The sequence below is a fragment of the Callorhinus ursinus genome, unplaced genomic scaffold (assembly GCF_003265705.2).
Source record: "Callorhinus ursinus isolate GAN/ISIS: 27379988/994484 unplaced genomic scaffold, GSC_fseal_2.0 scaffold38, whole genome shotgun sequence".
NCBI lineage: Eukaryota > Metazoa > Chordata > Mammalia > Carnivora > Otariidae > Callorhinus > Callorhinus ursinus.
This window is the reverse complement of record NW_027397100.1, coordinates 14,660,129-14,785,391: the sequence shown is the minus strand read 5'-3', so window position 1 is coordinate 14,785,391 and position 125,263 is coordinate 14,660,129. Positions and strand designations below refer to the sequence as shown.

General features: G+C 51.5%; 3 protein-coding genes, 2 long non-coding RNA genes and 1 pseudogene across 10 annotated transcripts; 5 read left to right on the top strand and 1 right to left on the bottom strand.

Moving 5' to 3' along the window:
* Positions 1-5,246: 5,246 nt before the first annotated feature.
* Positions 5,247-123,973, bottom strand: FAM110A (family with sequence similarity 110 member A). 5 transcript variants are annotated; one of them, XR_012374737.1, is made up of 5 exons: positions 123,920-123,973; positions 98,486-98,623; positions 94,746-94,935; positions 93,841-93,936; positions 84,944-86,441 (listed from the first exon to the last, which is right to left on the bottom strand). XR_012374737.1 is itself a non-coding variant. In XM_025876764.2 (2 exons), the coding sequence occupies exon 2, from the start codon at positions 6,681-6,683 to the stop codon at positions 5,796-5,798; it is 888 nt and encodes a 295-aa protein (XP_025732549.2). In that variant the 5' UTR covers positions 6,684-6,778; positions 16,137-16,270; the 3' UTR covers positions 5,247-5,795. The 5 variants fall into 5 exon arrangements, 3 of the variants coding, with proteins under 3 accessions (XP_025732549.2, XP_073736714.1, XP_073736715.1); XR_012374738.1 differs by lacking the exon at positions 84,944-86,441 and adding an exon at positions 91,019-91,162; XM_025876764.2 differs by lacking the exons at positions 84,944-86,441; positions 93,841-93,936; positions 94,746-94,935; positions 98,486-98,623; positions 123,920-123,973 and adding exons at positions 5,247-6,778; positions 16,137-16,270.
* Positions 29,874-29,991, top strand: LOC112827603 (U6atac minor spliceosomal RNA; annotated as a pseudogene).
* Positions 30,961-32,636, top strand: LOC141370554 (uncharacterized). The gene is made up of 4 exons (XR_012374669.1): positions 30,961-31,087; positions 31,405-31,504; positions 32,022-32,093; positions 32,223-32,636. It is a non-coding gene; the product is annotated as an uncharacterized lncRNA (long non-coding RNA).
* SLC52A3 (solute carrier family 52 member 3) lies at positions 37,417-48,904 on the top strand. Of its 2 annotated transcripts, XM_073880610.1 has the most exons (5): positions 37,417-37,474; positions 42,348-42,958; positions 43,943-44,448; positions 46,106-46,229; positions 46,718-48,904. In XM_073880610.1, exons 2-5 carry the CDS (start codon positions 42,392-42,394, stop codon positions 46,928-46,930), a joined length of 1,410 nt encoding a protein of 469 aa, XP_073736711.1. In that variant the 5' UTR covers positions 37,417-37,474; positions 42,348-42,391; the 3' UTR covers positions 46,931-48,904. The 2 variants fall into 2 exon arrangements, with proteins under 2 accessions (XP_073736711.1, XP_025732484.1); XM_025876699.2 differs by lacking the exon at positions 37,417-37,474 and having other exon boundaries at positions 41,764-42,958.
* Positions 84,829-96,493, top strand: LOC112827721 (uncharacterized). Its single transcript, XR_003209308.2, has 5 exons — positions 84,829-84,950; positions 87,744-87,876; positions 93,174-93,279; positions 93,541-93,689; positions 96,430-96,493. It is a non-coding gene; the product is annotated as an uncharacterized lncRNA (long non-coding RNA).
* On the top strand, positions 111,718-123,778 carry SCRT2 (scratch family transcriptional repressor 2). The gene is made up of 2 exons (XM_025876439.2): positions 111,718-111,919; positions 122,988-123,778. The coding sequence occupies exons 1-2, from the start codon at positions 111,787-111,789 to the stop codon at positions 123,776-123,778; spliced, it is 924 nt and encodes a 307-aa protein (XP_025732224.1). The 5' UTR covers positions 111,718-111,786.
* Positions 123,974-125,263: the final 1,290 nt, after the last annotated feature.

The window sequence follows — 125,263 nt, the reverse complement described above, 5'->3', positions numbered from 1 at the left end:
GCTCAAATAGCTCAGGGTTCCAGACCTCCCTGGCCAAGTCAGCAATCCCTCCTTCCTTCCAGGGCCTAATTTCAGTGACCACAAAATTACTGGGATGGTCAATTAACGTCTGTCTGCAACCAGGACTAAGCTTTTCAAGGGTGGGTGTTCTGGTTCATTTTGTTCACTACAGTGTCCCCAGGGTGTGCCTCATGCTAACAAATACATGTTGCATTAATGAACAAATGAATAGCACAAGCACTTTATAAAGATTGTCCCCTTTCATTCCATTCTCTCCAGTTTGTGAGGCTCAGAGAAGTGAGGCAGCTTGACCAAGGACAGATAGCAAGTAAGTGGCAACACCAGGATATCCAGGTTTCTCTGATTGCCAAACTGGGGACTTTCCCTTGGCACACATAGGCTGTGCTAAATTGAAAACCAGCTGCAATCAGTCCTCCATGCTTGTCCTCATGCCCTTTTGCAATATGACTAAGAGATGGAGTCTATTTCTCAACCCCTTGAATCTGACTCAGCCACGTCACTTTGTCTAGCCAATGGGACATTAGTAATCATAGCACAAGCAGAGTCTTTCAAAAGCTCATGTGCATTGAAGCTTGTCTTCTCTTGCTCAATGTGGAACTCCAAGATTACCATGTGAATGGGCCCAAGCTAGCCTCATGGAGGTGAACCTCATGGAGGTGACTGGAGGCACCCCTCAAACAGCTGCCAACTGTCAGACATGTGGGTGAGGCCCTCCAAGACCAGCTGACTGCAACCACATGAGTGGGCTTGGGTAAGACCAGAAGAACTGCCCAGCTGAGCCCAGACTGGATTACCAGTTGATAGAATCATGGACTAATAAATTATTATCTTAGGCCACTAGGTTTAGGGTGGTTTGTTATACAGCAAAAACTAACTGATACACATAACCAGTGAACATACACTGTATAGACAACACATACACATGTGCATATAAATGTACATAAATGGCCTCCTATAGAAAATCTGTCAGCACCCACATAGACACACCCCTTATAGGTCACATGTAGACACTCCCAGCCATCACCCAACCCCACACATGCCTCTATTCAGACCACTATTCAGGCTTACATGTCAATATAAATACATTTTGGGAATGGGTAGGTCAACAATACCCAAGCGCTATGTCCCTGTTGCTGCCCAGCACAGTGCAGGGTTATGGTGAAGGACTCAACAGACTTTAGTTGAACAAATGGATGAAGAAAGTGAAGGGCACAAAATGAGCCATAGGTTGGCACAGTGAGCAGGCAGTGCTGAGAGGGTCCCCCGTGGGTAAATGGAAAGGCCTGGCGGTAGGGGTCACAGCCTCAGTTTTTTTATCCCTTTCAGAGACCCACTAGCAGGGACATCAGGGGGTGCTCACAAATGCTTACATTACAGATTGTACTTGTGCTTGAGATTCTTTTGAAAATTGGTCCTACTTTTTTTTTGTAAGTGGTGGGAGGGTGTTAAAGAGCACTTGAAGGGTTCAGGAAGGAAGTTGGAACTAACACATTACCTTCTATGTGTAACTATGGGGACACTGAGGATGTCAGAGAATTAAGGATGGGTTGGTTATGAGGAAACCACAGGAATGAAAAGCAAAGCAGGTAGTAACTCCAGGAAAAACCAAAAGTTTCACAAGAAAGGAAATGTAACCATCATATGAGATTTGGCTTAGCAGGAAACAGTATTTGTATAGTTACAGTATAAATAACACTAAATATTCACTTAATGGAAAATTGTGATAAATGTAGATTAAAAGGATAGGAGGGTGAGAAAAGTTAACTCTTCCTTGATAATAATAATTATAAAAAGAAACATTTTTGACCACTTCCAGAGTAATTATTCTTGTGCACTTTACATGTTAAATCCTCGTAACAATCCAATAACTTAAATATTCGTATTACTCTCGTTTTACAAGTGAGGAAACTGAGCACAAGAAGGTTAAATCACTTGCCTGGGGTCTTAGGGCCAGGAAGGGGAAGGGCTGGGATTCAAACCCAGGCAGTGAAGCTACAGAAGCGACACTGTGAAGACATCAGACTGGAAAGACAGACAATATTTGCCTAAAATTAATCCAGAAAAACACAGGAAAAGCATCTTACTTAGAAATATGGAATAAAGTACCAGAAGGAATAGTTAAAAGAGTTGAATGTGGCTGTTCTGGGGGTCAGGAGTGGGAAGGACACGGCAAGGAAATGCTTTTTATTAGTACTACTTAACTTATACAGATACACAGAAATATCCATGAGCTAGGGACAGGAATTGACAGAGAAGGGACATGAGGGAACTTTCCATGGTTATGGTGTTGCTCTATATCCTGATTGGGGTTTGGGAAACAGTATGCATTTGTCTAAACTCAGCAAATGGTACCTTTAAAATCTGTGCATTTCACAGGATGTAAATTTTACATACACATACAGAGGGGGGAAAAAACTTTAAACAAATACTGATCTCTAATGATATGCATGCCAAAGTACCTTTAAAGGGAAGCATACTGATGTTTGCAACTTACTTTGAAAAGCTTCAAAAAAATAGGTTGTTTTGATAGATGGTTAGATGGACAGATACCTGATAGAGCACATCTAACAAAATAGGAAGAACTGTGCATCCAGTAGGTGGGTATTTAAGTGTTTGCTATAGCATTCTTTTAAGTTTGACATTTTTCTTAATAAAGTGTTGGGGGAAATATATGAATGCATTATCTGAAAATAGCATTTTTTTTTAAAACCTGAATGGGGTGTTCCATCTTGGACCTGAGAACACCCACACGGCTCTAAGCCCATGTGCAGGTCTATCTGGGGGGGCAGCTGTCACCAGGCTCTTGCCTATGTGCCCCCCTACCCTGGGATCTAGAGTCAGGGCCCTATAGACTAATTCCTCCGTCCCTCCCTGCTCCCCCTGGACATAGGGTGTCAGGTAGGATGGGTGTCTCCTCTCCCTGGTCCCCTTGAATGCCTCTGTAGCAGAACCAGAACCATTTCACTAGGGAAAGGAATAGGGCCCTCTAGCTACCTCCCATCCTCTGCCAAAAGGGTACACTGAGGCCTGGCAGGTGGGGACAGGTGCCTTTCCCAGGGGCCCATCACACCTTCATGACAGGCGTGAGCAGCCAGATTGCTGGGCTCCCAAGCCCACGTGTATATAATTAGCTGCTGGGAAATAGATCTGGGAGCAGATCTCATCTCTGCCTAATTAGGGGCTGGGCAGCTGGGGCCAGTCTGGCCTGGGGGCGCTGCTATGGAAGCCAGGCAGCCCCAGGGGAGGGGGCAGCAGCTGCTGGCCCTCGATGCTCACTGCCCCTCACACTCTGACTGCAGGCAGAACAATAGAGAGGCTGTTTCCTCAGATCCCTGAGGCCAACAGAAGCCCCCACCCACCCCCTCCCCAGCTCCCCACAGGGGAGGCTGATGGGCTCCAGAATTCCAGCAGGAGGGAAACCCTCCTGGAACCAGGGACCAGGAAACACCTTCTCCACTTCCAAGAATGCCTCCCTGCTCTCTTCCCAACAGACCCTCCCAAAGCCCTTCTTGACTCCCCCCGGCCCAGCTCTGGGAACAGGTCTGGTCTTAGGGCAGGAGTCGCTGCTCCACATTATACAACCATGTGTTTGCTGATGAGCTGCCCATTCCCTTCCACCCCGCATAGCGGGACCTATGTCTGGCTTACTCACTACTGGGTACCCAGCAGATGCTCAATAAAGTGACAGCAGGAAAGGCTGCCAGGACCCAGGACAGGGAAGAGAGGAGAGTCAGGAAGGCAGAGTGCCACTGACTGTGGGGTGTAACCTCAGATTGGAGTACAGACCCTCTCTGTGACAGCCCCCAAGCCACTACCCCTCCTGTTCTCAGACAGACCCTGGAAAGGTCACTTGAAGATTCAGTGACAGGATGAATGTGAAGGGTCTGCACCCACCACTCAACCTCCTCCAGGAACAAGGGGTCTCCCGGCCCATCCCCCACCAGTCCTGTGATCTAAAATGCAGCCAACACACCCCTTGGGTTTCTGGGGTGCTAGCAGCTCACAGGAAGGGGCAACACTTACTTGGCACAGAACTCTAGCCCAGTTGCCTGTAGGAGCTGGTCCTTGACACTTCAAGGGACACCTCCTCTGCAGAGCCTGCCCAGATTATCCCTCCTGACCCCATCACTCCTTTAACTTGGGGACCAGGAGGCTCAACTCCTGCGTTGTCAGACCTGCTGGGTGCCTGTGGGCAGATTATAGCCCTCCCTGTGCCTCAGTCTCCCCATCTGTAGCATGAAGGGCTGGTCTCCATTCTCATGAGCTTGAACCACTCTCCTCTATAACCCAGTTTCCCCTTGTTTCCCTGAACCAGCCAGGCCCAGCCTAATCCCCTGGGGGTTGATTGTACACTGTCAGACAGACAGACAGACAGACAGCTGGGCTGACCTGGATGTTTGTCAACAGCCCAACGGAAATCTCCTCTTTATGCTTAAAATAAAACTTATATCAAACCGGTCACCAGGGCCCCCATTAGAGCTTCCTGTTTCTGAGTGCTGCAGCCGATACAGCCTGCGGGAGGAAACACCACCCACCCCTTCCCCACTCCCACCCCGGGGGTGGGCAGAGGCCACCCAGGCTTTCACTCTTTGCGTGCCCGGCCCTAGCCCCAGCTGCACTACCAGCCAAGGTGGTGTCTCCTAGCAGGGAACCTGCCTGGAGGGAGACAGGAAGGAGCTGAGACCTCAAAGCCCAGTGCCAGCCCCCTGAGGCCCAGAGACGGAGACTGGCTTATCCCAGGTCACCCAGAGTTGGAGGCAAGGCCACCTGTTTTGTGCTGACCACCCCAAGTCCCTCTTCCTCTAAGATCTCCTGCTTCCAACCCCCCGTCTACAGCCTCTGTCACCTCCAGTTCAGGGTCTGTGCTCTTTGAGCTTCCTGCCCCCTTGGGAACTGGGCAGCGATGGGAAGGATCCATGCAGCCATCAGCTTTTCCCCTGCAAGCTCCCCTTCCTGATGCAGGGGAAAGACCTCAGTACCGGCTCTATCCAGATTCACTCTGTGGCCAGACCCAGTTTCCTCCTCTATGAAGGACACCTGCAGGCCAGCCGGGGGGGTTATGAGAATCCCCTCTCAGGTCTCAAGTCTCAGGCTGGGCCAAACACTGACCTCATGCCCCTCTCCCAGATCCTGGGATGAACAATTATGGAGTTCTGAAAGCCCCACCCTAAGATGTCTCCCTCCCCTTCCCCTTGTGAACACAGAAGAGTCTGATGACCCAACCCTCGAAAAACAAGCATTTGTGTTTATTAACCAAAGGGAGGGAAGTCAGAGCAGTTCAGACTCCCACCAGTCCCTCCTGTAGTCTACCCACCTAGGCCAGGCTGCCAAGGCCCTGCCTCCACCCAGAGCAAGTTCCCAGGGAACCAGGACCCACTGGGAAAGGAAGAGGAAGTCAGCAAAGGTTAGAGGCCAAGGAAGAAGGAAACAGAACCACTAGGTAGGCCTAGTGAGATCCTCTGGCCCCTCACTCTCAGTGGAGAAGGCTAAGGGCCCCAAATCCAAACCCACGAGAAGAACCAGGCAGGACTCATGTCAAAACCCCTACACGTGAGGGGTAGTGGGTGGCCCAAGGTCAAAAGGCAACTCTCTCCAGGGTCAGTTCTTGCCAGACGGATGCTGGTCCAGCCTCTGAGCCTCTGCCTCCATACCAAGTTCACACAAGGCAGCAGCCTCGGGTCTGCCCCAAGCCAGGGGATGGATGCAGAAGAGGTCAAGGGGCCAGTTGCCTCTCTCAGATCTGTCCTGTGGCAAATGCCGAGTCCAGCGGAGGCCTAGCCCTCAGCTGCTGGGGCATCCCGCGCCTGCCGCAACCCGTACAGCCACTTGATCACACGGGCGTTGCGCTCCACCACCGACACACCATAGGGGACGCGCTCCCGGGCCCGCTCCTCAACAGTGGCAGAGCTGCGGCGCGAGCAGTCCCCCTCAGAGCTGCCGGGCCCAGCACTGGGCCCGGCCAGTGAGACGATGTCTGAGCTGGCCCGAGCCAGGTGGGCCACACCCAACCCCCGGGCCTCCTCCGGGTCCAGGCCGCAGAAGTTAAAAAATCGCTCCAGGTCAGCTGCTGCTCTGGAGAAGCGCTCACTCAAATCTGACTTGGAGCGCTGCAAACCTGGGGGCCGGGCTGGGCTGGATGCGGTGGCAGTGCCTGGCGATGGGCAGGGCCGGGCAGGTGAGGTGGGCAGGGGACGGACATCCACTCGGCGGACAGCAGCCGTACTGGGTGGCGGGCGTGGAGGGGTGGCTGGGGGCACCTGGTGGGCTCCTTCGGTCCGTCCAGGGGTACGGCTGGCCTCGGCAGGGGACGCAGGACTATCACACAAGTCTATGAGGCTGCTAAGGATGTCCAGGTCCAGCTGGGGCCGGCGGCCAGGGCCAGGCAGGGCTCGGCGGCTAGGTGTGAGCACTGTGCGACGAGTCCCAGGGCTGAAGAGTGGCTGTTTGGACAGCAGGGGCTGCACAGGTTCCTGGCGGGTGTTGGCCACATGCAGGCTCTTGACGTACTTGGCCTTGTCCGCCTCCAGGCGCTCCACAGCACTAGGTTTCCGGGCTCCACCATCTGCTGGCCTCCGTAGCAGGTAGCCGGGGACTTTGGTCCGCAGGCGGAAAGGTAAGGCAGAGGTGTCCCGGGCTCCCGGAGTCAGTGTGTCCACAGGCATGGCTGTTACATACCCCAAGGGCTTCGGTCTGAGGAGACCGGAGAAACGAGGAGACAGATCCAGGCAGAAAGTTGGCAGCTGGATGCTGGCAACGGCTACAGGGGAGGAAAGAAAAGAGGCTGAACTCGCTCAGACAAAGGCTCAGCCAAGACTGAAAGGGGCTGAAGACGCCTTTCCTATTAAAAGGTAATAGCCACGCCCCTGGTTCAAAGGGAGCCAATCAGCAGACAGAAGGCCACCACTGTTGGGCCTGTGACTCCACCCACACCCCGCCTCCTTCTCAGAGGACCAGGCCCAGCTGCGGCAGAGAGAAAATAAAAAAGTGCCAAAGACGTGAGCAGCCCGGGCAGAAAAGACAGGGCAAGGCACGCTTTAAAGGAAGCAAAGTGGGCTCCAGGCCATATGCTGGGCACCAGCCAGCTTAACCTCAATGGGTCCCCTTAACAGCTCTATTTTGCAGATAGGGAGCTCAACGATTAAGCCAACCCACCAAGTTAGTGGCTCTGCCCCCTTACTTCCAAGGGGGGAGGTGCTGGTGCACCTGGTGACCCAGGGAAAGGGCTCCAACCCCACACGCTACCTGGACTGTCCCCAGAGAACCTGCTACCACCTCCCACCCTTACCCACCCAGGCAGGAAGCTGTCCAGTGCTATTCACCCGTCTAGACATGCCAGGCCCCAGGCATAGCAGTAAAGCTGGTGGAGGAGGAGTGTAGAAAATCTCCAGCCCCCACTCCAGTGAAGTCCAGACACTCATCAGCTTCCAGTATGGGACTTCAATGCCAGGCCCACAATGATCCAAGGATGCCTGTCAGCTAGAAATGTCAGCCCTGAGCTATGCTGTTCCAAGAGAAGCCAGAAAAGCCCACAATCACACAACCCTGCTTGAGAGCATCCAGCAGACCCTGGATCTGCCAACAGCCAGAGGATGGGCATCCATAGACAAGGGGGCCCACACCCAGGTGCACAAGTGTCCACAGGATCACCTAAGCATCAGGCCAGCCCTGATCCTTTTTCCAAGAAAGGGCTAAAGACACAAAGTGTCCCCAGCCAACTCTCCCAGGGATGGGCCAGAAGAAAACCTACCGACCAAGTCCTGAAACTTCTCTTCTGTAAAATGAGAGAGGAGGACTTGATCTAGGTAAAGTCCTTGTCATCTACACCTGTGTTGTCTAATTTAATGGCCACTAGCCACATATGGGTACTCAACTTAGCTTTAAATTAAATGAAAACTTACACTTCAGTTCCTCAATCACACTAGCCACATTTCAAGTGCTCAACAGCCACTATACTGGTCACTAGAGCAGACAGTGCAGATCAGAGATGTCCATCCATAGCCGAAAGCTATACTGGACAGTCCCACGTGGTCACCCAGAATGACAGGAGGAGAGTCTGCATCGGGGTAGGAAGGCAGGGATCCCTACTGTGTGCTAGACATTTGACACCATCCTCTTCTGGAATCCTCCAACAAGCCTGTGAGAAGGGTCACTGTCATCTCATTTTATAGTTGGAGAAACTGAAACTAGAGAAGTGACCATCCTAGGTCCCAGAGCTGATAAATAAGACACAAATTCCTATGAGGCCTAATTCACTCATCTATTATGTTTATGTCATTTTACACTCTGTTCTTCTGATTCCCCTAAAATATCGGCTCCATGAAGGCAGGGAGTTTGTCGGTTTTGCTCACTGAATCTGTTTTGGGACATTGCTTTCGACACATAATAGGTATTCAATAAACTGTTATTGAATTAGAGTGTCCATGGGGGCGAAATGTGAACAGAAAGACCTTGGATAAACCAGAGAGAGACACATTCAACCCACTGCAGACATATGGGTCCAAGGTGGTAGGTTATGGAATGTGTTAGGAAGCTGGAAATCCAGATGGGCATGAACACTCTAGATTCTTAAATCTCAGCATATCCGCCAATAATAATTTTTAAAACATGCATGGATGGAGCAAACAAACACGTCTGCAAACAGATCTGCTCTCCCCACTTCAATCTAGCCCCCAGTCTGAGAACTCTGCAGGGGCAGCAATGGCAAGTTAAGAGAACCTTGGGAGCTGTCAGCCCAGAGCCAGAGCTGTTCCCAAGGTAGAAGAGATGGAGTAGATGGGAAAGTAAGGCTGCCCCACTGGGACGACCCCCAGGAGACCTGAGGCAAGAAGGGTCTGACAGGAAAGGCAGCCCTGCTGAGCCCTGCCGAGGTAACTAGACTCTGCCCCACCCCTGGGGCCTCCGCCTACCAAACCAGTCCAACCCGTTGGCGGCGGCGATTCCCTCCCGGGCACCATCCGGGGAAACAGAGGGAAGGAGGTCAGATGGGCAGGGCCAGGGCAGAAACCCCGCGCCCTCGGACCGACCTGCTGGCCACAGGGGCTCCCCCCGCGGCCCGGACACACACAAGGAGCCAAACCCGGCTTGGGGGCCGCTGGCCAGCTCGCCCACCTGCCCGCTGTGCGCCTCGCTCCAGCAGCTGCGCCTCTTACACACTCGGGTTCCTTATCTGAAATGCGGTTAAAAATAGACCTGAGCCTCCAGGTCTCCTGGAGGATGGATAGATAAAACAGGTCGAGGACTTTCGCAGCACCTGACCAAAAGGCTGCGCTCCAAGAACTGGGCTCTGGGTTTTTATCATGACTCTGACGACCCAACTCCCAGATCGCGCCCACCCCCACCCCGGCGGGGTCTCTAAGCACGCTCAGGACCGCCGGAGTCGGAGCCGCAGACAAAGGAGGCACGTGATAGAAGCTAATCCTAAACTGATCTGATGAGCCCCATTTCACAGGTGGGCAAACGGAGGTGTGGAGGCTCCTGCGAGTTAAAGCCGGGGTCCCAGTCCCCGGGTGGGACTCGTCCTCTCTGAGGCCTCCTCTCATCGCCAACGCCCCACCCACGTATTTCAAACGCTACCCACAAATGGCCCCCAGAGCGGCAACCGTGAGCCTTTCTCCTTGTCACCATACGCCCCTTCCCACCTGCTTCCCTGGAGACAGCCTTAGGGGTTGGGGGAGCTCAGATGCTCGCTCTGGCTTCTGCCCTAACCCCCTTCGGGGCAATCTTGAAGACTCCCAGCGGCGGAGGAGGCCGCGAGCCCGCCGGCGCGCTGTGTGACTCTGGCCGCTCGCCGCCCCTCTCTGAGCCGGGGTCGACCTGGCTCTTAAGCTGGGGGGCTGACGGCAGGATTCTTCCGGACGGGAAGGCGGGCCCCTGCCCTGTCCCCGCCTTCCCGAGAAGGGAGGGCTGGCCGGGCAGCCCCCTACCCTGGCCCGGCGCCACCCGCCCGCACATACCTGGCTGCGCGCGCGCCGCTACAGATCGCTCCTCCGGCCCGGCCCACCTGGAGCTCAGGTAACACGCGTTTGCGCAACTTCCGGCGCCCGGCCCCCGGCAGGTGAACCCGCCGGCCCAGGTATTACCCGAAAGGGAAGAACGAAAGCCGGGCAGGGGCGGGAACCTGAGCCCTGGCGCGCCGGCAGTGGGCTCGCCTCGGCGCGGAGACCTGGTCGCAGCCGCCCGACCTACCCCAGGAAGGGGTCCCGCGAGCCGGGGCCGCCCACCTCACAGCCGCACCGGCCACACCCGCAGTTCCCGCGGCCTGCAAGGGCACCCTTGGAGATGGCAAAACCGAGGCCCCCTCCCCCACAGCCGCAATGCCCGCGTTAATGTCGACTGTGCCAGGCACGAGAAAGTGCGGTTCCTGGTTTTAATTAACCCATTTTAATCTTCCCAACAACCCCTATGAGGTAAACTCTATTATTATCCGCATTTGACTAATGGAATCCTGAGGCTGAGACAGGCTGAGCCAGTTGCCCAAAGTCACCCTGAGGAGTCCGATCTGGGCACTTTCCCTCTAGACCAAGCCTGAGTGCCACCCTTTCTACCTGTGTGTCCCTGAGCACGTTGCTGGACCCCTCTGGCCCTCCATTCTGCCAAGTGATAAGAGTCTCACCTTCCAGGCCAGGTCAGTGTGAGTTCTTACCGTCTGAGAGTGCCTACAGAAACCCTGTGCAAGCTGTGAACATTTCGTAAAAACGGCAACAACAGTAGTAAGAATAACTGGAATTTTGGAGTTCTAGGCACTGTATTTATATAAGTCTCTGGACGTCCCCGCCCCCCATAGGGGAGGAACTATTTAATCCCCATTTTACAGATGAGAAGACTGCAACACTGCAGGAAGGAATCCTTGGGAGGGACATGATTGTCTCCTCTGCCAACCCAAGCCCTATCATGTCACTTCAGGTGGCACACTTGATTAGGCGTTTCCATTGGGATCCTGAGGCCCAGAGAAGGAAGTGCCCACTAGCGTCGGGTCTGAGCCCAGGGGAAGCCAAAGAGGGCCCAGGTGCATGTCTGTGCCCAGTGGGGGCTGCACCCAGATTGGGATGGAGGGCTATGAGGGGACAGGAAGTGACTCAGAAAACAACTCTCCTCCCCCTGGGAGTGAGTCAGCTCTGAGGCCTCCTCCAGGCCCTGGAGCCTGATTTTAGGGGAATGAGGGAGGCCAGCCTAAAGACCATCCTTCCCCACAGTGTCCTGCTGGGTCCCTCTGCCTGGCCCTCTACTGAGGCAACAATGGGGGGGGGGGCAGGGGAGAAGATGGGGGGAGGGCTCAGTTAGGCAATAATAGTAGTAAAAGCAGGAAACAATAACATTTTCATAATATAACAGGGAAGAAATGTTCTAAGTGCTTTCTCTGTACTTGTCACTGTTCTAAGCTCTTTATATATGTTGACTCACTGAATCCTCACACTCACCCTGAGGTACTCCTATTACGCTCAGTTGACAGTTGAGAAAACTGAGGCACAGAGAGGTGGGGCCCCTTGCCAGAGGTCACGTAGCTGGTAAATGGCAGAGCCAGGATGTGAACCCAGGAACCACTCACCAAAAGACTCTCTAGCCTCCCTCTCTGGGCCCCAGAGGGAGAAACCACCTTAGGAAGCATTCCTGGCTGTGGGCTGCGGTCTCAGATTCCTCAGCTGTAAAATGGGAGCAAGATGGCAATATTTTCCCAACAGAAATTAGATCTCTTATGGCTCCAGATCACCTTAGAATAAGTCCCAAACTCTCCACTTGGTCCTCAGGCCTTCCAGGATCCAGTCCCTGCCCTCCACTCCCACCTCATCTCCAGGCTTTTCTGCCCCAGCCACAAAGCCCTCCCTGCTGTTCCTGAACATTCCAAGGTCTTTCCTGCCTCAGGGCCTTTGTACCATCTGTTCTCTGCTTAGAACCTCTTAGCGCACCTCCTTCAGGTCTCACCTCCTCAGAGAGGCCTCCCTGACTACCCTGAGGCTCCTGCCAACTCTCTCACCTGGTTGTTCCCTTCCACACATTCATCCCACGCTGTCATTTTAGATATTCACTTATCAATCACTCGTTTCCTATTTCTTTATTTTCATCCTCCAGGGACCAAGCACACAGGTGTGTGCAGGGCACACCAATGACTAAGTGCCAGGACTGGAACCCAGGCCACCTCAAAGACCAAGGCCCTTCAGCACCAAGCCTCCTCCCAACCCCCAGTCCCACCCCAGGGGTTCTCCCTCCTCTCTCTCCACTCCCCTCCAGCCTCAAGTCACCCCTAGATGAGCCATTTTTTCCCTGGAGACATCACGTCCACATCTTTGCACATGAGGGGTCTGCTCCTACAGTGCCCTTCCCCACTCCAGCCTCACAGCCACCTCTGAAGCATGGACTCTGGGACCAGCCTACTGGGGTTCAAATCCAGCTCTGCCCGTGATTAGCTATGAGACCTTGGGTAAGATAGTCAACTTTTGCAGGCCTCGGTTTCCCCAACTGTAAAACAGGACCTGTAACAGTGCCTCTCTCCCAGCCTGTGCGTGACAAATGCCACCAGAATGTGACTCTGAGGTGCCCAGCTCCTGGGTGAGGACTTCACCACCCAGAATGTTGACCCACTTCTCTCAGAGTTTACAAATCTAAGCACGCAGGGCCACTTCAACACACGTTTCTTCAAAAAAAGTGTACAAATGGCCAATAGGCACATGGAGAGATGCTCAGCGTCATGCGTCATTAGGGACACATAAATCCAAACCACGGTGAGATAACATGTCACATCCATCAAGATAACCAATATCACAATAAGCAAGCGAGGAAAAAAAAAAACCAAAAACCACAAAAAAAGAAAAATCAAGTGTTGGTGAGGATATGAAGAAACTGGAACCCTTGTGCCCTGTGGGTGGGAATATAAGGTAGCGCGGCCACGGTGGAAACAGTATAGCACTTAGGAAAAATTTAAAAGGCATTACCATAGGACCCAGCAACCCTACTCGTGGGTATATACACAAAAGAACTGAAACCAAGGACTTGAACAGATATCGTACCCCAATGTTCATAGTAGTATTATTCACGATAGCCCAAAGGTGGAAGCAACCAAGTGTCCATAGACAGATGGACAGATGAACAGAGGATGGAATATTATTTAGCCTTTATCAGCAAGGAGGTTCTGGCACCTGGCACAATACGGGTGAACCTTGAAAACATTACACTAAATGAAATAAGTCAGACGCAGAAGGATAAATATTGAGAAAAAAAGGGCAAATATTATATGATTTCATTTACATGAGGTACCCAGAGCAGTCAAATCCACAGAGACAGAAAGTAGAAAGGTGCTTTCCAGGGACTGGGGGGAAGAGAAAATGGGGAGCTGGTGTTTAATGGGTACAGAGTTCCCATTTAGGAAGATGAAGAAGTTCTGGAGGTGGATGGTGGTGAGGTTTGTGTACAGTGTAAATATACTTCATGCCACTGAACTCTACCTTACAAATGGATAAAATGCTCAATTTTACGTTGTATATATTTTTCCAAAAAAAAGAAAAAGAGAGTCCAGAGTCTGGAGTCAGAACCCCCAGATTCGCATTCCTGCTCTGGATGACCTGGTCCAAGTTGCTAAACCTCTCTTGCATTCGGTTTCCCTTTGTAAGGTGGAAAAAATAGCAGCGGTAACTACCTGACATCATAGAATTGAGGGAATTAAATGAGTGCATGCTTATAAAGTAACTTGGCACACAGTAAGTGCTCAGGAGGTGTTAGTGATTGTTTATTCTTCGCTGAGGGGGCAAGAGGTGTGGTTTCGGTGTTTAGAATTTTCATGACATTCTGTACCCCCACCCCACCCCTTCTTTCCACCTGTTTCTCTCTTTCTGTTCAGTAGAAGCCAGGCCCTGACTTGGGTGGAGACAGGGAGGCCCTCACCTGCCCCAGAGGAGGATCAGGAAGGCTCCAGGCAGCAGGGGGGGCCAGCCAATAGGGCAGCCCAGCTCGATTTCAGCCCAGCTGTCCGGGTCAGAGACACCCAGCTGGGCATCCTCCAGGGCCACGCCAGGCCCCATGCTATTTCTGGAGTCTCCCCAGACACTCATGCCCTGGATTGCCTGCGGTCAGCCTTGCCCAGGGCACCCCTGCACACATCTCAGTGGGCTGAAGGAGGGCTGTGGGCACAGGCGCCTGAAGCACTGGTCTCCTATCAGCCAATGGACAGCCCGATTCCGCCAACCCAATTATCTGTGCCTCGGTTTGTACCTGAAGTTGCAAAATGAGGACAGAGGGACTTGCAGTGGAGACACAGAGAGACCGCATGCATCGCCTCAGGGAAGGGCCCGGCTCACAGGGATGGGGAAGGTGGAGGTTGGGGCGGACTCACCGGCAAGTTCACTTCCTGTCCCGGACTGCCTTCTTCCCAGGCCTGAGCTCACCATCTGATCTTGGCCCGGAGATGTGAAGAAACTTGCCCAAAGTCACATGGCAAGCCAAGGACAGATCACAGACAAGGCAGTGGTCTTATGACTAAATATATAATCTGTAATGATTTACATATATATAATTTTTGAACCAGGTGCTATATGCCTGTGACTCAAAATTCAAAAACTAGAAAGAGAATGAAGTAAAAATAAACTCCTTCCCACTCCTGTCCCCAGCCACCCAGTTGCCCTCCCTGCGGGCGCCACTATAACCAGCCAATTGTGTGTCCTTCTGGGGAGATTTTAGGCAGATACAAGGAATAATGGGCATAAATTCTTTCTATTTTTTTACAAGTATGGCAACACGTGTGTACTGTTTTCACCTTGCTTTTTACTCAATAAAATACATGTTGTTTCAATAATGTTAATATATTATTAATTCTAATGTTATTAATATACTTAATAATATAGGTTGTTCAATAATATACGTGGAGGCACATCAGTACATAAAGAGCTGTCAGCCCCTGCTGATGACCACTTAGTGTACGTCCAGACCTGCCCTATTACAAACCACCCTGCGACGTCACTGCACCTACATCGTGTTGCCAAGAAGTGAGACAGCTGGGCTGGGGACGTGCTTGTGATCGTGACAGAGACACTGTATTGTGTTCCACAGAGGCTATGTGAGTTGATCTCCACCAGCAGAACACACAGCAAATAGTGAAGAACTGTCAACCACCTGCGTGGCCCAGTCGGTTGAGCAACTGAGTCTTGGTTTCTGCTCAGGTCATGATCTCACGGTCCTGGGATCGCACCCCCTTCCCCGGGGTTGGGCTCCCCTCTCCCTCTGCCCCTCCTCCTATCACATTCCAGTTGAGGAAGATAATCAACTCCCTAATAAGTGAAATACATAGGACATCAGATGGGTAAATGCCAGCGGGAGAAACAAAATAGACAAGGGGGAGGGCAGGGCATATGAAGTCAATAAATATTTGTTGAAAGAATAAATGAAAGGCTTATTTTCTTTCTGAGTTCCCAGAGCATCCCCAGAAGGCAGGGCCTGGTCTAGGTCAGATGCTCCAGCCGGAGGGGTTGCGCCCCATCCTCAACTCCAAAGTCTCTGATGACACTTAGTGGCTTCAGGTTGAGTGGCTGCCTCTACCCATTCCCCCAACCTGGGGCAGATTCCCAAGAATCTAAAAGCGGCTCCAAGGGCCAGAGCACCTGCTGCCCACCTAGCATCTAGCCCATTAATGTCCGTCCTGCCAGATTCCCCCAGAGCAGCCCTCTGAGAGAGACAGCACTGCTGTCAGGACCCCGTGGGCAGAAGGACCCCAAACGAGCCTGAGTCCAACCTGTGGCGTTCTGGAGAAGAGAAGACAGCTGCCCAGAAGGGGCACCCAGAGGACGGTGCGGGAGCGCGGCCGGAGGGAAATGATCCAGCCAGGGCTCCTGGGCTTAGCACCCTTGCGTCTAAGAGGCTGAGAAGCTGGCCACCAGTTGCGTGTCTGGGCCTCTCAAGACAAATCTAGATCTACCCAGAGACTTCGAGGTGGAGCTGAAAGACCTGAATTGGATTCTCCGGCAGACCTCGCTGGGCTAGGACACTTGCCTCTCCGCCCCTCAGCGTTCTCCTCAGTGAAATGGGGTACCACCGCCTCCCCGCACGTAGGACGCGGGGAGGACGCCTACAGAAGGCGCTCGGTGAACGGAGCTCCCCAGACCCGGGCTCGCGCCCCAGACCACCCGCCCCCTCACCTGGAGCCCGCGCTAGGCGAGTCCTGGCTCCTCCGGTGCGGGTCTTGGAGAGGCTGACAGCTCGGACCCGGGCTGGGAATGGCCGCGCCCAACGCGGCTCGGAACTGCTGGGGACCCGCAGGGGCCTCTTCGGAGCTCCTGTGCGCACCCGAGATGGACGGGGCCACCTGACTGTCCCAAGGCCCCCACCAGAGCGGAGGTCCCAGGGGCGCAGAGGAAGGGGAAGTGAGCTCGTCGCTTCCCCCCCCCCCCCCGTCGCCGGAATGGTTTGCCCCGGACATCCTGATTGGTTCCTCGCTTCCGTTCGAACGCCGCGCCGCCCGGGTTGCCAGGCGACCGCTTAGCTTCTGCCCAGCTAGTGAGCGCCCCGCCCCGGCGCCCAGCTCAGCCCCCGCTCAGCCCCGCTGGCCTGTTCTTCCCGCGCCGCCGCAGCTCAGGAGCCTAGGTTTTTCCCTTGACCAGGACTTTCTCTGGTCCCCAACAGGATGACTCACCATTTAGGGTCCCCAGCTAGTTTCCAGTTCCGACTCTGCAGCTCGCTGTATGAGCCCGGGCTAGCCCCTTTCCCTCTCTCTTCCTCTAACTGAACAGTGGGAAATTGTAAAATGTGCATACCCAGCAGTCCTGAACTTTACTAAGGAAATGACCAAAGATATGAACAAAGATTAATATAGCCCAGCGTTATTTACCATCGAAAGATAATGGAAATAACTCCAATGCTCAGCAAAAGAAGATTGGTTATATAAATCCATCCTGAGGAAGAGCTAAGTTTATTGAGCTTTTTACATGCCAGGTAGCTTCACATGACATAACTCTTGTCACTGCTCATGGCATAACTCTTTGAGATAGGTACATTTAATTATCCCCACTTCCTGATGAGAAATGTTATGCAGTCATTAAAAATGATGTAGTTAAAGATATTTAAAGTATGAGGAAAATGTAAAGAACGCTTTTTAAAAGTATGTTTCAAAGCATTATGTACACACAACTATGTATTAAATGCATAATTGTAACTTCAATGTATTTGTGTATAACCATTTATAATAGCAGTTCATTTCTTTTCTGTGCTTTTGTGGATTTTCCAATTTCCAACACTTAAATATGTCAAGAAAAAAAAAAACACAGTTTTAAAAAGGATCAGAATAAGTTAACTCTAAGTACCCTTTGAGATGAGGAAATTTCATAGCTATGAGTCACTGTTTGGGCCTAGGGCATTGTTGAATTTGGAGTCAACCTCTGTTTTCTAATCCAGATGGTGACTTTCATTCTTTGATTGGATTGTCAATGATTGAGCACTTACTATATACATACCTTGGTCCGGTGTGGGAGAGGGACTAATAACATATCAACAGCTAACAATGATTGCACGTTCCGGCATGGGCACCAATCAAATCAGAGTAGATACCGTCATAAACAGGGAGTCTGACTATATCCGTGAGGACCAGCGAAGTATCAGATGTGGCGCTAACTGTGCCCTCTGCTAGACCAGGCTTCTCAAGACTTTACATGTATTTTCTCACTTGACTTCATTACTATGTGGGGGGAGAGATTCTATTATTATTCTCATTTTATGAATGAAAACACTAAGGTTTGTCAGGATGCAGCAGGAGTCCTCTGGGCCGTTCTGTTATGTTGCTCTGTATGCCCCCTGTTGGCAGGAGCAGTGAGGACAAGGCAAAAAGGATCCTGTGATGGTAAAAGACACAGAGAAAACTGAGCAGGGGCAGATCCAGACGGTGCACTTCCTCAGGCTTACACAATTTAGGGAGATTTGTTTAAGAAAAGAACTACAAAATGACAAATATAATATTAGGTAATAAAGTGTTATCTGGCTAGAAAGATAAAAGAAACCTCAACAAATGGCAAATTCCACAAATATTGCAAAATCCAGAAAAACAACATTATTTCTGTGAATTCAATAATTGGCATACCTCCATAATAATTTTCACAGACAAGCTTGTTCTGGCTCGATGTATACATTTCATACCTCTCCTCTACCACAGACTGGCAGCACTGGGCACTGTAAAGCCATTCATACTTCTATACTGAGATATGACCTCTGACCCTGCACTTTCATGTGACAGTGTGAGTAGTGGCTGATGTCACAACCCACGTCAGTGTGCTAGGTAGGAGTATTCCTGGAAGTCATCACCAGTTGGTAATAACTTTTCACAAAAGTGACTGGAAACGACGTAAATAAAACCACTAAACCCACACTAAATGTCAAGGTCCCCTTAGCCAAACCCCCCAAATGCTCATACCCACTCCAACATCATCTGAGATGAGGCAACGTTGGAATGGAAGGAGATGGTGGTTTTAACAGAGTAAGGTTTAAATACAGAAGCATATGACCCTGAGAGCATACTGCTAGGGAGCGGGCCAGACCTTAGCTTCCCTGTCATTAAAATGGGAATGACAACAGTGGTGTCATGGTTGGATTCTTCTCTGAGATGTACAACTTTAATCAGGGGTTGGGAGATATTTGAGATGCTTGGATAAAGGTCCTGCTGACCCTTGTGTCTTCAAAACTTGCCTCTGCCCTACACGCCCTAGAGCTTAAAACAAACAGGATAATACAAAAATCCTGAGCCATATTCCCTTAGGCAGACAGAGGGCAGAGGGAACTTCCCCTGGACTCCAAATCAGGCCACATGAAGAGACCTAATTTGGGCACACTCAGATTCTAGAACTCTGAACATTTTCACAAGCCCCCAGCATATTGGCAATGCTCCCTGTCTTCGAGGATTTGCTAAGCCCCTGGTACCAGCTCACAGTGATTAAAATCCTCCCACTCCTTGCCCTCTCCCACCACGTGGGAGTGCAGAGGGAGAGCCCACAAGAATAAGAAGGTGCCAAGCTGTCATTAGAGTGCCCAGATAAAAGGGAGCTAGGCAGTCCTTATGGTCTCGTCCTGACCCAGCATGGGAGCAACAATAACATCTCGCCCCATCCGCAGGCTTGCAGCTACTTCAGTGCCCCCTCCAGCACCCTGACCTTGGCAATGTTTTTTCCACTCAACTCGAAACTGAGATGAAATTAGCCTCAGATACTAGCTCCCTATCTTCTGTGCCCCACCCCACCCCACCCCCCATGGCTGTATTTTGTTTTGACAGGTGGAACCTGGCCCTCTGGAGGCCTTGAGGTGGTTTGAGAGGCAGGCACTGGGGTGAACTAGAGACCAAGGGCAGTTCCTGGGTGTGAACTCTCTGGTCCCAGGGGAGGCAGCCTGTCAAGCCTTCAGGTGAGGCCTCATGAGAGGTTCTGAGACAGAACTGCCAAGCTAAGCCCCTCCTCGGTTCTTATCCAACAGAAACTGTAAGAGAGATGGGGGGTGGGGGGGAAAGGGTTATTGTTGTCTGAAGCCACCAAGTTTTGTGATGATTTGTTACTCAGCAGTAGATAATACCTAGGGACTTTTGCAAATCCCAATGTCCAGGTTGCAGCTACATCTGAACCTCTGGGAGAGGGATGCAGGCATCAGGTTCCCACGTGCAGCCAAGGTCAAAACCCCGTGGGGGGCATGGGCCTCCTATCAGCTTCTAGCTCAGGAAACTCACACTGGTGAGGCATCTCTCATCTGGGCTCCCCTGGGCCAAACTGGCCTGTGGCTGGCACGTCCGCTGACCTCACAGTCTGCAGACTTCGTATCAGGTAAGTAAATGTGGTGATAGCACCCATCTGGCCTCCTGGACAGTCGCACGGTGTGCCACCTGAGGCAGGGCGCAGGGAGCAGAAACATAGGGCTCTCCAGCGGGGCTGTTATCACTGAGCTACTGCTTGGGCTGGGCATTCCTCTGCCTCTCATTTTCTGAGCCTTGGCTTTCTGCCTGACAATTAGGAGACAGCAGCCTCCAGTTTGGAGAGAGCACTGTGCAAGTTGCACTCACCCCTGCAGACCTCCCCCCTTCACCTCCTCTTGGTTGGTTTCAGGATGTGTTTACTCATTCAACAAATATTTTCTGAGCCCATGGTCTGTGTCAATTATTAGGAAGAGAGAGTCACATTCTGGTGAGGGAAACAGAACAATAGGGGAGTAACTGAATCAACAAGTGAGACATGTTATAAATAAAAATAAAGCAGAGTAAGGCGATGGGCGTGATGGAAAGGAGGCTGCTTTATGGTCAGGGAGGCTTCTCTGAGGTGAGGCCTGAAGCATAAAAAAGAGGCAGGGGTGGGCTCAGTTGCCTAAGCAGCCGATTCTTGATTTCAGTTCAAGTCAAGAGATGTGTTGGGTTCCTGTTGGGCATGGAGCCTGCTTGAGATTCTCTCTCTCCCTCTACCTCTGCTCACCCCTCTTAAAAAAAAAAAGAGAGAAGGGGAGAATAAAAAAAAAGAGACAGCCATGTGGAAATCTAGAGAAAGGCTGAGAGGGAAAACGTGTGCAAAGGTCCTGGGGCGAGAATGGGTTTGGTATATTTGAGCCAAAAGGCCAATGGCTAGAATGAATGGACAGGAAAAGACTGATGTGAAATTGCTCTAGGCCACAGGGAGGCGTTTAGAATTTAAAGATACAAAGCAGCAGTTCAAGACCAAGATCAGGAATTCTGGGGTCAGCCAGTCAGGGTTCCAATCCCACTCCTACCACCCAGCTGCTGCCAGACTTGAAAGTTCCTTAAACGCTGGACTTTCGGCCGCTTTGTCTTTAATGGACATAACTGCACCTGCATTGGAAGGAGTTACCTTGAGTCAGTCCCCAAGATGATGCCCGCAAAACCCTTAGCTCTCCACTTCCAAACCCTCCAGCCCCGGGAGCAGGGACAAATTTCAAATCTGAATAGCCCAGAATTTTTTAATCCTGAGGTCGTCAAATCCTTAGAATCCCCACAATCTAAAACTCCAGATGCCCACCACACTCTGCTCTTAGACCATGTAAGTAAAATGGTCTTCCGGTCATCACCCAACGTGGCAAGAGGTGGTGGCTTTCACAGAGCGAGCTTAGATCAAACCAAGCGTTTCCCAAAGTGGGAGATGAGGCATGACAGTTGTAAATTATATGCATCAAATAAATCCTTTAGGGCAGCGATGTCTACCAAGACTCTCCGTGAGGATGAAATGTTCTGTGTTTGCCCGGTAGAGTGGCCACTAGCTGTTTGAAATGTGACTCATACCCTGAATTTTAAATTTTATTGAGTTTGAATTAATTTAAACCGCTTTTTGCCACACAAGGCCAGTGGCTCTTGTAAGTGCAGTTCCCGAGTGAGAGTTGTCTTCTCTTCGAGGCTTTCATTTTTTCTAGCCTTAGTTTGCTGTTCCTCGGTTAGTTAGCCTCTCCTTATACACACTAATTTTCCCCACGAGAGGGGCCCAGACTCAGAGCCAAACTGGAATTCTTATTTGTTTCTTTATAAAAACTTGTCTTGTTAAAGGAAATTTAAAGAAAACAAAATTCACCAACTTCAAGGGTCCACTTCCCTGATTTTTGACAAATGTATACACTTGCCCCCGCAACAGGGGAGACATTTCCAGCACCCGGGACACTTCCCACCCCTCACTCTGATGGCCACTCATCTGCCTTCTTTCTCGACAGTTTTGTCTTTTCTGCAATATCATATAAATGTGTCGGGCTTCTTTCACTTGAAGCAAGACTAGAATTTAATCACATCGTCCTAGTCCCATTCTGTTATTTTTTCTCCCCAGAATTTTTCTAATGATGGCAAGTGATACTGAATTTCCACTCACAGAGATAGTATGAAATGTCTTTTCAAATTAAATCCGTTTAAGCAAAGGAGTGCGTGTTCCCTTTAAAAACTTGAAGTCACTAATAGAACAGGTGGATTATGGATACAGCAGCAATTACAAGAGTGAGACACAAGTCACTCCTTTTTGGAAAAGCAACCCAATCCCACGTCTGCATGTGACACATGGGGAAACCAAGGCCCGGAGGGGGAGCGGGAGGGGAGCTGACTGGCCGGGATCACATAAGCAGGTGGCAGAAGCAGGATAAGCTAGCGCTGCCCAGAACAGATGGCAGAGGCTGCGGGGAGAGGCTTGGGTCCCCCTTAGGGTTAGGGGGCTGTCCCCTCTGCACTCTTGGGCCTGAGCTAAGGGAGCTGTCCCAGGTCAGAGGCTGAGCCTAACAGATGGGATTCTATAGGGGAAAAGGGTTCAGAGAGTGAGGGGCCTTTGTCCTCCTAGTGTCCCAACCCCAGATGGCAGGGCCAGGCCAGAGGCAGGTGGAGAAATAGGGCCCCTCCTGAACAGGAAGGTCGTAGCCTGGAGACAGAATCTTTGTCCGTCCTAACACCCAAGACCCTCCACCCAAGGGACTGGTGCAGGCCTTTCCAGCTTTCAACTTGACCCCTCCACTCCACGTGTAAATCAAATGCAAATGAGCCCCCAGCCACTGCCCAAACCCCGCCTCCCTTTCCCTCTTGTTGGGGCCCATCCCACAGGTCCAGACACCCACAGACACCAGAAGTCCCAGGCCCACAACCCAGACCCATGCTCAGCACATGCTCAGGCCCCTCACACCAGGGCTGGGCATGAGATGGGCTCAGCTGACCCATCTCTGCCTGGAGGCTGCGTCAGACCCCAGGCCACTCCTACCTTCTCTCCCCCTATCCGTCCTCCTTCTTTTAAAATATAAACCAGCATTACAAAACTACAGTAATCAAAACTGTATGGTACTGGTACAAAAACAATCAGGAACCCAGAAATAAACCCATGCATATATGGCCAAATGACATTTGACAAAGAATACTCGGTGGGGAAATCCCATTGTCTTTTCAACAAATGGTGTTGGGAAAACGGGATATTCACATGCAAAAGCATGAAATCGGGCCACTATGTTACATCACTCACAAAAATTAGCTCGAAATTGATTAGACTTAAACCTAGGACTTGAAACCATAAAACCCCTAGAAGAAAACATAGGGGGAAACTCCTTGATATTGGTCTCGGCAATGATTCTTTAGATATGGCAACAAAAGCAAAAATCAACAAGTGGGATTGCATCAAACTAAAAAGCTCCTACAAAACAAAAGAGAAAATCAACAAAATAAAAAGGCAATAGCCCAAGTGTCCATCAATAGATGAACAGATAAAGAAGAAGTGGTATATATATACAATGGAATATTATTCCGCCATAAAAAAGAAAGAAATCTTGCTGTTTCGCAACAACATGGGTGTAACTAGAGAATATAGGAGTATAATGCTAAGCGAAATAAGTCAGAGAAAGACAAATACCATATGATATCACTCGTATTCACTCCAGAATTTAAGAAACAAAACAAATGAGCAAAGGAAAAAAAAGAGAGAGAGATAAACCAAGAAACAGACTCTTAACTATAGAGAGAGAACAAACTGATGGTTATCAGAAGGGAGGTGGGTGGCGGGACGGGGAGAGAGATGATGGGGATGAAGGAGGGCGCTTGTGATGAGCCCAGGGTGATGGATGGAAGTGTCGAATCACTACACTGTGCACCTGAAACTAGTATTACACTGTATGTTAACTACACTGGAATTCAAAATAATAAAATAAAAGGCAATGTACGGAATGGGAGAAAATATTTGCAAACACGTATCTGATAAGGGGTTAATACCCAAAATATATAAAGAACTCATACAACTCAACAGCAAACAAAAACTCCAGTTAAAAAATAGGCAGAACATGTATCCTATGACCTCACTGATATGAGGAATTCCTAATCTCAGGAAACAAACTGAGGGTTGCTGGCGTGGTGGGGGTGGGAGGGATGGGGTGGCTGGGTGATGGACCCTGGGGAGGGTATGTGCTATGGTGAGCGCTGTGAATTGTGCAAGACTGTTGAATCACAGACCTGTACTTCTGAAACAAAGAATACATTATATGTTAAAAGAAGAAGAAGAAGAAGAAGAAGAAGAAGAAGAAGAAGAAGAAGAAGAAGAAGATAGCAGGAGGAGAAGAATGAAGGGGGTGGAATCGGAGGGGGAGACGAACCATGAGAGACGATGGACTCTGAGAAACAAACTGAGGGTTCTAGAGGGGAGGGGGGTAGGGGGGATGGGTTAGCCTGGTGATGGGTATTAAAGAGGGCACGTTCTGCATGGAGCACTGGGTGTTATACGCAAACAATGAATCATGGATCACTACATCAAAAACTAATGATGTAATGTATGGTGATTAACATAACATAATAATAAAAAGAATAGGCAAAGTATTTGAACAGACTTTTTTCCAAAGAAGACATACAGGTGGCCAACAAGTACATGAAAAGGTGTGCAATATCACTCATCGTCAGGGAACTGCAAATCAAAACCACAACAAGATAGCACCTCACACCTGTTGGAATGTCTATTATCAGAAAGACAAGAGAGACCAAATGCTGGCATGGATGTGGAGAAAAAGGAACCTTTGGGTGCCGCTGGTGGAATTATAAATTGGTGCATCCACTATGGAAAACAGTATGGAGGGTCCTATTCTATTAAAAATAGAACTAGCATAGGATCCAGCTATCCCACCTCTGGGTGTATGTCCGAAGAAAATGATATCAGTATCTCAAAGATATCTGCACCCCAGTGTTCATGGCAGCATTATTTACAAGAGCCAAGACATGGAAAAACCTAAGTGTCCAGCAACTAATGAATAAGTAAAGAAAATGTGAGATAGATAGATGATAGATAGATGATAGATAGATGATAGATGATCGATAGATAGATGATAGATAGATAGATGATAGATGATAGATAGATGATAGATAGATAGATGATAGATAGATAGATGATAGATAGATGATAGATAGGATGGAATAATACTCAGCTATAAAAAAAAAAGAAGAAGAAGGAAACCCTGCCATTTGCAACAACATGGACGGACTTGGAGGGCATTATGCTAAGTGAAAAAATTCAGACAGAGAAAGACCACTTGTGATTTCACTTATATGAGGAATCTTAAAAAGATTGAATTCACAGAAACGGAGTAGAATGGTGGTTGTTAGGGGCTGAGGGGAAAATGGGGAGATGTTGCTCAAAGGGTATGAACTTCCAGTCATTAAAAGAAAGAAGTCCTGGGAAGTGAAAGTACAATGTGGTGAGTACAGTTAAAAACTCTGTATTATATACTTGAAAGCTGCTGAGAGAGCAGATCTTACATGTTCTCCCCAAGGTACTATGTCTCACACACACGTAGGTAACTACGTAACTACGTAACTACGGGAGGTGGTGTTAACTAAGGTACTGGTCAAACACTGTAGGATATATACATGTATTGACTCATCGAAGGAGGCTTTGTGCCCCTTGAGCTGACACAATGTTACATGTCAGTTGTATCTCAGGAAAGCTGGGAAGAAACCAAATCAGATCCCATCCCCTTCCAGCTCACATCTTTCCATTGGCCTTCGGGGACTCAGAACAGCCCTCTTGACCTGGCCTGCCCCTGTCTCCTTTCAGACCTCCTCCCTGCACCTGCTTTCTGTCCCCCTGCCCAGCTGGTTCTCCTTTCAGAGCCTTTGCAGATGCAGTTCCAGGCCAGGAATGCCTTTCCCGAGCTCTTGCCCTGCCAGCTCCCTCTCACCCACTTCTCCACTGGGACACACTGCACCTTCTCAGCAAGTCCCTCGAACGCTCTCCCGCAGCGCCTGTCTGCCTTACACACTATGAATAACATCTGAGATTATTTTTTCTTAACGATTTTATTTATTTGACAGAGAGAGAGACAGAGCGAGAGGGAACACAGCAGGGGAAGTGGGAGAGGGAGAAGCAGGCCTCCCGCCGAGCAGGGAGCCCGATGCGGGGCTCGATCCCAGGACCCTGGGATCATGACCTGAGCCGAAGGCAGACGCTTAACGACTGAGCCCCCCAGGCGCCCTGAGATTATTTTATATACTTGTTTTCTTGTTTTGTTTGCCTGCCCCACTGACCGTCAGTTCCACAAGGGCAAGCACCTTGCCTGTATTTCCCATGCCTAGAACACCACCTGGCACCTAGTAGGGAATCAATAAATATTTGTGAGAGAAGGAAGGAAGAAGGGGAGGGTAGAAGAGAGGAAAGGAAGGAAGGACCAAATGCCCACGCTGAGAGTCCTGAAGAGGCAGACAGACTAGAGTGGGAAATGTAGTAATCATCATTTGTTCATTCAGCGAATGTACTGAGCCCCTACTATGTGCCAGGCACCGAGGCAGGGGCTGGGGACACAGTGGTGAACAAGACAAAGGCTCTCAGCTTTCCCTACCCACAGCTGCCAGGGGAGACAGAGAAGTCCCAGGGGCTACAGTTCTGAGTCATCAGGGGCAGCTGTGGGGTCCAGATGAGGGGCCCTGAACCCATGCCAGGGCTCAGGGCAGGCTTCTCGGGGAGGTGGCATCTGGGTTGAAACCTGAGAGTGAGCAGGAGGGAGCTAGCCAGCCAAGAACAGAAAGAGGTTTGAGGTGGGAAGCCGGGTCACAGAGGCCACACAGGTCCTGAAGGGGCACTTTTAGGTGGTGGGGTGGCGGGAGTCACGCAGTGGGGAGGCCCTGTCCCAGCTCCCCGCATTTTACCGACAGAAACCCAGAGACCCAAACCCAGAGAAATGCAAGGTCAGGCACACAGGCTCCCAGCTCCCTGTCCAGGGCTCTTCCCACTGCATGAGCGTGGGAATGCCAGTTTCTTCTCCAGAACCTTCTGCAGCCTTGGAAAGGGGCTACTCTCCTGTCCCACCCCCACCCCCCACCCCTGCAGGCCAGCCCTGCGTTAAATGGCACCCATCCTGACTCAGAGAAAGCGGTCCCCTTTCCGAGTTCCTTTCGAGTCTTACTCCATCAGTGAGAGAAGTCTCTGCTGCATTGCTCTCTTAACACCCCATGGTGCACATCACCCTTACAACGGAGGGTGGGCCTTGGCCCCAGCCTGGGCGCTGGGTCGGTCTGACATGCTGCGTCCATTTCCAGAGGTACCCTTCTATTTATGGCAGAAGACACTTGCTTTCATTTCACGTATCAAGTTTTCTTTCACAATAAACCCGTTGTTGGGGCGCCTGGGTGGCTCAGTCGGTTCAGCATCGGACTCTTCGTTTCCGCTCAGGTCACGGTCTCAAGGCTGTGAGATCGAGCCCTGCGAGGGGCTCTGCTCTCAGTGCAGAGTCTGCTTGAGATTCTCGCCTTTGCCCTCTGCCCCTCTCCCTTCCTCCTGCTTGTGGGCATAATCAGGCGCGCGCGCGCTCTCTCTCTCTCAAATAAATAAGTAAAATCTTTTAAAAATAAAAAATAAAAATAAATAAATAAATCCATTGTCAACTGTGAAACACATTTTGGGGACAATTGGGGAAGTCAGTTATGGACAAAATATTAGCTATCTGAGAAATATTAATATTTTGGAGTGACACAATACTCCCGTGTTACGCGGGGAAATGGACTTACTCTTTAGAGATGTTTAGGTAATGCCAGTATTTGAGGTGAAAATTCATGATATCTATAATTCACATGAAATTAAAAAGAAATAGAGGCAGCATTATGGGAAATGTTAACATTAATCCGGATGTTGGGTATGTGGTTCACAATGTTATTCTCTATTTTTCTGTGTGTCTAAAATTATTCATTGTAAAAATACATACATACATACATACATACATACATACATACATACATATTCAATGTTATTCAATGCAAGCCAGTTGACTTAAAGAAAAACATAAGAAGGAATCATGAGGGCAGGGCCTAGGTGTGGCCACAACTGTGAGCATGAAATGAGACCGGGGGGAGGCTGAGCAAGAGAGGAAGACCTTTCCAGGCCGGGCAAGCCAGGCCTGTGTGCAGGTCCCGTGCAGCCCTGCCCTGGCTGAGGCCCCTTCCGCTGGGACACCCTGATTCTCAGCCCCAGGGCTGGCCTCTGGTGTTCTGATGGGTTATAGGGGCCTTGTCGCTGGGTGCTACGCTCCCCTTCCCCAGGACACCTGCTCTCAGGTTTGGGGCCCAGCAGGAGGCCGGCAGGTGGATCCATCTGCCAGTGTCTGCACAGGGGAGGAGGCAGAAGGACACAGCCCTTTCCCATTAGCCCATTTCACCCTTAGGAACTGGGCCTACACATCTGCCCTCTCGTACTGTCTACCTCATTGGTCAGGCAGGGAAACTGAGGCCCAGGCCTGACCCAGGCCCCCCGTTTCCAGGGCCTGGACTCTTCCTGAGGACACTGGACACATAATCCTACAGAGGGAAGAGAAGAAGGCCCGATGCACCAAAAAGGTCAGAAGCTGATATCTGGCCCTCAGCAAGTCAGGGTCATAGGCGGAGGGGGCTCCTTCCACAGGCCAGGCACAAACGAGGCACCAGGACCTCCACTGTGAACAAAATAGTCACAGTCCCCCCACTGCTGAGTGGACACTGGTGGGAGATAGACACTAAGCAAGTGAATCAGGGAACACACGACACACCATCCAGGCCACTGTTGGCAAAGCTGGGGAGGCATGAGGAGGTAGAGAGTGGCAGTGACCAGGTTACCTTAATCTAGGCTCACCTCTGAAGGGGGAGATTGAGCAGACACCCGAATAAAGTGAGGGAGGGGCCAGGGAGCTACCTGGGTAAAGAGGGCACGTACAAAGGCCCTGAGGCAGAGAACAAGTTTGCCACCTCAGGGGACAGCAAGGGGGCCAGCGTGGCTGGAGTGGAGAGCGCCAGGCAGAAGGGAGGGCCATGTGGTCAAGTGTAATGGTACAGGATAGCACAGGGCCAGGTAAGTTCTGGACTGCAGAAGCGAACAGGGTTGAGAAGCTTCTGAGCTGAGCAGGACAGGCTCTGACGTGTTTCAAGGGCATCCCTTCGGCTAAGAAAGGGAGAAAGGGGAGAAAGGGCAGAAGTGGGATTGTCAGTGAAGAGACTACTGTGACAGCCAGGCAGGACATGAAGGGGCTGGCCAGCAGTGGTGACAGTGGAGGGGGACAGAGTGACCCAATTCTGGATCTGCCAAGGGGTGAGATGTGGAGTGTGGAAGGAAAAAAAAGGAGTTGGGAGGGAAGATAGCAGCTCCATTTTAGAGACCTTGCTCCTTGCCATATCCCCAGTGCATGGACCAGAGCTGATCTCACTCATTAGTTACTGGAAGGGAAAAAGCAAATAAAGGAAGAATCCCAGGCTCAGGTTCCCCCTTCAGACCAGCTTGACTTTTCTTTTCTTAGCCTGTCAAAAGGCGACCTCTGCTGGCCGATTGGAAAACTGCAAGTCCTCAGTTTGAAAGTGATCCGGGACCGGAAGAGACCCTGAAAGATCCCCAGCTGGATAAAATCAGAGACCACACCGACCCCTCACCCATTTTACTGATGAAGATACTGAGGCCCACCTAGGGTTCAGGTCTGATCTTTATCTCAAAAGCCATCCCTTCGGGTCGCCCAGCTATTGTTTTCCAGAACTGAAGGCGTTTTTCTGGGACTCCCCCATACCCTCCCATAGGATGCTAGGAGTCCATCCTAGGTATTTGTAGTTCCTAGAAAGCATCATGCTGCCTTGGCTTACATACATTCTGGGTCAAAGCACTTCCCAAATCCCCAAATTAGTCCATACCATCCCCACATACCTGGATGGGAAATCTCTACGCCTCTGGAATTTCCACCATCCTTCACTCCTGGAATCCTGCCCCTGGGCACCTGGCAGAAATCTGCCTGCAAGAATGCATTTGTCACACATAACCCCTCCCAGCCCAGTTACTCCAGCTTGAGTAAAGGACATGATTCCCCCATCTGCACCCATTCAGATGACACCACAATTTCTTCCACTTTCAACTTTTGGCATGCCCTTGAGCTGTCACTGTTCTTCACACAAGATAGAGCCAAGGAGAGGGAAGGAGGTCCCAGGTGTGTTCTGAGGAGAGGAGGGAAGGCTGTCACCTCCCTTGAGCTGCATGTAAGACCTCTCTTGGTGCAACACAAGATGGCATTTGAGTTTTCTTTTATTTCTTTTTCTTCATTTTTTTTTAGTAATTTTTAATTTTAGGCTACACAACTAACAGGGTTTAGACTCCTAGAAAATTAAAGTATTTCAGTTAAGGCTAAAGTTCTCTTTGATCACTCCTCATCACCCTTCCCATTCCCTGACTCCTTCCACACACACAATTCCAAAGGTAACTGCTGCTGTCGATTTGAAATTCCTCCTTCTAGATTTTTTCCAATGGATGTATATGCAGTAAATACCACACACACACACACACACACACACACAGCCCAAATGACTATGCAGCATTTATTTGTGGGATTGGTGTGGGATTATTTGGTGTGGATTATTGTGGGATTACTGTGGAATTATTTTTTTTTTACACAAATGGAATCATACTGTACGTATGTATCCTGTGACTTTTTCCTCCACTATGTTCTGGGCTCTTGAATTCAACTCACAGATATGAGATCACCGTCCCTCTGATGGGGGTTGCGTCATGAGACTGGCCCTTATAGAGAGCAAACTGGTTTAGAGGCACTCTCTGAAGCTCCTCTCTCTAGCCTTCTCTAACCTTACGTCTCCCTTTCCCCGCTCTCCCGCTCTCTTTCCTCCCACCTCCCACCTTTTCCTCACCCTGGCACTTTAGACCCCACAGGACCCCTTGAGAGAAGCTCCTAATCCCCCAGATGCCCGGGAAAAGGTTCATCTTCGGAGGTGGTGGGGCCCCTGCGCCCTCTGGTGGCTCCCATGGGTAACTGCAGCGGCGCCTCCAGCCCCTCATCCATTTATTTACCCAGCGACCCACCAGGAAGCCCAGCCCACCCACCACCCAGGCGTGAACCTTCCCGCGCCTGCCCTGGGGGCCCGGTCGCGGATTAGCTGATCTCCGCTCTGGAAACCTTCCTAGTGGAATGTGAGCGCCCTTGTGACCTGCCTGAAGAATGTACACGTTTGAGAACTCCCGGAGGGCAGCTCTTTGTGGGAACCTCGTGGTCCTGGTGCAGAGACTTTGGAGGGCATCTGGATGATCTCTCTCTGAGTGGGTTGAAGTTCACTGCTAGGAGTGGATTCTCCGGGTATTCTGCACATGGACAGACAGACAGATTGCCAGTGTTTGCTGCTGCAATGTTCCTGATGGTAAATGCTAGGTGCCTAGCTGGGGGGGGGGGGGGCGCGGCCTTAACTCATTCGGGCGCACTGGGATACCGACTCACCTCTAGCCCTGCCATTCCCCAGCCCGGGACCCTGTCCCCCTCAGAGTGCCTTTATGGCTCCCCACCCTCTCTGCAGCCTGGCCCCGCTGGCCACTCCGGGTCCCCCTCGCCCTGCTCTCCTTTTTCTACCGACCACATCTAACACACTAAATAGTGTCCTTACCTACTATGTTTATTGTCCCTCTTGCTCCACTAGAATGTCAGATCTCCAAAGACAAGGGCTTTATCTCTTCGGTTCAGTTTTAGGTCCCAAGCATCTCTCACAGTGCCTGACATCATCAGTGTAACTGAACGAGGGAACGAGGGCTCCGTGGGCAGCAAAGCCAAACACTGAGACCAGGTTTGCAATAAGAAAAAAGTTTAATTTGCAAGGCAGCTAAACGAGGAGATGGGGGCTGGGGGGGTGGGGGGGTGGGATCTCAAATCTGCCTGCCCTGAAAACGGGGTCTTGAGTCTTTACTGGATTTTAGGGAGAGCATGGACAGGGGTGGGACTGGAAGCTACAGAGCGGGAGGGAAAGCTGGGGGCGTTGTTGACCTGCGCAGGTGCACGCCCGCGTCCCACTCAGGTTCGCAGGCCGCTCCATTTGGGGAAAACAACTTACACCAACGTCTTGTGACTTGTGCATCAGAGAGATTTCATCTATAAGAAGCAGTTACAAGGCCTCACGATATATTACCTAGGCTAATTCCTATTTAGAAGCGGGCATTTAGAAAGTCTTTGGTGAAAAGAAACGGGCCTTGGGTTAGAGCTCACTGGCCTCCGTCTACCCTAAACACCAGGCAACAACAATTTCGCCTTGTGTTTAGTAGATGAAAAGTAGAGCTGTTCACTGGCACTTAATAAACATCTTTCAGAGGCTGAAGCCAATGAATGAGGCTCTGGATGTGCAGGATGTAGACAGAGCTCTAAGATAATCGGCAGAAAAGGCAAGCCTCCCGGGCGAGGTGGATGGGATGCCCCAGGCTGTAAAGACGGGGGGGAGGGGGGCAAGGAATGTTCTCCTGTAAACCTAAAACTGCTACAAAAAATAACTAATAACAGTCTTAATTAAACAGCAACACAGGCTGTAGAAGTATCTGGAGATGACAAGGAAAGGGAGAACATTCCGGTTGGTGTTCATTCACTGGGGCGTGTGAGGACTTCAGCTGTCTCCATTTGGACCTCAAGCTTTTCGGTTGGGTTCTTCTTTCCAGCGCGGCTCTTGGCTCAGGTGGGAGACCCCACCGGCAGAGCACGCCCTGCCCGAGTGAAACTGCCCCATCAAGCCACAAGGACTGCCCTGAGCCAGCAGGACCCGCCCGTACTTGACTCCAAGACAGTGAACGATTTGACCCTCACTGCCCACCTGCCCCGGCCCACCCCCCTGCATCCCACAGCTTCCTTATATAAACCCGGGGAGTATTTTCGGAGTTTTGGACACAGCCTTTGAGACATCAGCCCACCGACTTCCGGTGCTGGCCTCGCTGAAATAAATTCCTCCTTTCACCTCCACTGGTCTCTCTGCCTTTGGATTTGGTCAGTAGCCAGGGGCAGAACCAGATCTGTTTGGGAGCCGTGAGGCCAGGTGCTCTCGCACCCCTCCACCCCGGCTACATATGTTACATTTATTAAGCTCCCAATGTATACTGGTTATAGTAGAAACCGATATCCAGAAAGGTTTCTTTGGTGGAGATAACATTTAAGATTGGCTTTGAAATATGGATAGGATTGTGCCAGAAAGAGATGGGGCAATATATTCGCAACGATGTGGATGCAACTAGAGGGTACTATGCTAAGTGAAATAAGTCAATCAGAGAAAGACAATGATCATATGATCTCAATGATATGTAGAATTTAAGAAACAAAACAGAGGATCATAGGGGAAGAGAGGAAAAAATAAAACAAGACAAAATCAGAGAGGGAAACAAGCCATAAGAGACTCTTAACTCTAGGAAACAAACTGAGGGTTGCTGGAGGGGAGGTGGGTGGGGGGCTGGGATAACTGGGGGATGGGCATTAAGGAGGCACGTGATGGAATGAGCACTGGGTAAGTGCTGAGTATAAGACTGATGAATCACAGGCCTGTACCTCTGAAACCAGTAATACATTATATGTTAATTAATTGAATTTAAATTTTAAAATGTTAAAAAAATATTAGAAACAGGAGTTCTAATAAAATTGAGGGGAAAAAGGAAGTTTGGTATTTCAAGGGTCCTTTACACTGGAAAGCCGCTGTTGAAAAACACTGTAAACAATTGAATAAACTATGTCCCGGAGGTTTAAGTATCTAAAATATGAACTTGGAGTGCTTGTTCCATTACAAACAATTACAACACAAATTTTTACAATTCTTACTTATTAATACATTTGAAGATACCAAAGTTGAACACAATCCATGTTGATACCATCTTGGTAATAGTATGAAATTAGTTCCAACCTTGTGGATTCCTGAAGCTGGTCGTAAAGCACAGTGTCAAATTGTTCCAGAATGTAGAAGAGCATAATGAAGGATGAAATTTGAAAATTAAGTTTATTTATCTTCATTTATAATACCTGGGTTTGAAAAGCCATGAAATGTATTAAAATCTAGGAAAGTCTGCTTCAAAGAAAAAAAAGAGAGAGAGAAGATTAAATTCTTACAGAAATCAGTGACACTGTGCAGGTGTTATAACTCAGGAATATTGTTCTCAACAAGTTTGCAGGGCAAATATATTTATGTATATATCCTGTATCCATTTATTAAGTGTCTGCTCTGATAGGCTCCCAGAAATACACATACATCATGTAGACAGTGTGGCTCCTGCCATGATCCTGTTGCTTAGTTTTTATGTGTTTTTGTCTTGTCTTTGTCACTGGCCTATAAGCTCTTGGGAAAAGCTGTATATAGCCTTCTGTGTTCCCCAAAGTGCTTCCCACAAATAACTCAATACATTTTGTTTTTTTATTTTCCAATGGGGGGCAGAGAGAGAGATGGGGCAAAAAGGGTATTCTCTCTCTTTTTTTTTTTTTTTTTTAGAGGGAAAGAGAGAATCCCAAGCAGGCTCCACACCCAGCGTGGAGCCCAAACTCAGAGCTCAATCTTACAAGCCTGAGATCATGACCCAAGCCAAAATCAAGAGTCTGATGCTTAACTGACTGAGCCACCCAGGCGCCCCAAAAAGGGTATTCTAACAGAAGAATTCATATGGAAAGTTTGGTGGCTTAGACTTACTATAAATACTTAAGAGAATGGTAAGCAGTTCTGGCTGGAAGCAAGAAAGGCTACATATAAGAAAGGGCAAGTGATAAAGTTGTCAGGGTTTATTGGTCCCAGCTGAGAGAAGACGTAAATGTGAGGCTTAGGCATTTTTTTATTTTTATTTACTTTTTTAAGATTTTATTTATTTGACAGAGACACAGAGAAGAGAGGGAACACAAGCAGGGGGAGTGGGAGAGGGAGAAGCAAGCTTCCCGCCAAGCAGGAAGCCCGATGCGGGGCTTGATCCCAGGACCCTGGAATCATGACCTGAGCCGAAGGCAGACGCTCAACGACTGAGCCACCCAGGCGCCCCGGCATTTTTTTTTAATTTGGTGAGCAACAGGGGAGTCTTTGCGGGTTGATAATAAAGATATGTTTTTAAATTAAAAATAAAAATAAAATAATAAAAAATATAAATATAAAAATAAAAAATAAAAATACCACAAGGTATTTTTGGCACCTTTGAGGTGACCAGAAGGGAGACCATAGCAGCAGGGATGTGGGTCCAGCCAAACGGAAGAGGAGAATGGTCGGAGTCAGAAAGGAGCATCAGTCGGCGGGAGGGATTGGGGCCAGGAGCGGCCTCTCACGGCTGGTGTCCTGGCGGGGGCTCCCCTAGGGAGCACATTCTTGTGTCCCCACAACCTGAAGTGCTACTGAGCCCCTGCCAGCTCAGAGAGGGGTCCGGTGTCCCCTTCCGGGCTCTGCTCACCTCTCATGCCAAACATCTGCCTGGAGAGCGACTGCTCATCAAGCAAAGGAATATCTCCGAGAACAGGCAAAAAGCGGGCGAGAATTCTCAGAAGTCAACATGCAATGAGCATTTACCAGGTAGGTGCCAGAACCCGTGTGAGCATCAGCTGGAGTCGGCTTCGAATCTGACCCTGCACTTCCCGGCTAGAGCACCTCGAGCCAGTCACTTAACCTCTGTGAGTCTGTTTCCCCCTCTGTAAAGTAGCAACTAAAAGTAGTATCTGCCTACTGCTTAGGATTCCTGAAAGATTTAATCACATTCGAACTATTACTGTTGTCGGACAGGTATTTGTCAGTAGACGTCAGAGACCAGCTCTACCGAGGCTCTTGACTTCTCTGGGCTTCTGTTTCCTCAACTGTAAAATGGGATTGTCATAGTATCTTTCCCCACCCCGCCCAAAGGCTGTGGTGAAGAGTGTCAGGCTCAGTGCCTGGCACAGAGTCAGCTTGGCACACACTGGCTATTAGGATTTCTGCCCTACCAGGAGGATGCTATTAATACCCCCACTTTGCCAGTGACTCGCTTGAGCTCCAGCATTTGAACCAAGAGTTTCTGCTCCAGGGAGCCCTGTTCCTGTGTGAAAGGAATTATGGTGGCCCTGGGGTGAGGCCAGAGCCAGCCTGGGCAGGTCTTCTGCCTTCTAGGAGTCAACCCTCACTTGATAATGTGAGCCCTGTACTGCTCCGGTTGTAGCCTGGGGATCGAGGGGATCGGGCGGCTGGGCCACTGCAGACACACAGTAGGCTCTTGGTGCCGGTGACAGCCCCGCCCACCCTCCCCGGACTCTCCCTCTGCAGGGCTGGGCGGGGCAGGTTAATACTAACCGGGCAGCCTCCGCCCCTCCCGGGCACTTGGGACCGGACCTGCAGGTAAGCAGGCCTTGCTGGGCGGCTCAGGGCTGGGAGGCACTGCTGCCGATACCAGGGGCCGGCACTGGGCACTGGAGGAGCGGGGGGCACTTGTCTGGGGACAGCGGGTGGTCTGTGGTTTTTCCTCTGGTTTCAGACTCCTGGGCTGGAGGCGGGGGAGAGATAGAAGGGAAGAAGGGCTTCCTCCTCTGTGGTCAGGTTGGAGCTGGCCTGGTGGACTTCAGCCCCCTCCTCCCTGGATCAAAAGACTGGACCCCCACTGACCTCTGCCCAGCTGCCTCTCCACACCGCTGGGAAGTCTAGACAGCTGTTCCTGCCAGGTTGGGCCGGAGTCTCACCAGCCTGGCATGGGGGCTGGGGGTTGGGATGAGCACTGAAGGGAGGCTGCTTCGCCAAGGTCAGCCTCGTGGGAGGCCTGCAGCCCTTCCAGGCCCAGGGAAGGAGGAGGAGGAAGGGAACTCGAAGTCCCTGCCAGCCAGCCTGGGCTCCCATTGTCTCCTTGCTTCCTCCCTATCAGCCAAGCCCAACAAGACAGGGGCATCCCCACACCCTTTCTTCGATGGAGAAACCAAGACCCAGAGAGGGTGAGCAGCTGGCCTGAGGACACACAGCCAGTGAGAGCAGGCCTGGATGACCACCGCAACCTGAGATGGGAGGGGGGGGTTGGGAGGGAGACACAGTGTGGGCAAGCACTGCCTCCTCTCTGGGCCTCAGTTTCCCCACATTTGTGAAATGGGAACATTGAGTAGGAGGTGGCCTGGGACCTCCGAGTTGAGGAGAGGCAAGAGAAAGCCTCTTGATCCACAAGGATGTGAGCGGTTAGGTGAGGGTGGTTGCTGAGCCGGGCCGGGGTTCCAGCACACACAGCCACTCCTCTACCTCCGTCTCCTCTCCCACCCCCTGCCCTCTGCCCTACCTCTTCCCCCTGCCCTGCCTCTGTCCCTCTGTCACTCTCTCTGCCCATTTTGGCTTCTAGCTTTGGCTCTCGCTCTCTCCCTGCTCTGTCTACTCAAAGCCACCCTGCCTCCCCAACCCGGACAACCTCCCCACCACTCTCATGAGGACGGGCCGGGTCCCACATCCCAGGCCCCAGGCGGGGGCCTGCAGGATTCACCAAGGACTCCGGGACAACACTGACTGGGACCCTTGTCCAGGAGCGGGTGTAGACAGGGCCCACACTGCCGGCTGGCACTGCCCGGGCCACCCTGGCCAACTCAACCCACAAGGCCGAGGCAGGCTGGGTCAATGGCCCAGCCCTTTGCAAACCAGGCGGCCACATGGACCCTGGAAGAGAGACAGGGCCCTGCTCACAGGGAGATGATACTCCAGTGGGAGTGGTCAGCACTCAAATGATAAGACACAGATAAAGCTCCACAGCTGAGCCGATGCCTGATAATGCGGTGAGGGAGCAAAGCGGAGAGCACAGGAGCGCCGGGACTGGAGGCTGCCTAGGCTCGGGTGGTCGAGGTAGGACGGGGCCCTTCCTGCCGGCTGGGGCAGGAGGTGGCCCAGCCACACACTGAGGGCACACCGGCCCCCCACCCCCACTCCCTTGGGCCTGGGACTCTCAGCTTTAGATACAAGAATTCGAGGGAAAGAGACCCCTTTGCCAGGGGCTGTCCTGGCTCCGTACCTGGGTGCGCATCTGCCACGGAGCAGATGAAGTCTTACGTGTCTCCTCCAGAGCCTTACTTAGGTTTCTGGTCTCCCGCCATCGCTGGTGGGGCCCGGGAAGCAGATATGTCTTGGCGTCTCATCTCTCCCCTTCCCAGCCCATGCGGTGGGGAGGCCCGGGCGCGAGTGGAAAGGGGTCCAGCTCAGCCCAGCCCCTGCCGCCTCTTCGTAACGCCCTCCCCTCCTGGGCTCTACTCAGGCTGGGTCCACAGTCGGCCCGGCCTAGGTTCCAATCCCAGCTCCCAGGTGACCAGCTGGGTGACGTGGGGCAAATTACTTTTCTGAGCCGCATTAACTCATTTATAAAATGGAGATCGTCATACTGCCTACCTGGGGATTGTTGGGAGGATCTAATGGATAATGTGTATAAAGTGCTTGGCCAGCAAATGGTGGCTACTGTTCGAGTTCTTATTATCATTGGCATTACGATATCTTTTGCCTGGAATACCACACCAGCTCCCTAACGGATAAACAGGCTTCACTCCTACTTCTGCCCTGGCCCCACATGACTCTTCTCACAATAGCCGGTGTGATTCTGCTAAAACTCAATTAGAGCTGGTCCTCCCTCTGCCCAGGAATAGAGATTTGGGCTCAGAGAAACACCCAAACTCTTACCTACAGGGCCCTATGAGACCTGCGCTGCCCGCTCACACTGCTGCAGCCACCCCAGGGCCTTTGCACTTGCTGTTCCCTGCCCCTGCACCACTCTCCCCGGGCCTGGCTCACTCCCACACTTCCTTCACATTCCCTCTGACAACCCCATTTACATTTGCCCGCTCCTCCCAGCTTTGCTTCCCTCCCACAGCCCTTAATCACTACTGACTCGCTCTTGGTTGCTGGTTTTTATTTCACTCAGTGACTTCTCACTCTTTCCTGAGAGCAGAAATTACTGTCCAGCACACAGCAAGTGGCCAGTAAGTACTGGTCGAATGAATGAATAAGAACTGCAAGGTCACTAGAGGGAAAAGAGAAAAGAGCTACGTACTTTTTTAAAATACTCCCAACATACTACTCATTGTAAACCACTCCCGTACTGCTCTGAACCACCAGGCCTCTGCACATGCAGTTTGCTCTGCCGAGGACATCCCCCGCCCCCGCCGCCCCCCGCCGTTGTCATTGATGGCTACGTCCCCCATCAATGGGTCATTGTGTCTCCCAGGCCCAGGAGCGTGGGGCGTTTGGTGTGGCTGCCTGGAAGCAGGCCTGGGCAGGAGAGCCACACAGGAGATGGGTCATGCTGGGCCATACCACCATCATGACTGTTTTCCTGCCAAAGGAAGAGACTTGCAGAGCCAAATCACTTCCCTCAACTTACACAGCCATGTGGTGCCTGCATTAGAACCCAGACAACTCAGCTCTGTGGGGTGTGGGGATTTAGTCTTTTGGTGCATAGAACCTGTTGCACATAAAGGAGACTCAGGCTCCTTACCTGCCCACCTGCCCTCATCTCCTCAAGCCCACTGTTCCAGCCACACTGCCCCAGGCTCATTCCTGCCTCAGGACATTTGCACAGGCAGTTCCCTCTGCCTCTATGTTCTTTGGACATTTTTATTCTTTTTTTAATTAAAAAAATATATTTAAACATTTGATCCAGCTGGAATTCTTTTTTCAGGGGTGAGGGATAAGAAGTAAGAAAGAGATCCAGCTTTATTTCTTTTTTTCCCAAATGACTACCCTGGCAAGTCTTATTTTCTAACTGGTTCTATGCAGGAAAACTACATATTTAGAAATGTATAACTGGACATCTGGCTGAACTCTCATTATTTTAATAGCTTTTCAGATGATAAAAGTAACCATCTTTAGCAAATCCGCCTCCTCCCTTTAGTTATTTACTTATTCCTGTTTATTAAAAATATCATTGATCACCTCCTCTATACCCTTATTTATTTTACGCTGCCCTCTGCCATCAAGGCCTAGAGCAGTGAGTCACCACCCCGCCCAGACTGTGCTGCCGTCTGTCTCTCCAGGCATGTCTGGGGCTGTGGGGGAATGTTACGCAGACTCTAGATATCCACTACTGCTTTGACTCCGCTAAGGACTATCTATCAGTATGAAATGACTCGGGGTCTTAATTTATACTTTTGGCATCAAATCCCATATCGAGAGCTCTTTGTTTCTCTCTCTCTCTCCCTCCCTCCATCTCTTTGCATTTCCCTGGAAGACCTTTGCCCCCAGGTTTACTCTTAATCTTTCTATGTCTCTTTAAGGTATACCTCAACAACTAATCATATTTGATTTTGGTTTTTGATCAAATCCCATTTGGGGCAGAACCTGAGTTTCTGAGTTGGGACATCCAGAGTAAAGGAGATAAATGTCCTCATGAGGTTTTCGCTACTATAATCAGTCTCTCTATCTCCTTGAACATCTCTCTGCACACTTGGCCACTGTTTTGCTGTATATAAAATGAGTAGCTTAAACAAGAGAACAGCTTATTTACAATGCACACAGCATTGAACAAATGGTTCAGTGGCAGGCAGAACAGAACCAGTATGGCAGCTCTGTACCACAAAGCCTTAAGGTCTAATCTCCCCCTAGCCCCCACACCATCCTTCTTAGCACAAAACGACCACTGGGGTTCTGGCCATCTCATCTGAGTTCCAGACAGCAGGACAGAGGAAGGACAGAAAGGTACGCTCCCTCATCTTTAAGGAGACTTTTCGAAGTCCCTCACAACCTCACTGGCCTGGCCTCGATCGGCTGGCAGTGTACCACTGCAAGGGAGGCTGGGAAATGTACTCCTTTAGCTCGGTGGCCATTTGCCCAACCAAACATCTGGTCTCCGTGACAACTAAGGAAAAAGGGAAGAGTAAGTAATGGGAAGCAGCTAGCAGCCTCTGCCTTGGAATATTGTTCAACCTCTACCTTTTTGTCCTTCCCTATCGTTTCACCCATCAGAGGCAGAACTCTGCCTGAGTTGGAGCAGGGCAGCTCTTTTTTAGTGGGATTCTGCCTGTTCTATGCCACAGTCTGGTCTCAGGTGGGAGTGAGCAGCCAAGAAGCTGCACACAACTGAAGGGGAGGGATGGCAAGGGTCCTCCCCATGCAACAGCTGCCTGGAGCTTCCCTCCCTGGGTGCTCTCGGTGGGGGGCCCAGAGCCAGGCCTGTCCTGGGCTGTTAGTCAGGCCAGCCTCACAGGTGAGAGACAGAGCTTAAGCCACCTGCCCGAGTCCTCTAGACAGACCGTGGTAGAGCAGGACGGAAAGCAGGTCAGACTGCACTCTGCTCAGTGGAGGAAGGAAGAAAGGAGTTCACCTGCGGCTGAGAGTTCATCTGCGGCTGAAGAAGGTGTTTTGTTTGTTGTCGGATGACTTTTGTTTTAATATTTATGCAGTTACATGTGTGTGGAACCCGGAAAGGAGCCGCTGAGGTTGGGACTTTCCCAGGGGAGGCCTAGCCACAGGGAAGCTTCAGCAGCTTCCAAAAGAGAGCAAGGTTGGACTTGGGGGCAGGGGTTGGTCAGGAGGCCAAATGCTGCAAGGGACTGGCTCCAAATCCCACCTCCCTAGACCCCACCCTGTTTCCCATCTGTAAAAGGAAGGGCTTGGCCCCATCAACATTTCTCTCCAGAATGGTGCCTCATGGGAAACTTTTTTTTTCCTTTTTTAAAAAATTGTAATAATTTTAGTCATGTATTAAATTTAGTCATGTATTAATTTTCATGTGAATTGGACAAAAATGACCATGTCACCAAACCCGGCATTTCACCATGAGGGTGATAGCTAGCCCTCCGTAAGTACTTACCGTGCGTCAGACCCTGTTTTAAAAACATTAGCTTATTAACATTAACATATTTGCATATCATTACAATCCATAAAGTCAAGACTGTCCTCTCTTTACAGATGAGGAATAGGAGGCACAGAGAGGCAATATCACTTGCCCGAGGTCACCCTGCTAACCAGGGGCAGAGCTGGGTGCAAGCCCAGATCTTTTTGTATGTTTAAGGCTTATTTGTACCTTTTCCTCTGAACTGTTCACATCCTTTGCCCATTCTTCTATTCAGTCTTTTTGTTCTTAATTTCTACAAACTCTTTTTTTTTTATAAGATTTTATTTATTCACTTGAGACACAGCTATACAGAGAGGGAGGGAGAGCATGAGCAGGGAGAGAGGCAGAGGGAGAGGGAGAAGCAGGCTCCCCGCTGAGCCAGGAGCCCGATGTGGGGCTTGATCCCTGGACCCTGGGATCCTGACCTGAGCAGAAGGCAGACGCTTAACCATCTGAGCCACCCAGGTGCCCCATTTTCTACAAATTCTTTACATAAGAGGAAGATGTTTCTCTTGTCTATGATTTACATTGCAAATATTTCCCCCAGGTGGTCATCTTTTGATCTTACTGGTATTTCTGACCTTTTCTCTTTTTTTTTTTTTTTTTGAAGAAGGTGTTTTGTTTGTTGTCGGATGACTTTTGTTTTAATATTTATGCAGTTACATGTGTCCAACTTTTCTTTGATGGTCTCTGGAATTATGAGCCACAGTTAGGGAAGCTTGCCCCTCTGGAAAGGTTAGTTATAAAAGAATTTGCCTGTGTTTTCCTGTCATAAAAAGCCAACTTGTTCACGAGAAGGGGAAAGATCAGGGAAAACCTGGGCTCCACAGCATGGTGTTTTGACAGACGGTGACCCTAACATTGCTCACCCGGCATTTTTCTCCACGGCGCCCCCTGCAGGCTGATCTGGGAGGAGGCGGCTTCGGCACAGGGCAGACATCATCATGGCCCTCCTGGTACACCTGCTGGTCTGCACCTTCGGGATGGGCTCCTGGGTGGCCATCAACGGGCTGTGGGTAGAGCTGCCCCTGCTGGTGACGGAGCTGCCCGAGGGGTGGCACCTTCCCTCCTACCTCACGGTGGTCATCCAGCTGGCCAACATCGGCCCCCTCCTGGTCACCCTGCTCCATCACTTCCGGCCCGGATGCCTTTCCGAAGTGCCCATTATCTTCACCGTGCTGGCTGTGGGCACCCTGGCCTGCACCCTCTTCGCCTTCCTCTGGAATGTCACCTCCTGGGTGCTGGACGGCCACCACAGCATCGCCTTTATGGTCCTCACCTTCTTCCTGGCCCTGGTGGACTGCACCTCTTCGGTCACCTTCCTGCCTTTCATGAGCGGGCTGCCCGCACGCTACCTGACCACCTTCTTTGTGGGTGAAGGACTCAGCGGCCTCCTGCCTGCCCTGGTGGCTCTTGCCCAGGGCTCGGGTCTCACCACCTGTGTCAATGTCACTCAGCCATCAGACACCACCCCAACGACTGAAACCACCGGGAAGACTGTCTTCCTACAGGTACCCGGCATGACCCATTACAGTGCTCCATGCTTGGTCACAAGGAAGACCGTGCAGAGGGCTTGTGTTTCCTAGATGTTGGGTAGACCGGTGTTCTTGACCTGGCTGCACATCAGATCACCTACCCGGGGGACCTACTGAAACACAGCGGTGGGCCCCACCCCATCCAACCAATGAAAGAAACTCTCTGGGGCGTGGGGCTTCTCAGAGACCCTTTGAGGTCCAAAGTGTGTTGGAATCTGGAGTTTCGGATTTTAGAACACACCTGTCCTGGTCTCCAAGAGCACCTGTGACATAGCAGTCCAGCACAGTGACGTCACTGCCTATGGCCCGGGGGGCATTCCTGCCCAGTGGGCACGTAGGCTGTAAATAGACTACCTCCATTCAAGTGTGGCTGCCAACTGAGTCATGAAAAAAATCCGAACTTTCAGAGCTTTTTGCATTTCCAAATTGCAAAACAGGGATGGTGAACTTGTATTTATTCAAAAGTCCTCAGGTGATGCTAATGTACTGCCAGGGCTAAGAACTGTAGCCTTTATTTATTTTTTTTTAAGATTTTATTTATTTATTTGAGAGAGAGATTGAGCGTGCGTGCAAGAGAGCACAAGCAGGGGGAGCAGCAGTGGGAGAGGGAGAAGCAGGCTCCCCGCTGAGCAGGGAGCCAGACACGGGGCTCCATCCCAGGACCCCGAGCACAAGGCAGATGCTTAACCGTCTGAGCCACCCGGGCACCCAGAACTGTAGACTTTAGACATTGCTTCAGTGCTTCGTGTTGTTAAAACGTCCAACTTTTTTCCACTGTGTGGACACTTGTGAAGTTGGACACTTCACATAACGCCTGGCATTGCCCAAACCACAGAGGTCCAGCCATGGGTGCAAACCAGGGGCCCCAGGGCCACCATATCCTACAAGCACTCCATTGTTGCTACCTGTGGCCTGACATCCCCCGGGGATCTGCCTGACCCTGGTTTTGTCTTTCCCCAGGGAGCTAACAGCACTTTGGTGTCTGACCTGACTGGGATGACACGTTCCGCCGTCCATCTGGAAAGCCGCTACCTCCCAGCCAACTTCTCGCCCTTGGTCTTCTTCCTCCTGCTCTCCTTCATGATGGCCTGCTGCCTGGTTGCTTTCTTTCTCCTCCAGCGTCAGCCCAGACCCAGGGAATCTTCCATAGAAGACCTCCTCACCTCCCAGATCACCCTCCACTCCATCCGGCCACGGGAAGGGGAGGACCTGGGCCCCCCAGACCCAGGAGCTAGCAGCAAGGCCCAAGGGCATCCAGAGGAGAAAACGGCCTCCGACCACCCAGCCCACCTGGCCTTCATCTACATCCTGGTGGCTTTCGTGAATGCGCTCACCAACGGTGTGCTGCCCTCCGTGCAGACCTATTCCTGCCTCTCCTACGGGCCTATTGCCTACCACCTGTCCGCCACCCTCAGCTCCATGGCCAACCCTCTCGCCTGCTTCCTCTCCATGTTTCTGCCGCACAGGTCTGCCCCAACTGGCCCTCGGGAACTCTTGTTGGATGCATTTTGTTCCAGAAGTCAGAATTCCAAACCCCAACTGTCAGGTTCTGCGCATAGAACATGGTTTCTAGGGCTTGACTGCCTGGGTTCAAATCCCAACTCAGCCACTTCCTAGCAATGAGGTCCCGGACAAATCACTTCACCTCTCTGTGCCTCAGGGATACTTACCTGGAAAATGGGGATAATAGTAGTTCTCCCTCCTAGGATTGCTGGAAGCATAAAATGAGCTAATTTGGTAAAGATTTTAGAGTACCTGTGCAGGGCAGGTCTAGCGTAGGTGTTGACCAGCCACTGGCCCTTGAGGAGGAATGCGCAGGCAGGAGCTGAGGTTCCCATTTATAAGTGGGAACCCCGAGGCTCACAGAAAGGGTCTAATCCCATGGTCTATTTCCCAGGACTTCAGCCCTGTCCTCCCGCCTCCAGCTCACTCTGGCTCCTTTACAGCGGCAGATCTGGAAGAGTGGCTAGGCAAATTGACAAAATGCAGATTGAGCCAGCCTAGATTGGGACCTGAGATTTCAAATTTTAGTACACAACCTAAGTGGTTTCGCTGCAGGGGTTCAGACCCTGGGAGGAGACACACGGACTTTGGGGTCATGAAACTTGAGGGCCCACAACCTCCCAGCCAGCTCTGTGCCCTGCCTGCCCTCATGGGCCTCTCTGACCCTGCTCACGCCCGCCCCCCCCCAGCTCAGGAAGGAGGGAGAACGAGAAGAGGAGAGTCAGACAGAAAATGTCACATTGCCAGAAAGCTGAATTTTCTCCCTTAGGGATTGAAACTGTGGAAGGAGGCTAGAGATTTCTGGGGAAGCAGAAGCAGAGTCTACAGATGTGTGGAAGAGGGGACATCCAGAATGTTAGAAATACCCAGTCTGAAAGACAGCGGCTCCAAGAATCTTGGAGCAGAAAGAGTCCTTAGAGGCAGGGGCAGGCCCTCCACTCCCACCCAGGACCCCAGGCAGCCTTGGTGTTCTGAAGAGTGTGCACAGGGAGGCCCCGGGAGGATAACCTCTAATGAAGGACAGTGTCCTCCGTTGTCACACCTAGAGCCAACGTGGGATCCCAGCCAGCCATCAGGACCCCTAGATCATGGAGACCTCAGGTTGTAGATGACACCAGAGGGGAAGGGGTCAACTGAGGCATACAGCACAGCCTGCAGTGCGAGACTCCTAGCCACATCCTTGTCAGCCAGGCTTCCTGGCTGAGGTTGGGCATGTTGCAGGAGGAAATGGGAGCCGGCGGAACACTGGGTGGGGCCCCGGGGCCCGGCCCTGCGCACTCCGTTCCACAGGTTCCGGCAGCCCTGCACAGCTCCTCGCGCTGGTGAGGAAGCAGGCTCAGGGACCAGTCTTGCAGCTTCAGTGGGAAGTGGAATCTGAACCAGGTCCCCGTAGCACCAGAGTCCATTCTGTTTCTCCTGCCATGAATGCTCAGGATGTCTAGACCAGTTTTGCCCCTCAGGAAGCTCACTGACCCGCTTGAGCCAGGTGGCCTGGAAGCTTCCATGTGGATCTGACCTCTAACCCTAGAGACGCTGACCATTCTATGCGGCGCCCCAGGGTAGGGGAGGCAGAAGTCAGGCTGCTCATCTCCTCCATTCTCCTCTTCTACTCTGCCCTAGGTCTCTGCCAGTTCTGGGGGTCCTCACAGTGCTCGGGACTGGCTTTGGGGCCTACAACATGGCCATGGCCGTGATGAGCCCTTGCCCCGTCATGCAGGGCCACTGGGCTGGAGAAGTCCTCATTGTAAGTACCCGGCCTGTGGAACTGCCTCCCTCCCTACCCCTCGCCTAGGCAAGGCGCTTTCTATTGGCCAAAGTCTTTGTGTTTGCGCCGGAAGGAAGCCCCAGGTGGGGTTGGGCAGGGGGAGGGATGCTTCTCCTTTGGGAATGGAGGCTTAGGAAGGTGAGGTGGCTGGTCCAAGGTGACATTCCAGCCTCTCCGCTGAATGCCACACTTTCCCCGCCATGTGTACCTCAGCCCTGGCTTTCTCCCAGATGCCCTTGACTTGATCACGAGAGGCACCAAGGCTACTGGGTTCCCCTTTGCCCTGGGGGGGGGTGTCAACTCATGCCCTCTTAGCCCTAGGGGGTCACCCCCAAAGACTATTGAACTTAAAGGTTATTCCATGGGGTTCCCTTAGCCCAGTTAGGTCACCCTACAAGCATCCTTCTCCCCTGGGGCTCACCCCAAAGCCCCCTTCACTCTGCATCTCTGCCGCCCGGTATCCGCAGGTGGCCTCGTGGGTGCTGTTCATTGGCTGTCTGAGCTACGTCAAGGTGATGCTGGGCGTGATCCTGCGCGACCGCAGCCGCAGCGCCCTCCTGTGGTGCGGCGCGGCGGTGCAGCTGGGCTCCCTCCTCGGAGCTCTGCTCATGTTCCCGCTGGTCAACGTGCTGAGGCTCTTCTCATCGGCCGACTTCTGCAGCCTGCAGTGCTCCGCCTAGGACACCTGGAGCGGTCCAGGACAGGGCCCTGACCCGCCCCCATTACTAACACCTGGGAAGTTGAGCAGGGCACATGCCTAAGGTCACAAGGGCAAGTGGCAGGGAGCTGGGAGGCCCAGGCTGAGCACTTAAGCAATCCCCGCCAGCTCCCCTCAGGAACGGTGGAGAACGCCACAAGGCCCCCCACGGGACCTGGAAGTGCAAAGCACAGCCCTCCCCCAGTCTGTGTCACAGTGCCCGCAACTCCATTGCAGAACTGCTTCCGACTCTTGAGAGAGAGCAGGTTTGCAGCACCCAGCTGGAGGCAGGCTCAAGAGTGTCCGAAGGGCGACGGCTGAGAGGGTGAGCTAGCCCTCACAGGCTGTGAGACCTCGGGGAAGTCACTTATTTCTCTGTGCCTCGGTTTCCTAAAATGGGGATTATGATAAATAGCACCTACCTCATAGGCTTAGCACAGTGATAAAGGGGAGAAGCGCCCAGCATGTAGCAAGCCCTCTTGGGCCATTTCCTGATCTGCTGCCCGACAGAAATAACAAGGGACAATCTACACAACGTAGAAGTGGCCAGGGTGGTTGAGAGATGACCCCTGTCCCGTTTCCTTTTTCCCACTCTCCTCGCAGAGAAGCTTCTAAAAGACAGATGGCAAATGGTGGGACCCTGGGCATCCTGACGCCCCAGTTCCCAATATGGATGGACGTTGTACCCCACACACCCCTTCCTGTCACCCCTCCTGACCCACAAGGTCCTGCTCCTTGGAAAGTGAGTGACCTCCTGGGAGGCAGAGAGATGATGGGGGGAGGGGCTACACCAAAACTCTGGAAGTGAGTCCCCTCCCCTCCCCCACTCACCAAGGCCAGGATTAGACCCTGAGAACCCCGGGAAGTCTGGGAAGGAGTGCATTCGCTACCTGACTGTTCTTTTGTTCTCTTTTTTTCTTTCTTTCTTTTTTTTTTTTTTAGATAAACATTTCCCTGCTTTTACACTAAAATCAGCCCTCCCAAGAAAAAGTCTAACATGAACCCCAAAATCAGTATCATCAGTTTTCAGTTAGTTCTAAGGTCAAGGCTAAGCTCAGAAATTAATAGAATCAAGTGCTTAGAGAATGTCTGGTCCTGGGACTTCTTTTCTTTAGTGGTGTGTTTGCTTGCCACCAGCCCTCTTTTAATTTATTGTGAATAAATAATGTAGTCACATGTTTCAAAAATCAGAAAATACAAAATGTTCAGCAAAAAAATTCCTTCTCTCCTGTCCCCCATCTGCCCAGTTCCTCTCAACACACACAAAGACACACACGCATGTGCACGTGCACACACACAAGCACTTTTACTAGTTTCTTGTTCACTCTTGCAGAGTTATGCAAGTACAAATACAGACTCTTTTTACAGAAAAAGTACCAAACTACCGTGTACCTTGCACTTTCGCTCAACAATTAAAATGGAGAGAAGGTTCTGGCTCTTGGTCGTGACCATATAGTATTCCATTGTGGGGAGGTACCAAATTTATGGAACCAGCCCTCTGTAGAAAGACATTTGAAGGTATTGGAGACAAAATTTAAAACAAAAATCTCCCGCCAACCAGAAAACCTCTCCACAAAAGCAGAAGAGAAAGAAAACCATTTTATTACTAAATAAGCGTTAAACCAGATTATGGGTGCACAGCACAGACAATCAACTGAAAAGCTTGCAAAGGCAGAAAGAAACCCCTCCTTTCACATCGTCCAGAAGATACAACCTACTACATCCATATTCTCAAATGGTAGCTGGTCCTCAAGGGAAGGTCACATCGTTCATCCTGAATTCGCCTAGTAATTGGGATGGCTATCGGGGTTAGCTAACTGTCTTTATCCGCAGGAAAAAGAAATTCATGTCTTCATGAGGAGGTTTTTCGCAACTTGAAGCCAAACACTGATGTTAGGCTCCTACCCTCGCCCAGAGGCTGGGTGATGGGGGCACTGACTTTCTTCACGTTTACATTATAAAGAGATGGTCTTATATATATACATTATAAAGAGATGGTCTTATATACGTTATAAAGAGATGTCTTTGAGAAAAGTGATCCTGGGAGGTAAAAATGGCTAGAGGCTTATTCAGCTTTTTTTTAAAAGACTTGAATAGGAGCAGGGAAAAAATTTGCAAGTTTTCTAAAGTAGATGCTCTAAGAAAAGGGAGAGGGGATGTCTCCCTTTTTGGCACCAGGGAGAAGTTTTATTTGTATTTGCCCTGACAAGGGCATTTGGGTTGTTTTCAATCATTCCCTCCCAGAAAGGATGTTGGAGTGGATAATGAGCAAGGAGACGATCTCTCTGTACTGATGTGAGAAGATGTTCCAAGATTATTTACACACACAGAGAAAGGGGATGCAGAAGAGCATGCAGAGTATGGAGTTAGCCATGCTAATGGGTTCTGTCAAGGACTAGGGGACAGGGTGACAGGGTATTTGGAAAAGGCACCTCCGTGAGTGATGATGTTGAACTTCTTTCCATGAACCTGTCGGCCATAAGTATGTCCTCTTTGGAAAAATGTCTGTTTGGGTCTTTGGCCCATTTTTTAAAAAATATATTATTTATTTGAGAGAGACCCTAGCACAAGTGGAAGAGCAGAGGGAGAGGAAGAAGCAGACTCCCCACTGAGCAGGGAGCCTGATGTGGGGCTCCATCCCAGGACCCAAGATCATGACCTGGGCCGAAGGCGGACGCTCAACCCACTGAGCCACCCAAGCACCCTCTTTTGCCCATTTTTATTTGTGTTTGGACCTCTCTATGGTTTTGCTTTCACCCACCATCCTTGGAGGTCTTTATGACATTGACAGCCTTTAAGCGAAGGCTCATGAGTCCGCTCTCCACAGTCTCCTCCGTACAATGGGGACAATAAGAGCATCTCCCAACCGGGGTTGCTGTGAGGGTTGCATGACCTTATTAATAAGTGCAGTGAGCTTAGCGCCACACCCGCAAACAGCAAGTGCTCAATAAATGTCATTAAAAGCTTCTACTTTCTGAGAACATCTACTAAAGACCCTGGATGGCCCTCCCGCCCCTGCCCTCCCCAAGTTAAACCCGGTTGCTAGGGTGACCGAGTCACCTGCCCTCTCTGCCCTCCAACCAAATAAGTTCCCTGAAGAATGAGCTCAGGACTCTGGATTCAGCCTGGGGTTGGCAGCAGGTGGGCGGGTTCCCCTAGGATGTCCCTGAGCTGGTATCTTAGGGCAGTGGGAGGGAAGGGGGCAAAGCCAGAAGGAGGGTGTGCTCCCGGCAGCAGAAACTGACTTGCAAAAGCTGTGGGGTGGGGGGCAGCAAGCAGCTTGCAGAGGGAGGGACCTTAGAGGCCAAGGTTATGAAGGGGTGGAGGGTTGTGTTGGCCTGTATGGGGTTTGGGGGTGGGTAGTGACATTGCAAGGACCACAGCAGATGCGAACAGGTTCAGAAACTACTACAGGCACCCTGGGGCGGGGGGGGGAACGGTATAACACACAGACTGAAATACACGATTTGTCCTTTCTGTTGGCCTCCTTAGAATTTTTTTCTGGTGATGGATGACTGACTGAGCATAGGGTCTGTACAGAAAAAGGACAGGGTGACCCTCCTTTCATCCCAGGGTAGTGGATGGGAGCTGAAGGGGTATGAATATGGGGAGGAGTGGGGTTCTAGCTTCTGCCCAGAGAACCAGAGCAAGAGGGGCTGCTATGGTTTGAAGTTGGCCACCCAAAATCCCGAAGTGGGGGGTCCCCAGAAGACATTCCCTCCCACCATTTTTCTGGAGTAGTGAACTCTGAGAGACATTTACCCAGAGCCTCCTAGACCCGAGCACAGAGAGTGCCTCTCCCTAAGAAGGGCTCAGCAAATATAGTTTAGGGGTGAGCAGAATGGCACCTCCAAAGATGCACACACCCCAATTCCTGAAACCTGTATATATGTTACATTGCATAGCAAAAGGGACTTTGGTGATGGAGTCAAGGTTACAGACCTTAAAACAGATTATTTTGGATTTCCTGGGTAGGCCCAATCTAATGACATGAGACCTTAAAAGCAGAGAATGGGAAGAGATTCAGCAAAAGGTAGGAAGAAAGAGGCAGCCTCATACAATTCAATATAAAAAAAAAAAATCCCATTAAAAATGGGCAAAAGACCCGAACAGACATTTTTCCAAAGAAGACATATTTATGGCTGACAGGTTCATGAAGAAAAGTTCAGTATCACTCATCATCAGGGAACTGCAAATCAAAACCGCAATGAGACAGCACCTCACAACTGTTAGAATGGCTCATATCAGAAAGACAAGAGATGACAAGTCTTGGCGAGAATGTGGAGAAAAAGGAACCCTCGTGCCCTGTTGGTGGGAATGCAAACTGGTGCAGCCCCTCTCGAAAACAGTATGGAGGTTCCTCAAACAGTTAAAAATAGAGCTACCCTAGGATCCAGCCATCCCGCTTCTGGGTATATATCTTAAGGAAATAAAATACCTCTACCAAAGAGAGCTCTGCACTCCATGTTCATGGCAGCACTATTCACAGTAGCCAAGACATAGAAACAATCCCACTGTCCATCCACAGATGAATGGATAAAGAAAATGTATTATGCATACATGAATATTATTCAGCCTTAAAAAAAAAAACAAAAGGAAATGTTGCCATTTGTGGCAACATGGATGGGGCTTGAGGGCATTCTGCTAAATGAAATTAGTCAGACAGAAAAAGACAACTACTATTCCATCTCACATGTGGGATCTAAAAAAAACGGAACTCCCAGAAACTGAGAGGAGATGGGTGGTTGCTGGGGGCTGGTGGGGGCAGGGGGAATGAGGAGATGTTGGTCAAAGGATACAAACTTACAGTTATAAGAGGAATGCTTTCTGGGGATGCAATGTAGAGTGGGGTGACTATAGTTAACGATACTGTATTGTACACTTGAAAGTGGCTAAGAGAGTAGATCTTAAATGTTCTCACTACACACACACACACACACACACACACACACACACACACACACACACACGTGCTCAAACTCCTCCTCTGGAAGTGAAAAGAAGGAACAAAAAAATGAGTGCTTTTGTAGGCAGGATGGGATTTACACATGCGCAGACTAATGGTATCATTTTAAGAATGATCAGCAGAGGGGTCAAAACTTGCCAGAGAGGGTCTGGGACACACATCATCGTCTTACAACTCTGATTTTGCAATGGAATGGCCTTTCCTGATTCTCTTCATGATGGCAACGGGGAAAAGTCTGGAGGAAATGCCATGGTAAATGTTGATGTTGCCAGGACTCTGCCTTCCATCTGGAAATGGCTTTCAGTTGAAAATTCCGTATGTGCAGAGGCAGCTAGCTCCTGGCTATGCCTGAAGAAAGACAGGCTGCTCTGTTACAACTAGCAGTTTGGCCCAAGCCAGCGTCCTCTGGGTCCCTGGGTTCAATGGTTAGAATGTAAGATACAGAACTGTCTTGATGGAGGAAGCTATTATTATTAACAGAATGAATTCTATGCCTGGTGATGGGTATTAAAGAGGGCACGTTCTGCGTGGAGCCCTGGGTGTTATACACAAACAATGAATCATGGAACACTGCATCAAAATCGAACGATGTAATATGTGATGATTAACATAACAATAAAAATTTTTAAAGAATGAATTCTATGGTGTCCATTCTCCCATTTCTTTCATAGTCCTAGAACCCATGACTTTCAGCTGGGTGCGTGGCAGCCCAGAGTAAAGACCCCAGTTACCAGGCTTCCCTGTAGTAAGGGATGGCCACGTGACTGCATTCAGACAAATGGGATGTTACCAACGATAATGTGCACAGCTTCTGGTTGTATATTTAAAAGGAAGAGGCGGGATCTCCATTTCCCATTTCCCCTTCCTGCCGCTAGTAATGCAGATGTGATAGCTGGATCTGGAGCAGTCATCTTAGACCATGAGGAGGAAGCCACAGGATGAGAAAATACAGCAAGAATATAGAAGGAGGCTGCAATCCTGATGATTATGGAGCCACTATTCTACGGGGAACCCAGATTTAATGTGGCAGAGAAATAAACTTCTATGTTGTTTAAGCTTCTACAATGTGGGGGACACTTTGTTAGAGCAGCAGAATTCTCATAGTCATATGGATATGTTTCTATATGTACGTATATGCCTACACACACACACACACACACCGTCACACAGAAGCCTGGAAAGACATACACCAACATGTTAGCCTAGTTAATTCTGGAGAAAGGGATTTCTGGTGATTTTTTTTTCTTCTTGACACTTTGCTGTACTCTGAATTTTTTTCTTTGAGTATGTGTTATCTCAAAACTCAATAAAAATATAAGTCTAAAGAAAGGGAGGGTCCTATAAATAGATCCTATTGTTTAAATCACCTTCATCTGCTTCGTATGAGCCTCTATAGGTCACACACACACACACACACACACACACACACACACACACACACACACCCTTAGATTTTATGGAATATTTGGCTTTGTTTCCTGTGGGTTGTGGAACTTTTTTTTCAGGTGTTCTTTTTACTGAACAGAATCTTGAAGACGGTCCCACGTCCCTGTGTATAGGGTGACCTCATTTCTCATACCCAGTACAAAGCACTTCCTGGCTGTGCATGCCAGGGTTTACAGAATAGCTGCTGTTGGTGGACATCTGCATTGTGTCTGATTTTAAGCTACTGAAAACAACACAGTGATGAGAGTCCTCAGAACTGCCTCTCTATGCACTGGTGTGAGGCTTTGAAGTCTAACAAACGTGGGTTCTGATCTGGTTCCCCTGCTTATTTGCTGTGTGACCTCAGGCAATTTACTGTCCATCTCTGCGTCTCTGTCTCCTTACCTGTATAATAGGGAAAGTAAAGAAGCTTGCCCCATAAAATCATTGTGAGGATAAGAACAACTGAAACTTATCACATGCTTACTGCATGCTGAGTACTTTTCCAAGTGCTTCCTATGAGTTAACAAACTTAGTGCTCACAAAAGGGTGATGTGAAGTCATGCTTAGACAGATGCCCTGAGAGTTTTCTACAAACTTCCAGCTTTTTAATTTTTTTTCACTTTTTTTTTAATGATTGCTTTAGGCTTACCATGTACATCTTCACTTGTCAGAATCTATTTCAGATTTATACTACCTTAATGGCAGATACAGAAATGTTACTCCTATATAGCTGTATGCCTTCTCCCTATTTGTACTATTCTCGTTATATACATTACATCTCATGTGTCACCAACCCCACAACATCCCTCTAGGAGTGCTTGCTAGCAAGAAGGAAGGGGAGGGGAAGGCAGAGATAATTGTTGGTTAGATCACCTGCTTCCCCCCAAAACTGTCCCAGACTTAAGAGCTAACAGCAGCCCTCCCTCCAAAGAACTGAAGGAGGTCCTTGTCCGCCAGTCGCCATGCACACAGCCCGTACTGGCTTACAAAGATCTGGCCTGCCAGTGCTCAAGACACCCTCCATTAGGTCCTCAACCTGCGGTAACACATTGCCCTTCTCTGAGGTTCCCCTTTGACGTTGCAAATCCCATTGCCATCACCCCCTTCCCTCAGATGGGAAAACAAGAACATTCACCCGCCTCCCAGGCTGATTTGGAATATTCATAAATAACATTCATTGAGGGAACATGTACATGGATGCTTGCATTGAATCCTTAATGAAAAAGGGAATTGTCTTCTGGATGAGATGAATGAGGCTCAAGGAGGCTAAATGACTGAACCAGATCACACAGCTGGTAAGTGACAGGGCTGGACTTGGAACCCAGACGATCTGGCTCCAGAGCCAACAGGTGTGATCACTCCACCACGCTGCTCCCTGGAGGTAGTCTCTAGAGGACCCATTTGGTCCTGGCAGCAGGAAATGTTTAACACCTCTAAGGGGAAATCATCCTATTTGTACCATTGCCAATTTCCACAGTGTAAATACTCTCCCTGTTGCTGATTTCAAGCTACAACTATGATGTTGAATGCAGCGTTGGCAAATATGCACATAATCAGCTCACCCGGGTTGGTGCAAGTCACCAGATGGAGCAGACTGAAAGCCCGAGGCAGGGATGAACAGGAAGTGGGTGAGGGAGAATGGAGGGTCTTTAAAGAGAGGTTGCCCACTCACAGTTCACAGGGGCTTCCAGCAATCCATCGGAAGCGCTGTGACTCCAGTCTGACAGGTGAAGACACTGGGGCTCAGTGAGCCATGTGCATTTGTCCAACAATTACTGAGCACACACCCTGAGTGGGTCCTGGCGAGAAGGGACCAGTCCTGGGGATACGCAGATGACACAGGCCAGGTTCTAGCCTGCCCGATGGAGCCAGTGGCCCCACAGACATGTACCCATGCCTCCCACAGGGTTTCCATTCAAGCGGGTAGCAGGACAGTTTAGAGTGTGGGTTCTGGTCCAGATTCTACCATTCACTGGCTGTATGACCTTGGGCTAGTTCCTTAACCTTTCAGTACCTCCGTTTCCCCATCTGTAAAAACAGTACCTACCTCAAAGCGTTTCTAGAAGGATGATAGGAATGAATGCAGGTAAAGGGCTCAGAACTTTACTTATTATGATGCATAATAAATGTTCCATAAATGTTAGCTGTTTTTATCACGTAACTTCAGAAATACAACTGTGTGTGCCCAGAGAGAGGGAGAGAGAGAGAAGGGAGAACAAGGTACATAGTGTGGGTGATTCTGCCTGGACATAAGCCCAGCAGCGAGCAAGATGCGGGGGGCGTGGGCAGAATCCCACACATCTGAGTGAGAGCTGAATGGAAAATCAGAGTTTGCAAACCTCTACAATCGCTGCCACACACTGACCGTCTTTATGTCCAGTGTGCTTATTACTGCAAAGGACTCATTCAGAAAACTGTACTTTATGGGTGATTTAAAGGATTTTTTGGAGTTTTAGAAAATTGTCTGTTTCTAGCATTTTCTCCTCACATTAGAACCTAATGCCCATGTTAAATGCTCTCCCTGCAGTGACTATATTCAAAATGGTAAGGGCCAAAATAAATGGGTAAGGATTTTCCAAATGTTGCTCCACTGGTGGTTGGGGGAGCCAGACTGAGACCCCAGCCTAGGGATTCTCATTCTAGTGCTCTTCCTTCTTCAATCTGGGTCCTGGGGGACAGCCCTGACATTCTTCCCAGGACCCCAACCTCAGCTCCTGGCTCCTCTCTAAGTAAAGGGGAAGGGCAAGTCCAGAACTTGAACTCACCCTAGGAGGGTGTTTGGAGTGGGGGGAAAGGGGATGTGGATGTGAACCCCAGCTAGTAGCTGGTTCTGTGTGACCTCCCTTGAAGCTCAGGCTCTACAGAGAAAGGTTGATACCTACATTGGTGTTGCGCGCGCGCGCGCGCGCGCGCGTGTGTGTGTGTGTGTGTGTGTGATGCACACAGCCGTGCCCAAAGGCCTATCCCCTTCCCCTCAAGCCGGTGGTCGGCTCTGGATGCAATGTAGCTTTGGGCCAGAAGGTGGCGCTGCAACCCAAGAAGCGGAAATGGGCAAGAAAGGGGTGTGCCTGGAAGGTGGATCCTTTGGGGTCCTGCAGAAGGCGGCTCCATTCAGAGTGGATGTAAGAGTCCAGGCCCCAGGAGTGCCTGCCCATGGCCACATAGGCAGCTACCTAGAGGCTCCCATACTTGTATGAAGAGAGACCTCCCCATATGGCTTCTCCTTGAATCCTCACAAAAGCTCTATGGATAGTGCCAATATGATCCCATTTTACAGGTGAGGAAACTGAGCCCAGAGAGGCAAAATCACCCGCACCGGGTCACACAGCATGTCCATGGCAGAGCTAGGATTTGATCTTAGCCCATAATATTAAGAGCCAGCCCTTATGTAATTCCTGCGTGTGCTAATACTGTCCTAACACTTCTGCACATATTAAGTCATGAAATCCTCACGATAGCCCTATGAGGTATGTATTAGTATTTTTAGTTTCCTGTTATGGAAGAGGAAATAGAGGCACTAAGAGGTTAGACAAATTGCCCACGACCGCACACCCGGAACACTAGACCTGTGCTCTAAACCAGGACACACGCCCGGCCCCGCCCCGCCCTGCCCCTGCGGGGAATGCACACGGGCACACCCCTTCCCACACGCATGCGCTTAGCCCGGGGCGGGGGAGGGGGGCGCTCCAAACTGTACGAAGTACGAGGACCCCCGGGTGCTATGAAGTGACCAGGACCACACCTGGCCTCGACACCACCCTCTGTGTCCTGGGCCCTCGGGAGCCACTCCTCCGCGTGAGGGAGAGACCTCCCCTCAGAAAGGCCCTAATAAACACCCTGCTTCCCCAAAGAGGCCTCCTCCTCAAAGCCTCTTGTAGGCCCCCAGAGGCCATGGGGTCACCTCTCCCATGGCTGTTCCACCTATGCAGTGAGGGGAAGGAGGGAGGCAGGGAGACCAGTGGGGAGGCTCGGCAATGACCCAGGAGAGTACAGATGGTGGCCGTGGACCCGGGTGGTGGTTTTGGAGGTGGGAGGAAGTATTCGGATTCTGGATATGTGTTGAAGGGTGAAGTAACAGAATTTGATGAATCTGATGTGTGGGTGTGAGAGAAATTGTGATTGTATGTAATAAAATGTATTACATACATTCCATAATAAGGTATTCATTGTCAGATGCTGTGTAACAAATTATCTCAAAACTTAACGACTTTCTCTGCAAGCAAATACCCCGTGAGCTGAAGCAAGTCACCCAGTTTGGCTCTCCGCTCTTTCACTTTCTCTTCCTTCTTCAGCTCATGCCAAGCCCTGCCCTATACGCTGGGGATGCCGTGCGGAGCAAAACCCAAAGGCGCTTGTCCCGTAGAGCTCACCCCTTGGGGAACCGGACGTTAACATGATATCAGAGGTGACAGAGTAGCTTTCACACCCGGGGACATCAGCAGGCAGCCCCAGGCCCCACCCAGCCCTTAGGCCTGCCACCTTAGCTCCTCGCAGCATGATCTAAAAGTCCGCAAGGGTTTCCAGCACTTTAAAAAACAAGGAGACAACTTCAACACATAGATTTACAGCTAGTTTTGAAAAATTGGAAGCTCCGACCACGTGGGGCGGCTTCCCCCGCTGGTGGATGTCACCTGGATCCGGGCACCAGACCCCACATGCCTCTGGCCTTGGCTGCTGGTGGTTCAGCTGAAGGGGCTGCTATACCTAAGACTTCCCCACCCCCCGGGGCAGCCACTCCAAAGCCTGGTCAAGGCAGGGGGAAGAGGCCTGACCTCCCTGTCTCACAGTGTGACATCTCTGAAGGGCTGTCCCAGCTCCAGAGCTCCTGACAGGACTGGGGACTGGCCGAGGCCGCTGTTGCAAATGCCTGACCCTGCTTCCCTCCCTCCCCTAAGATCCTAAGGCCACTCCCTGGAAAGCCACCTGCACTCAAACCTCTACCTTGCTGTTTCCTGCAGACCCCGACCTTCAGGATGGGCACATGCCTGCCAGCTCCCCAGAGCCCCTGCCTGGCCCACCTGGCCCACCTGGCCTTGGAGTTTTGCGGCGCTGGTTATGTCCTGGCTTCCCCAGAGTGATAACAGAAGAAAGAGCTGACATTTCCGAGGCAGGGAGCACACATTCTCGTGCGAGGCATCGTTCTCGTTCAATCCTTGCGATAACCCTGTGATCATTACGTACCTATGTAAATGGCCAAGACAATTTTTTCATCTGACAATACTAGGCGCTGGTGGGAATGTGAAATGGTACAGTCCTGTTGGAAAAGTTCATCGGTTTCTTGTAGAATTATAAATATACTTACACTATGACCCAGTAATTCCACTGTTAGATATCAACCCTAGAAAAAGGACAACTTATGTCCCCACAAAGACCTGTGTGCACAGGTTCATAGCACCATTATTTATAATCGTGCCAAACTGGAAATAACCCAAATGCCTTTCAACTGGTGAATGAGAAATAAGTCGCTGTGTATCCATACGCTGGAATACTACTTAGCAATGAAAAGGAACAGACCTCTGAGAAATGTAACATGAATGAATCCCAAATGCGTTATGCCGAGTGAAAGAAGCCGAGTCAAAAGTCTACATACTGTGGAATCCCGTTTATCTAACACTCTTGCAAAGGCAAAAGTACACGGGCAGAAAACAGGGCATGGTTGCCAAGTGTATTCATTTCTTACAGCTACTAGAACAAAGTACCACAAACTGGATGGCTTAGAACAACAGAAATTTACTCTCTTACGGTTCCCAGGCCAAAAGTCTGAAATGAAGGTGTCTGCGGGGTTGCACTCCCTCAGAAGGCTCCATGGGAAAAGCTGTTCCTTGCCTCTTCCAGTTTCTGGTGGCTCCAGCCAGTCCCTGGCTTGTGGCCACAACCCTCACTCTCTGCCTCCATGGTCACCAGCCTCCCCCTCTGCAAGTTTGCTTCTCTGTCTCTCTCTCTCTCTCTCTTTTTTTTTTTCAGTAAGCCCTTCACCCAATGTGGGGCTTGAACTCACGACGCCAAGATCAGGAGTCGCGTGCTCTACCGACTGAGCCGGCTGGGGGCACCTGCCTCTCTCTCATAAGGACCTAGGTGATGGCACTGAAGGTCCACCTGGGTAATCCAGCCATCTCTTCACCTCAAGATCCTTCATTTAATCACATCTGCAAAGATCCCTTCTCCAAATAAGGTAACATTTACAAAACTCAGGGACTAGAACTCCATGTCTTTGGATTTGGGGGGCCCTTATTCAACCAGGGATTAGGGGGAAATGATATTGACCCCAAAGGCGCATGAGGGAACTTTCTGGGGTGAGGGAAATGTTCTATGTATCCGTGTGGTGGTGGTTGCATAGTGAGACGTTTGTCGGGACCCCCCAACGTGCCCCAGTTCTCAGTGGCAGCGCTGGGGATGAATGATTTAGGCTGACACCCAGGCCACTCTCAAGGTAATCAACACACTATTTATTATTGGGGGAGAAAATGAGGCGGGGGTGCGGCCTCTGGGCTTCGATGCTAACAATTAAGCAAAAAAGCTTGAAAGCAACAGGAATAAATGAGCTCCCCCTCCGCGGTGACATTTCACGATTCTACAATTCTTTGACTTTCAAACTGTGCTTCAGAATTCCGTGAGGCTGACGATGCTGCCCACTTTGGAGCCCAGAGGGCAGTTGTCTGGGATGCTCTGGCTGGGGGGGGGGGGGGGGGGGGGGGGGGGGGGGGGGGAAAAAAAAAACGGGGGGGGGGGCTCTGACCCCTCTCCCCACAGAGTACTGGCCTCGTCCCCAAGGATAAGGCCTCTGTCCCCTCCACTCACTCACCCCAGCTGAGGCCACACGCCCCCACCAGAGGCCCCCCCCACCTCCGCCTCATTGTGTGAAGGGCTCAGATGGAGGGGCAGCCCATTAACCCCTTCCTGGCCTCATTGCTTCACTCTGCAGCTGTCGCACCCGCGGCCTCAGGCCTGAGCCGGGAAGAGGACCCGGTAGTTAATCACAATTACAGCCAGAGTGTCAGCTGTGAAGCTGGCCTCCTCCATCGGCTGCCAGCCGGCCCCAGCCGAGGGGTGACCCGCATCAGCCCCACAGCAGGTTCTGAGACCTACGGAGGCAAAGACAGGACAGTCCCTTCCTGCTTCAGTCCTGGGGACTTCCCCCAAAGACCCCAGCAAGGTGTCCGCCATCATCAGGCCTGCATCCAGTAGCTTTCAAACACGCCAAGCCTCGCGCCTGCCCCCAGCACCTCCGCCTGCTACTTACACGGTGGGGTCCTCATCTTGTCCGTCTCCACTGAAACATCACCTCCTCCAAGATGCCTTCCCTGACCACCCTGGCTAAGGTGATGCTGTTCCCAATCACTCCCTGTCACACACCCTGTTTCATGTTTTGTTTTATTTTTCCAAAGTGCTCGTCACTACCCGTAATTGTCTTAGGTGTTGACTGGTTTAGTGTGTATAAAGTTTCCTAGGGCTCAAGTCCCACATTACCACGAACTGGGTGGTTTAAGGCAACAGAAATTTCTTCTAGTTCTGAGGCGGGAAGTCTGACATCGGGGTATCGGCAGGGCCTTGCTCTCTCTAAGGGCTCCAGGGGAGGACACCTCCTAGCTCCTTGCCGGGGTTGCCCGTGGTCCTTGGTGTGCGTGGGCCTGTAGGCCCGTCACTCCACTCTCTGGCCACATCACCACCGGAGTCCTCCCTGGACGTCTGTGTCTGTGTCCAGATTTCCCTCCTCTCATAAAGACACCAGCCCATGGATTAGGGCCCACCCTTACCCAGCACAACCTTATACTTTATATCCGCAAGGACCCCATTTCCGAAGGTCACATTCACAGGAACCAGGGGTTAGGACTTGGACATATCACATAATCCCACAATGGTGTGTTTTCTCTCTGTGTTCTAAAAGGCCCCGTTGGTCTTCTCATGAAATGTATTCTCTGGGCAGCAAATACTTGATTTTAAAACAACACATTTTATCAAGGCCTTTGCCCTAGGCCAGAGCTGGGCCTGGGGAGAGAGGACTCCGTCAGAATCGCTGGGCGGGAGGAGCCCTCTACCTGGAGGAGAATAGACATGGAAGCAGGTTTGTCCCCAGAGATGGCTCCCATCTGTCTCCGGGGACCCAGGAGGCCAGCTCACAGCTAGCACCAATAAACACAGTGGTCTGGACCGATGAGGAAGGGGCGGGGCAGAGTGCTGCAGGACCAAGGGGGACAGGGGAACCCACTCAGACTGGGGACTGGGGAGAGCTTCACCAGCAGCCGAGCCTTCCGAGACAGGAGCGGCTGAGGGCACAGCATGGGCACAAAGAACTGAGAGAGCCTGGAGCTGAGCTGTCTGTGGGGAGTGGCAAGTAGCTGGAGAGGGTACTGCTGGGGTGGTTGGGGGTGGTTGGGGGGGTGGGCAGGTGAGGCAGGGAGAGCTCAGAGTTTGAACTTTGCACTGATGGCAAGGGGGGAGCCATCGAGGGGTTTAAAGCAGGGGCTTGTCGATGTCAAATTTGCACATCACCGATCTCTTCCTTTTCAGTTTCTATTTACATAGTACATTCACCTGTGTCTTTCAGGGTCAACAGGTGCAACAGGATATGGAGAAAAGTCCCCCTCTTTCCCAGCCCCAGCCACCAGTTTCCCTTCCATAGGCAACCACTGTTACCAGCCTGTCCCGGAGAGTCTGTGCAGATACAAGCAAATTCCTTTTCATTGTAAACATAAAGGATAGCATCATTTACTCGCTGTTCCGCACCTTGCTTTATAAAAAATATTGAGGTATAATATACATACAGAGAAACGCATTCGTGTAACCAACACTCAGTTGTGATACACAACATTTCCAGCTCCCCAAGTTTGTTCATGCCCCTTCCCAATCAATCCCTCCATTCCCAGAGGAAGCCACCGTATCTGGTTTCTGGTACCATGGCTTGACTCACTTCACCTGTTCTAGAGTTTGATATAAAGAGCATCATTGTAGCAAGTTGTTTTATGTGTCCAGCTTGTTTTTGCTCAGCATGCTTTGAGATTCTTCCTAGTTGTTGCACGTCTGTAGTTCACTCATGTATCCTGCAGTGTGGTATCCCAAGATATGGATTCATCAGTTTGCTTATCCATTCACTAGCTGATGGACAGTGGGCTGTCTCCAGTTGTCTGTTACAAACAACTGTTATGAACATTTGCATATAAGTCCTTGTGGGGACATATGTTTTGATTTGGTGTGGGGGGAGCAGAAACCTAGAGACGAAGTTGCTGGGTCATGGATAGGTGTATGTTTAACTTTATAAGAAGTTGCCAAACTATTTTCCAAAGTGGGATGTGTGAAATACCATTTCATATCAGTGCATAGTGAGCTTGGTCATTTATGTTCATGGCTGCATAGTGTTCCCTTTTACGGATGTCCCCAAATTTGTTTAACAAGTCCCCTATTGAACTTGTTTACAGTTTTCTGCTGTCACCAACAATGCTGCAGTGAATAACCTTGTAGATATGTCACATGGCTGTGCACCTGTAAGACACACTCCTAGAAGTGGAACTCTTGAGTGTGACAGAGACGGATGGTTATCCCCAATATCCAGGCTCCATTTCTTCCTTTGAAAGAGAACTCCAATTTTTATCTGGACACATGATGCCTGGAACCTCTCTTGTTCTTAGGGTGGCCATGTAATCAAGTTCTGACCAATAGAATATAAGTAAAAAGATCATATGTGACTTCCCTCCCTTTTTGACCCCTTTCTCCTTTCTGATGACTGGAAGGCACTCCATCTGGGAGGCAGATGTGATGGCTGGTGTTTGAGCAGCCACATTGGGCCATGAAATGGCAGTCATATACTGAAGATGGTGAAATAACAAGACAGGAGTCCAGTTCCCCAAACTATGCAGCACCATGCCAGCACCAGACTGCCTACCTTCAGACTTTATTGACGTGAAAGAGAAATGCCTCTCCTTTGTTTATTTTTTTAAAAGATTTTATTTATTTATTTGACAGAGAGAATGAGAGGGAACACAAGCAGGGGGAGTGGGAGAGGGAGAAGCAGGCTTCCCGCCAAGCAGGGAGCCCGATGTGGGGCTTGATCCCAGGACCCCGGGATCATGACCTGAGCCCGAAGGCAGACGCTTAACGACTGAGCCACCCAGGCGCCCTGCCTCTCCTTTGTTTAAACAATTATTAAGGGTTTTCTGTCACAGCCACTGGGTTATAAATCCTATGCATTATAACTTTGAAAAGTAATGCCACGTGGTTTTGCTTTTAGAAAGGTCGTTTTGGGGAACAGAGTGCAGGCAGACTGAAAAGCAAATTGAAGGGACACATGGAGACAACGGGACAGTGGTCATGGGGGGATAATGATAAGGTCTGAATCCATATGGGAGCAATTTAGATGGGGGTAGAGGCAGCCAAATTCTCCCCAAACCTAAAGGAGAGAATGATAAACTGGAAATGATCTGACAGGTGTTCCCAGGCCGCCCCACCCACAGCCCACACTTTCATCTGACCCCAGCCCACTTATCCACCTCATTGCCCACCTCCACCCTTGCACAGTGAGTTCCAGAATCCTCCCCCAGCAAGCTGCTCTTCCCAGAGTGCACCTTACTTGATCTTTGTGCAACCGCTCTGCACCTGCTGAACCCTTTTCCGGCAAGGCCCTCATCTCCTATGCCCCTCCACTCCCTCACCTGGCTAGTTGCCACTTGTCACTCAGGTCTTATCTGAAACTGGGCCTCCTCCAGTAAGCCCTCCGGGATTCCCTCCTCTCCCAAAGATCCTCCTCTGGGCCCCGCATCCAGCCATGCTGCCCTCACTCTAGCATTTATCAGGCTGCATTATAATTGTCTATAAGTCAGCCTGCAGCACTAGGCTGAGAGCCTTTCGCTGGTGTGAATGGCAACCAGGAGGTGCCCAGCCCAGGACCGGGCATTTAAAAAAACTGTGCCCCACTTGCCGCAGGGCCCTGTTCTCAGCACTTCGCTCTTACAATGCTCCGCCGAGCAACACAGTGAATGGGCGAGCGAGTGAACTAATGAATGAGGGAGGGAACGAATGAGCGAGGTACCCACCAGGGGGCGATGGCGCTTTGCCACGGAGCTCCCGGCTGCCGAGACTGAGAAAAGCCGCTTTCCCGTCGCCCCCGCCCGTTCAGGTCTCGCCTCCCCACCCCAGCCCATCCCCAACCCCACGAGGGAATCGCCGAGCCCCGCCCGCCCCCTTCCCTCCTCAGATAATTAACTCGAACCAATAAAACGCTGATTGCGGCGCCTTTGTACGCGCCGCCTTGGCATTGTCATGGAAAACGGGGTCCCCTCCCCATCCGGGCTGCCCGCCCCTCCCCGGCCCCCGCAGCTGGCCCGTAGTCGGCCGGAGCCACCTGGACGGGACCAGGGGACCCCGAGCCGTCGGGCGCCCCGTCCATCTGCTCCCCGCCCCCACCCGCACCGTCAGCTGCGGACCCGGCCCAGCCCGGGAGGCCGGCGAGAGCGCCCTGCGAGGCCAGCACCCCTTCCTCCGGCTCACCCCGCGGGACCCCAGGGGGGCCGGCGTCCGGGATCCCCGCCTGCAAGCCTGGGCTCTGTCCCCAGAGATGGCGGGGCCGGAGGGGTGTTCATGGTCCCAAATAATAACGATGACGCGAAGCCAGAGTACGGGGCAGGGGGTGGGGGGGAAACCGGTGGGAAAGACCACCTCCCATTCTTAGTCCCTGGGACAAGCTGCCAGAAATCTACCATACGCTGTATAGGTACATACACGAATATATTTTAGATAGCATACAGGAAGAGAGTAACACAGGAAGACACGTTGCAGGTCACCAACGTCAACAGTGCAGTGGGTTCTACAGGACTGTTCCCCCTTCATCCTCACATCCCCGCACTGGGACTGAGTGGGGGGGTCGGGGGGGGCCGGTATTTCTCCAGAGAGCTTTCCTACATGCACACTTATAAATCAATGTATCCATACTTGTACATACAAATGCATTTATACTTATAAACGTATGCACACCACAAATGCACATACATACACATATGGACCTACATGGGATCACACACCCCCCCACACACTTCTCAGGTATGGGCTGCTTTATTTTACTTGACAGGTGATACGCTAGAGATGTTTCCATGGCATGGTTAGTAACACAACAACAGGGCCATAGGACTCTTCTGCTGGCCCCCAACCCCACCCCACTTCAGCCTGTGTGGGATCTGCTCTCTGGCCAGTGTTGTCCCAGACTATCAGTTGTGGGCGAGGGCTCTGCCCTGGGCCCCTGTGTGAAGGGGACAGTGGGGTCTGTGTGTCCTTCTAAGGAACCTATGAGCTCTGTGAGCTGCCCTTCAGCAGAGAGAAGCCGAATCATAGTAATAGTAGTGGTACTGGTGGTAATAAGTGTTGTAAAGAAAAATATCCAAGACAGAGACATAAGACAAAAGGAAGTCAGTGTGCCCTTTCGAGGTCATTCTCAGACGCTGTCTGATCAGCCTGACTGGGTCACCTGATTCTCTAGGAGACATACCTTTGTTTGACTTTGCTGTTTATTATTGATCAGACTTCCTACTCGGTGAGGTTATACTTTAACTTGTAAAAGATGCACAGTTGCAAACGGTTTTGTCCTGAACTAAAAATAAAGCTAAAGCTTATGGTTTTGTCACTGTAAGACATTAACCAGTTTTCTACCTAATTTGCCATCTTGTCCCCCATTGAACCGTCCTGCTGGTCCTCGCATTCATGAGTTAAATAAACCTTCTGCATAAGAGTCACGTTTTCAAACTTTCTGAAAGGAATATTTTGACAAAGTTAACCCTTCTGGAAGGCTCATTCTGTGCCAGGCACCATTCTCATTGCTTCACGTGGAAGGAGGGGCTGAAAAGGGCTCCGGGGTGAGACAGACCTGGGAGTGAATTCTTCCTTCCACCAGTCACTGGCTGTGAGACTTCAAGCAAGCCTTTATTAAGCACCAACTGTGTATCAGGTCCATTCACATTGTCATCTCGTATTCAACTCAAATTGCACAAGAACGCTGCAAGATGAGATTTGCCTACATTTCTCTGGTTTTGTGCATGTCCCTCAGGCACATCCCTTTCCTCGCTGAGCCTCGGGGTTTCCGGCTGTAAGATGGGGTTGGTAATAGCGGTCTCCCAGGCCTGTGTGAAGATGTAGTGTGACATGCTTGAGAAGGCAGCTCCATCAGGAATGCATCTTGTTACCTGTGCTTCAGCTAATGGGATGCTCAGGAAGGGGGAGTTAGGTACCCAAAATCACAAGGTCCCAAAGCCTGGGCCGTCACTCCTGCGGCTTTAGTCACTTAAACTCCCAGAGCCTCCATTTCCACATCTGTGAAATGGGAATAATAAAGCCAAGAGGAGCTGTGGCCAGAGGAAAGCAGATCTGCCTGGCAGCGGGGTCGGCAAACTGTTCACTGTGTGGTCGGGTGACACTCTAGAATGTGCTGGTTTCACATCAGGGTCATCTGTCGAGATACTTTTTGGTTCTTGCTTTTAGAACTGGCACCTGAGAGGAGAGGTATTTTTCTGTCTTCCACCCCCAGTAAGGCGAGCATTTGCGCCCCGAGCTCTGGGCTCTTGCTGGGACATCCTCCGCAGCTTCTCTGTGCGTCCTGGGTTTCTCTCCTGAGATGGACCCCACCCAGGTGCAGGGTCAATGGTGGCAGATCCCAGACCTCAGGCTTGGACGTTGTGTTTGTTCTCTGGGGCTGCTGTAACAACGTACCACAAACTGGCTTGAGACCACAGAAACTTATGCTCCCACAATTCTGGAAGCTGGAGGTCTGAAATCGAGGTGTCAGTGGGGCCCTGTGGGGATTGCCAACAATCCTTGGTACTCCAGCTTATAGGCCCGTCACTCCAATCTCTCCCTGTCACCACATGGTGTCCTCCCTGGACGTCTGTGTCTGTGTCCAGATTTCCCTGCTCTCATAAGGATGCCAGCCGTCGGACTAGGATCTACCCTCATCCAGTATGACTTCACCTTCCCTTTATTACATCTGCAAAGACACTATTTCTAAATATTTTCTAAACAATGTCCCATTCTGAGGTTTCAGGTGGACATGAGTTGGGGAGGGGAGGAACGTTATTCAATCCAGTAGAGACAGCGAGCCTCTCCCTGAGCTCCTGAAGCGGCAAACTGCCTCACATTTTCTGGATTGCAAAAGATCCCAGGATCCCTGTGTTTCATCCCTCTGGATGAACAATATTAGGCACCTAACCATCCTGTCCACAAGGAGCTAGGAGTTGCACTTCTTCTGATCAGACAAATAAAGCACCTGCGTGCTGGGGGGCACTGGCGAGTGCCCACCGCCCTTGTTTCTCCGCTCAAAGCCATTTACAAAGGTGCCGGGCTCTGAGATGCCAGTGGGCCAACCTCCCCTCTGTGGTCTGTACTTGACTCATCTGTCCAATGGACGCGATGAGTACGATTGCACTTATATGAATTTTGAGAACAAGCAAACTGCACAGTGATAAAAATCAGAATAGCGTACAGCAGAAACTAATGTAACATGGTGTGTCAACCATACTTCAGTGAAAAAAATCAGAAGAGTGGTTACCTGGGGGATGGGCCGGAGGGAGTGTGCTGGTGCCTGGGGACGTTCTTCATCTGCATCTGGATGGTAGTCACACAGGTGTGTTCCTGCATAAAAATTCATTGAATTGCACACATTAGATGTGTGTACTCCAGGCACTTTATTGTATTTTATATCTTCCAAGTCAGATAGGCAGGCAGGGAGGAAGGAAGATGAGCACAGTGATGCCTGGCAGGCCTGGCTTCCAGCACCAAGTGGAGATGCCTGTGCCCAGGCCTTTCTGCAAATGGTGGGCAGAGGGGCACCAGGGCCTGGCCTTGGCAGCAAAGACAGAACGGAAGAGTGGCGGCAGGCACGCCCCTGTCTTCGCCCTCCCACCCCAGGCCTCCACGTCGGAAGACAGAAAAGTGGGACTTCCGAGTCTCATGTACTGGTTGTGTGACTTCAGGCACGGTCTTTGCCTTCTCTGGGCCTCGGGCTTCTCACCTGGAAAATAAGGGCAATCCTCTCAAAGAACTGTGAAGCCTGAGACACTGGCTGAACGGCCCGGAGCACAGAGCCTGCTGCTCTTCCCAGCGTCGCCCCGCACGAGGAGGGAGGGCCCCCATGTCCGAGACCAGCCCCGCGGGCCTACCAGCTGAGAGGTAGCAGAGGATCGCCGGCTTCACGTCGTGGACCAGGACTCGCCTTGTTTCCTCCTCAGTAAAATGCCTTCCCTCCTGCAGGTGTCCTTTCCTCCACCCAGCCCACCTCGAGCAATTTCCTCCACTTTTCTGTGACTCGGTTTGCTCATCTCTAAAATGGGGAATGATACCGGTCCCTGCCCTGTCCGGTGGCTGTCAAGATGCAAGGAATTTGCACTCACAGCAAGGACTGGAACAAAGCAAGGGCTCAGGAGAGCTGATACGACTGTCCATGCCTACCCGCTGGCTGCACTCCCGCCGCGTGGTGGGCACCATGCCGGGCACCAGGGGGCTCCCGTGGGGCTGGGCACACCCTTCCTGCAGGGCCACGCAGGTGGATGGCAAGGGCATCCCAGAGCACCCTGCCTCCCGAGGCCGCTGCCTGCCAGGCCGAGCATCTCAGCTGCACCCGGGCCAGATGCACGGTTCTGCCAAATGCGCCAAGAGAGACTGTCACTCGGTGGCACAAAGGCAGCTCCTCGCACTCGTGGTGGGCGGGGCCCAGGGAAGAGCTCCAACCACCTGGCTCAGCAACTGCTCCTGGGGCAGCCTGGCCCCGAGCCTGGGCCCCCCTCCTCTCTGCACAGTGAAAGGATGGGGCAGCCAGCAAGATGCCTGGGGGACAAGGGGTAAGCACAGGGCCACAGAGTCTGGAAGGAGGGAGGGAGGGAGGCAGGGAGGGAGGGAGGCAGCATTGACAGGAGAAGAAAAGGCGGGCGGGAAGAGCATTAATGGGAAGGAGCAGACACCTAGCACCCACAGGGACCGGGCCCTGGTCTAAGTTACTCCTCAGAGAAACCTCCAAGACAGAGACTGTTAGGATCGCATTTTACAGCCCCGGAAACCAAACCACGGAGCGATTACGTAACTTGACCAAGGTCACACAGCCGGTAGGTGGTGGAGCTGAGATTCGAACCCAGGTCAGCCAGAATCCAGGCTCTTAATCATCATGGAGATAAAGAGGAGGGAAAGGAGGGGGGAAGGAGGAAAAAGACTAGATCAAAAAAAGAAAAAAAAAACCGAGAGGAGGAGAAAACAGAGAGGAGGAAGAAAAAGGAACCGCAGGAAAGAAAGCAAAGATGGAAGAGGAAAGACATCAGGGAGTGAATCAAGGAGGAGGGAGAGAAGTAAGAACTTGGGAGGGGGAAGGAGGCCGCCTTCCACCCGCCCTCTCCCCTCCCCACCCTCCCCGCACCCTCCCCCCAGCTGCATGAGCTGCTTCCTGAGTCACACACGGGGCTGGGGACAGCCCTGACCTCCACATCAGGGCAGGTTGGTCCCCTGGAAAGAGCGGCTTCCCCGAGAGGGGCTGCTGGTCCAGCGGCTGCCCCAGGGCTGTGTTCTCAAGTACTTCCAGCTTCTGTGCTCCATCGTGAGGCTGAGCCCTCAACTTTAGCAGCAGGCCAAGCTGGGCTGGAGGAGTCGGCCTGCACACAACCAAAGGGCTTTCTGGCTCTTCCTCTTAAACGAACCTTCCAGGCAGGGCCGCCCAAGGCCCACCAGCCTCCTGCAGGGGCATCCTGCTGAGAATGCAGAGGAGAGGAAGGGAGAGCCCAGGCCCAGGGCTCAGCCTCCACCAAGCCCTCCACGTGGGCTACATACTCTACAGAAGCGAACAGCAGCTCAGAGGCTGGGGCACTGTTGACTCCTCGCTAGGGCTACACGTTTGTGGGGGCCGGCTGGGTCTTCGGAGTCTGGGGGCCTAAAGTCTGGTTTGGGATGGCCTGGGATCCCTCTGAATTTGTACCTCAATTTAATTCTGTGTGTATCTGAACTTCTCTGGAGGAGAAACTTTGGTTTCTACGAGACTCTCAAAAGAGGTTAGGTCTCCCAAAAGGTCATTCTGAGACATTCAGCTCAAACAGTCAAAGAGTGACTTAATGAATTTAGCAAATCACAGAACAGGGGGCATGAATCTTGGGACTCTGAGGGCGGGGGCCTGATGTGTTGTAACCTGTTTATCTCTGTTGCCTGGCACATAGTAGATGTCCGGTAAATATTTGTAGATGACCGAATGAACAATTTAGAGAAGGCAGAGTAACAGGGGCCAAGAAAGGATGTGGAGAATCCCTCCTGATTTGATACTGCAGAACAGATCACCCCAAAACTTAGGGACTCATACCAAGAGTCATTTAGTAGGTCTCATGATTTCTCTGGGTCAGGAATTTGGGATCCATTTGGCTGGCTGGTTTGCGGGCTGCACTCATCTGAGGGTTTGACTGACGCTGCCGGCTCTGCTTCCAAGGTGGCTCATTCATGGGATGGGCAAGTCAGCCCCAGCTGGAGGGGGGACTTCAGTTCCTTGCCATGCGGGCCTTTCCATGGGCTGCTTGAGTGACTCCACAGCCTGGCAGCTGGATTCCCCAGCTGATCGAACCCGAGACCAAGACAGAAGCTACAAGACATTTTATGACCCAGCCTTAGAAGTCCCATTCTGCCATTTGCACAAAACCCTGCTGATTACACAGGTCCACTTTATTAGAATTGAACAAGGGCTTGAAAATCAGAAGAGATCGTGGGGGCCCTGGCAGGGTCTGGAAGCCACAGAGGAGTCAGAGAAGCGAGAGGGAATCCTGGGGAAGTCAAAGCCCTGGAGCTGACAGCTCTCCCGCAGACAGTGGCCCTACCCTGCACAGAGCTGGGGTCTGGTTTCAAGTCCAGCACTTGACCACACTGGCCAGGCCAGACTTCCACTTTCCACCACCTTCCTGGCCACAGCATCCAGACTTACTGATTCCCATCAATTCCCTAACAGCAGTATGAATTCTCCCATCAGCAAGCCGTTTTGCTTCTGCTCCTTCCTCTGCCTGGAATGCCCTTTTCACCTCTCCTCTCAGGCTACCTCCTCCAGGAAGCCTCCCCAAATGCATCTCTAAATGTGTTGGCCACCTTTCCCAATCCCCAGTGCAGCCCCAATGTCTATGTAGACACCTGGTACCATGCTTGCCTCCCCACTGTACCGCAAGTGCCCTGGGTTGGAGGGTGGGCCCACAGGTGCCCATCGCTGCGTGCTGAATGCATGAATGATGGGTGGATACATCCCACACACAGCAGGGAGCCCCGTTAGGGCTCAGAGAGGCACTGAGACGTGGCTAAGCCTTGGTGTCCCCACGGGAGGATTGTTAGGGAGGCTCCTTCCAGGCCCAAAATTCTGCTATTGTATCTCCCCAGAAACATTCAACAGATGGCACCTTGAAATTAGAAGAGATGGGTCAGCACAGGGTTCAAATCCCAGAGCCTCCACTTACTTCACTTGCCTGATCAGGGCAGTCATTGACCTCTCCATACCTGAGATTCCTCAGTTGTAAAAAAGGCTGATGTTCTTCACCTTTCAGGGTAGTTGCAAGGCATGAAGACTGGCATGAGAGGGGTTCAGATCCTGGCTCCACTACTAGGCTGATCACTTAATCTTTCAGTGCCTCATTTTTCCCATCTATTAAATGGGGCCAGCTATATTTGAGTTCTCAGGGTGGGCCGGAAACTGCATTCATCCAGGTAAATGCTCCGCCCAGAGCCTGCACACAGTGGACGCCGGTGGTAGCCATGGACGGGGTGCCCAGTCTCCCTTCCAGAAAGAACATGTCCTTCAGGTGCAGGGTCCGCGGCTAGCTGACAGCCTCCAGCTGCAGCACCTTCAGGATCCCCCTCCGCTTTTGAGCCAGGCCTCGCCCTTCGTAGGCAATCCCCGCGGGGTCCGAGCCAGCAGGGGAACCAGGGCCTGGCCATTGCTGCCCAATGTCGGGCTCCTATAGGGGGTGAACTCCTCTCCGGAGCTCCCCGCTGGGTTCCCGCCACCTGCCCTGCACGGCTGGCCGAGGCCCTCCCGCTCTGTCTTCCCTCCACAGGCGCCCTGGCCCGACAAGCCTCTTACCATGCCAGCTCCATCTCAGGGTCTGCACCTACAGGCACCCAACCGGACTGGGCACGCGATGCAGCGGTGGTTCTCAAAGTGTCCCCCGGAGGCCGCAGCAGCCGCATCTCCTGGGAACGGGGACGACACGTACATGTCAGGACTTTGAGCACTGCTGCCACGGCGGGGAGCTACTGTTAAGACGTCGCAGTCACAGGGTGGCCAGGGCGGGGCTGTGTTTTGTGGGAAGGGGACAAGGCTTGATCACAGTCTCACCCCCCCAGGTCCCTCCCTCCCCCAAATCCAGAGGAGGGAACCAACAGGCCCCCCTCCCCACCCCATTCAGGGGAAGGGTCCAGTCCCAGCCTCCAGCTGGAGACTTCACAGGCGCTGGGTTTGTGAGGCTGCATCCAGCCCTGCCTTCCTCCCTCCTGCTCCCCACCCCTCCCTCTCCCTTTCCTCCCCAGGGGCACCCCAGCCCTGCTCGCCTGCCTCCTCTTTGTCTGCCAATCTGTCTCCATCCCAAGATGAGCCCTGGGCCTCCGCCAGCCAGTCTGTGCTCCACCTCAGGACCTGGAGGGAGAGGCCTCTGTGCTCCCAACTGCCTCTCACTTACCCTGGGGAAAGGTCCAGGAATGGGTTGTGTTGTTGGCCTCCCAGCCTCAGCCTCAGCCAACAATCACCCCTCCTGATCTGGAGCCATACCCTCCCCTCTAGGCTGCTTAAAGCCTCATCATGTGACAAGTAAGGAAACGGGACAGAGAGGTGTAGAGGCTTGCCCAAAGTGACACAGCAAGAAGGGGAAGCAGCCAGGATTTGGATCTTGCTCTCTCTTTTCACTTCAGCATCCCCACTCCCGGGTCCTAGCAGGTGGCAGGTGACAAGAGTGAGGTGGTCATATGTGACAGGCCCCAAGGCCCCTGTGGGCTTGTCCTTCTCCCTGATGCCGCAGCCCATCAGATGAGGCTCAGAGGCAGGCAGACATTTCACACAGCTGCCTTCGCTTTTCTATCCTGGCAGGAGGGTGATGTGCTAGGGCCTTCCTTTATGGGTACCCAGCATATCCCCTGTCCAGGCCTGCCTCAGGGAAGCCTGGAATGCAAGGGCCAAAATAACAGTGGCACTAAGGATAGGCACTTTTCCTGAGCACTCACTGTGCGGCAGGCCTGGTCGGCACATCCTCTGCAGACACTGTCCTGTGGAACCCTCACCGGGGTCCCCTGACAGACATGCGATTATCCACGGATTCAGTCACGAGCCTCAGAGAGGCTAAGCGTTTCACCCCCAAGGGTCCTAAACTCACCTGTCCACTTTATAGATGGGAAAATTGAGGCCCAGAGCAATGGCATGATTTCTCCAAGGACACACACCTAGTGAGTGTCAGAATCAGCCTTTTCCAGGCAGCTTTCTTAGTGAGAGCAATCAGAGTCCGTTCATACAGCACTTCATGGTTTGTGACTCTCATCTCCTCTCAGGAAGGCAAGGGTTTCTGTTGTTCTATGCTTATTTGGGGATTCTTATAAGATGTGCCAATATAGTTCTAAGAGCTCGATAAATATTCACTCATTTAACACTCACAAATGCCTTACAAGGCAGGTGTATTGATTATCCTGATTTTGCAAATGAGGAAACTGAGGGAGCTTAAGTAATCTGCCTAAGGTCACGCAGCCAGGATTCAAATTCGGGCTGCTTAAGTTTTAAACCCTATGATGTGCAGTCCTTTTTTTTTTTTTTTAAGATTTTACCTATTTATTTGAGAGAGAGAATGAGAGAGCGAGCACATGAGAAGGGGGAGGGTCAGAGGGAGAAGCAGACTCCCCGCCGAGCAGGGAGCCCGATGCGGGACTCGATCCCGGGACTCCAGGATCACGACCCAAGCCGAAGGCAGTCGCCCAACCAACTGAGCCACCCAGGCGCCCCTGTCCTGTCCTTTTAACAGCTGAAAAACCTGAGGCTCAAGGAGAGGAAATGACTTGCCTACGACCACAGAGCTAGAAAGGGGTGGTGGCCGGACCCCTGTCTCCAGCCCAGGCCTATCCCCCATCCCAGCAGGGTCCTTTCTCGTCCACACTTGTCAATTAACAAACGCTACCTGGGAACCTTCTTTGCAGGAACGACCACAGCACCCGCCTTGCCCGAAACACACCCACAATACAGAGGGGTAAGTGGGTTCATGAAGGCACCAGAGGTGGCCTTGGGGGCATCTGGCAGGACACTAACCTACCCTGGGAATAAGGGAAGACTTCCAGAAGTCTGATCCTTGAGTAGCGTCTCCAAGTTCAAGGGGGAACTTTGTCAGGAGGATAGGGAGGAATAAGGCAGCCCAAGCTGAGGAAGCAGCACGTGCAAAGGCCCGCAGTGTGAGAGAGAAGGCAAGTTGTCAGGAAGAGCTCTGTTCGGTCCTGAGTGAGGGTAAGGACAGAAAAGGCTGAACAAGGAGGATTGCAGAAGAGCCTTGAGGAAATCAGAACCCTGGAATCCTGGCCACAAATCTGTCCCTGTCTCACAGAGTGACTGCACTATCCCATCCATACAATGGTGGAGGATTGGTGTCTAAGGGCCCTGTCAGGTCCACCTTTCAGCTGATGAAGTCAGGATGGATTTGAATAGGAGGACTGTTTTGATGTGAGAGCAGGAGGCAAGGAAAGAAGGGCATTCTAGAGAGTCCCATAGGAGCAAAGGTCCAGAGGAAAGAAAGTGCAGGGCAGGTGCTGAAAAAGGACAAGAAATGGCTTCTATAGAGGGTCCCCGCGATGGTGTACATAGAGGAAAGCAGGAGCCTAACATGGGGCTCGAACTCATGATCCTGAGATCAAGACCTGAGCTGAGATCAAGAATCAAATGCTCTTTCCATGCAAGGAAGTCGTATCAGTCTGGACTCTTCAGTCACAGGTGAAAGAAAGAAAAAAAAGAAATTATTGATTTATATAACTGAGAAGGCCAGGTTATTGGCTTTCAGGCATGGCTGGACCCAGGTGCTGACATGTTTTTGTTTTTAAGATTTTACTTATTTAAGAGAGAGAGAGCACAAGTGAGGGAGAGGGGCAGAGGGAGAAGGAGAAGCAGGCTCCCCACGGAGCAGGGAGCTGATACGGGGCTCAATCCCAGGACCCCAAGATCCTCTGCAGAGGCTCAAACAACTGAGCCACCCAGGTGCCCCCAGGTGCTGACATGTTACTGTGAAGATCCTGTCTCTCCCTCTATCTTGACTTTGATTTCTTTTTTTACTTTATTTATTTTTAGAGAGAGAAAGAGCATGTGCACGCACACCTGAGTGGGGGAGGGGCAGAGGGAGAGAGAGAATCTCAAGCAAACTCCCCACTGAAGGCAGAGCCCAACACAGAGCTTGATCCCACAACCCTGAGATCATGAGCTGAGCCCAAACCAAGGGTCAGACGCTTAAGTGACTAAGCCACCCAGGCACCCCTTGACTTTGATTTCTGTTTGTTTGTTTGTTTGTTTGTTTGTTTGTTTGTTTAAAGTAGGCTCCACACCCATTGTGGAGCCTAACATGGGGCTCGAACTCATGATCCTGAGATCAAGACCTGAGCTGAGATCAAGAATCAAATGCTCTTTCCATAGTTTGGCTATTGTGGACATTGCTGCTATAAACATCGGGGTGCACGTATCCCTTCGGATCACTACATTTGTATCTTTGGGGTAAATACCCAGTAGTGCAATTGCTGTAAAGAGGGCACGTTCTGCATGGAGCACAGGGTGTTATACACAAACTATGAATCATGGAACACTACATCAAAAACTAATGATGTAATGTATGGTGATTAACATAACATAATAAAATAAAATTTAAAAAAAAATCAGATGTTCAACTGACTGAGCCACCCAGGCACCCCTTGACTTTGATTCCTTCATTGTTAGTTTCACTCTCAGGGAGACTCTAACCTCGTGGAGGCAAAGGTGACCACCCATAGCTCCAAAATCCATCACACAAACTACACTGGTGGAAAAAAAAAGATTCTCAAACCCTCCCATGGCATTATCCTGGACCCTTTCCTTTCTCTTCCATCTAACATTAGATTTATCCTCAAATCTTATTGGATCTACCTATAAAAGAGTTTCAGAATCTACTCACTTCTTTCCACCTCCACTGATAACAGCCTGGTCATGCCACCCTTATCCTTCTGTTTTATTGATTTTTTATTATTTTTTTTTATGTGGGCTCCATACCCAGCATAGAGCCCAATGGGGGCTCAAACTCACGACCCTGAGATCATGACCTGAGCCAAAACCAAGAGTCAGTCGCTTAACCGACTGAGCCATTCAGGCTCCCCACATCTATTTTATTTTTTAAATTGAGATGTCATGTTCATGTAGATGAGACCACAACTGGACATGTACATTCAGATCAATGAACCTTCACACAGTGAGCATGTGATGTAACCTCCACAGAGATCAAGATAAAGAGGCATGGGAGCACCCCAGAAGCCTCCCTCAAGCCCCCTCCTAGTTACTAACCCCCTTAATGGTATATCCCAGTCACCATCATCTGTTGCCTGGTTTAGTGCATCAGTTCCCAGCTGTCTCAAGCTTTCACTCCTGCATCTCTCCATTAATTCAGTTACTTCAGTCAATTCAGAGATCCTGTAAAATGTAAGTCAAAAGATGTTTCTTCTCTTCTCAAAACCTTCCCATAGCTCCCATTTTGTTTGGTATAAAAGCCAAAGTTCCTACCACAGCCTGTAAGACCCTACAAAAGCTGGCATCTCCTCCCCCTCTCACCACGCACCCCCCTCCCCCCAGCATCCCCTGCTCCATCTATACTCGCTTCCTTCTGTTCCTCAAACACTCTCAGGCACGTAAGCACAGAGCTGTTGTATTTGCTGTTCCTACTGCCCAGGATCCTCTTCCTCTCCCAGCCCCCATATTGTCATGGTTCACTCCATCACCTCCTTCAAGTCTGTGTTCAAATGTCCCCTTCTGACATCTGCTCCCACCCAAGATGGAGTACTGGGGACTGGATTTACTCTCCCACCTGAAACAAACAAACAAGCACAAACAAACCAGGCAAAAGAATATGAAATGATAGTTTTCAAGACACTGGGCATCAGGCAATAAAGCGATCTCTGACAGACCGGAAGCAAACAAGATAAACCCTATAAGGGCCCCAAGTATACTGCCTGGGAGGAGTTTCCAGATCCTACTGCAGGGAAGGGGAAACCTAGGTGAAACCCAGAAGATTCCCTGAGTTAAGGAAATTCAGCTGAGAGTCCAGGAAGACGAAGGGGAACTGAGTTTGCAGGACAGAGTATCAGAGAGGAGAAAGCTGATGATCCCAGAAATCTGCAGAAAGTCCTCCTGGAGTATTAGGCTGAGCACTGGTTGGGAAAACTACTCTGGTTGGGAAAAAAAAACATGGGAGAAGACTAGAGAACAGTATCCAACAGTCACACAGGACCAAAAACAGAGCCAAATAGAAAAAAATCATAACCCATGGGGCACTGGTTACAGTGTTCAGGAAGGTCTTTTCTCAGTCTTGGTAAGGAATTAGTCCTCAACAGAGCACTGCTCTGAACCCACCCAACAAATCACAAAAGCAAGACTTGAAAGCATCAGACTATTTCCAGGTAATGCAACTGAATCTCAGAGCAAAATTCAAGAAAATATAGAAATATAAAAAATATATGGCATCCAACAAAGGTAAAATTCACAGTGTTTGGCATCCAAACAAAAATTACCAGGCATGCAAAGAAACGAGAAAAGATGATCGATAATGAGGACAATAATGAATCATTGGAAACTGACACAGAAGTAGTGGATGAGAACATTAAAAGAATTATTAAAACTGTATTCTGTATGTTTAAAACTTAAAAAGACACATAGAAAACACTGAAAGATCCAAATGGAATTTCTAGAAATGAAAACTACAATGTCTGAAATGAAAAATATGCTGGGAATAATGCCTGACTAAACACAGTAGAAGAAAAGATGAATGAATTTGAATACATAGCAAATAGAAACTACCCAAAATGGAACACAGAGAGGGGTAAAATTAATAATCATAAAAAATAAAGAAGAGCATCAGGAGCTGTGGAACAACTTCAAGCAGCCTAATGTGTAACTGAAATACCCAAAGGAAATATTTGAAAGAGAATGGCTGAGAGGTTCCAAATCTGATAGAAGATATAAACCTACAGATCCAAGAGTTTCAACAAATCACAAGCACAAGAGACAGAAATCAGGGCGCCTGCGTGGCTCAGTCGGTTAAGTGTCTACCTTCACCTCAGGTCATGATCCAAGTGTCCTGGGATTGAGCCCCGAGTTGGGCTCCTTGCTCAGCAGGGAGTCCGCTTCTCCCTCCCCCTGCCTTTTTTTTTTTTTTAGATTTTTTTTTTTTTTTGACAGAGTGAGAACGAGAGAGCACAAGTAGGGGGAGCAGTAGAGGGAGAGGAAGAAGCAGGCTCCCTGCTAAGCAGGGAGCCCAATGAGGGGCTCGATCCCAGGACCTGAGCCAAAGGCAGCCACTTAACTGACTGAGCCACCCAGGTGCCCCCTCCCCCTGCTCTTGCGCTCTTACTCACACACTCTCTCTCTCCCCCTCTCAAATAAATAAATAAAATCTTTTAAAAAATTTTTTTAATTTTTAAAAAGAGACAGAAAGAAAATTATCCATCATGATCAAATTGCTCAAAACCAGTGACAAAGAGGAAGATGTTTTAAAAAGAGAGAAGAAAGGCTTGTTAAATACAGGGAAACAAAGATCAGGATAATGGCAGATTTCTTTTATTTTTTTTTTAAGATTTTATTTATTTGACAGAGAGAGACACAGCAAGAGAAGGAACACAAGCAGGGGGAGTGGGAGACAGAGAGGCAGGCTTCCCACCAAGCAGGGAACCAGATGTGGGGCTTGATCCCAGGACCCTAGGATCATGACCTGAGCCGAAGGCAGGCGCTTAACAACTGAGTCCCCCAAGTGTAACGGCATATTTCGTGTTGGACACAGGATAGGGGAGAAAATGGTGGAGCAAATCTTTTAATTCAATGAAAGAAAAAAATGCATCAACATAAAATTCTATACGCAGTTAAAATATCCTTCAAAAATGAAGGTGAAATAAAAATGTTTTCAGACATACAGAGTTGAAAGAATTCTTCACCAACAGATCTGCACTACAAGAAGTGATAAATGAAATGCTTTAGACAGAAGAAAATGATACCAGATGGAAATGCGGATCTACACAAATGAAAAAAGAGCACCACAAATGTTAATTACATGAGTAAATATATAAGATTTTTATTATTTAATGTCCTTAGAAGATAATTTACTGTTTCAACAACAACAATAATATTTTTTGGAGTTGTAACATCTACATAACTAAAATATAGGACAATAAAATCAAAATCAGGAAGAAAGAAAGGGAAGTGTACTATTATAAGGTCCTTATACTACACATGAAGTAGTATAATATCACTTGACGATAGACTGAGGGCAGTTAGAGGTATATACTATAAATCCTAATGTAAACACTGAAATAACAAAATGAAGAATTACAGCTAATAAATCAACAAAGGAGGGAAAAGAGAATAACAAAAAATGCACAATTAATCAAAAATAAGGCAGAAAAATAAGAAAAAGGAAATGAAGAGCAGATAGGACAAATAGAAAACAAATAGGGAGCAAACAAATAGACTTAAATCTAACCATATCAATAATCACATTAAATGCAAATGGTCTAAACACCTCCAATTAAAAAGTAGAGTGCCCAATTGGATTTTTTAAAAAGACCCAAATATGTGCCACCTACAAAAAAAAAAACAAAAAAAACACCTTAAATATAAAGACACACGTTAAAAGTACAAGGATGGAAAAAATATACCATGCTAGCACTAATCAAAAGAACACAAAGTGGCTTAAACAACAAAAACGTATTTCCTCACATTTATGGAGACTGGAAGTCCAAGATCAAAATATCAATAGCTTTATTTCTTCTGGGGTCTCTCTTTTTGGCTTGCAGATGGCTGCCTTCTGATTGTGTCCTAATGTGGTCTTTCCTCTGTGAGCACACATCCCTTGTGTCTATTGTTTATCCAAATTTCCTCTTCTTTTTTTAACTTTTATTTATTTATTTATTTATTTATTTATTTGAGAGAGAGTGCTCTCGCGCACGCATGTGAGTGGAGGGGAGGGGCAGAGGGAGAGGCAGAGAGAGAATCAGAAGCAGGCTCCATGCCCAGCACGGAGTGCAATGCAGGCTAGATCTCACCAGCCTTGAGATCATGACCTGAGCCAAAATCAAGAGTCAGATGCTTAACTGACTGAACCACCCAGTGCCCCCCCAAATTTCCTCTTCTAAGGACACCAGTCAGATTGGATTAGGGCCCATCCTAAAGGCCTCATTTTAATTTATTTACCACAATAAGGGTCCTGTCAACAAAACATAGTCACATTCTGAGGTAATGGGGGTTAGGCCTTCAACATATGAATTTTGGGGAGACACAAATCAGCTCCTAACAGGAAAGGAAGGGAGAAAGTTTGGGTGAAAAAACCCACAAACACACTCAGAAAAAAGAAAGCTGACTTTGAATACCTAGTCTAGAGAAAGCCAGTGTTAAATCGTTGTGAACTTGTGATGATCCAACTCCTAAAGGTATCAGAATATATACTTTAAAAAAAAAGAAAGAACATTGGGTGGCTGTTTAATATCAAACAAAGGTTATTTCAGAGCAAAAAATCTTACCAGGGATAGATATAAGGTCATTTTATAATGAATAAGAGGTCAATTAATCAAAAGCACATAACATTTTAAATGTTTATGACCCTGATGGCAGAGATTCAAAATACATGAAGCAAAAACTGATAGACTTGCAAGCAGAAAGAAATCCTCAATTACAGACTGAGATTTCAAATCCAAATAATTGAAAGAACAAATAGAAAATCAAATGTCACCTTCTTCGTGTGTCCTACCTTGACCATCAATTCTAATTGCAACCCCTCACTCCCTACCCGTCTCTCCTGCATACATTACCTTCTGACAAAATATTTATTTTAATTAATTTATTTGTATAATGCCTAGAACAGTGTCTGACACTGGTTGTTTTAGAAAATTCTCAAAAGAAAAATCTGTTGAATAAAAACATGATTGAAAGACTGTTAATTGCTGTTATTATGACTAGTATTATGTGACTTTGCATGTAGTCTCATTTTTTTAAGGATCTTATTTATTTTAGAGGGAGTGCGAGCTCGGATGGGTGCAGAGGGGTAGGGAGAGGGAAAGAACCCCAAGCAGACTCTGCGCTGAGCGCGGAGCACAACATAGAGCTCGATCTCACGACCCAGAGATCATGACCTGAGTGGAAACCAAGAGTCGGACTGAGCCACCCAGGCGCCCTGTGACTTTGCATGTAGTCTTTATTGTGATTTCATTGGTTAGAACCCAACAAAATCAATATTGGAGGCCCAGAATTCCTAGAACATAGGGGCAGAATCCCAGAATGTTTGAGTAAGATGCATAGAATGTCAATAGTCTAGAAAATCAAAAGCCTACAATGTTAGAATTTGGGGATGTTTAGAGCCAGAACATCAGAATCAGGGACGCGGGTTGACGAGGGGTCTAAACCTGCTTGGGGGGGTGGGAATGTGGTTTGGAGAGGGGGCTGTTCAGAGTCAAACAGCATTTTTTTTTTATTATTATTATTATTCCTCTGCTGGTTCTGAGCGTCCCTTAATAGTATCCATACAGAGGTGTATACCCAGCTAACTAACTCAGCTCAGCAAAGGGACTGAGAAGCTAGCCACCCATGGCCTCAGGGGCTGTGGGAATGAGGGGAGTGAGGGGGGTGGGGTGGGGAGCGAGGCTATATTTCTTATTTCTCCATTTTAATTCAGCTCCTGCTTACGGGGCCCCTTCTGGACAGTGGGCCCGTGAGGCCTTTCAGTCACGCAAGACTGGAGGCTGTCATTATCAGAGGGGATTGCCACTTCCAGCTCCACGGGAATAAGGGGGAGAGTCTGCAGCCTACTGAGGACTGCCCATCATCCCAGGGAACCCTGCCCCACAATCCCCAGACCGGCTAGGGAAGCTGGGTCCCTGGGAGTGGGAGATATGGGGCAGAGGGTATACATCTCCAGGCCCAGGAGTATAGACTTCACTGCCCTGGCAATGCGGCATTCTGCTGGGGTCGGGGTGGGAGGGATCCAGCAAGTGGAGTCCGCACAATCCTCAGCTGTTCTGCTTTGTTTTTATCTACAGCTCTTATCACCCACTGAACCTCAGGTCTTATGTGTTTGCCTTCTCATCCATCTCCCAAACCAAATTGTGTGTCGATGAGGGCCGCCAACAGTTTGTTTTGTTCACGCTGTCCTCACCCTGTGGGGCAGCCGTGGACTCTGCCCACAGCAAGTCTTCCAACCGTGTTGCTGGTGGACTGCACAGATGAAGCTGCTTCTTCAGCCCCCATGCACAGGGATTCTTCCAACACCGGGTCACAGCCTCTGTGAGCACTAGTGAAGACTGAATCCTCTGCCCACACCCTGGCATGCTGGTGCTGATGCTTCCCCCTCCCCCCCCAGCCCCAAGCTCTGCGGGGACCACAGATTTTGAGGCCATGCCCAGGCACCACTCTATCCTGCTGCCCAGGAGAGTGATGAAACTCAAGGACCTCTTTCCAGCACCATCTTTCACCCATCCGTGTTTAACTGCGGCCCTGGGCCCATCCAGGGAAAACCACAGAAAATACCAAGAACCAACACCTGTGAGCACTTGCTGTGTGCCCAGCGCTGCACCAACCCTGGTCCCCACCCATCCCCTCCACCATCCCTGGACACAGAGTCCTTCCCTGACACACAATCTCAGGTAGTGAGTGGGGAGCATTTTTTCTGAACCCCTTGCCATGGGCCTCTACAATAGCCTCGGATTTACCCTCCATTAAGGACCCGGGTTCTCAACATTACCGGAATCAGAATGCCTTTTTGAGGCTGGGTCAACTGCTGGCAAAACCCCAGGAAAATGCACAAAGAGGCACGATCTATCAGGCAAATTCCCAGGGACTCTCCCTCCCACCCCGCCTCCACCACCGCTCTAGCCATTGAAGCCTGCAGACCCCCAAGCCAAGAACCAGGCGCTACACACCTGGGGTACAGGATGGGTAGCAGGATCCCCTCTTTTTTGGACACTGCTGGGAAGCCTCCTCCCCATTCCTCAGACTGCTACTGAGCTTCGCGGCCCCCCTTAATTACTACCGCGCTGCTTAATTGGGCGGCCCCGCGAGCGTGTGCGTGTGTGTGCGTGCGCGCGCGCGCGTGTGTGTGTCGGGGGCTCGGGGGCGTCACTCCTCACACATGGGGCGGCCGGGTGGAGTGGGGGTGCTGGCTCCCTGCCCAGGAGCGAGACCCCTCCCCCAGCCCCCCGGCCGCTGGAGGATTGTGCAGCTCAAACAGATGGACCGAGCCGAAGGGGCGGGGGCGCGCTGACGGGGTGCGAGACGGCAGCGCGGCGGCCGGGCCTCCCGGCGCCCTGACAAAGGCGGGGGCCGGCGGCGCGGGGCGCCTTATCAGCGCGAGCAGACCGGGCGGCCGGGCGGGCGCCCGCGGCCGCCGTGCAGGCGCACAAAGGCCCGGGGCCGCGCGGGGGGGCGGGGGGCGCGAAGATTAATTGCCCAATCAAGTTGTCGGCGCGGGGCGGGGGCGGGGCCGCGGCCCCTGGGGCCGCGGGGCGGCGCATAATGAAGTGTGCAAAAAGTTAATTTGCTCCGCGACTCGCTGCTCGCCACAATCAAAGGCGGGCGGCGAGGAGGGGAGGAGTGAGGAGTGTGGCCCCCGCCCCACTTGCGATCGGAGGGGGGGACGGGGGAACCGGGCACCCCCCCAGCACGGGAGGGAAGCGGAGGTCTCCAGACGTGATTTCGACCCCCCACTTCCGCCTGCCGTGTGTTCCCCGCAGGCCCCGTCCAGTCCCCTCGCCTGCACGCACAATGGTTGACATTTCTGGAGCGCGCGCTCTGTGCCGGGCACCGCGCCAAGCGCTTCCTGGTGTGATCTTTGGTTTCACAACCTGAGGAGGTAGGGCTAGGGAGCTGAGCATCCCGTTTTGTAGAGGAGGGGCCCGGGGCACAGAGATGCTAAGGAAGTGCTCCAAGGTCACACACAGGACACTTACAGGGCCGGAGCCGTAAGTGGGAAATGTCACTGTGGAAAGCGTCATAGACAAAATACACCGGACAATGTGGGGGATGATTTTACTCAAGCTATTGCAGTAGGGAGGGCACCGGAGATCCCAGGATCCAGATGTCCAAGCAGGGGGCGTTTGCCTTAGACTTACAGGGAGGAGCATACGGGTTACAGGTGGGGAATTTAGAGCTGGGATTGTCTTGCAATGGGGGAAGGCTCCTTGGTCAGCTGAACAGGAAATGTTTGTTTCTTCTTTCAGATGGCACAAACAGTTCTAATCTCAGCTAATCAACCACGAGACAAAGAATGGGAAGAGGAGAGTCTTTGGCTTTAACAGCAGGTTCAGGCAAAAGAAGAAAGGTCACAGGCAAATGAGGGAGTCGTCCAAGTCTTAGGAGAGTCATGAGAAAGATGGACGAGAGTCTTAGATCTAAGTCAGATGAGGAAGGTGGTTGCTTGTGGTAAGCCATTTCTCTGGACACAGAAGAGTAGTGGGATTTCAGAAAACAAAAGGTTGGAGGGATTTCTTAACCATCACTGTTTTCTAGGAGCACAGCAGGGCTTGGGTAAAGTTTAACATTGTCAAAAGGTTGGCTGATAGCACAGGTAGAGGCCTGGTACCCTGTAACAGCAGCTTTGCTGAGTGCTGGCTGGTGAGGAAGTCACTCCCCTGGGCATGCGACCTTGGACAAGGCATTTAACCTCTACTCCATAAAATGGAAGCGATGGTATCCCACCTCGTAGGATACTATTATCAGTGAGAGCATAAACAGCAAGCACAAAGCAAAGCACCTGGAACATGGTAGGTGCTCAATTAATGTCAGCTACGAGTACTACCATTTTCTCCAAAAGTAGTGGTGTCAGGATTTGCATTCAAGCTGCATGAGTTTCAGAGACTGCACGCTTACCACCAGGTACACTGCCAGATCTCCACGTACTGATCCAGTATTCAAACTCCAAACACAGCCCAAACCTGTGGCCCTGGTACTGGGCATCCTGAGAAGTAAAGGAACAGAGCTGCCTGCCCTGGGCTGCTCATCCCGTGAGGCAGGCCAGCCCTAAATGGACAGTGGCACAGAAGACACAGTGGCCGTGAGAGCTCAGGGGAAGCACCAAACCTGGGTTTAGGGACAGTTTGGGGGTCCTGGAGGTTGTGTCCCAAATGTCCACAGACCAGGTGGCACAGAGGAGCAGCCACCCCAGCCCCCAGGCCCTTCAGACTCCTCAAGAAGCGACTTCCAGGATGGGTTCACCATACTGCCTGGCAATGACTGGTGGCTCCTGAGTCCTGGTTCTCTGACCCACTGCCCAGGCCTGACTCTGGGCCCAGGCAGGATCAGGGGATTAGGGAGGGAGCCCTTGAGGGGGACAGGAGCCAGGCTCACAGGAAAGAAGAGGCAGGGTTACAACCAAACCAAGATTTATGGGCCCCCATCATAATAATGAAAGAAAGAAAGAAAAAAGGGACGCGTGTTCGGCAATGCCCAGGGACCAGGACTGCTGCCCTGTTACCAAAAATGTCGAAGCTCTCGACTCTGCAAATTAGCATAAAACATGCTGTTTTGCATCGATTTGCATGTCATTTGCATGCTAATGACTTGACGCCACAATGCACCCAGTCCCCTAAACAGCTTCTGGTCCTCGCTTTTCTCCTAGCCCCTGCCCCTTGTCTTGCATTGAGAAGACCAGGAAATCTGGGCTCTAAGCTAGGCTGGGCGACTCACTCCCTGTGGGGCCTGGGCTAGTCCCTGCCTCTCTCTGAGTCTCAGTTTCCCTGACTGTGAGCTGAAGGACACAAACCGAGAAAGGGTTTTCAAATTATGCTCCAGTAGCCCCCTTGGGGGCTGCAGACACAGAGACGGGGGAGCAGGTGGGGCGGGCGCCCCCCCTTCCATCACTTCCGAACAGCTGGGGCTCTGAGTAAAATTTCTCTTCAGCAATGCAGAGCTTCTCTGTTAAAAACAAAGACCAAAGTTTACAAACAAACGGACTTAGTTATCTCCAGCAAGTCTTTCTAGTACAACATTCTCTAAAGACTTGAATAGCAGTAACAATCGGAGTTAAAATATATAGCACTTAGCATGTGGCAGGCCCTGTTCCAAGCAACAGCTACACATAACTCTATCTTGACACAACTCTGGAAATACCTACTATTATTATATCCTCATTTTATAGGGGGATAAAATGAGGCACCAAAAGGCTGAGTAACTTAGCTAAGTTTAAACAGTTCAAAGAGTCAGACAGTCTGGCTCTAGAATTTACATGATGAGTTTAGCCAGGTCAATTCTTCCATTATACAGATGACATTGAGGCTCAGAGAGGGAGAGAGCATTTCTAAGCATAGCAACTAAACTGGCACTTGAACCTTGCTTCCTGCCTGAGCCCCAGGTTCTTTGCCAGGGGAAGGATGGCCAGAGAAGAGAGGTCCAGGATTTCAAAGATGCTCAGGACACTTCTCTCTTGGTCCAATGGACTTGCCAGGATGAGGGGTGGTTTCTTCCCTGGCCACCCCCAAAGCCTGCTTCCTCCTCCTCAGCCAGCCTAGTACCAGCTGGTAGACTTCAGGGAATAGGCTCCAGAACCAACCAGGACAAGGCCCTAAATCAAGGCAGCCAGCAGGCTAGTGAGAGCACCAGGTGTGCCCGTCAGAGCCAGCACACAATGCCCTGCCGGGCTGTGCAGGTGGACACCCTGCCGAGGGGGACTCCACGGCAGGGGGCTGGGGGGGCTGTATCTCTGCAGGGGCAGCCGTGCCAGGCCAGCAGGTGCTCAGCCCCCACCCCTTGGGGGTCCGGTTGGGAAACCCCCAGATGCAGAGATGACTGGCCTCCCTGAGCGGTGCCCCACAGGGGGCCAGTCTTCCCTTTCTCCATTGAGTGCCCCTCGATGGCACCCTGGCCTTTCTCAAGCCCCTTCCCTCCCACCAACCTCTCCCTCTGATCTGCCCCCTCCCACCCTGCTCCAACCACCCTGGCCTTCTCTCAGCTCCTCCCTCACCCCAAGTTCTGCCCTGCCTCTGCACCTTTGTGTGTGTTGTTCCCTCTCCCTGGAACACCCTGCTTGGCCCCTTCACACCCTTCAGGTCTCAGCTCCAGAGCCACTTCCTCAGAAAGGCCCTCACCGGATTGCCCCATCTAAAGTCAACTACCACTACTTTCCCTGCCCCCTCCCTCCCTGGCACTTAACCTTGTTTTCTTCTCGGCCGTTATTACAATCTGAATTTATCTTGTTTATTTATGTGCCTCCTCGTGTAGTGCCTGTCTCCACCGCTAGACTCACTGCAGGAAAGTCAGGACGGTGTCTGTCTTCCAGAAATATAGTTCTCAATAAATATTTGTGGAAGGAATGAAAAAAGAGGGAAAACAGTAGCTGCCGCTGATTTATTTGGTGAGTGTCGGTCTCCCCCTCCCCCACCCCGCCCCGGAATGTCAGCTCCAGGGGAGACAGGGATCTAGGTCTGTTTTCTCTGTGGCTGTGATCCCAGGAGCTAGCACAGTACCTGGTACACAGTAGGTGTTCAATAATATCTGTTGCATGAATGAGCCAAGTGTGCAAGGTCTCTGCACTGGGAGGCAAGAGACCTCGGTCCCTTCGCAGCAAGCCACTGATGGGGTGTAGGACTCTGGGCAAGTCCCTTCCCTCCAGGGACTTCGATTGCCCCATCTGAAAACTGGACTCTGGAATCCCTGCCGCCATCACCAGGACTAGGGAAGGTTAGGTGCGGCCCACCTCCCTCACTCCCCAGGGGAGGCAGATGGGGCAGATACCAGGAGTCAAGGGACAGGCAAACCCGGATATTGATCGAGACATGGCTACCAGGTGGCTTTGTGACCTTGGGGAAGTCACCGTCCTTCTCTGAGCCTCCATTTCCTCATTGGCAAAAGGGGCACAGTAGCTGTGAGGACGACATGGGACAGTGGAAGGAAAAAGCGTTGTGCCAACTGTAAAGTGCCATATGCCCGAGCAAGTCACTTCTCATCAGCCAGGCCTCGCGGCAGAGTGGTCGCTATGTGGCTCCGCCCAGCACGTGCTCTGCTTCCTTATCTATAAACGGGGCCCCCAATAGTGCTGGCCTCCTCCAGGGCTGTGGTGAGGATTAAAATGAGAAAATATATGTGTGGACCTGGCACATAGTAGGGGTTTTAGAACCACAACCCTACTAACTGCCTCTGTAGCTAATCCTGTCCGTTATTTGGATTTCCCAAATAATCGGGGCACAAGGGAGACCCAGGGTGAGGGTGGGGGTGGGCATGGTTTGAGTTCAGTGTCGGGGGCGGATCCGGGAGGATGAGGCTGGAGAGGTGGGCCAGGGTGAGATCAGGGGGCCAGCCCCGGGAGCTTAATGGAGATGTAAACTTTGTCATGGAAGCAGGGGGAGCTATAGAATGATTTTACACAGCAAAGTAAAATGATCTGATCTGAGTTTCAAAACAATCCCTCTGGCTGCCAGGCTGCCACTATGGCTGGTAGTTTCCCATGCTCGCTACCTCCCTTTCCCTCAGTTATTAGAACCCCTAGATATAGCTGGGCACATGGACCCCCAGACTAGAGACCACAGTTCCTAGCCTCTCGCCATTAGGTGTGGCCATGGGTCTCCATTCCAGCCAAGAGGAGGTAAGAAGACCACCATATGCAATTTCTGGGAGAGGTCTTTGTGGAGAGGGGGAACATTCTTTGCCTCTTCCTCCTTCCCTTTGGCTAGAATGTGGACATGATAGCTGGAGAATGAGCAGCCATTTTGGACCAAGGTGTTGAAAATGGTGGAACACAAGATAGAAGCAGCTTGGGTCCCTGGGCATTGAGGAGCCATCTTGTCAGCCTAGGGCTGCCTACCTCCAGGCTGTTCATAAGAAAGAGAAACCACTGTTTGTCTCCTTTAAGTCACTCTTCTTTTGGGCTCTCTGCCACGCACGGCCAACTCCAAAACAAACAGATCCAGTTAGCACAGATGATCTTGGAGCTCTGTGGCCTACCTTGAGGTGTATGGGGCAGAGGACTCTGCTGGCCTTCTGCTTCCTGCCCACACTAGCCCTGAAGCTCCTGGCCCAGGCTACCTAGCTCAGCCCAACTGAGGGCACAGCCCAGCTCAGCCCCACTGGCTGGCATCCCCGGGTAGACTCGGCTCTGACAGGTGAAGAGCTCCCAGGGGGCCTGAGACCAGGGATCTTGCTGCTATCCTTGCAGCTTCGAGGGGCAGGGCAGAGAGGACAATGGCAGGATGGCATTGTCTGTCCTCATGGGCCACCTCCAGCCCCTTGTTACCCACCCTCCACATGACACCCAAGAGACCTTCTTAGTGTCCTCTCCTGATCCCACAAATTCTGCTTTGGTGCCTTCCTGTGGCCCCCAGGACCTTCAAGATGATGTCCAGTCACCTCTCTGGCCCACCGGGTTTTGTAGGATGTGGCCTGATTCTTCAGTGAAACACAAATCCCCGCTCTGCCTCTTCTGAGTTCTGTGACTTCAGGTAACTTGCTGAAGCATTTTAGGGTTTACTTCCCTTATCTCTGAAAGGGAGATGATTAGAACAGCGACTTCCTATTGTTGTGGATCTTCAGTGAGTCAATGTGTCGGTTCCAGGCATTCACTGCTGTGTAACAAACCACCCCAAACACAGTGTTGTAGTCAAGTTCTCATGCTCACAGATTCTTAGGGGTCAGGAATTCAGACAGAGCACAGTGGAGATGGTTTCCTTCTGTTGTACAGTATCTGGGACCTCAGCTGGAGAGAGTCAAGGGTTGGGGGCCAGAATCATCTAGAGGTGTCTTCCCAGAATCATCTAGAGATGTCTTTCCTGACATGTCTGGCAATCGAGACTAGTTCAGCTGAAGCTATTGGCCAGAACACCTATGTGTGGCCTCTCCTTGGGTCCCAGGCTTCCTCACAGCGTGGTGGCTGGGTTCCAAGAGGGAGTGTCCCCTGAGACCCAAGCAGAAGGGACATGGCCACCTCCAACCTGTCCTCAGAAGTCATACAGAAGTCACTTCTGCCACATTTTGTTCCTGGAAACAGTCACAGGAAGAACACAGACCCTACTTCTTGATGAGAGGAGTATCAAGGAATTGGGAACTATAATTTTAAACAACTGACACAATGCCTGGCTCACCATAAGCACCCAGTAAATGTTAAAATAACATCAGGGTCTGGTGCTCTTTGTGTTCAAACAGTCGTATCAGCTGACACTAGGCATAAAGGGGTTAATGCAGAAGGCATTAACAGCCCCATGAGGCCAGAACCAGCACGGAAAGATAGAGCTTGGATAATAAGAGCTAACATGTCTTGGGTTCTTACTGGACGCCAGGCACTGAGCCAAGCACTTTCCATGCATGATCTTATGTAATTCACAAAGCAATCCAAGGGGTAGGTCCTATCATTACGCCCATTTATTAATGAGGAGTCAGAGGCTCAGAGAGGCAAAGGGTCCTGCCCAAGGCCACACAGCTAGGAAGAGGCACCGGCAGGATTTGAACTCAGGCAGCATGTTGTCAGAGCTGGTCCTCCCTTCCTGAGACGAAGCTGGGCAATAGCCAGGCTGCCAGGTGGAACAGGCCGTCCTGACTGTTTGGTGACAGACAGGGAGGGCCTGTACTGCTGGACAGAGAGCCAGGACCAGGAGGTTTGTCAGCTGTAAGCCCACAGTCGCAGGCTGGGGGAATGGGGCCAAGACCTCCGTCTGGATGGATGGAAGAGGGAGGGAGTGAAGAGAACCCAAGGAGCAAGGCAGAGACCCCCTCCAGAGGCAGCAAAGCACAAAGGGATAGAGATAAAGCCCCAGTCACTGGAGCTGAGCCCCAGGACCCCACGGGGCCCTGAGCTCTGCTCCCTGGAGCCCCCACCAGGCCGTCACTGGCCCCCCACCTGGAGCAGAGCTCAGGCGGCTACTGGAGGTCAGGAGGCCTCAGCTGCAGGGGAAGAGCAGGAGGGCGGGGAGAGGAACACCACTCAATGCTACAGCCAGGAGAGGTCACAGAGGGGACTCCCAACAGTGACGGGTCTGTAATGGCAACCAGCACACCTGCAGGGGCTCCAGACGGCTCTCCCTGGCACCCTCTGGCCTTGACTTCTCTTCTCATCTTGACGACTCCTGACCCCTCCCTTCTCTCCTTAGTTCCATCCACCCCCCACTCCCATTTTTTCCTTCTTTCCTTCTATCGCTTCTGCCATTCCTTTCTTTCATATTTCTCTCCCTTCTTCCCTCTTTCCTTTTTCCTTCCTTCTCTCCTTGCCTCCATTCCTTCCCCATTATGAGAACTCCCAGGGAGAAGCTCCCCCAAAGGCAGGGGAAATCTGGGCTCGACCTAGTCGTGACCATGGACTTCACCATAAGATGAAACATGACTCCTAAGCCATCACAAAACCAGTCCCAACAGTGCCAGGGGTCTGGGATGACCTCCTTTGTCTCTCCCAAAATCAGATGAGGGATGTCAACTCCTCCCGGCCCCAAAGTCAGGGGGGTTGCCTCCCAGAGCATCTGAGTGTCCTGAGTATTACCAGGATGGGGCTTCCGGGGGCACTGGATTACAAGCCCGTTCACCTCGGACTAACTGCAAGCCCCTCCGAGCCCTGGTTTTCTTGGCTGAAGCAGCCTCATGGGTTGAGAAGAGGGTAAGACGGACGCCCCCCACTCGCCCTGGGTCACAGGAGTGCTTCCGCCCTGCCTGGTCCCTTGCTGGCATGGGCCTCTGACCTTTCTCCCAGGCCCGTGGGGCAGAGCCAACTCCCAGCTGATGTTGGCAAGCGGCTAGGAGGGTGGACCGGCAGGCTGTCAGGGCCGGCCTTGTGCCCAGAGAACCTTCTGTGCCACTGTTCCTCGGCCAGGCAGGCCCAACCCACCGGCCACTTCCCGTGCCCGTGGCAGGACAGGGCTGTAGGCCCCTCCCCTCTTGCATCTCGCTCAGCTGACCAGGGTGGCCACCCACCTCCCTCCAGGCCCTGGAAACAGAAGTCTCCAATATAAATGCAAATTCACTGCAGTCCCCAGTCTCAGGCTGGCAGCTCCAGCGGGGCTGCAGGCTGGGAACAGGAGCTGACACTGGCCCAGAGGAGATAAGGCCCTTCTGGGCCACCCCCGCCCCCTACCCTGCCCACTCCGCAGCCTGTCGGCTCCACAAACACCCCAGGGAGCCCCAGCCCTTCCCCTCTGCTGCCCCATAAGGCCTGTGATGAGCATGCAAAGCCCCCCCCGACACACACACACACACAACACCTTGCTGCAATCAAGGAGGACCACCGCCGTCCTCAAATCATGACCGTGTTCCACCCTCCTGCCCTCTCAGGAAGCAGGCTGGAGAAAGCACTAGGGACACGGAGGCTAATTTCTCCCACCATCCTCCACCGGGCTCAGGGCCACCACTAGCCCATAGCATTGCTTTGTGTGAGTTAGAAACAGGCAGCCCTTCTTCCTGGTGAAAGGCACAGCCCCTCCACAGGGTTCCTGGCAGCCTCTTAGTCCCCAGCGGGGCACCCTGGAGCCCAGCACAGCCTGCATGACTACACGCCACAGATCTTAACTGGACCCATCTCCTCTTTGGGACTTGGTTTCCCCTCTGGCTTGGGGAATCACCTAGGGAGACCTCCCAAGTGTTGCACCAATCCACTTAGGTTGAGCCCCTGGAAATGGACAGGGCAGCCTCTTGGGTAAGACCTCTTCTGGCTCCAATATTCTCTCATCCTTCCATTCCTAGGTCCCAGACATTCCAACCCATAAGCCACTAACTTCAAGAATGCTTAACAAGGGAGCAAGGCATCTCTGGCAGAAGATTCTATGATCCACATGAGACAGAAGTTGGGGTAGGCTTGGGCTCATGAGCAGGGCTCCCAAAAGGCCCAGGGTTCAAATCTAGTACATTCTGGCTCCAACTCTAATGTCACCTCCTCAGAGAAGCCTCGGCTGCTGATGGTCTCATATGGGGCATATGGGTCTCCCTTCCCTACCTCCAGAGACCATATCATACTGCCTATTGGTTTTCTTCATGGCCTTTATCGTTCTGTAAAATTGTCTCATTCACTTATGCCTTCCATGGTTACACTGTCTCCCCTCTCCCTTATTAGAATTCAAGTTTCTACAAGAGCAGGCACCGTGAATCAATAACTCCTTCCTCGACACTTTCTGGGGGGATCATGCCGGATCCCCTGACACAGGGTTAGCATAAGGCGTTCATCAAGACAGCCAAGGGTGCTTAGCAGAGAGTCAGCACACAGTAAGTGCTCAATAAATGTTAATGGCTATTGTTATCGTTGTCATGAAAAGGCTGTGGGCGTCCTGGTCCCAGAATTCCCAAGTCCTGACACAGCCTCCCACAAATCCCAAACCCGGCCCTGGGGCCAAGTCATGCTTGCCCATGTACTCACCCCATGACCACAGGCAAGTGGCTGTTTCTCTTGCTCAGTCTCCCTGTGTAAAGTGATGTTGCATTGCCAGGAACGTCACAAAGTTGCTATGAGTGTCTAGTGACATCAAGAGGGAAACACACTTTTTAATCCTGAATATGATTTCAATACTATGAAAAACTCTGCGGGCCTCTCCAGATTACCCAGCCTCTGAATGTGATGGCCAAATCCTCCAGAGCCCCCCAGCACCCTCCGCCTGGAATCGCAAGGCCCCGGTCTCCCCGACCCCATCCACCCATGTCTTAGGCTTCTTTGAAGGAGGGGTTTCCATGAAGGCAGAGTTTCTCAAAGTTTCAACCTTCCCAGCCCCCACCAGCGTTCTGTCTGTATTTCCTACAATTTCTTAACATTTTTTTCTTTAAATTGCCTCATTTAAAAAAAAAATAAAGCCAATTCATGCTCATGGGAAACTATATAGTGCTGCCACTAATAAAAATTAGCATCGATTTTTATAAAAAGAGGATATATAATTGATAATCGCTAAAATAAATGCTTAAGGGGCGCCTGGGTGGCTCAGTCGTTAAGCGTCTGCCTTCAGCTCAGGTCATGATCCCAGGGTCCTGGGATCGAGCCCCGCATCGGGCTCCCTGCTCCGCGGGAAGCCTGCTCTTCCTTCTCCCACTCCCCCTGCTTGTGTTCCCTCTCTCACTGTGTCTCTCTCTGCCAAATAAATAAATAAATAATCTTTAATTTTATTTTAAAGATTAAAATAAAAATAAATGCTTAAGTAGTAAAGTCTGATACCCCCAGCAAGATGCGAGTCCTGATCTAAAGTTTTCAAGTTCACAAGATGAGGGTTCTCCGGGGAACTTTTCTTTTATTATTATTCCTTTGTTCACTGGACAAACGTTTCCTGAGAACCTTACCTGCCCAGCCCAGGTGTCAGGAGCTGTAGAAGACAGCATTTCCAGCCCTCCACACACAACGGTCTCCTTGAGGCAGCAACTTACACCCTTCCAAATACAATTAATTAGCAGAGAATCATCACCCACGCTGGCCTCACGGGGGCATTTCTTGGCTCTTTTCTCTCAACACCAGCTAATAAGGGTGTCTTACCTGTGGAGGTGTGGGAAGGAAGGGAGTGAGTAAAGTCTGTATTGCCAGGGTGACCATCTACAAGCATGCCATTGCAATCAACATGCCCACTAACTACTCCTGCTCAAAATGCAGTCTCCAGGACCCCCTACCCAGTGCCATCCATCCACCTACGTCGCCGATTCTTGGGATGGGCAGTTTAACACAGTGGCATACTGTTTTCGGGAAAGGAATCAAAAGTGAGACCTCTGGCAAATTTGGTAAAATATATCCTTTCACTGGATGGGCAGTTTCTGTCCTAGGACTTTATCTAAAAGAAATCATCACGAATGTGGACCACAACAGCTGCAGGATGTTCTTGGCAGCATTGCTGATAAGAACGAAAAGTTGCGAACAAAGTGAATGTTCCTCAATAGGGGATTCAGAAAAAGATAGGATTGTCCACGTGATGGGAAACTACGCAACCATTTACCGACGATGCTGTAAAAATGTTCATGCTAGATTATTAAGTAGAAAAGTAACAGCAAAATAGGATGTACAATATGTTCCTTTTTAAATATATATACATATGCATTGTAGAAAGATTGGGATGGATTTGGGCTGGAGAGGATTTCTTAAACAAGAAACAAAAAGTCCAAACCATAAAGGCAAATATTAATACATTCATCTGCATTAGAATTAATACTCTGTTCAAAATTCACAATAAAAAAGTGAAACGATAAGCCACAAGCTGGGAAAAGTTTGTAACAGTCTGACTGACAAAGATTAGTATCCAAAATATACAAAGAACTCCTACAAATCAGTAAGACAGAGACAATCAAAAAGAAAAATGGGCTAAAAATTTGAACAGACATAAAGAATAGAAAACACGAACAGCCAACGAACATACACAAAGATGTTCAACGTCTTAGTAACCAGCGAAATCCAAACTAAGAGTTTGTTTTGTGTCCACTAGATTGGCAAAACTTACAAAGCAGGACAAATCCAAATTTGATCACTTATGCGGAACAAGGATTCTTTGGCACTGGTGACAGGGGGTCAATTTGTACAACCACTTTGAAGAACAACTTGGCATTATTTTGCGCTTACTCTACAGCTCAGTAATCCCATTCCTGGTGACGTTCTAGAGAAACTTGTATGTGTGCACAGGGGGTGTGGGCAACAAGGCTCAAACTGGCAGGACTGAGCCCTTCCCTCAGCCCCCTGTCCTCAGGCGCCTGATAAATTCTTCTTCCTTCCACCCTGTCTTCTGACTTTCTGTGGACGACATTGGACAATGCTTGCCCTAGGGCTGGGGCTTTAACTCTTCCACACCGCTGGGTGGTGTGACCCAGCCCTGTTGGCCAGTCACTGGACAAGGCAGATCCCATGCTCACCATCTGAGTGGAAGCAGTGGGATGAGCTAGAGCTGTAGTGACTGTCCTGGGGACCAGGGAGAGGCCAAGAGCGCTCAGGGTGTTAGGAAAAGAGGTGGCAAGGTGACAGTCATCCAAATAACAGACTCCTCTACTGCAGTACAAAGAACGGGCAGCTCCATACGAGCCAATCGGAAGCATCCAAGATAGGTGGCCAAGGGGAGAAAAGCATGCGGAGCAGCTGCAGTTGTGAAAAGGGGGAAGTAAGGTGTGTCTGCGCTTGATCACTTGTATGTGCATAAAATGCTTCTGAGAACAGGAACTTGGCCTTGGGGGAGGAGAAGGGGTGGCTGGGGTCAGGGATGGGGAGAGGCTTCACTGCATCCCCTTTTGTACATTTTTATTTTGTGCGTTGCACGTGATCCTACGGAAGATAAATAGAGTAAAAAATGGAAACAAGAAGCAGTCACGGGAAATACAACACATATGTAACTATGATGAGAGTTGAATTAGTTGCTGATCATCAGGCGACATAATGCTACTCCCAGACCATTAAACAGGATTGCTGTCAACTTAGTGAAGTTTTTTTTTTCTTTTTAAGAAATTTTTCCAGCCAGCTTTTTTCAGTTTCAGACTTTTCCATGGACGCTTGAAGAGCCTGTGGCTTCTTGCATTGTTCCTGTTGGGCCAAATGCGTGGAGTAGATCCATTCATCACCCAACACCCAGCAGCCCACCGGTTCCCCAAGGGCGACCCGTAGGTACTCATTCCTTTGACTTAAGTCATGTATTGGGTTCTACACTGAGGTTGCTCTTCAGTTAGAGTGAGTCCAAGGGGAATTGGCATGACCCTCCCCTCAGTCAGGAGCCAAAATGCACAAGGTCACTTTCTGGACCTCAGTTTCCCATCGGGTCACACGGTGTGTATGTGTCTCTCCACCTAAGATACTCTGCTCTGTCCTACCCCTCACCTCCTTGCTCACTCTTCTCCCACCACACTGATTCCTTGTTCTTCGAACCCCCCACTGTGGTCGGCAGAATTCCAAGATGTCCCCCAAGATTTCCAGCTCTCCTCCCCAGCCCCTGCAGGTGTCTCGGTCCAGCAGAATGCCCTGGACTGTGGACGTGATGGCATTTACTCACGTGATCAGGTCATGATATACGGCACAGGTAAGCTGACCTGTGACTTACAGAACTGTGAGCTAAATGGGTACTGTTTTAAGCCACTAAGTTTATGGTAATTTGTTACATGATAATAGAAATTAATACACACACACACCAGGCTGGCTCCACTCTGGCTTTTGTCTGATGGGTCCCTCAGTCTGGAAGGCTCTCCCCACAGATCTCCACAGGGCTCACTCCTGCCCTTCACCCAGGTCTCTGTTCAAACATCCCCTCCCAGAGAGGCCAGCTGATCACACCATCCAGACGAGCACCACCCCCTCATTTGCTATTTACCCTCCTGCATTATTTTTCTGTATGTCACTTATCACTACCTGACATTTTAGAGCCTCCGCGTCCTCTGAATAAGTTTGTTTAACTTTTTACTTTGAAATAATTTAAAACTTATAGAACAGTTGCAAACGTCGTACAAAGAATTCCTGCATCTCCTTCACCCAGAACCCCCAAATGTTGACCTTTACTTTTTTTAAGAGAGGGAGAGAGAGGGGTTGCTGGGAAGGGAGATTGAGGATCTTAAGCAGGCTCTACACCCAGCTCAGAACCCAACGCGGGGCTTGATCCCACGACCCTGAGATCATGACCTGAGCCGAAATCAAGAGTCAGACACTTAACCAACTGAGCCACCCAGGCACCCCCCAAATATTGACATTTAAACATGTTTGCTTTATCATTCTGTCTTTGTATAGAGAGATTTTTTTTCTGAACCCTCTGAACCCTTTTTCTGAACCCAAGACTAAGTTGATTCCCCCACTGCCCCCAAATACTTTAGTCTGTAATTCCTACAAACAAAGACATCCTCCTGCATAAGCACAGCAAAATCGTCAAGATCAGGACACTGACACTGATGCATTACCACCATGGAATCTTCAGATCCCAGTCAAATACTGTCAATTGTCCCAGTAATAACATCTTTTACAGTAAGCTAAGGATTCATTCAGAAATACTCACCGTATTTAGTCATCTTATCTCTTTCATCTCCTTTCATCCACAACAGTCCCTCAGTTTCCCCTTCCCTTTCATTATCTTGACACTCACCCAGATTACAGGCCAGTTATTTCATAGAAGCTTCCTCAGTTGGAGTTTATCCAATGGCTCCTCCTGATCAGATTTAGGCTTCGCATCTTTGGCCGGGACATGGCAGAAGTGACAGGGGCTCCTCTCTGTGCGTCTCACCTGGGGGCATATGCCAGTCACAGGCTGTGCCACTTTGATCCCTTGACTAAGGTACTCTCTGCCCTGTTTCTCACCAGAAAATTACTCTCTTTCTCTTTGTAACGAATATGTTATCTTGTGGGGAGATATTTGAAGACTATGTAAATACTCGGTCCCCAACAAATTTTCACGGAGTAGTTTTCATCTTAGCACCCAGCAATGATTCTGCCAGAATCAATCCTACCATAATATTTCCATCCTTCCTTCTGCATTTGTTATTAGACATTCTACGGTGAGAAAGAGCTTTCTCTTCCTTCACGCGTGTGTATGTATGGATGTAGATGATATCCGTGTAGATCCACAGGGCCCTATTTTTATTCAGCGGGTTATAATCTGCTATGTCATTATTTATTCTGATGCTCAAATTGTCCCAGGCTCAGCCAGTCGCTCCTATGCTCTTCTGACATGTTCCCCACATTACTTGAGCCCTTCTACTCACTTTCTAGCACAAGGAGATGTTTCAGGCTCACTGTCTACCTTCCAGGCCCCAGCTCTCAAATCATCCTTCTGCCCAAGGAGCCCTGGTTCCTGGCAGTGGAGGATGCCGTACTAACACAGCAAGATCTGGATGCTAGGAGCACTCACAGCTACACGGGTGTGAGTGCTCCTGGGCTCTTTGTGGACGGAGCTGGGCAATACGTGGATTGCAGGATGCCCCTCACACACACGCGAGCACACCCATGCATCTCTGCTGATCTATCTACACGTGTCCAAAGTCGTGAGTTGACTCTGACCCCTCCAACTCCATCCCAGCACATAGGAATCACCGTAGCCTTTGCTGTTTCCATGGTTCTCATTCCCTTCTCCGACAGCGAGAACCTGGCCTCTCGTTTTCCTCAGTATATTACTTACTCGTTCGGTCCCCTGACCCACAGAGCCCCGGCCTCACTTGGCTGCCTTCCCTCCTTGGCCCCACACCCAGCCCTTCACCTCCAACAAATATTGGGAAATGAAAGGAGGAAGGGGGAAAGATGAATTTGTTTTGAACTAGTGATACGTTCACTTGGTACCAAATAAAAACTATGGGAAAGTATACAGTGAAAAGTCTCCCGGCCTGCCCTGGCTCTCATTCCAATCTTTGTCTTCCTCTCCACTGGGACGAGTACGATCCGTGTGTTACAGGCACAGGCTAATATAGAGCTACTTCTTAGTTCCCCTCTCTTCACAAAATAGTCCTCATCTTGTTTGCCTTGCCAATACTTCTGGGAGATCTTTCTGTATTCGTACATAAAAAGCGGTCTCATTCTTTTTGTGGCTGGATAGTATTCTTTTGCCCTACTCCATTCACTGAATCGGTTCGCCAATAATAGACCTTGGGACCGCCTCTAAGATTGCAAGACCGCAATAAGTAAACTTGAATGTATTCATTTCACATGCGTCTAAACACATCCAGAAAATAAATGTTCAGACGTGGGATCACTGATGTGATCTTATGTGTTTATGTTCAATGCTCTAAGGTCTGTCTCCCCTCTTAGAAGAGGAAAGGGACTCTGTTCCACTCACTGCTGTTTTCCCAGCACCAGGAAGCACTCGAATACAGTAGGCACTCAATAAATATGCGTTCAGTGAATGAACGAATGACCAATGCCCTCAGATTCTGCCGTTGACTGTCTCTAGAATGTGTGGAGCACCTGCTGTGTGCTCGGTGCCAGGCATCACTGTGCCAGTCCTCCAAACCTCCCTGTGACGAAGGGACTGTTTTGACAGCCCCACTTTACAGATGAGAGTTCTGAGGCCCAGAGAGGGAGTTCGGCTAAGCTGATGTCACACAGCTAGTCAACGGCCAAGCCACAGTCCCCCCCCCCCCCCGCCGCCCCGTGAGCCGGACTCTGGAGCCGCGAACAACCTCACCTACTGCTCTCAATATGTCTCTTCTCTCTCCCATACATACTTCAGTCATCCAGCCCCGCGTGGGCCCCTAGGCTTGCCTCACTGCTTCCCTGGACCTATCTACTTCTTCTCAGCCTCATCCACAGCCAAAGGCGTCTGCTCCCCACCCTCAGCCAACACAGGACAGGACCAAGGAGAGGAGCTGTCATTTCCATACAGCTGTCCCCGGGAGCCAGCCCTGCCTGAGCCCCCCCATTTTCCCTGAAAAGGCTGAATTGTCTTGGCCGTTTGGGGGGCAGCTCTCGGCACAGGCCGGGCTGCCTGGGCAGGGCCTGGCTGGGCTATTATCCTACATTATCTCACTCCTCTGCTCCTGAAAAGAGCCAGTGACTGCTCGCCCCCCTCAGCCCTCCCCTGCTCGCTCCTGTCTTTTACACTTAATTACCTCACTCATTACCCCACAGCCTGCAGAGGCCGGACCACAACTGGGGCGTGAGTAATCCCCGCATCCCACACCCAGCCAGCCGGCCAGCAAGGAGCAAATTGCTCACACAGCCCATCAATAAAGGAACAGGACCCACTCGGGCCTTCAGAGCAGAAGGACTTCGTGGCTGCTGCCGTGAGGGGCAGGCATGGGCCCCAGCCTCCCAGTTGGCCTTTGCCAGCCCTGGTGAGATGGTCTCCATCTCCCCCAGCCCAGACGGTGACCTTGAACTTCCCCAGGCCACTGAAGACACAGCTCAGTGCCTCTGACAGATGAGACAGCAGGGCCCACACCCCTTCCTCACCATAGCCAGGAAACTGTCCAAGCATGGCTTCCAGGCTTCCTATGGGATGTGACCCTACCAGCCAGGCCTCACCACCTCTACCCCTGGCAGTGGATACTCTGTGGGTCCCCTGTGCCCTCTTTCTCCCCCAGGTCCTTTGCACATGCTTCCCCTCCTGCTTCCCGAGCACTCTTCCTCAGCACCCAAGGGCCGCTTTAATTCCTACTTTCTTGAAAGGTCACCTCCTCGGGAGAGCCTTCCCTGATTCCTCTGGGCTGGGCTAGGGATCTCATGGACTTCTCCCATGAAAGCATCAAGCCGTGACATTGTCACTGTCTTTTTGCTTGTGTCTTTGAGGGAATGACTGAGCCTTCTCCACCGTTTTGTCTAGTGCCCAGCCCAGGTCCTGGCACATGACTGGGCCAGCTGTGAGGCACTAAGTAAACGTGAGTGAGTGAGAGAGTGAGTGAGCGAGCGAGCGAGTGAGTAAAGGAGTAAGTGAATGAATGAGGTGAATGGTGAGCTGCACATGCTGGACGAAGGGGTTGGGCCCCTGGGCCCTGTGGCGTGGCCTCCCCCTCCAACGCCCCAGGATCCTTTGTCCAGGGCCTCTGAGCACATCAGGATGGATGAGCCAGGACCTCTCTGGGGCTGAAATATCCTTCCCTCAGACTCCTTCCCTCAAATCACATTGGAAAACACCAGCTTCTCACCTCTGGCATGAGATGGTCCAGCCTTGGCCCAGAAGTAGCCTGCACAACCTCTTCTACCTCAACTTAGAGGCTTCTGCTGATTCGCCACCTCCTGTATCACCCCAGGGAGGCTGGTACAGAAGCTGGCTGTGTTGCAGACCTCTCCTATCCGGAGGACTACACCTCATCCTCCGGCTTCCCTCCCAGACCCAGGATAAGGGAGGGAACTTGGGAAGGTGGTGGGGGGGACGTTCCCAAAACCTGAGAGGCCAGAGTTCCTGCAACCCTTTCCTATCTGGTAAATCCTATGGATATTTTCTCAGAATAATGTCTTTAAATCAATAAAATAAAACACATGGTCTTACAAAGGAAACCAATCACATCGAAACAGTTATCAAAATATGAAAAACAAGTTTGCATTACAGTTATGTATGTATTTCTTTACTGCATTATAACACAAGATCTAGCAAATAACTATTGTAATTTCCAAGTGATGGTGAGTATAAATAGTATTTCAAGATATCTGGAACATCTGTAATGTGATAAAAAAAAATACCTATGGTTTCTATTAGTGACAAAGTCACTGGTCCTGCTAATACCACTGCATGCATCACTGGAGGAATGGTAAGTTTCAGATAAAGGCTAGTGGAATTAAAGACATAATACTTTTCCTATCCAAGTTCACGACAGACCTCCTGAATTCTTTCTAGGGGCACCTGTGACAGAGAATGACACGCGTGTCAGGCACATGCTAGCCCTTCCCTTCCTATATCTTGGCAGACATCCTTAATCAATTTCGGCAGTCTCTCCCACTAAACCCAAGCTCAGTTCCAGAATCTACTGCAACACCAGACTCCAGGCAACTGCTACCAACCAAAGTGGGCTCTTGAGCTGTCAACTGGTCATTCCTGGGGGGCAGAGGAGGGGCAGCGCTCTTGGGAGCAGGAGATGGAGGAGAAGGGGCAGTGACAGGAGGTCTAGCAACAACACAGGGAGGGGGCTTGATGGCAGCCACATATTGGTTCATATGACGAACTCTCTTGTATCGAGACTTCTCTCTGAGCCACATTGTGCTAAGAGCTGGGACACAAATGGGAACAACCCCAGACCCCTGCCCTTAGAATGGACAGTGGAAAGAACTGAGTGTCTGCATATTCCTGAGGGGCCATCCCAGGAGAAGGATGGGGTCTGTGGGATTTCACTCAACCTGAGAAAAATATTACTACTGGAGTTTCCAGACAATGATGGGCTGCTGAATCATCCAGGATCCATGGCAGCAAACATACTTGAAGAACCTCCCCAGAGGGTCAGAAACCAGGACTAAAGGCTTCGTAACAAGGGGGGAAAAAAAAAGCCCCCGGGGCGCCTGGGTTGTTCAGTCGGTTAAGCCTCTGCCTTCAGCTCAGGTCATGATCCTGGGGTTCCAGGATAGAGTCCCGTCGAGCGGGAAGTCTGCTTCTCCCTCTCCCTCTGATCCTCCCCCCACCTCACGTTCTCTCTCCCTCTCTCAAATAAATAAATAAAAATTAAAAAAAAAAAGTCCCAAATTGGGTCGAAGCCCCGGTCTGAGGGAGACTTCGCTGGCACACGTTGGGGGGGGGAGGGCCCTGAGGCCACGCTGCTGACTCTGACGCTGGATGCTAGCACTCTGACCTTTGTCCCTGCTGCTGCTTTTGGACACTCAATGTAGAGACTGCTACGCCAGCCAGATCGGCACGGGGCTGGTGTGGGCCACATGACGGCCCCTGGCTGCAGAGCAAGTGGGGAAGTCCAGCAGGGACCCCACTAGTGGAAGGAGGAGGCTCATAAGGCAAGGGTGTTGGAAGGTGCTGGGTGGCTGAAAGGAAGGTCCCCTGTCCCCTCCAGACAGCAAGGATCAGGTTCTTCTGGGGCCCAGCTCTGCGCTCAGGACTTCCTATGGACTGTCTTTGTGAATTGGCTCAGCTGTCTGGTGGGTGTGTGCCCTGATTATCCGTGCCCATTTTACAGATGAGAAAGGTGACGCTTAGAGAATCGAAGTCATTTACACTTGGCACCACTCTTTGCACAGTCCCACAGAGGCGGGCCAGCTGGATTAGGAGGAAAACGTTCTCCACTTTGAAGCCGACCAAGGCAACTGAGCTCTGGGTGCCACCAGCCCTGGGATCTCTACGATTCCAGACTGAACCTGCCACAGCATTGCTAGATTGGGGTCCCTGGGTCCCGAGCAAGCCCCTGCTGCATTCTGGACTCTACACAAAAGTCATTTCCTCAGAGAGGTCTCCTGTGACCAGCTCACCTAAAAAAGATAGGTACGTTGCTCAGGGTAGATAACTTGCCAATAAGCAGCAGATGTGGGATTTGACCCGAGGCCATCCAAGCTTTTAACCCCCCTGCTCCCTAGCCGTCCCGCAGCTGGGGTGAGATGGAGGAGAAGCTGGGAAGGTGTGAACTAGGGGCATATGGGTGTGCTGAGTCTTTGGGAGTCTGTCCCCCCACCAAGCCTGGGGGGTCAGGCACAGGTCAATATTGAAAGCCCCTGGTCTCTGCGCACCTGGGCCACCTCCTGGCTTTCTCCAGAAGCTGCTGGATCCCAGCTGGTGTATGAGCAGAGAGGCAGGGAGCGGGAAGGCAGAACTGGGGGTGCTGAGAATGGTCGATTCCTCTGTGCCAGGAGCCCTGGGAGCCTAGAAATGCCAACTCGCAGATCCAACAGCAGCCTCAGCATCTGCCACGGATGGTTCTGGGCTTGGCGGGTGGGGAAGAGAAGGAGGCAGGCGGGCCACTGTTGGGTGAGGGAGGCAGCCTTGATGTGGCAGGCAGGAACCTACAAGTCCCAGAAAGGGAACTTCCCTGTCCTGTGCTTCCGTTTTTCCCAACTTTTAAATGGGGGTGTTCTGGGGATCATGCTGACATTCCAAAGGCTATTCAAGTAGAGCTTCCTGTTATGCTCCAGGCCTCATGCAACCCTATTTAATAGGTGCTATCATTGGCCTCAGTCTACAGAGGTGAAATAGAGGCACAGAGAGGCAAAGTGACTTGCCCAAGGTACCACAGCTTGAAGAGGCAGAGTCGGAATTAAAACTTGGCTCAGGGTGACCTGGGCCCAAGCTCTGAACCACCTCACTTGCTTGAATGTGGGGCTCAGGTGTGGGGGTCTCTTAGCTGCTCTACCCCCTTTCTAGAGGTTTCAAGGGGCCACTTAAGGTGTGACCTTGTCAGGGACAGAGGTTAGCATACTCAGGAACATCTCCAACTTTAAGGAAAGACACTTTAATGAGGGAACTGCAAGTCCTATGACAGTCAGGATAGGGACTCGATGATCCCCAAAGGCAAAAGGAAACCTTGAGGGCTGACAAATCAACCCAAACTCAGGCTGAAGAGGACCAAGGTGAGTGGGGGTCACCAGGAGGCTTTTCACTCAATAGTTTATTCACTCATTCAAGAGCTATATTCATTGAGCACTTTTATTTGCCCCGCACTCTGTAGGCAATAGGGTGTAGCAGTAAATGGAGCAGATCCGGGCTCCCATTTGAGAAGCATTGGGCCTTGGCAAGGGGAGGAAGAAGGAGGATCCCTTTGGAGGGGCCTCCCTTACCTACCCCAGCATTGGCACCTTTGGCCCTCTTAGGGAGAAGGACTCTATGGTTTAAAATCAGGGCCTTGCAGCCAGATCAGCCTGGTCTGAATCCTGACATCTAGCTGGGTCTCCTTGGGCAAGCATCTTGCCTCTCTGAGCCTTCTGTAAAATGGGGATATCAGCAGGGCTCCACTTGGCACGTTGTGGTGATGGTTACATGAGGTAATCCACACAAAGGGTTGGATTTGGCTCCCGGCAAAAAATAAGTGCTCAGTAAATGTCAGCTAGCATTATTATCATCTGGGACTCCGAAACATGCTCCTTCTCGCCACATACCATGTCTGTCCTGGGCTAGATCCTAGGGTTAAGTGGAAGGGTGGGGGGAGTGACAGCAGAAAGGGCGACTAAACACGGGGGAGGTAAGAGTGCTCTAGGCAGCAGGAACAGGCCTGCAAAGGCCTTGAGGTGGGAGGCTTTGAGGGAAGGGGGTAGAAGCTTCAGGAAGGTCTGTGACCCGACCACACTCCTGACCCCTCCAGCTGGCTCCTTCTTGGAGTTTGCTGAGGCTCTGAGTTCCCGAGGCAATGAGGAATGAAAGTGGAAGGCTGCCGGGGCCTTTGCAGTGGGAGGGAAGGCAGTGGGGCAACTGGGTCAAAGCCCCACCTCTGGAGCCGACCGCATTGGCTGCGAAACGTCCCGCAAGTTCCTTAAACCCTCTGGGCTCCGTTGCCTCCTCTGTAAAATGGGGCTAACAATCTTGCCTGCCTGAAAAGGCAAGTGTGAGGATTCACTAAGGTAATATTTGGAAAGTGTACAGATCAGTACCTGGCACAGGGCCCAGAGCTGTGTTTAGTAAATGAATAAAGTAAAGAAAAACATGCGCAGCTGTGGTAAGATGCCTGCCATTCGGCCCTCCTCCGGACCGCAGTCACCAAGAGCAGGGAACCAGGGCCTGGCCATTCTGCCCGGCATGGGGCTCCTCTGCAGAAAATCTTTGCACTGGAACTCCCTGCTGGCTGGCCAGGCCACCCTGGACCCCCGCACCACTGCCTGAGGCTCTGGCTCGGGCATTCCTTTCTCCCATCTGTCCCTGCACAGGGGCCACACCTGCACCCTGGCTGAAGGCACCCCTCTTTTCTCCACAGGTCTTATCTCCCATAAAATTCTATCCCTCCACCTCCACATTCACACCTGCTTCCCAGAGATCCAAAGTAGCCCAAGAGAAAACCCCACACCTATCAAATTCCAGAGGACCCACTGTGTGCCCTTAGGCAAGACCGCCTCTGCGAGTCTTGGTGTACAGAGCTTCACCCTTCTCCTACCTTCACCCCTTTGGCCCGGAGGAGGAGGGCCTGGATCAAACACCCTGGAGAAGCAGGGCAGCATAAGTGAAGCTTACCAGAAAAAGAGCCCCATCAGCGTGGAGTGGATGCATTTGTGGCCATTCTCCTCCTTGGAATTCATACAGAATTCCATTATCGGCTCTGGACAGCAGCTCAGGGACCATCTTGTCTCATGCCCATTTGACAGACGAGAAAGCTGGAGCCCAGAAAGGGGAGCAGAGGGAGCAGAGCGGGGCTAGAGTTGGGCTCCTGACTCTCATGCTCCTTCCTAATCACAGGCAGTGAACCCTGCAAATATGATGCCTCATTCCCTCTACAGATGTGCAGAGTGAGGCGCAGATGCGGGGCAATTCTGTCAGCCACCTGGACCAACACAGCACTGAGATCCACACCCACACACCAGTAGCTCCCCTCCTTCCTGACGGGCAGAGCAAGGCTGAAATGTGGAGGATACCGGCGCAGACTAAGGAGGGCAGGAGGGCCGAGCCTGCAGTCCCCACTAGGGAGACCCGTTAATTCAAGCCTGGGGCTCCTGGGGAGGCAGGCAGTGGGCCATGTGGATCTGGGACCCTCCCCAGCTCCTCCACACGGTGACCTTGTGGTCTTGAACCAGTCATTTCAGCCCCATTTGTAGAATGGGGCATAACAGAGTCTTCTCCCATGAGGCCGTGGAGAGGCATAGATGAGTAAAGATACGTAAATTAAAACAGACAACAATTACCACGTCAAGTTACTACACGTGTAACTGCTCTGTAACAGGCACTGCTCGGAAATACTTTATGGGTACTTTATCATTTAATCATCACCCTTGTGAGACAGGCCCTGCTAATGCCCCCATTTTACAGATGAGGACACAGAGGCACCGAGGACCACACCGGTGGCAAGTGGCAGAACATGGATTTGAACTGAAAACAGGCTGACTCTGAATCCCTCTAGCTAAAGCCCCTGGAGAGGCCAGCTTCTGTGCAGGGTGAGTGTTTAGAACAGTGCCAGGCACGCAGAGCTGCTCAGTAATGCTGCTGTTGATAGAACAATAATTATTATTGTCGCTGGGGACACTTGCCACCAGCAGTGCTATCTTCCCAAAAGTCAGAAGAATGACTATCCTGACGTGTTTTACAAAATGTATCAGTTCTTTAGAAGGAAGGGAGCAGTTAGCAAGTGCTCAAGAGAAATGCTTGTTGAACCGAAACATTTTATGGTCTTTTAGAAAACATGAAAAGAAGGTGGGAGAAAACCCATAGGCCTCCCGTTCTCCTTTCACTTTTCTAGGCATGTTTATTTTTATTTTGGTTCCTAGTTGCGAATGTGCTATGAGAGAATTCTGGATTCCACATCCTTCCCTTAACATAATTCCATGAGCCCTTCCCTCGTATGATGATTTTTAATGACTACAGAATAGTCCATCAGACAGGTGTCTTCTTCATAGCCCCCTCTCCATTTTCTCCAGTGTGGGGTTTTTATTCCAGACTCTGCTGCTGCAACAAACATCCCCGAGAGTAAAGTTCTTTACTTATTTGATGTGATTTGGAGAAATTAGTTTCTCATAGTGGACCTCCTGGAAGCAGGAAGCCAGTGTTAGGGGAGGTTTAGGGGACAGAAGGCCCTTTTCAGTGTCCCAGCCATTGTGTATTTCATCCGTGCTTCAGGCCTCCCCACCCTGTAGGTATTCTTGAACCTCACTTTCTGGGCCGAAGGTTTCTTCTTATCTGCTAAAGGTGTCCATGCCACCTTCCAACTGGAGGACAGAGACCTGGTATCTTATGCTCAACCTGGCACTGGTGGTCTACAGGACCTTGGATGTGTCACTTCTGGGGGGATTACCTCTCCATCCTGCCCAGTGAGAAGCCCTGATGACAGAGAGCCCAATCCCAGCTCTGTCCCTAAGACACCGTGAACCCTCAGTGTCTTGGGAAGCCCCCTGGGCTCAGTGTCACTGTCTCTTTGTAGGAGATGGGAATGGTAGAACTGTCAGGCCGGCAGAGGGGAGCTCATGGGCACCCAGGTGTCTTTATGATTTTATTTATTTGAAAGAGAGAGAGAGAGAGAGAGAGAGCACAAGCAGGGGGAGGGGCAGAGGGAGAGGGAGAAGCAGGCTCCCCACTGAGCAGGAAGCCCAATGTGGGGCTCCACCCCAGGACCCTGGGACCATGACCTGAGCCAAAGGCAGACGCTTAACCGACTGAGCCCCCCAGGCGCCCCTCACCCAGGTGTCTTATCTACCCCACTGGACTAAGCAGCTCTAGAAGAAGTCTGAGCTCAGATGTCACCTCTTCCAGGAGACCCTTGCTAGCCACCCTGGCTAGGGATCGTCATTCTCCATCCCCTCACCCAGTTTTATGCTCCTCACAGCACTGAGCAACTATTTGAAAGGATATTGTTGATATCAGCATTTCCTTCCTCAGTGTCCAGCCACGGTCCCTTGAATATCACCTCCAAGAGAGCAGGGATGAGGACTGTGTCACCACTTATTCCACAGAACCCCACAAATACGTGGGGTACTCCAGGCACACTGTACATATAGAAGCCACATGTATTGAGCACCTACTATATGCTGGGCACCATTCCAAGGCTTTTATATATAGCAACTCTGGTAATACTGCCAAGTCCCTGAGCTGATAGCAGTTATTATTCCCATTTTACAAAGGGGGAAAGTGAGGCACAGAGCAGTTGAATAACTTGCCATGGTTCCACTGCTAGTAAGGAAGGGGAGCAGGGATGTCCCACTGCACATTGTAAGAGTATGCTGAGCCAAACATGGGACAGAGTCTCTGTCCCCACGAAGCTCAGGGGCTAAAGGGCAAGCTGGGCTAGTCCTCAATATAGGAAGTCAGGATACTTCCTAGAGGAAGCGATCCCTCAGCTAAGCCCTGAGGACAAATAGGGGTGTGCTAGGATGAAGTGCAGGGAAGAACAATCTGAGGAGAGGAAACACTGTGGAGGCCAGGAGATAAGCCAGTGAGCACCAAGCCTGAAGTAGAAGCGGCTTGTGTGGCTGGAGTAGGGGATACAGGGGTGTGCCATGAGTCAAGGGGTATGATCATCTCAACCCTCAGTGACTAAGGTTAAAAAAAAAAAAGTCCCAGGGAGCAAAATGTGAGTCAATATAGCTGGGAAGATGGGCAATGCCCACCCCAACCCCCAAGATCATGCAGGGCCTTGGCAAGCTCAAGGGCCCAAATTTTATTCCAAGATTCTGCACCATACCTCAAAGACTGTGTGCACCCCTCACTCAGTGGTGGCCAAAGGCCACACGAGGGTTTCTGGAAATTTCTGCTGACTCACTGTGGGACCTCAGACTCCTCCATACCCTCTATGGGTCTTAGTATCCTAGCTGGTATTGAATGACCCAGTCCCAAAACATATCCCCACTCCATCAGCCTGGCATCCCATGAAGAAAATGCTGTTGACCAATGAGATCCTCGCATTCCTGGAGTCTGATTCTGGGACTCTTGTGCACTGGCCATCCCATACTTGCTGAGGCCAGCCCACCACCATGGCACTTTGCCAAGCAGTCTCTGGGAAGGGGGTTGAGTTCTCCTGCTCCTCGTTCCTCCAAGATACAGGAGCTCCCCCAGGTTTTGGCCGGATGGTGGTGGGGGGGTTCTGCTCAGATCCTCCTGGAGACAAAGGAGCTGACCTGCAAAGAGTTCCAGCGGGAGCCCCGCTCCCCCTCCCTTCCCCCCCTCCCTTCTCAGTCCACGTGTCTCTATTGTCTGCTCCCCGCTTCAGGGAAAGACACAGCCTCGGATGTGTCAAAACCACCACCCCCCGGCAGCAGGGAAATTAATTACTGGACGATTTTCACTTCCTCTTGCAGCGCCTGCCTGAGCTAGGCACCGGAACAGGACCGGCTGAGTGGGGCCGGCATCCGCATCGGGGACTGGCTGCCCCCACCAGTTCTGGGAGAAGAAAGTTGAACCCCAAACCCAATAGGGGGCTTCAGTGGGAGGTCAAGCTGGGGTGGGGGTGACGACTTCCTCTAGTTAAAGCTGAGTGTCCACACTGGCCACTTCTCAATTGCGGGAAAGGGAGAGGACTGGAGGCAGGAGGGTCGCGGCTGGCGAGCTCACACTCTTTTCTCTGCATCCCCTTCCCTGTGTTCTCATGTGCCTGAACCCCGCCTGCCCGGACCACTCTCTGTCCTTTCCCCTCGGCTTCTCCCTCTACCTTACACTTTTCTTTCCCTTTCTTTGCATCCCTGAGGGGCTTTCTTTTTGTGTGTCTGGATCTCTCTCTTTCTCCCATGGGTGTGTGAGCGTGTGTTGCTACTTCTTTCCATCTCCGTTTTCTTTCTCTGTTCCTCTCTTGTGTCTTTTTGTCCTCATCTCGGTCTCTGTTTCTACCTCTTTCAGTGTGTGTGTCTCTCTTTCTCTGTATGTCTCTTTCTGTCTTTCTCCGTGTATCTCCTCTCTCCTCTCTCCCTCTCTCTCTCTCTCCCCCCCCCCCCCCACTCCTCTTTCTCCGTCTCTCTGTATCTCTGCGCCTTTCTCGCCCTCACTTTCTCCCCTCCTGCCTGCCCGCTGCTCCCTGCGCCTGGCCTGCCCCCACCGCTGCCGGTTCAGGGGAACGTGTGCGGAGCGATTGTCCTGGGGGACATTTGATGGATTAGAGCGCTGAACAGTTCCATTGCTAGGGGACCACCTGATCTCCTCCAGCCTGCGTCCCATATAAAGCCGGCAGCCGGAGTGCTGAGCACAGCTCCAGCGATCGCCTGTCTGCGCGCCGCCGCCGCCAAGCCCGAGCGGGAGCCCGAGCCAGAGCCGGGGCCGCCGCCACCGGTGCCGGCTCCGCGCTGCCGCCCGCCTGCCGGCCCGCTGGGAGCTGTCCAGTGCTGAAACCCCGCGCAAACAGCCAATCGCGCCCGGCTGGCCGCCTCCCCCCACCGGGGCCCCACGCAAGTGCCCCCGCCGAGCCCCCCGCCAGCCGCACCATGCCGCGCTCCTTCCTGGTAAAGAAGATCAAAGGGGACGGCTTCCAGTGCAGCGGGGTGCCGGCCCCCACCTACCACCCCTTGGAGACCGCCTACGTGCTGCCTGGCGCCCGGGGGCCGCCCGGGGACAACGGTGAGTAGGACCCGGCGGGGGGGGGGGGCGCGCTGGGGGAGGGAGAGGGAGGGGAGTTCGGGCCCTCCCCAACTCGGGCCACGAGGAGGGGTGCGCGCGGCAGGGAACCCCGGGAGGAGATTTCCCTGGCTGTGTGCTCCTCCCGGGCTTCCTGAGGGCCGGGCGGGCGGGGCAGGGGCTAGGTTCCTACAAAGGGAAAGTCGCGGGGTCGATCCATCCCACAGCCACGCGCCAGCCCGGACTTTGAAAGTTGTGGCCCTAGAACGTGGCTGGAGTGAGGGGTGGTGAGAGAATGGAAAGAGAGAGCAGCACCTACGAAGGGCTAATGCTGAGGGGCTAATGCATAAGGCAGTCTGAGGGTCCCCTCTCCCTGGTGGAGGGAAGGAGGCTAGCTGCCTGAGTGTACTGCCCTGGTGGGAAAGATAAGCGAGCCAGGACTACGAGTCCCTGGGGAGACAGGGCTGGCTCCTTGGGTGTAGCGGAGGGGGGGGGAGGCCCTCCTTCCCTTCAAGCCTGCTCCCCCTGGCGATGCCAGACAAGTGTTCCCAAGCCCCCTCTCTCAGCAACTCTTTTGTTACCCTCAGCCACATGCCTGCCAAAGGCTGGGCCTGTCCTGGGGGCGGCAAGGAAGAGGGGATTTCTAGGAGGGGTTCCCCCAAAGTGGCTCCTGGTCCCCTGGGCTGCACTCCCTCCCCACTCCAGCTTCTCAACCCCCTCCAGAGCCAGCCCTGCTGCTCCTTATAAGTTCCCCACCCCCAACACGCTCCATCTCTTCTCAGAGCAAGTTCCTGCAGGGACAGGGGTTTGAGGGACAAGAGAGGTCATTCAGCCTCAGAAGGGGGTGATCTCTGAAGGGTGTGGAGAAGAATCAGAGACTGCTTCTGTAGACCCCATCCCCCATCGAGGGAATCACAAATCACAAAAGGGTTCTCCTATCATGGCCCATACCAGGCAGGTGTCTGGAGAAGAGACATCCCTTTGGCAGTAAGAAATCTGACATCACATGTGGCATCAGCTTTGGGGTGTGTGGGGAGGGGAGGATGAAGGAGAAGAGGAGAGGGGAGGGGAGGGGAGAAAAAGAAGAGAAGAAAGGGTTGAGGATGTGGGGGGGGGGGAGCTGAGGTGGTGAAGGCGGAGCCCGGGAGGGTGGGAGTTTCCACCTTAGGGATTTCCAAGCACTTCACCCACATTCCATCACTCTATCAAGCCAGGTAGCAAGAGGGCGCTGGGCAAAGGGCTCTGTGACCTCATCAAGGTCAAAGAAATTAGGGAGTGATCAAGGATACAGCTACAGCCCCTCAGCCTCAGGCCTCCCCCAGATCCCCCAGAGAACCAACCCTCTTTTCCTTTGCCCTTATGTCCCTTATTCTACTGTCCTCTTTTCTTGACCCAGGCCCTCTTGGGGTCGAGGACAGGGGCCCAGGGATATGGCTAGGCTTGTCTGAGTGCTGGCAGGACAGAGGGTGGACCTGGGACGGTGCCAGTGCTGGGGAGTGTGTGTGCTAGGATCTGGGTAGAAACTGAAATGCCTGCAAGACTAGGATGTGGATCCCTTGGGGGACTGACACAAAGCCCTGGGCTCCCACCCCCTGAAGCCCCCATGGTCCTGTCCCCAGGCCAGTTGAGGAAACCCAGAGAAGCTTAGAGAATTTCTTATGCACAGCCCAAACTGCAAACTATTCCTCAGGAGGGAGGCAAGAGTGCCTTGCTTTGATTTCCATCCCAAAATGCTTTGAAAGGAGCCCTTGAGTGAATGGTGGGGTCAGGGCAAAAGTTGGGGCAAAGCTATCAGCAGGGGTGTTCCCATGGGGGTTCCACCGGGTTTGACACCCTAGAACCACCCCCCGTCTTTGGCCCTCTCCCCCAAAGGGCTCTAGGCCAGCTCCCTAGCCTCCAGAGAATTCTGAGGCTGTCCTGACAGTCTGATATCTGGCCTGGAACTCTGGGAGACTAGGTCTGACTCGCTGTGTGACCTTGGGCAAGTGTCTTCCCTTCTCTGGTCCTCTGTCTCCCCAGCAGTGGAAGAGTTTGGATGCTGAACCAAGTATCCTTCCGACTTTGACAAGCTCAGCTTTTGTGAAGGTCAAGTGTGAGATGGGAGGCACTGGAGATGCCTGGATGAGGGTCTAACAGAATGCAGGGGGCCACTGTCAGGATTTCTGTAGGATTCTGTTTACCATCCAATGCCTAGCTGAGGGTGGTAAAGTTTCTGAGACCAGGTATTTCTTGGCTTCATTCTCTGTAGGATGCCCCAAAGTGAGGACAGGCACCCTGGTCTAGCTGCTTTGGCAGTGTCTGCAGGAAAGGGTTAGTGCCAGAGACCAGGGGGTGACCCTTCAAGCCTGGGTATGGCTGGGAAACACAGGGACTGCCTCATCCTATTTTCAGGGGCCTCTCTCCTATCCCTGGGGTGTGGCTAGACTGGACAGTGAAGGCTCCCTCATCCCATGGGTGGGCAGGGTGCTGGGGGTCCTTAGAGAGTCTGCTGGCTCCTAGTGGCCCGTTGTCTCCGCTCTGCCGGAAATAACCTTGCTGAGCGTTTGAGGGAAGTGTGAAAAATTGCTGAGCCGACGTTTTTCTCTCCCAGCGTGTGTAAGTGTGCTGGGTAAACAAGGAGAAAGAGAGGAGGGGGGGAGGTGAGGAGATTGAGGGAGGGAAGGAGGGAGGGAGGAGGAGGGAGGGGGAAGGGGGGAAGGGCCTGGGGCTGGAGATAGTTCCAGTTATTAGAAAGATCCTCTTACAAGCCATTCCTGCAGCAACGGCTACAGGGTCAGGATGAGGCTGGTGGGAGGGGAAGCTGGGGAGGGGTGTGGGGAGGGGGCCTGTGAATGTGGAGGTCAGGAGAGCCACAGGCTCCCAACTGATGGAAGACACAGGGCCCCAAATAAAAGAGGTGTACTCCCAGCTCAGGGAATGCCTGGGAGTGCTGAGGATTCCTGGAGGACTCCTCCTCCTCCTCCACACACACACACACACACACGCGCGCGCGCGCGCACGCGCGCGTGCACACGCACACATGCGCGCGCATACACGCACACGCACACACACACGCACACACACACACGCACACAAGCGATGCTCTTCTTTGCCTCCCTGCTCCCTCCCTTTTCAGCCTCTAAGGGCCGGGCAAAGGGTGCGGCAGGTGCATCTGGGCTCCAGGCCTTCCCCCAGCCCAAAGAACCCCTAAATAGGGAAGGGGAAGCCTCCCAAATGGAAAAACCTCTAGGCCCTTCTGCAGAGCTCCCCAAAGAAGGGAGACCAGATTTAATTCCAGCATCCTGTCCAATACAATGCCTCATTTCGCCCCCTCCTGCTCCTCTTGCTCCTCCACTGTTTTCTGCCTCAGTGCAGCCTTCCCTTCCCCTCCTCTTCCCTGAGTGATTCTGAACAGAGATTCAGTCTTCTGAAATGCCAACTCACATCCTCCTAACCCTCTCACACCCTCGCCCTCCAGCTCCACCGAGCCCACCGCTTTGCAGGCCCTGGGCCCCCACCCTGGGGAGATGCTGGGGACTCTTAGCCATCCCAGAGCAGGCTGCTGCTCATCCATCTGCAGGGCAGCAGTCTCCATGGACCCCAGCCGAAGACATCTTCACTGCCTACTTCCCTCACACCCTCACACCCTGACTCTGAACTCCAGCCGGGCTCCCTGTCCCCCTCTCTCTCTGTAATCCCAGCCTAGTCCTGCCTCCATACTCCTTCAGAGTGCATCTGACCCAGGCAGATGAGGGATCAATGCCAATCCAATAACACAGTTGTCTGCCCTCCACAGCTACATTAAGCCTCCCCAGCAGGCCGGGGAAGCACTCCTACTCTTGCCCATGGGCTTATCTAGTTGACCACATTACACCAGCGCCCACTTCCTCTCACTCCCTCTGATGGCGCCGGGGAGTCGCTCCAGGCCAGGCCTGGAAGCCCAGCTGAAAGTCCCCAACACATCCACCCCACACCTCAGAAAGTCCATCTTGAGAGCAGGGATGCAAAAGGGCTGCCCCAATCCCTTGGCAGAGGGAGCCCAGAGAAGGCTGGGGAGGTGCCCAAGGACACACAGCAGGCCCATCTGTCTCTTCTTTAACTACCACTTCTCCCAGCAGCTCAGTCTTGGTCTAGGTCCAAGATCCAGGTTAGAGACATGTCAGAGGTCCAGGTTCAAGGTCCAGGTCCAATGTCCAGTCTAACATCCAGGTCCAGATCCGAGATCCAAGCCCAACAACCATGTCCAGCTTTAAGTCTAGGACCAGGTCCAAGGTCTAGGTCCAAGGTCAATGTCCGAGGTTATAGGTCCAGTCCAAGATTCAGACAAATTCATGTCCAAGTTCAAATTTCAATGTCTAAGATCAGGTCCAGGTCAATGTTCAGGTTCAGGGTCCACGATTAAGATCCAGGTCAAATTTCTAGTCCAAGGTCATGTCCAGGTCCATTCTCAAGGCTTCCCAGGTTCAAGTCTTAGACCCACCATTAGCTTTCTCTGTGGCCCTGGACTAGTCTTCCCTTACCCCAGCGTCAGCTTCCCTTTCATGAACTCAAGCAGTTGAACTTGATCTCTTTCAGCTCTGACCTTCTAGGGGTCCATAAATCTGACTTTCCTAAGAATTTGTCAGTGGGAGTGTAGAATAACATGGCCTGTGTGGGATATAGAATCTGGGGCCCACGGCCTCCCTGAAAGCCTGGGGTCACAAGGGGGACATGAAGGGCTGGAGCTAAGCATCCACTCTTTAAGCAGTCTCAGTTTGTGGTTCCTGAGGGAGAAGAGTACATCAAGTCCCTATGTCACCACAGCAATTTACACATCCCAAAGACTCCCTGTACCCCCCAACCCCCCCCCACACAGTCACACACTGTAGGCAAAGGGCAGTGAGCACAGGGGAGGATTAGCTCCAACCTACAAAGGCAAATGAGGCCAGGGAGGCCCATCACTCGCATGAGGTCACAAGGGCATAAATGGTGGACCCTGTCACAACTCCCTGGTGAGTGCTTCATCTACATGTTCTAGGGACCCCCACAGCCTAGAGGCCTCTGGGGGGCACGTGAGAGAGATGAGGACCTCTGGGGGGCACTGAGGAGATGGGTCCCCCAGAGTCTCTGACCTCCCTCCCAGCTGTCTCTAGCTGCCAGCGTTTGGATAGGAAGGGAGGCTGGAATAGGCCCTCTGACTGCACCCTTCTGGAGCAGAGAGAGGGTAGGGCAGAAAGCGGGGGGCTTGGAGAGCCTGCATGCATTGTGCAAGGGCCTGCTGAGATTCCCCCAAGGGAACAGGAGGCGGCTCCACCAGCCAGTGCTAGGCAATTCAAGACCCTTAGCCACCTACTCCTAATCTCCACAACCCCTTGAAAAATCTTTCCTATTGATTCCTGCAGAGCTGTGGACCTCCCTATGGGCCACAGGAATTGGGTCACAGTCAGGAAAAAACAGAGTATGTGGGATTTCTGGAGGGGGGGCGGGGGGGAGGGACTCTGGAATCCTCTAGACACTCCCTGGGCCTGGGTCAGTGGGCATCAGCCCCACACCCTACAGCCGTGGTCACGTTGGGCCAGACCTCATTCTGTCCCCTGATCATCTGGACTCAGGGACCCCCCTCCCCAGTGGGCAGGTGTACCAGCTGCCAGGCCCTTGCAGGAGGTGGGTGTCATTTCTGGTCCAGTGCCCAGGGAACAGCTAACAAAGATGCTATAATAAGGGGAGGGGGAGGTACCAGCCCCTTTGCCCAGCTCTGTGAGCAGACAGGAGAAACTATTTTTATCCCGCTTTGCTGCTGACAGACCTGGCTTTCTGCTCAGCTGGCTGGAGCTGATTCTCGAGGCCCGAGGCCCTGGCACAGCAAGAAGCAGCTCTAAATATACCCATGCAGCAGCCCCTCCAGCTCCCACCACCAAGCGGGGCTGGGCCCTCCTCAGGAAAGTGGGCCACCACCAGGCCCCTCTCTGTTTCTGCCCATCTCAAGGCAGGGAAGTGGGACTGGGGCTGGAAATTCCCTGGAGGAAGTCTGGGACCCTGGGAATCTGGGAGAGACTGGGAAAAGGAGTCCAGGACGGAGAGGAGGGAGGCTGGCCTAGCTCTTGTGTGAACTTGCTTTGTGACCTGAGGTGGGTCAAGGCCCCTCTCTGGGGCTTCAGCTTCTGTAGGGCCCTGGAGGAAGTGACTATCATGTTCCCTTAGACAGAAGCTAATGTGCACAAAGCACTAAACAGGGCGCCTTGTACACAATAAGTGCTCAATAAGTGTCAATCATGACTTTTATTACTTTTATTTGCAAAAGTTTCCAAGGGGCTGGAACATTTTCTCAAGCAGCTGCTCCCCAGCCCCAACACCCCATCATCCCATCAGACACAGGCCAACTAGGTGGTGTTATCTGAAGAAACCCACTGCCCCTTTTCCCCATCAACTATAAACTTCCCACCCCCAGGAGCCTCCATCCAGTTTGGCTATTTTGGAAAAAACAGACTCTGGAGGGTTGTAAGCCTAACTCCTCTGCCAGTGACCTTGGGCAAACCTTCTCCCCTCTCTGGGTCTCCAGGCCTCTGGGCATAGCATAGTGCCTGGCACAGGGGGAGGCTCAGGGGGAGCAGTGGTAGGTAGTAGTGGTGGTATCTATCGGAGATGCCCCCGCCCTCACCCCAAGGGGCCAGACTGTTGGATGAGACTGTGTCTGTGGAGCACCTAGCGCCTTAATCTTCACAAAATTCCCTTCCCACCACTCCTTTAGGAGCAGGATTCTTAATTTTTTAATGGATTCTGGACCTTCCATCTAAAGTATTAAGACTCGTAGGCAGAGAACACCAGAAGTCATTCTCTGATGACATGTGCACGGTATCTCCGTATCTCCAAAGTATCCTTCCAAGTGGCAGGGGTGGCTCTGGTCCCTATCCCTCAAATAGGGGATCTGAGCCCAGAGAGGCTGTGTGACTTGCTCAAGGTCACACAGCTAGGATATGGGTAAAAGAGCCTGGATGAGAGCATTCCCTGGCCTTCTCTCTGGATCCCTGGCCGTTCCTGCCTCTATCGGGACCCAAACAGGAGAGCCCTGTCTCACCCTGTCAGATGGAGGACAGGCAGCTAGGCCATCTCTGGTCACCTGTGGAGCAGAGGAAAGCGTCTAAAACCCATCTGAGTTCCATGCACAGTTAGAGCACAGCTTAGAGTGTCCTGAAGGGTTCTCCAGGGTTGAGGACCAGAGAGGCGAGGGGGTTCGCCCAAGGTCACATAGCAGCCTGAAACACCTGTGTGTGTCTCCTTCTACTCCTGGTAGATTAGAAGGATATCACCAGGAAATGTAGGGATGATAATGACGACAATAATAAAAGCAGCTTGAGAGGCTATTGTGTGCCAAGCATTGTACTAAGCACTTTATATGCATTAATTCATTTAATGCTCTTATGAGCTCCCTTATACATATGTGGCACAAAAAAGGGTAAATAACTTGCCAAGGTCACATAGACAGGGAGAGGTCTAGGCTGATCTGAGGAGGATGAGGTGGAGTTGAGGGGGGGGTTGGGGGTGTGGAGGACAGGAAAATGGGCGTCCCTGAGGATCTATTCAGCCACGGTGCAGAGTCTTTAAAGCACACCAGTCAACCTTCTTCCTATACAGACCAAATCCAGAGAGGTTAAGTAACCTGGCCAAGGTCACAAAGCAAGTTAGAACCACCTCATCCTAACATGACCATGCAAATTCTCATATAACCCCCAACTCCCCCCCCCCCCCCACCACCCCTGCTGAGCTCCACAGCTGCTGGGAATCAGGTCTGGCCAGCACTGCCTGTCCTGAAGGCAGTTCTGCATCCATCCCGAGGCAGAGGAGCAGCCTTTGTTTGAAGCACCCCTATTTCTATGTAAAGAGCCCCCCAGCGACTGGAATACGGTGCTGCAGTGCTACAGGCTGCCACCAGAGGGCACCACGGGCAGAAAGCCCAATTTGAGCGAGGACTTGCCTGGTTCATTGAACTCCTACTACCCACCAAAAGTTTCCTCACCTGAACATGATGTAGAAATTACACATCCTGAGGAAACAGAGGCCCAGAGAAGAACATCAAGATGTGTCTTGGTAGGTGCCAAGAAAACTGCAGCACAGAAACCCATCTGGGGAGATTATTATTACTAATAATAACAGCACACATGTATTGGGGGTTTGCAATGTGCCCAACACTGGGTTGGGATCCTGGCTCTAAGTAACTTGCTGGGCATGTTACTTAATTACCTTGTGTCTAAATTTCCTGACCTGTGTAAGGTGGTACCAACTGGAGTCATGAGGATAGAATGCATTCGTGTATATAAAGCCCTTAAAATAGCATCTGACACGTTAAGTACTCTAGGATGTTCATCATTATTTGTTCCTTTTTCACTTAGTGTTTGTTTACTCATGGACTCCTTACTACAACTGTATGCATGCTTACATTATCCCCCATTCCACAGCTGGGGCAAGAGAGGCACAGAGAGGTCAAGCAGTTTGTCTAAGGTCACACAGCTGGGCAAAGTTGGAACTCCATTCAGGCAGCGTGGCACCAAGGTGGTGCCCTTAACCAGTATGCCATCCTTATTTCATAACAGAACATGGGAGGCACTGGTCACGTGATCAGTGATCCCCTGCAAGTGGATCCTATAGTATCTATCCCCTGAGGCACAGAGAGGTGCATGACTTGCTCAAGGTCATCCAGAATCTCTGCCAGGAATCAAGTTGTCCCAAGACCAGGTAGACAGAATGGCTTGTAGCAGATCCTGCCGGGCTGGGGAGTGAGGTTGGCCTGGCAAATCTTTATCACCATCTATCACCATTTCACAAATACTTATGGAGTGCCCACAAGATGGGGCATTGGGGATAGGAGGTGAAGATAGGAGGTGAACCACCCAGCTATAGCCCCTTCCTTGGGGACCTCTGGGGGTTTGGAAAACAAGGGGAGCAATGCAGTGGGTTCCAATCCTTGCTCCATCCCTTGAGCAAGTACCATCACCACTCCATACTTCCATTTCTTTATCTGTAATAGAAGTGTTTCTGTGACATGTGGTCGGATGATGGGAGTGAAGTGCTGAGCACAGAGCCTGGCATGCAGTAAAGTGCTCAGTAAATATTAGCTATTATTATCATTATTCTCAGTAGTTACAATGGGAAGAAATATAGCAGAGAGGGGAGGTCTTGGAGTGCCCGACAGGTATTTCACTTAGTCTGAAACCAATGCTCCTTGAATGTCCTGGGGCCTGAGTACAAGGCCTGATTCCTGGAGTGGGAGGTGGGGGGCCTCCAGACGAAAGGCAGACAGGAGGGGAGGAATCGGCTGCTGAGAGGCTGGGCAACCTTCCCTCCCCAATTAAAAAACTGCCAGCACCATTGCCTTCTCTGCAACCAGAGCCCCTCCCTACTGAGTCATCCACCCCCACCATCCCCAACCACTTCAGTGTGCAGAGGGTCCTGTGCCAACATCTGAAGGGAAAGAAGAAAAAATAAGGGGCCTAACCTTGCCTTCAGGGCTGGGGGACAGTCTCCACAGACTTCACTCTGTGACCATCCCAGATTTCAGATGAGAGGAAAAGGTACAGAGTCTGAATGAGGCAGGCGGTTTCAAGGAAGGAAAGCTCTGAATCCAGTTCCCTGCTTACAAAGTCCTCTCCCACCTGCTTTCTTGAGTGGGGGAGGCTGGATGGGGTGTGGGGAGAATAGGTCTCAAGGTCAGAAGGAGAGGGTCAAATCTGCTTTGCCATTCCCCAGCTTGAAACCTTGGAAAGGGGCCTCACCTTCATTGTTCTCCAGGAATCAAAAGACAATGGAAACACAACCTTGGTGCCAGGTTGATAAGTTTGTGCGTATCTGCCAGAAATTCTCCTGGGAGCCCAGACCCCAGGGTCCTCAGGGAGGGTGCTAAGACCAGGCTAGGCCCTGGGGGGTAGAGGGGGGAGACAAATCAGGGAGGCCCCTGCAGTTGGGAATCCCCTGGAAGAGCCTCAGTCGGCCTGCCCACCAATCACACAAACCCAAGGTAGACAGGATTTCTGGTCCAACTCCGAAGAGGAGGGAGGAAGAGGGGGAGGTGAATTCGCACAGGGAGACTCCAGAATGCTTCTAGTGGAGCTGGGAGCAAAACAGACTTGGGAGCAAGTACAAGGAAGTCCCCTTCCTAGACCACCTATTACTTGCCACACATCTGACCTCTTAAATCCTCTAGCAATCCTGGGAAGTGGGTCTAACAGGATTTTTAATTCATTTATGCAACATCTACTCATTGCACATCTTTTTTGAGCCAGGCACATGCTGGGCACACAGATCCAGCCCTTGGAAGCTCATAGTCGGGTGGGGGAGGCAGACAATTAAATAATCTTCAGTGAAATCACTTTTTCAAGCAAGTAAAAAGCGTAATTATAATAGCTAACATTTATATAACAATTACTGTGTGCTCACTCCCTCTCTCTCTCTCTTTCCCGATTTCCTTACACGGAAAATGGGGATGATAACAGTAGCTACTTCGCAGGATCTGTAAGGGCTGAATGAGTTAACATACATAAAGCACTGAGGCAGAGCCTGGTGCACGCTTAATACACGCTTCTTTTCATCACTTAACTCTGCCCTTCCAAAGACTCTGGGAGGGACTGTCCAAATATAAGCTCCATTTTGCAGATGAGGAAACAGATTCAGAGAAGTTACAGCAAGCACCAGAACAGCAGAATGTTGTTAGAATAAAGACAGCATGGCCTCTGGCGTCAACCTGCGAAGGTCTGAATCTTGGCTCCATCACTTACTAGCTGCGAGTTTAGACTCTTTAGGTCCCTATCTGTAAAGTGGGTGTAGTAACAATAAGACTTTCACTGCGTGGTTGTGAGCACTTAAGAAGACAGTGAACGCACAGCCAGTAGAACCATAGGGGCACCGTGCTCCAAGAGGGTGGCGTAGGGGTTGTTTTCATCGTGGCCCAAGGAGGAAGGATCTGAACCCAGGCAGGGCGGAGATGCACGACAGGGACCACTGTCTTACCGGCAGCCAACGTCTCCCAAGAGCGAGCACGGGGACGCCGCGCTGGAGGGCGCGGGGAGTGACCCGCCCTCGGCAGCGCCTCACCTTCGTCCCCGCTCCCTTCCCGCCCCTGCAGGTTACGCCCCGCACTGCCTGCCCCCCAGCAGCTACGATGCGGACCAGAAGCCGGGCCTGGAGCTGGCGCCTGCCGAGCCCGCCTACCCGCCGGCGGCGCCGGAGGAATACAGCGACCCCGAGAGCCCGCAGTCCAGCCTGTCGGCGCGCTACTTCCGCGGGGAGGCGGCCGTGACCGACAGCTACTCCATGGACGCCTTCTTCATCTCGGACGGGCGCTCGCGGCGGCGGCGCGGCGGGGGCGGCGGGGACGCGGGCAGCGCGGGGGACGCCGGGAGCGCCGGGGGACGCGCGGGGCGCGCGGGGGCGCCAGCGGGCGGCGGGCACCGGCACGCGTGCGCCGAGTGCGGCAAGACGTACGCCACGTCGTCGAACCTGAGCCGCCACAAGCAGACGCACCGCAGCCTGGACAGCCAGCTGGCGCGGAAGTGCCCGACGTGCGGCAAGGCGTACGTGTCCATGCCCGCGCTGGCCATGCACGTGCTCACGCACAACCTGCGCCACAAGTGCGGCGTGTGCGGCAAGGCCTTCTCGCGGCCCTGGCTGCTGCAGGGCCACATGCGCTCGCACACCGGCGAGAAGCCGTTCGGCTGCGCGCACTGCGGCAAGGCCTTCGCCGACCGCTCCAACCTGCGCGCGCACATGCAGACGCACTCGGCCTTCAAGCACTACCGCTGCCGCCAGTGCGACAAGAGCTTCGCGCTCAAGTCCTACCTCCACAAGCACTGCGAGGCCGCCTGCGTCAAGGGGGCCGAGCCGCCCCCGCCGCCCCCCGCCGGCCCCGCCAGTTGAGCTGCCCGCTGCCCTCGGGCCCCCCACCTCCGCCTCCGTCCTCTCCGCGCCCCAGCAGCGTTTCCCTGCCCACGCCCCTCGTGGGGACCCCCCCTCCCAGCCCGGAACTTTTCTCTCCCGCGCCCCAGACCCACTATTCACCTCTGGCACGGGCTTCCCCAGCGCACCCCGACCACATCGTCCTTTCCGGTCCCGAGACTCGGACCTTGACCCCCCTGTCCCCGCCCTCAAGGCTCCCAACTCAGGCACCAGGTCCGCACCTCTCCCGGGCCGCAGAGCCGGAAGTTTCTCCCATCCAGACCCCGCACCTCTCCCCTTCCAACTTTCAGACCTTTCCTCTCACTTCTCAGCTGAGTCTCTCCTACAGTTCCTCTATTGGAACCCCAGTCTAAGGCCCAAACCTACCTTTGACTCTCAAGCCTGTCCAGTCCACACCGGTACGCAGGCCCTGCAGCTCCCTCCCAGGCCACATTCCAACCCCCGACCCTCCTCCTGGCCTCTGCCAAGTCTTCCTGTACGTGTGCCCATCTAGGGATCTAATCCTCATCCCTCTTGGGACCCCCCAGTCTGTCCCTGACCCCCTCTGTACCCTGGCCTTAGGTCCAGCCTTTCACACCCCCCTCCCTACACCACTCTCACATACATTTCCCGCTTAGTTCCTGGGGCCTTCTCAACCACTCCCACGCCCTACTCTCTCCAGACCCCCTCAACCCTCCACAACTCTCACCCCTTTGAGTTCACCTGACCTGGGGCAGACTTGAGGGGCAGTTCAGGCCCTGCCCCCTACCGTAGTCCTCCTCTCACCCCAGGACAGCCCCTCCCTGGGCTTCCAGCCTCTAGCTGCCCTCTCCCCAGATTCTCTGAGCACTTTCCCCCACCCCCAGGACTACAGGTACCCCTCCTTATTTGTTGGGGGGAGTCTGGGGCACCTCACAAATGCCCTTCCCCCTGTCTGGCTGGGCCTCTCCAGTTATTTATTTGTTTATTTATTATTTATCTATTTATTATTATATTTAATCTCTTGGCCTCACCCAGGGATTGTCTGGCTTCCCCAGCTGGACTGGGAGGTCAGGGAACCAGGCAAGGAGAGGGACAGCAAAGGCCATAAAAGTCTGTCCCCCCACCACACACACACCCCCCTTTTGGGGAGTGAGGGAGAAGCCTCACCCTCATCAGAGCCTGAACTCGCTGGAGAAGGGGGCACGAGAATGGGAGGGATAGCCTGCTGACCCTCAACTGGGGGGGGGAGGGGTATGAGGAGGTCCAGTCATGGGGCAGGTCCCCGCCCTCCTGAGCCTTCCACTCCCACTCCAGGGAGACCGGAGAGAGGAGTCTCCTCGATTTATTTCCTATTTATTCCTCTTCTCGAGGGACCCCAGGTTCCAGGGACCGACTGAGCCCCGGACCCCGCTGGGGCCTCCGGCCCGCTCCGCTCCCGGGAGGAGCGCTCCCTCCCGGCCACTTCTATGCAACTCTCCCGGGCAG

Coding starts and splice junctions, on each gene's coding strand:
- FAM110A (XM_073880613.1), bottom strand. CDS start 14,396: ATGGTGAGCTCAGGCCTGGGAAGAAGGCAGTCCGGGACAGGAAGTGAA. Junction 6,779..14,341: donor GACAGGAAGTGAACTTGCCG/GTGAGTCCGCCC, acceptor CCTCCCCTGTAG/CCGTTGCCAGCATCCAGCTG.
- SCRT2 (XM_025876439.2), top strand. CDS start 111,787: ATGCCGCGCTCCTTCCTGGTAAAGAAGATCAAAGGGGACGGCTTCCAG. Junction 111,920..122,987: donor GGGGCCGCCCGGGGACAACG/GTGAGTAGGACC, acceptor CCGCCCCTGCAG/GTTACGCCCCGCACTGCCTG.
- SLC52A3 (XM_073880610.1), top strand. CDS start 42,392: ATGGCCCTCCTGGTACACCTGCTGGTCTGCACCTTCGGGATGGGCTCC. Junction 44,449..46,105: donor TCCATGTTTCTGCCGCACAG/GTCTGCCCCAAC, acceptor ACTCTGCCCTAG/GTCTCTGCCAGTTCTGGGGG. Junction 46,230..46,717: donor GGGCTGGAGAAGTCCTCATT/GTAAGTACCCGG, acceptor CGGTATCCGCAG/GTGGCCTCGTGGGTGCTGTT.